The 144,179-nt window shown below is 39.8% G+C and overlaps 1 protein-coding gene across 5 annotated transcripts; it reads left to right on the top strand.

Moving 5' to 3' along the window:
* The first annotated feature begins 34,631 nt into the window (after positions 1-34,631).
* sox5 (SRY-box transcription factor 5) lies at positions 34,632-123,855 on the top strand. 5 transcript variants are annotated; one of them, XM_086146673.1, is made up of 15 exons: positions 34,632-35,020; positions 44,685-44,880; positions 52,402-52,624; positions 75,051-75,137; positions 80,181-80,353; positions 82,458-82,526; positions 92,006-92,132; positions 95,811-95,902; positions 103,815-103,979; positions 109,379-109,505; positions 113,081-113,253; positions 116,001-116,103; positions 116,962-117,135; positions 119,832-120,048; positions 120,804-123,855. In XM_086146673.1, exons 1-15 carry the CDS (start codon positions 34,983-34,985, stop codon positions 121,105-121,107), a joined length of 2,268 nt encoding a protein of 755 aa, XP_086002799.1. In that variant the 5' UTR covers positions 34,632-34,982; the 3' UTR covers positions 121,108-123,855. The 5 variants fall into 5 exon arrangements, with proteins under 5 accessions (XP_086002799.1, XP_086002795.1, XP_086002794.1 ...); XM_086146669.1 differs by having other exon boundaries at positions 109,289-109,505; XM_086146668.1 differs by having other exon boundaries at positions 34,944-35,020; positions 103,818-103,979; positions 109,289-109,505.
* The last annotated feature ends 20,324 nt before the right edge of the window (positions 123,856-144,179 follow it).

Here is a 144,179-nt window from a genome sequence, read left to right as displayed (position 1 = left end):
ATTTTGTTTCACTTATTCTATACTCATATATTTTACATGATCCATTCCTTTCCTCCAGTCTGTCTGAGTTCAATATGCAATGTGGAGAGGGCATCATTACGGAGACTGTATTTGAGTCATTTTAATTTAAGCAGCCAGACAATCGCCTGTTGATTGAAGCAACCAGAAGGCAGACAATAGGGTTCTATGGCACATAATGCACCACCATTTTTTCTGAGCTCCCCGCTTTCAGAAAAGGGCCCCGGCACTCCATTGTGCCTCTCATGGAGGGAAAAATATGGTGCTTGGGGAGGAGGAATATTTCCCTGTGGTATGTCATTATTTTGCAAATTTCTATTATCTCATCATGTTGTCTTCATTGTAATTGCAGCTAATTAGGAGGCTAGTTAGGAGCCTGGGCTTTGAGGCTGGCTCGGCTGCTGAAAGGAGCCCACCGATTATGGCCCCGACAAGAGAGGAAGCAAGTGAAAAGGGGAGATTAATGCTGTTGCCCAGGAGACACTGGCTTCCATCTGCAGGGAACAATGGAGTTTTGTTTTCTCCGGGATCCTGCTCAGATCAACAGAATGGGCTAGCTCTGCTGTGCTCAGCTTGGCGACAATGCCAATTCTGTCTTGTCGTGGCTCAGGCAACCCACTTCGCCTCAACTCCGCCTACTCTGTTCCCTCTTCCACCGCTTAAGTCATTCTATACTTTTCCTCCTCATCTGTCAAGCCTTGCCATCATTCTTTCCACCTTTTCCTCTGTTCAGCAGGCCTTTTTACATACATTTTGCAAGAGATTCTGCCGTTGTCCTAGACAGAGCTGCAAGGTATTAGTCCCCTTTGCCTGCTGAAATCAAAAGCACTTAATGAAATAATATACTGTCACTTTGCTTTTTCTTCTTCCCCTCATTCTCTCACTTTCCAAATAAAATCTACCCAACCCCCTCACTGCTGCGCTGAGGCAAGCCCCTTGTCTAAGAACAGGGGGCCTGAGGCCCCTAGACACCGTCTTTGCAAAAAGGAGGAGGGAATACAATAAGAGAGGGAGGCTTGATTGGTACAGTAGTAAAACACACAGCTAAAGCAGACTTGGAGAAATGAAAAGGCTTTGTCTACCTTTGTCAGGGGAAAAAAGGACATGGGGAAAGTGGGAGACTGACTGCTTGCAAAAAGAAAGAGGCAAAGAAGAACGCAGAGGGGAAGAAGATACCACCCCAGATCATATGACAGAGCATTGTGATCCTGAACGAAAAAAGGTTTTGGTACACAATGTCATTCCATCTGGTCAAAGTTTAAAAAAGAAATGGAAGACAAAGGCACATTATTGGAGCCATAGAAAAAAATTAAAAGTATTGAGTGAGTGGGAACAGCAATAAAACTCTCTGATATGAACTCTTATAACACTATTTTTAAAATTGGTGTGCAAGGCCAAAAACACGTGTATATGTATGTGTACAGTGTGTTTTTAAACTCCCATAGGCAAACAACCAGTATATTCTACATTCATGTGATGAAATGCAAATGGAATTAGTTTTTTGCTACTTGTAATGTTTGTCATTTAGGTCTTTGTGGATGTTGTAAGTTCCATAATAAGTCTTAGCTAAGCTCAGTCTAGCTAAGTCTTAGGTGATAGGAGTGTGCTTTTATGTGATTTAAGCTGAGTCGCTGAACCGACAGAAATGTTGGTTTGTTTCATGAGCTTTAGTGAAAGTGAGAAATTATTCATCAGCAGCATATATTTGACATTTTTCATTTATTAATTTTTGCATCTTCTACAGGCAACATGGTGGTGCAGGGATTAGTGCTACAGCACGAAGCACCCTGGTTTGATTCTGACGAGGGGACCTTTCTGTTTGAGGCTCTCTGTCTGCGTCGGTTTCTTCCAATGTTCCAAAAACATGCAGCGGGTTAGTTTGAAAAAAATTGTGAAAATAGCGATGAGTGACTGACTGCATGTTCTCCTTCTTGTAAATGTGGCCCTGTGATTGACTGGCGACCTGTTTAGGGTGTACCCTGCCTTTCGCCTCATGACAGCTGGGATAGACTCCAGCATCCCCCGCGACCCTGAATGCTGGATAAGCGGTCCAAGATGGATGGATGGATGGATGCATCTTCTACATAGTTATGTATTCAGTTTTGTCTTTCTTCTTCCTAAGAGCAGGAAGAATTATGCTTCATTGTAAGATTTCTCTTTGAATGTGATTTTGATGTAACCATTAATAACATACAACAAAAATAATGAATGAATGAGTAAATTAATTCTTTTTTGTATTTTGGATATACTTTTGTGGTTAACAAATTGGGTTTGTTTATTATTCAGTGGATCTTAGGATAATGATAATGGTGATGATGATGATGATGATGATGGTGATGATTATGTTTTAGATTGTGTGTTTTAAACCTACTCTTCATGAAAAGTGTTAAGAGACAACTTTGCTATAATGGTATTTGTATTTTATTTAGTTCCTAATTATTATTCCAATTTCATTCCAATTGGCTTTGTAAAGCTGGAATAGAATAGGCAGAAAGTTTTAGTTACCTGTCTGAAAAAGCTACAAAACTTTCATCAGACATCTTGAAATCCTAACATTCTGAAAAAGCTTAGACAAGGTAATCTGTGTTGTTGAGGGACCATGGTATGCCCATGGTTCCATTTATCTTTATGAAAAAAACTCTCCCTGTTGTGTTTAATGTTTAGTCAAAGTGTAGAGGGTGAGCGCTACACTCTAATTTTGCATGTCATCTCTTTCCAAATCACTTCAAAGATTAGGCCCTTGCCAAAGATTTCCTTCCTCTTTCTTATTGCCTTTTTTCCCCTTTTCTCCCACTTCTTTCTTTTCGGCTTTCCTTCTTCCCAAGTTACTGTTGTCACCATTACTTGGAGCCAAGAAATTGTGGGCATCTAAACAGCAGCACACAATGTAGTAAAAAGGCTTGAGAGTTTTACTTTCAGATGTCACTCCAATAGCACACATCTGCTACGTGTCTTGCATCTGCTGGGCTCCTCAATCTCAGAGTATGCTGATTGAACTGAAGACAGAAAACATCCTCATTATCGCAGGCAATGAGCGAAGTGCGCTCCCCAAAAGCCCTTTTAATGCAGTCACACACCTAAAACAAGGCAAATGTAGGCCATATACATGCACATTATCTGTATTTACATACAGATATTCACATTTCTGCAAGCAGAGTTGATTTCATATCACCTAGAATCGTTGTCAATAATACATTTGCAAAACAATCCTGTGTTAGACAAGTATAGATCATAGTTGTGGACATTTTTGGCATTCACTTTTACAGGCGTGATTTATCTAATTGTACAGTATAATGTTTTGTTTTTTTAAAGATCCACATGCTATCCATAGTAATTTTCATGGATCTTAAAAGATCGGGTCTTGCTCCTTTCAACAGATTTAATTTTAGTCTTGAAATAGGTTTAGAAACGTATATGATTACAATTACTATCCAAATCATTGTCATCAACATTATTGCACCATATAGTGCATAAAATGCAAACGCACTAACTATGTTCCCTCCATATTCTCAAAAACCCTCAAAGACAATTGGTCTTCCCCTGGACAGATGAGATGGATCTTTAAATCATCGTCAATGTGTTGTGCAAAAAATTTGCCAAAACGTTAGGAAAGGAAAGATTTATTTACCAAGTTGAGATGTTTGCAAATACATGTTAAATTAGAATTAAATTAAAATTACGTTTCCTAAATTGAACAACAATGAAGTAAAACCATACATTTGGACAGCAAAAAGTATGTCTCTGATAACATCCAAGTGATGTTAAGGACTGAACTTATAATACATATTGCTCACAGATTACTGAGATAAGGGGAAGTTTCAGTTACAGTTGTTTGAATTCAGGGATGCAGCAAGGACTTACCAAAGTTTGGTTATTGAGAGTCTTTTAAAATAAGATGAACTTCATCGATCCCCATAGGGAAATTTCTTTGTCACAGCAGCAAAACAGTTATAATGTCAAAAAAAAGTTAAATAAATATGAATAGCAATATAAATTGAAAGACAGACTACAGAAGATAGCAAGACATCCATGAATAAATAGACAGCAGTTACATAGACAGCAGACAACAATAACAACAATAATGTCAGGGATAGCAATGAACAACATCAAGGAAAAGTGAGGGTGAAAAAAAAGACAACCAGAACTAAACAACAATATAAATAAAGTGACAAAAATAAATAGCAATGAATATAATAAATAAACAAAAATAGGCAGGATTTGTGCGGGCTGGGACAAACAAGGATAAGGAAAACAGCAGAGTTAGGGCATGATATGTGAGCCCCCAGTAAACTCTAAGTACTTCTATTTATTTTTTGATGCATGCTTAAGCTGTTGACAGTTGCTGTCATTTAAAACCTTCATAAACTAAGTAAATCTGGCATACGATAAACTAAATTTTCTTTCCTACAAATAAATAGGGCATGGCTCAGGACATGCAATGGTAGTCTTGAAACTGAAAACAGTTCTTCCAGAATCCAGAGCCCTTGTCTCCCAAGTGTTGTTGAGCAAGACGCTGTACTGCTCCCCAGACATTGTTGAGTAGATGCTGACTGCTCGAGGTTCATGCTTAATGGGTAAAATACAGAGGATTAATTTCACTGACATTCTGCTGTGTATAACTGAATGTGACTAATAAAGGGATTTAAATGTCAACTTATGAATTCTTGATCTTCAGGTTAATTTTACTCTTTCCCAGATCTATGGCGGCTCTCAATCACCCAGGCCATGGTCAATTATAGTTAAAATCTTCTTACAGTAGCACCTGAAGAAAATTAAGTCTAGTTGCTACAATGCAAAGATTTTGGTAAGAACTTTGGCCGATCGTGACCTTTTAATTTTCTGTATTTAGAGGCATGATTGAGCGACATAAAAGAGTAGGGAAGGCAGAAGTGAGCTTGGAAGTGTGTTTGTAGTATCAGCACAATGGGCACAGCAGTAGCGAAATTGTTTCATTCAGCTGCCATACCTAATAAGAGCAGAATGAACTGTTGACAAATGGTATTGCCCATTAATACAGCTTGGGAGTGGAGTTGGTGGGCATGCAGAATAGCAAAGAGAAACAGCATAAACAGGGATTAAAAAATCAATGGGGCCATTTTTGGGGTTGACTATAAAAAGATGCTTCATATTTTGATTTGGTGAGTTCTATAGCACTGGGTTGCAGAGCTTAAGTCCCTTATATTTAAAATTTGTCAGATCCATAGAAGTAGGTGAATGAACCTTTTGTGGTAACACAAACAGTAAAATGAGTAAATTACTTTTCACCTTATTGCCTTAAAAAGCAAAAATGCATTCAGCATCAAGCTAGATTATCAGTATTAAGTCTGTTTTTTTCAATGTAAATATTGTTTGATTTATGTGACAAGTGAGAATGAGTCCCCTGGTAGACAAATATGCCACATAAGGTAAACGGTAGATGTGAATCAGAACATCTGGAAGGGTTAAATTATTCGATCAAGGTTAGACACAACTGCTTTGTATGTGTGTGTCCCTGTCTGCAATGTTGTGACTGTACTGTCAGGTACACAGGAGGGAATTTGTTGTCCTTATATATAAAAGGCTATGCCAGCAGAGAGATGGTTTTGGATGTTTCTAACGGGAGGGTCTATCAGTGCAAGATGGTATCTGTGGCATTTGGTTTGGTCACAATTTAAGTCATATATACATTCTTTATCCCCCCATATACCTATTACACACACACTCACACATATATACGAACACACACAAACACACATACTGTATAAGCTCTGATATGAAATATAGACAAAGTCAGAGGCAAGCATGCTATGTTGCCAGGCCCCTCTGGCAGGCCTTCCTGCTCCTCTCAGTGCGGCATGGCGTGGGCAGAGGTGCCACCAAGATGCCAGGGTTTTCAATGCCACACTGCATCAATGCCAGCCATCTTATGGACAGTATATTACACACAAAGTGAGCAGGACTCACTCACCTGCCTACAACTTAATTCTATATGGATATCCTACTCCTGGGTAGTATAAAACTCTTTTTCACGATCACGATGAATCTAACATGATTGTGTATATGTGCTACATGTGGACTGATTGGCAGTACCCTCTGCCATCTGTAGATCCCCTCCTCAACCCCCACCCTATCGTGCTCATCACAAGGGTGGGTTCAACCATCTGTGTTATTGTCTTCATTGAGTGTACAAAGATTTTTTTTGTGTGCGTGCGGTCCTTTGTTTGTTTGTTTTGTAGGGTATAATGTTAACGGTGACAGCACTATGGCATGCAAACACACAAAGACATTTTAGCATGATGATAACTGTTTTCAAGATGACCTCATTACAATTACACAATTTTGAATGCACTTTCTATACCATATACAAGTATGGCATTTCTCATTTGTTTGTTTTTTGGTCTTTTGTTGTTTTTTATTTTAAATTTTGCTGTGATCCTGACAGATTTTGTGAGCAACAGTAAAAAAACTGTAAACAATTTTCAATGCACCACAAGAAACATAACTTATACGTAACTTATTGTAAGGGGTCAACACACTCAGCCCTGACAGTATTTCTGAGAACGGAATACAGCCTGAATTGAACTGATGTGATACTTACTTCCAAGAGTTTAGTGGGAAATTCAGGACCTCTGCTATTTGCTATTCTGCTTTTAAAGATTGTATTATTCATCTTTTGAAAAGAAAGTCAACCATTTCCTTAGTTCTTTACTGGTAAAGTGTTGAAGTGCCGACAAAACCAACGTTTTTTTAGTTCGTTTTTTATTTTTCTTGATATTAACTATAAAAAATTTAATCTTTTATTATATGTCATGTCTAAATTTCATTTTCTTTTTTCATGTGGTAAAGTCATAATCACTTTTATTGCCAATTTCTCCACATGTACCAGACTTACAGAGGAATTGAGAAGACTTTTCTCATTATCCCACAGTAACATGAAATTGAAATTGAAGGTGAAATGTATAAATATATGTATTGCATATGTAGAGTAAATAGAAGCAGACCAGTCACTATATAATGCAAAAATGCAGTCTGAGGGGGCACGGGCCAGTGTCTCCCTGGGCGGGTCCCAAGCCCGGATAAATGCAGAGGGTTGCGTTGGGAAGGGCATCCAGCGCAAAACTTTTGCCAAAACTAAACACGTGAGTCAATCATAATAAACAGATCAAACTGGATGACCGAAGTGATGAGAAGAGAAAGAGAGTTAGAGTTATCTTGAAGGAGGAGTTTGATGGGAATGTTCTGGAGGTGGAAGGAATGTCAGATAGACTTATGAATCTGAAATTGGAAATTGAAGGTTTGTTGCTCATTGTTGTGCTATGCCCTGCAAGTGGGATGTGTGTTTGAGAAGAAGGAGAAGTTCTGGAATAAGCCAGATGAAGTAATGCAGAATATCCCCAGAGATGAGAGAGTGGTAATTTGCCCCCGATCTGAACCCAAAGGGTGTTTTGTTATTAGACTTCTGTGCTTGTTATGGATTGTCTATAACAAACACCATGTTCAGGCATAAAGCTGTCCATATGGGCACTTAGCACCAACATACTTCTCACAGTTCTTTGATCGACCTTGTGGTCATATAGTCGGACTTGCGGCTGCATGTCCAGGACATTCAGGTGAAGAGGTGGGTGGACCTGTCAACTGATCACCACCTGGTTGTGGGCTGGCTCCAATGGTGGGGGAGAATGCCAGTCAGATCTGGCAGACTCAAACGTAATGTAACAGTCTGCTGGGAACGTCTAGCAGAGTCCCCTGTCAGATGAAGTTTCAACTTCCACCTCCAGCAGAACTACAAACACATCCTGAGGGAGGCGGGGCACATTGAGTCCAAATGGACCATGTTCTGTGCTTCCATTGTCAACGCAGGAGACTGAGGCAGTGGCCATAAGGCAGTCGGTGCCTGTTGGGGCGGTAACCCTTGAACCTGCTGGTAAACTCCAGTGGTGAGAGATGCCATCAAACTGAAGGAGTCCTATCAAGCCTTTCTGGCCAATGGGGCCCCGGAGGCATCTGACAGGTACCGGCAGGCCAAGCAGCATGTGCCTTTGGTGGTTGCCAAGGCAAAAATGTGGGTGTGGGAGGAGTTCGGGGAGACAATGTAGAAAAACTTCTCATGAGCCAGGGGACTTTGGAGCGGACACTATTTCTGGGGCAGAAGTTGCTGAAGTAGTCAAAAGCTCTTCAGTAGTGGGGCTCCGTGGTTCCTCCATTCTCTGGATGCTGTCCTGGCTGACGCGCCTCTGCCGTATTGCATGGATGTCGGGGACAGTGCCACTGGACTAAGTGCCACTAAGATGGGTTGATGGATGGACATGACATTCATCTAATTCATATATGAATAATCATATGAATTAATGAATTTACTTCCTAGTTGAAAAAAGTGAGTGCCAATAAACTCTTTAAAAGTTCAATAGAAGTAGCACATACTCGTGAAGTTTGTCTGTAGTTTCTGATCGGGTCAAAAAACAACAAAGCATTAAGGTCCAGCATAATCATGGATCTAATGTAGAGAGGTAATTTAATAAAACACAACAAAAAACTTTTATTGTTCTTGTGTGTTTCTATTTCATTTAGTCTCCTTTTGCTATTAATTTATTGTATCTTACTTGATCAAATATTTCACAGGAACTTTTCAGCACTGGCAAACATACACAAACACACACACACACACACACACACACACACACACACACACACACACACACACACACACACACACACACACACACACACACAAACACACACACATACATACACACATATACACCTACACAAACACACACACACATACACACATACACCTACACAAACACAAACACACACACACACACACACACACACATAGATACACACACACACGACATGTGAACATGGAAAACGATGACAAGATAAGATAAGATAAATTTCTCCTACAATGACATAAAAAAATCCAAGAGGTATATTTTGTGTGCGAAAAATTCTGAATTATATTTAAACTTGTAGGCGTTATTGTTCAGAAAGGAACAGTAGGGGCTTAAATGAATAGGCTCTTTATAGCCCCTCAGGCAATGGATAGCACAATCTTTTCTACTCTTGTACATGCAATTGGGCTTAAACACATGTAAACAGCCTTCTGGGACTACAAAGCCTGTGTAGAAAATCTGAAAATTATTTCCTCTTCATTTTAGATTCTCTCATGCTCTCTTTTCTTCTGTTCTATCTCTCATTCCCCCTCTCCCTCTGAGCAACTACACAGGAGCTGCCAGTGCACATCCATCCAGAGTTGAGCTTGTGCCTTGACGTGGAGCAACATAAAGTGCAGAGATTTGGTGCATAAACACGTATGCCCTTAAAAAGGCTGCAATGAGTAAGGAGGGGGGAATGATGCCAAATCCCCCCATTCAGCCTCAGATTGAAGGAGCCAACATCTTGACAGCTTTGAGGTGAGGGTATGTGTGGCAATGGATGAAAAAAGGGGGGGGAGAAAGAAAAATACAGACACTGTTCGTGACTGATTTTAGTGGAGGTGGAGGTATAGAAATATGAATTAGAAAGTAGACAGATGATCATCTGTGGAGGATGAAAACTATGTCTCCAATTCATAATTGGAAAACTGTATTTGACTTATCACTTATTTATTCCAATCTGGCTGTTCTATTTGAACAAGTCTAATTAAACTGCCAATGAATGTCCCAGATCAAAAGAAGATCAGTCTTCCTAGTGCCCCAAAACAGCTTTTTCAGCACCAATCATGAACTGTTGTGAATTTCATCCTTATGTTTGCATGCCATTCTAGACTTTCAAAAGCAGACCAGTCAACTCGAGTGCCAATAAAAAATATATATAAAAAGAGGAGTAATTCTTGTAATAGATTCTGTAGGGTAAGCAAATAAATAGTTGCTGTCTTCCAGCACAAAACAAATTCAACACCCACTTAAGTTTGAAGTGCATGATTTTCCAACGTTTTCTCTCTTTATACATTTTTTTGTAAAACCTTTTAAATTATTCTAGTGAGGATACCAAAGTTTTACAGAAACACACATTTGTTCTGTCAGCTTAATGCTAAAATCAAATCTCCTTTCACAATTTTTCTTTGAGGTAAATAAAAAACAGCCTTTGCATGTTCTCTGGCAATTTTCCATTTTTAGATTTGAATATAACGAATAATATCGCCAGTTCTATTATCCTTAACTTTCAATAACCCCTTTGTTAAATCAACAACCTCTTGGTAAGTTCTCTAAATTTAACTGTTAGTATTCATATAGCATTTTGGTATTATATTGCTTTTATATGTAATTATAAAAAACTTCTATTACAAATGTCAACTGCTCAACATTCTAACTCACTGTCAATATCATTTTAATATTAGCAAGATTCATATTTTGAAAAATCTTGAAACTCAATTGAATGAGTCATTTAACATTGAATGAGTCATTTCATAAAAAAAAAAAATATCTTGTCATATCTTATCACAGTCTCACAGATTTTTTACCACCACCCCCTTAGCATGCTCTTGTGGTCAGTTTTACCACATGTAAACTTTTCCATTCTTAACAATAATGAGCAACAACAATTAATAGCATTTCGACGATTTCATTTGTCAAGTGTTTATTTATATGCTTATCTTGAAGGAGGAGTTAGTTTGGAACATTCTGGGAGTGAAAAGAATGTCAGATAGACCTTTGAGTCTGAAACTGGAGATTGAAGGTGTGATGCTCTGTCTTATTAGTGGCTATGCCCCACAGGTGGGATTTGAGTTTGAGGAGGAGAAGTAGAAGTTCTTGAATAACCTGGATGAAGTGATGCAGAATATCCCAAGAGATGAGAGGGTGATAATTGGAGCAGACTTCAATGGGCATGTTGGTGGAGACAATAGAGCGGGTGAAGAAGTGATGGGCAGATTTGGTGTACAGGATAGGAACGCAAAGGGACAGATGGTGGTAGATTTTGCAAAAAGGAAATGGCTGTTGGGAACACCTTTTTCCAGAAAAAACAGGAACATAGGGTAAGTTATAAGAGCCGAGGTAGGAGCATGCAAGTAGACTTCATCCTGTATAGGCGAGGTAACCTGAAAGAGATCAGTACTCCAAAGTAGTCGTAGGTGAGAGTTGACCAGACAGCATAGGATGCTGTTTGTAGGATGACTCTGGTGACAAGGAGGATCAAGAGGACAAAGGCAGGGGAGAGGACAAAGTGGTGGAAGCTGAAAAGGGAGGAGCGTTGCAGGGCTTTCAGGGAGGAGTTGAGAAAGGGTCTGGGTGGTCAGGGTGAGCTTCCAGATGATTGGACAACAACAGCTAGTGCTATCAGGGAGACAGGTAGGAGAGTACTCGGTGTGTCATCTGGAAGGAAAGCAGGTAGGGAGACTTGGCGGTGGAATGAGGACGTGCAGGAGTATATACAGAGAAAGTGGTTAGCGATGAAGAAGTGGGATACTGAGAGGACTGAAGACAACAGACACCCATACTATCAGCCAGAATGACAGGAAAGATTTAGAAGACAGTGGTGAGATCAGATGAAACTTGCTTTTTCCATAGGGTGTCTGGATTGTCTTTTAGAGTTTAAGGTAAGGAGCTCAGCCATCCGGGAGGGGCTCAGAGTAGAGTCGCTGCTCCTCCATGTGGAAGGGAGGACATGAGATGCCTCATTTGGTGTGAGTGCCTCCTGGACATTTCCCCAGTGAGGTGTTCCAAACATGTCCAATTGTGGAAAGACCCAGGATACACTAGAGAGACTAGGCGAGCCTGGAGACAGTCTCAAGGCTCGCCTGGGAACGCCCTGGGATCCCCCGGGAAGAGGTGGACCTAGTGGCCAGGGAGAGGGAAGTCTGGGCCTCTCAGCTTCGGCTGCTACCCCCAGGACCCAATCCCGGATGAGCAGTAGACAGTGAATGGATAGATAATGATAAGTGGAAATACAGAGTGCAAATTACAAGGTAAGCAGACAGGTACATGCATTCCATGAACACCCAGAGGTAATTCATGGCTGTTTGGCGATTTTTGTGCAATAGCAGCACAGTGTGCAAATTAAACGTGCAAGTGGAAATGTAAACCATCAAGGGCACCTGATTGTTCACAGGTAACCCATGATTTTAAAATCATGTCAGCTGTTCAGGAGTCTGATGGCAGTTGGAAAGAACAAACTGTTCAGTGTCAAAGCCCAATTGATATTGTTTGGACACCTGATGAGCAAAGTGGGTGTATTGGTAGACGAATGGCAGATATACAGTGGGGTAAAAAAGTATTTAGTCAGCCACCAATTGTGCAAGTTCTCCCACTTCAAAAGAGATGATAGAGGCCTGTAATTTTCATTATAGGTACACTTCAACTATGAGAGACAGAATGTAAAAAATCCAGAAAATCACATTGTCTGATTTTTAAAGTATTTATTTGCAAATTATGGTGGAAAATAAGTATTTGGTCAAGAACAAAAGCTCACCTCAATACTTTCTTATATACTCTTTGTTGGGAAAGACAGAGGTGAAATGTTTTCTGTAGTCTTCACAAGGTTTTCACACACTGTTGCTGGTTTTTTGGCCCATTCCCAATGTCAGTCTTTCGACAGTTCTTTGGTCTTGCCCATAGTGGAGTTTGGAGTGTTACGGTTTGAGGTTGTGGACAGGTGTCTTTTATTCTGATAACCAGTTCAAACAGGTGACATTAATACAGGTAATGTGTGGAGGACAGAGGAGCCTCTTACAAAAGAAGTGGAGGACAGAGGAGCCTCTTACAAAAGAAGTTACAGCTCCGTGAGAGCCAAAAATCTTGCTTGCGTGTAGGTGACCAAATACTTATTTTCTACCATAATTTGCAAAGAATTCTTTGAAAATCAGATAATGTGATTTTCTGTTTTTTTTCACATTGTGTCTTTCATATTTGAAGTGTACCTATGATCAAAATTACAGGCCTCTATCATCTTTTTAAGTGGGAAAATTTGCACAATTGGTGGCTGACGAAATACTTTTCTGCCCCACTGTGGAGCTGCCAGGCAGGAGAAAAAGGTGGGGGCTTAAGAGACTTGTGGATGTGGTGAAGGAGGGCTTACAGTACAGTTAGTGGTTACAACAGAGGAAGTTGCAAAAGACAGAGCCAGATGGAAACACTATCTGTTGGGTTACCTGTAATTAGGAAGAAGCCAAAAGATTTGGAAGAAGCAATAAGTTTGAATTTAACATCTCATGGTTCTGAAGCAACCATAATTTGTTTGCTTACTGGCATGCTGTGATGATTAATCTTTCATTATTTCTGCAACTACATCTGTCTTTTTCCTTTTTTCTTCTTTTGTAAACCATTTGAACTGTGAATGGTAGCACAAACTAATTTTAAGGACAATTAGAAGTTTCTCTTACTTTTAATATGCTTTCCCATTGCTATCTGTGCCAGTTATTCTGTTCTGTTGAGAACTGAAGTGGCCCCTCGGAAAAATGGCAAAACCTGTTCAAGGAGCTCAACAAGTCAATTTTCTTTGACAAGGTTAAACTGAAAGTCTTTCACAAGAGATTTTCTATTGTTCTTGTAGCAGAATCAACGAATGACCACCAAAGTTATTTTTTTGTTGAAGCTTGATAATTATACAGGCAATAATGGAACATTTTTTAATCTACTTCCTTTAGGGAAATAAATAGGTGTTCATACCAGGTGCATAACCAGTTAGTTTAGACAAAGGTCACAATATCTAATTTGATTTAAGGAAAGCAAAGTGTAGTTCAAGCATGTCCCCATTTAGGTTTATATTTAGATTTAGTTTTCTGTTTAGGCACATGGGGGAAAGCCCTAAAGCCTTTTCCTGTGATTCACTGAAACAGCTTTCAAATGGCAAGTGATGTTACTGGAAGCTATGTACGTACTGTTTAATGGTTGCTGTTGAAAAATCCCCTCCGTGAGCTGCCACCCCTTCGTGAGCTGCCACCTTACCGTGGTGGAGGGGTTTGCATGTCCCAGTGATCCTGGGAGCTATGTTGTCAGGGGCATTATGCCCCCGGAAAGGTCACCCAGGTCACCCAACAGGTCTCAGGTGAGAGACCAGACAAAGTATGGCTCAGAAGATCCCTATGAAGAGGAAGATCATTGGACCAAGTTTTCCCTTTCCCGGACGTGGGTCACTGGGCAACCCCCCAGAGCCAGGCCCGGGGACGGGGCTCACAGCGAGCGCCTGGTGGCTGGATGTATACCGACATGGGACCCTCTTCCCCTGGGCTCACCACCCACAGGAAGGGCCAAGGGGGTGGATGCAGTGGGAGCCAGGCGGTAGCTGGAGCAGGGGACCTTGGGAGTCCAATCCTCAGTGACGGAAGCTGGCTCTTTGGACATGGACTGTCACCGCTCTGGCAGGGAAGGAGCCCAAGCTGGTGCATGAGGCTGAGATTCCAGTTAGATATAGTCGGACTTACCTCGCCACACAGCGTGGGGTCTGGATCCAGGCCTTTCAAGAGGGGCTGAACTCTTTTTTTAGTCTGGAGTTGCCCCCAGTGCGAGGCACCAGGCTGGTGTTGGCATTTTGATTGCCCCCAGTCTTGGCGCCTGCACGTCTCGTCAACGAGACGAGAGGGTAGCCTCCCTCAGCCTTCAGGTGGGGGGAAGGGTTCTGACTGTTGTTTGTGGTTATGCACACAACAGCAGTTCAGTTTACCCACCCTTCTTGGGGTCCCTAGAGGGGCTGCTAGAGGGCGGTGCAACGGGGGACTCCCTCGTTATACTGGGAGACTTCAATGCTCACGTGGGCAACGACAGTGCAATTTGGAAGGGTGTGATTGGGAGGAATGGCCCCCCTGATCTGAACGCAAGTGATGTTATGTTATTGGACTTCTGTGCTTGTCACAGATTTTCCATAACGAACACTATGTTCAGACATAAAGGTGTCCATATTTGCACTTGGCAACAACACACCTGAGGCAACAGTTCTTTGATTGACGTTGTGGTCGTATAGTCGGACTTGTGGCCCCATCTCCACACTTAGCTGAAGAGAGAGGTGGAGCTGTCAACTGATCATCCCCTGGTGGTGAGCTGGCTCTGATGGTGGGGGAGGATGCCGATCAGACATGGCACGCCCAAACGTGATGTGAGGATCTGCTGGGACCGTCTGGCAGAGTCCCCTGTCAGAGGGAGTTTCAACTCCCACCTCCAGCAGAACTACAACCACGTCTCAAGGGAGGCGGTAGACATTGAGTCCGAATGGGCCTTGTTCCATGCTTCCATTGTAGAGGTGGCAGATGTAAGGCGGTCGGTGCCTGTCGGGGTGGAAATCCTCGAACTTCCTGGCAGACTCTGGCGGTGAGGGATGCTGTCTAACTGAAGAAGGAGTCCTATTGGGCCTGTATGGCCTTTGGGGCTCTGGAGGCAGCTGACAGGTCCCGGCAGACCAATCGGCATGCAGCTTCGGTGGTAACCAAGGCAAAAACTCAGGCATGGGAGGAGTTTGGGGAGACCATGGACACGAACTTCTGGTGGGCGTCAAGGAGATTCAGGTCCACCATCCGGCGGCTCAGGAGGGTGAAGCAGTGCTCTGTCAGCACTATGTACAATGGAAGTGGGAAGCTGCTGACTTCAACTTGAGACATTGTGGATCGGTAGCAGGAATATTTCAGAGACCTTCCATTGAGGAAGCAGAGCCGAGGGACTCTCAAACGGACACACCTATTGGCTGAAGTTCCTGAAGCAATATCAAAGCTCCTCAGTGCCGGGGCTCTGGGGGTGGATGAGGTCTGCCCTGTGTTCCTCAAGAATCTGGATGCTGTAGGGCTGTCCTGGCTGACAAGCCTCTACCGTATTGTGTGGATATCAGGGACAGTGTCACTGAACAAGCAGACCCGGATGGTGATACCCCTTTTTCCAAAAGTGAGATCAGAGGGTGTGCTCCAACTACAGGGGGCCCACACTCGTCAGCCTCCCAGGTAAGGTCTATAGAGTGGTGCTGGAGAAGAGGGTCCGCCGGGTCATTGAACCTTGGATCCAGGAGGAGCAGCATGGTTTTTGTCCTGGTCATGTAACAGTGGACCAGCTCTATACCCTTGGCAGGGTCCTCGAGGGTGCATGGGAGTTTACCCAACCAGTCTACATGTTTTTTGTGGACCTGGAGAAGGCTTTCAACCATGTCCCGCGGAAATCCTGTAGGGTGTGCTCCGGGAGTATGGGGTACCAGACTCTGTTGTATGCACTGTTCAGTCCCTATATGATCATGTCGGAGCTTGGTCCGTATTGCCAGTCGTAAGTCAGACCCGTTTCAGGTGAGAGTTGGACTCTGCCAGGGGTGCCCTTTGTCAGTGATTCTGTTCATAACTTTTATGGACAGAATTTCTAGACGCGGCTGAGGCGTCGAGGGGATCCGGTTTGGTGGTCACAAGATCTAGTCTCTGCTTTTTACTGATGATGTGGTTCTAACTTCATCAGGCCATGATCTCCAGCTCCACTGGAAGGGTTCGCAGCTGAGTGTGAAGTGGCCAGGATGAGGATCAGCACCTCCAAATCCAAGACCATCGTGCTCTACCAGAAACGGGTGGAATGCCCACTCCAGGTCAGGGAAGAAATTCTGCCCCAAGATGAGGAGTTCAAGTATCTCGGGGTCTTGTTCACGAGTGAGGAGAGGATGGAGCGGGAGATCGACAAGCAGATCAGTGCAGCGTTCGAAGTGATGCGGACTCTATACCGGTTTGTCATGGCGGAGAAGGAGCTGAGCAAAAATGCGAAGCTCTTAATTTACCGGTCGATCTACATTCTCACCCTCAACTTTGGTCACAAGCTGTCGGTAGAGACTGGAAGAACAAGATAGCGAATACAAGCAGCCAAAGTGAGTATCCTCCACAGGTTGGCCGTTTGAGAGATAGGGTAAGAAGTTCTGTCATCCAGGAGGAGCTCGGAATACAGCTGCTGCTCCTCGACATAGAGTGGAGTCAGATGAGGTAGCTCTGGCATCTGGTCAGGATGCCTCCTGGGCACCTCCCGGGGGAGGTATTCTGGGCATGTCCATCAGGGAAAAGAACACGGGGAAGCCCCAGGACACGCTGGAGAGACTATGTCTCCAGGCTGGCCTGGGAACGCCTTGGGGTCCCCGTGGAGGAGCTGGACCATGTGGTGGGTTAAAGGGAGGTATGGGCCTCACTGCACCGGCTGCTGCCCCAGTGACCTGACTTCAGATAACGTGGAGAAAATGGATGGATGGATGTCTGCATTAATCAGACAGGCTTTTACAGATGACACAGGCGCCTCACAGCTTGAACAGTGGGAAAGCAGAAAATGCAGTTTAAGGAGTATGAAGCAAAAAAGAAAAAAAGAGGGAAAAGGGGAAAAAATGTTGCAGGTGAAAAAAAGTCTATTGGCACACCGGATGAAGGAAAGAATTAACTTCCATTTATGACAGAAGACTGACAAAGGATTTTTAAACAGACCAAGGTCATAATAAATACATGATTTTGTAAATTTGATGAACACATGGTACTCTGGGAGCTTGGGAATATAGAGGTGAGAAGATAAACTGGGGGAAAAATTCTAAATCAAATTTCCAGTCTTCAAAGGTGGTTTTCTAAGATTCTCTATCTTCGTCTTGAGGCATTTCTAACGGACCAACCTCAACACTTTGGATATAATATCAAGAAATTACTTTGAATGCAAAGTACATCACAAAGATTGTTGATATTTTCCAATAATTCACAACTATCTCCAAAAGCCACCCTCCTGAAATTCAAGATTTAGAAAACTACTGTTTTCCCTTTGCTTACTCTCATAGATCCTTTTAAGACGTAGTAAAGTATTTCATTTCATTTGTGTTGTTGATTTTGTTTGTTTTATATTGAAATACTTCAAATGTTTGCTATTTTATCATTTTCAAACAGTTTCAGGATTTTCCTTTTTTCGGTCAATACATTAATTTTAGATAATGCATCTAAAATTTTAAAATAATGTTGATTAACTTTAAATTACATGCCATGTAGAAGGTTGCATTTTCATGATCTTATGACCACTGTATTGTGATACAGTATTAAAGATTTTTGTTCCGTCCAGCTGCAGAGCAAAATGATATATATACATATATATTATAAATTTTTGTGATCAAAACTGCTGAGAGCATGTTGAGGAATCAAATACATAAGTAAAATCAGTATGAATGAAGCTGTCATCAAAGGGCTTAGATGATTTAAAAAGAGGAGAGCAGGAAAGCAGATGGTAGAGCAATCGTCTCTGGAACCTAAAATTCCAGGTTCGATTCCCGGCTCCTCCTAGTATGTCGAAGTGTTGTTGAGCAAGACGCTGAATGAAAAGAAACAACACCTTATTAAGGGCCTGGTTTTAAGATAAATACTTTGTTGTTTAAATATCACTATTATAGTATCATGAAACACCAAATCTAAAATCCTGCTCCTTTCTTTTTAATATTAAAATCAAAATGTCCCAAAAATGTGTTCATGTATCAGGAAATTGAGTGTGCACCTAACCTTCAACACTGACACCGCCTCACTTTGGTGAAAAAAAATGACAGATAGCAATTTGTCTGTCTCTCTTTTGGTCTCCACTGGTCTGCCCCCCATTTATCTGTTCAGGCTCCTGCCAAGGCAGAGATTGATGGGTTTGGAAGCTAAAATACACTGAAGAGACACACACAGTCAAAAGGAGGTGTAAGAGTAAATGAACACACACACACACATCTATGTAAATGCATGTTAGTTCACTCATCGTTGTGGAAAAGGTGTGTGTGAGTGAATGTAGATGAGAGTCCCTGCTTGTATTAAGAGGGCCCTGGCAACAAGAGATAACTCTATCTAAATGGCTTCAGTTGCCTGCCACTCAGCCTTCAGACAGGGTTCTCAACTTGCACGTGTCTTACTACGATAAACCACTTCACAGAGGCTTGTGTCTCTCTGTGCTGTCCTCTCTCTTCGTCTGCTATATTAGGGAAGAGGAAAGAGAGGAACGAAAATTGCTAGAGGCAGTGATACAAAGGTTTATGTTGACACCGAAATGAGTTACGTGACAACTGGACAGAAAGGAAAGGGAGGACTCATGCCCAGACTTCCCTGTTCTCTTCTGAAGGGTAGTGCACACAATACGCTGTTTCAGAGTGTCTGTCAAAATACCCAGGAAAATGTCACAATTTCAACATTCACAAAATTAATTGTGCGACAGTATAAAAAAAACAGAAAGAGTAAACCATTTAAAGCCGTTCCCACCAGGAAAACATAATGTTTAGTTGTCATTTTATAGAATAAACAGATGTAAAATGATTTAGATCCTGTGTTTTCCAGGTGTCAGAGCCAACTGTACTGAAGCTGCTTCACCTCGAGTGTGGAGTATGATGGACAGCAGATAGATACGATAAGCTTTGGAATCAAACCACTGAACATAAAAGGAGATGGCTGGCAAAATATGGGAGTGCCCAGCCATAAGGAAATCTAAATGAGAAAGGGGACATTAACATTGTGTTAGAGTAGTATTTGTAAGCCAGATCAATTGTGCTTTGAGTGAACCAGCAAACCAGGAGAAATGACCAACAAGATCTCCATTTATACAGAAACCATGGGCAGTGTAAAGATAAAAGATTTCTGACATATTCCTGAATTGCCCAATTGAAATGCTTGAATTAGAATTGTACATCTTGTACGTATTTGGAAATTGAAATTTCATGATGTGTTTATACGACCTAGAAGTAAACTTTTTAAGTAAGACGAGGGTGGTTGGAGGCAAGTTGGAACAGATGACAGATCTGTATAAGCAAACTGTATTTTGCTGGTTAAAAAACAATAAACCATGGAAATACCCAACAATAAACCATGATCATTGTTTGCCCTATTTTCTATTCTTATTTAGTTCAACATTGAAGTATCTCCTCAGACAGATTCTTTATTTTTTCATTAACAATGTGTGAATAAAAAAAAAAATCAAAATTTGAATTGATGTGCCCTTACAATTTCAATCTTCAATTTAAAGGGATTTTTCTTATCCTTACACTTCCTGGTATTCCCTTAAGGGGTCACTGCAGCAAATCAGCTGCCTCTGTCTAACCCGATCTGCTGAGTTCTCATCTTTCATAACTTTCACAACACAACTTCATGTCCTCTGTTGCTATAACCATAGATCTACTGCCTGGTAATTCAAACAAAAAGATCCATATTTTCACTATACCTCTTCAGCACATCCAAACCATCTTAGTCTGGCCTCTCTGACTTTATCTTCAAAATATCCAACTTGTGTTATCCCTTCATGATTGACTCATTCATGATCTTACACCTTCACCTCAATATTTTTTGAAACACATTACTCCTGACATTTCCTCCACACATTTCAACCTGTTTACACAAGTTTCTTCACCTCATTTCCATATGTTCTGTTGCTCTGGACTGTTGATCTTACAGTAGCTGAAATCCTCCACTTTCTTTATCAGTCTCCCTATAGTATCACCATTCCAATTGGGTTCCTATCATTTACACACATTTTCTATTTTGCTGCAGTTAACTTTAATTTCTTTCCACCTTGCCCACATCTCCAGATTTTCCTCCACCCTCTGCCTTCTCTCACTATGGAGCACAATGTCATCTGCAAACATCATTGCCCATGAACATTCCTGTCTAACTTCATCTGTCAGCTGTCCATCATCACAGGAAACAGAAGCGGCTCAGAGTTGATCCTTGATGCAGTCCAACCTCCACCTCTATCTCACCAATGACCCCTCATCCCTGACTTATAGCTTTCATAGCTGTGCTGCACCACTTTAAGATACTTGTCTGTCATTCCAGTATTCCTCATGCAGTACCACAGTTCCTCTCTCAGCACCCTGCCATATGCTTTTCCCTGTTTTTTAACGGCACAATGCTGCTTGCTTGGACCCTCTCTGTACTTTTCCATTGCAATCCTTGTAACAAATGTTTCATCCATAGTATTCTTTCCTGAAATGAAACCAGACTGGTGCTTACATATGTTCAATATTGCCCTCAGTCTATCTTCCACAGCTAGTCCTCATAACTGTGTTGTGTGGCTCACCAACTTTATTCCTCTTTCGTTACTATAACTCAGCACATCCCGCTTATTCTTAATAATCAGGACCAGAAACCTTTTCTGCTCATTCGGCACAAACTGGTCATTTAACAACCTGGTCAAAAACTCTACTCGCACCTCTCAGACACTTTCATGCCTCCATGGGTTCTCATCAATACCAACATTAGGGCTTGCAGCAGTCATGACAGCAAACCTGCCGCGGATTACTCGTGCTGTTACCGGAAATGAGGGTGAGGTTAAAAGATGGAGCTTTGGTCTCCCTGGTTGCCGGGTCATTCATGCCACATTTGTGTCTGCTCTGTTTCTGTACTCGCTCACCCTCGGTCATCAAGGATGCCCATGCCCTCAATGTTCCCTTCCGCTTCATGGATTCCCATTCCCCTGTTGTCCCCTTGGTCCTCGCGGACTCCCGTGCTCTTGACTCCAACCTTCGTCCTTTCCTCCTGGTGGTGTATAGCACACCTCGCCTGGCAGCGCAACCCTCCGAGCCACTACTCTCCCCGATTTTGCCTCGGTCCCAGTTCCCTACCCTTCGCTGCGTATGCCAGGATCTTTCACTCATCTTCCATCCCCCAACTGGGTTCCCCCTGGATGAGCTTGAATGCCAGAACCCCCGTTACCACCCAGCCATGCAGCGCTACTTGTTCCAGCCCCCTGTTTTCCAGCCCACCGTCCGCCTACCTGTTTCTGCCCCCACCAGCTCATGTAACTGTTCTTCCCCTGCTCCCTCCTTCTGAGTAAACCTGGTTGACTCAGATCTGCTTTGTTGCAGAGTATTGTCTTTCCTTGTAGATCCGAACCATAATACAACAGCCTTTATACAACGGCCCTCCTCAAATCAGCTTTCAATCTTTGCCACTCAACAGTCCACAATGGTTACCTTGTTTTTCGCATTTTCCTTCCTCATTTTCCTCACTCATCTTTTCAAAATATTCTCCCATCCCACACATGTCACTATATTTCCCTCTTTATCCTTAATGACACTAACCTACTGCACATTCTTTCCAACTCTGTTTTGCCTTTATAAATTAAACTCTCCTTTCTTACCGTCCAATCTATCATAAAAGCTATCATAACCCCTTTGTTTGGCTTTTTTGCCACATCCACTTTCACCTTGTGTTGCATATCCAGGTTTGGCTTGCATATTTAGTCAGGCACAGGTTTTACCTTGGATGCCTTTCCCAACAAAACTCATTGATCTAGGGCTGCATTCTCCCAAGGAGTTTATTTTAATTTAACATATATGAATCCACAAATAGCCCTACACCTATGTTGACTCCATATTTTACATCTAAAATACAAAAAAAAGATCATAAAATATGTCAAAGGTTTCCCTGAGATGGGAAATGTATACCTTTTTGGTGTATTGTATATTAGCGTCACTGGAGATCAAACAATGACACTGTGTGCAAAATGGGGATGAGCAGACTTTAATTCTTGTAGAATCCTTTAATAGGCTCAACAAGATGCTGGACATCTTACCCCAGTTTGTTGTGGCCAGTGCCCTATTCAATGCAGCTGATTGCTAAGTAAGCTGCATCGGAGCCACCAACGCCAAGACGTAGTAAAACCGGTAAGACGGCTGGCTCCATGATCAGTCTCAGATTGGGACCTTTGAGAAAGTAGTGGAGAGGACACTGGATTGTCATCCATCATGGATAATACTGAGAAACCCCTCCCCCATACACTTGACAGGCAGTTTGCGGGAACGGCCGTCTTTGATGGACTGCTGTAGTTCCACTGTCGAACAGACGGATACAGGAAATCCTTCCTGCCACATGCAATCAGACTTTAATGCACCAGATGACCAAACAGCAACAACAAGAATAGTTTGGACCTAGCCCTGGTGAGAGCATGTCTGGCAAGGTCGTGCATCCCTCTCAAAAGTGGTAGAAGTAGTCTGAGCCTAGCTAACCTCACATCCTTGGTTCGGTTGAGGGTCCAAACACCAAGTCCATCAGCACTTGATGAGGTTACTGTTGCCTGCAGGCGTCTCCCAGCGGCGATGGATGAGACCACCTCAGGTTACAAGGTCGGCCCACTGCAAGTAGGGGACCTTAGTCTCTGTGTCATATCGACACTACTGATTATGCTTATCGTTGACCATCTTTGAGCATGGGAGAGCATTGGGTTCAGGTCATGACGGAGCGGTGCTGGCTCAATGTTCCTGAGGTTGTGGGCTATGGAAGCCACTTGGGGGTCACATGCACTGCTGTTTGAGGGGCTACTGTGTCATGCAGGACTGCTACTACTAGGGTCCCATCGTCCCGATCCTCTACACTCTGGCACTGACATTGCTCTTCCTCACAGAGCCTTCGGGACAGTGCATTTGTCCTGCTTTCTTGGCTGGGTCGGTGGTTACGGTACTCACTCCATGACCTTGGTACTCACTCCATGACCCAGGACGGATGGTAGGATTAGGGTTGGGTGTGACCCTGGTGCTAGCTCCATTTGCCAGTATTCACTCCTAACGTTGAGGGAGCTGAGCCAGCGGGACCTGGCAATGTAGTCAAGAGTGTCATGGACCTGGGGCAGGGGCTATGAATCCTTATGAGTGACTCCGTTTATAAGGTAATAATCAACTCAGAACCACCAGGTTTTGTCCATCTTCGTGACCAGCACCACCAGAGCTGCCCACAGGCTGGTTTCGGGCTTGATGATTCCAGCCACCAACATTTCTTTAATCTTCTTTTCGGCTAAGCGTTTGACAACTGGTAAACAATAGGGCTGGATGTGGATCAGATGGGCCAGTGTCAATCTCTTGCTGAATTAGACCTTGCAAGCAGTCCTTGTCTTTGGTGGAAAAAGTGTCACCGACCAGGTACAGTAGCTGGTGTTTTTGGCCTATCTCCAGACCCTTGCTTCCATGTTACAGGTCATTGATCACTTGCTTGGTCTTCCTAAAGGGCATGAGGTTGTTTCGCTGGTACTGCAGGCCTCCTGGACAGGAGTTGATAAAATTGAGGGGTCTAGAGCAGGCAATGAGATAGGACTCATTCCTTCCTCACCAGTAGGACAGAGTGCAATGGCATCCACACCAAGGTAGAGTGTAGCCCCGAGTACGTCAACCACTGATCTCCATGTCTCCAATATGCCCAGCCTGATGATCCTGTATCCTGGCTAGTCAGAATATGTTATCACCACTGTGAGAGGCAACAGTCACCGCTCAGGTCCTTTCTCCCAGCATCTCGATGCACTTGGTCGTGACAAGGGCAATGCCGAACTTGGTGCATTTCCAACCCCCTTGTCCTGGGTCAGATGTGCCAGACAGGACCCTCGGATGGATTGGCAAGATGGTGGGCTCAGTGTCTACGAGCACTGTGCACTGGATGCCATCAACACTGTAATCCAGGTACAGTCCATGAGCTATCCCTTGACAGTCAAGTTGTATGTACAACCTGGACGGGGAAAGGTGGCCGTTGCTATAGGATATATCTCAAAATTTGCAGTTTTAGTCTGCGAATTTAGTCTAATGCTGACCTTCTTGGTGCTGGCACTGGGCAGTTTTTCTCATACTGTTTATAATAGTGGGATGTCCCTATTCTGCTTAACAGAGGGCTCCAGCTCAGGTCTTGAGAGCACATAGCCTGATATGCTCTAGGAGGTCGGAGGCCCCAGATTAAGCCCATCCTGTCCAGTGGTACTGAATATGGGATATCCTTGCCATACATGACCCTGCTGCATATGCACCCAGCTTCTCTCTCCTCCTCTTCTGATGGTTGAATAGCTGGTCCCAGGAATCTTTTGGCAAAGGTGCAGTGGCCAAAGCGCCAATGTAATGCTGTCACACTGAAATGAAAGTTGAGCCATTCCTGTGGTTGGAGGTCAAGGAGAATCCGTGGGGCTTTGCAATCCAAGGCTAAAGAAATTTGGGTTGCTGTTTCTTTCGCGTACCAATCGTTGACCTGTACTGTCATCTGCACCTGGTAGATCTGTGAAGGGTCTTCTCTGCTGTAGTTTGGCAAATTCATTGAGCCCTGCCAAAAGATCTGTGGCATGTGTGAACCCAGGGACATGATGCCTGGTGGTACAGTGTTGTTAGCCATGGCTGTGGGCTAGTGACGTGCGGTGAGTTTCATAGCTGGTGACGCACGTACTTCATCGGTCAGATTTACAAATGTATGAACCTACGAAGTAGCTTATTCACCATTTTATTGGCAGCAGTTGACGTATTTTGTTTGAAATATCATATCAGCATTATTTACATATACAAACTGTAGCATAGAAAAAACACATTTAAAAAATAAAACGTTATTATCTCTTACGTTTACTTATAAATGAAGTCCATGCGGTGCTGAGTGGTTTTCCTTTACCTTAGCATTGTGGATGCTGATGTTGAGTCTTTGCTGTTCATTTAAAAGCCAAATCTATCCTGGACATCCCGAATGTTTTTAGCGCGATTTGACTCTGACCGCTCATGTTTGATTGTAAGAAGTTGAGAAAAGAATGCAGGAAAAGCAGAAAAGGCGCTTTCTTACTGGACATCCACACAGCCAGCCTTTTCGAGTGTACCACTCCGTTTGAAAAGACCAAGTCTTCCGCCTCCTAATCTGAAGCAAATCTGTTTGCACCGGCGTCGATCATACCTTACTTATTATCTCCTGCTTCGACTGAAAGTCCAGTTTAGAAAATTCTTTCAGTTTAGCTATGTAATCCTCCATTTTGGAAATGAAGCCAAGCAAGAGGAAAAAGACTGGATGGCTACACTTGACTTGCTAACTGTTTACAGTTGGTTGCTATTGCAAATTCTATTACTCTTTAACCGAGTTGTAAAAAGGATCCCTAGGATCACCAGTGCCCCCTACCACTAGGCCCCATCACTGCGTGCCTCACTTAGTGCGTCTTCGCTGTTGCTTTACGATCGCTCGGCACGAGAAACACGCTACAGTTGTTGACGAAAAAAATTATACATGTAAACCAAAGTATGGAAATTTAGTTCATATATTAGTGCTTGAAGTGTTTGAAAATTTTAATAGTGACTTCCACAGAGACAGCAACACGGTCTCAGCTGCATAGCATGGCAGCGCAGTTATCGCACAATCCATAGTGGGCTCCACTGGCTGCCGTGTCACCGCATGGCTCTTCTTCATATTTAAACGCTAAATGTGATTTTTTTTCGGCGATTTTGAAAAAAAAAAAAGACTAAAAATGGTGAGGTTAGGTGGAAAATAACTTGATAGTACAAATCACTGAATAAATAGAACCATTCAAATTATTTTTTCATTTTACTCTTTTTTCTTTCCATGATGCCAGGTGCTGCCCAGCCTCACCTGCCTCTACCGACTACACGTCACTGCTGTGGGCAGCATAACTGTTTTTTAGCTCTTTGGGTGTTCACTACTGATGGAGAAGCGGTAATATCTTGGCCTGGTGTTGTACGCAAGCTGGCTCTGGCTGTTTCCTCTTGGAATCCCTGATGGTGATCATTTGTTTTGTGTCAGGATCACTAGCATCATTTGGAGGACTAATCAAACCCTATGCAAAGGGTTCTGTGATTTTCAGACCAACGCTGCCCCTTTTTGGTATGACATCTTCCAGCTCGTGCAGCTCCATAATGAGGTCCTCAATTTCTCCCAGCACAGCTGTCATCTTGCAATCCAACTTCTGATACAAATGTGGCGAACACATCCCTATAGATCCTTTCTGAGACATGTATCTAAACTAATAATCAAACACGATTTTTTGTTTTGCAAAAAAGCAGCACATACCAGAGAAATCCAAAGAAATATGCTGTTAACATAATTTAGCACATAAGGAATACAAATCATGTTCACTGCCTCAGGTAGGTGGCAAAATGAGTTCAAGCAGGTAGGAATGGGTGGAGAAAAGTGTCAGGGGTACTATGCAATAGAAATATATCAGTCAGAATAAAAGGAAAGTCATCTAAAACAGTGGTGAGACCAGCGATGCTATATGGCTTGGAGACAGCGGCATTGAAGAAAGACAGGGAGCAGAGCTGGAGGTCGCAGAGATGAAGATGGTGAGGTTCTCTTTGGGAATGACCAGGATGGATAGGATCAGGAAGGAGTCTATCAGAGGGACAGCACATGTTAAAGGTTTTGGAGAGAAGGTTACAGAAGCCAGAATGAGATGGTTCAGTCATGTACAGAGGGGTTATAGTGATTTTATTGGTAGATAAATGCTAGTATTGGAGTTCCCAGGCAGGAGGTCCAGAGGAAGACCAAAGAGAAGATTTATGGATGTAGTGAGAGAGGATATGAAGTTAGTTGTTGTGAGAGAGGAGGATACAGAGAATAGGGTTAGATGGAAAAGGTTGATTTGCTGTGGCGTCCCCTGAAGGGAAAAGTCAAAAGGAAAACAAAAAGAAGTCACTATCATCACTTGAAGTCATGGCCTCAAGTGATGATACTTTACTTTTTTCCATGTCAAAATTAGTTTTCTTGTTACTCCACTATTTTAATGCTAAAAATATCAAATTACATTTGATCTTGTTCTTCCACAGAATTCTTTATTAGTTCCAATAACTATAGATTTGCTACCAGGTGCCCAGGGTCATGATTCTGCATCTGCATGTAATAAAATAGAAATGTTTATGAATACATGCTGAGAACAAGTTTTACTATCAAAGGTGTTTGATAATCGATAACCCTTTGTTCAAACACAAATGCTCTTCATATTCATCTTCCTTCATCTTGTCTATTGCCTTTGCTTTGTTTAAGCCCTCAGTGCACTGGAGCTGTGCGGGTCCTCACACAGAAGCCTCCCATTAGTAGTTTGATAGTACTAGATTGCGGGTGTATGAATGTACTTACATTTCTGTGCATCCAGGTAGGGTAGATTTGAATTTAGCTTTGTTTCATACTCCGTCTGTTCTTAACAGGGGCTTTTATTTGTTTCTGTTCCCTGTGAATGACTTTAGAAATGATCCTTCAAACCTATCATTCAACCTCCTTCCATTTGTCCCTGAAAAAAATGTCTGGATTACTATTATTAAAATCCGTTGATAAAAATTCAGATAAACCACCCTTTTTGTCATCGTTTCCTGTCCATAAACCATACATTCAGTAACCTTGCACATTCACACATTGCAGCAACAGGTTTATATGTATATGCAGATGATGGGAATATGCTTTGTGCTCTGTAAAAGAACATTTGGCCAAGCATCCTAGGAGACCATGAACTCAGACTGGCAGTGGCAGATGATAAAAATGTACTCATATGCAAATGGCAGTGCATATTTATTGCATTATCCTCTGCGCCACACAATTTAATTATTTATTTATTTTAGTATTAATTTATTATTCATGTAAATTCGGAGACAGTTTGTCTTGCCCATTCTATGAATGATAGTGTAATAAACAACTGTTCAAATTGTACAATGATGACGCTACATCACCTTTCTGCTTCCCATTTGCTGTGAGAAAAATGTAGGCAAAGTGCGAATTAAGTTTGGAACCACCACCAGAGGCTTTTTCTGTTTGTCTATTTGATAGTGCATTTTTTTCAGTTTCTTTTTTGTAATGCAAATATAAGGATATCAATGATTTTGTAACTATTCAGTGGCTCATGTAGAGTCCCTCTCCACTTTCGTCAAAATACATGATTAAATTATTCAGTACAGTGTATTATAACAAATTATATATAAATGACATTAGTGAAATGGAAAATGTATGCCAACAGTTGTTTACAATGGCGGACTCATAATTGGCAAACTACTCATAAAGGGACCAGTAAGTGTCAGTCTATGTCCTATCAATATTTGCATGTTTGCTGTAAAAATTTATCCGTGTGAATTCTCTCATACTATTTGTTTGTTTGTCAATCTGTTCTTTGGTTGATTGATTGTTCTCTGATACTATCAGATTAATTATAATCATTTATCCTTTATTAATCCCCATGGGGACATCCATTCTCGGCAATTAACCTATCATGGATGAACCATGAGCATTAGGCTGCTGTCCAACAGCACCAGGGGAGCAGTTAGGGGTTCAGAGTCTTGCTCTACAACACTTAGACACTCTGGGAGGAGCCAGGAATCGAATTAGGAATCTTCGGCTCCCAAGATTGCCAAAGATTGCTTAACCTCCTGTGCCACGCCACCCATAATTAAAAAAAAAAATTAGAGCACACACCTCAAAACCAGACCTCTTCTTCTTCTTCTTTCGGCTTTTCCCGTCAGGTGTCGCCACAGCGAGTCAACTCTCTCCATCTAACCCTATTCTCTGTATCCTCCTCTCTCACACCAACTACCTTCATATCCTCTCTCACTACGTCCATAAATCTTCTCTTTGGTCTTCCTTGAGACCTCTTGCCTGGCAGCTCCAACTCCAGCATCCGTCTACCAATATATTCTCTATCCCTCCTCTGTACGTGACCGAACCATCTCAGTCTGGCTTCTCTGACCTTCTCTCCAAAACATCGAACATGTGCTGTTCCTCTGATAGACTAATTCCTGATCCTATCCATCCTGGTCACTCCCAAAGAGAACCTCAACATCTTCATCTCTGCAACCTCTAGTTCTACCTGCTGTGTTTTGGTCATTGTAACAGTTTCTAGTCCATACATCATCACTGGTCTCACCACTGTCTTGTACACCTTTCCTTTTATTCTGGCAGAAAGTCTTCTATCACATAGTACCCCTGATACTTTTCTCCACCCATTCCAACCTGCTTGGACCCGTTTCTTCACTTCTTTTCCACACTCTCCGTTGCTCTGGACTGTTGACCCCAAGTACCTGAAATCCTCCAGCTTCTTGATCTCCACTCCCTGTAGCCTTCCTCACTTCACTTTTACTAATTTGTGCCACTTTGTGGTCTACAATAGTCACCTCTTCTACCCTTGCCTCTCTTTCATTTTCCACATTCATCAGCCCTTCAAAGTACTCTTCCCATCTTCCCATCACTCTTCTAGCATCTGTCAATACATTTCCCACTCTGTCCTTAATCACCTGGACCAGTTGTACATCCTTTCCATCTTTATCTCTCTGTTTCGCTCTCTGTTTTATTTCTCTGTTTCTCTGTATCTTTCCATTTTGTTTTTTTTCACCTCAAAACCAGACCAATTACCTGAAATATGAGTTTAACATCACATAAATTTGTTTTTGACAAATGTGTGTCATAAATCCAATTTTCTTTTATCGTAGTCCAATATATTCACCATTAGGAATACAATCGTCCAGTTTCGCAGTAAAGTACAGTAAATTTTCAGGAGGTTAGTATTTGCCATTTGAATTGTCATTATTGTCATTACAACCCTGTCATTACAACCCTGTTTACAGGCTCTCATACTGGTTTGAAATATTGTTCCATCAAGAGATAATCAAGTGTGACAAAGAAATCCTCTTAGATATATGAAAATCATTTTACTCTGTCAACTATCTGCCATATAGTACTCTCATTGGCTCAGAAATACAGTGAGAGTAAAGTGCTTTGCTTTCTTGTGAACATTGACATCGTGACCCCTGAGTATATCAGAATGTTTATATAAGTTCAATGTTCTTGAAATTGAAACTACATTGAATATCACTTTAACATTTGAGGTGTGCAATGTATGATGTTTTTAAATCATGTGTCATCTGTATTTCTGCTGTGTTTAGCAATAACATACTTAATAGGGTCTTGGAGAAACATGCCTTCATATAAAGTCCCTGCAGAAATTCCTGACCAGCTAATGTTTGCCATCTGTCCACGTTTTTATAAATTTCACATTGTGTGTAAGGTCGTATGTGATATAATGTGATCAAAGTTCTTTTTCCATAGAATTTCTAAATGCACTTGAATTTTTTGACTAAATTACCAAGGTTCCCACTGTCAAAAACAACTTTAAAAACAATAAATGGAAGAGAAAATTATTGTGAAGGGTAGTTTCAAGTACAGACAAGCTGTGTGCTCATCTACACTATGTACGGTGACAAGACTCCCTTTCTCTCTGCCTCTTTATGTCTGTATGGGTGTTTAAGTATTAAGGAAGTGGCATTCTGTCAGGTCTGCTTTCCTTTTCGCTCTCCAGAGCAATAGCTGGACAGGCCGTGTGTGTGACACTTAGACCCCACACTCCTAATAGTGACTGACAGCAAAAGGAGCTTGAAAGCACACCCACACCCACACGCACATGCACCCCCCCAACACACACACACACACACACACACACACACCTGAGAACGCGCTGGGTGTGTGATTGGTGAGTGTTTCAGTCAGCTTGTTATGTGTATTTAGAGTGTGCCCATATGTGTGCACTCATGCATGTGAGCCCAAGCATATGTTTGGATGAGAGTGTTTAGCTGTCTGCTGTCTGCCTGTAATAAAATCATGTCAGAAACAAAAGTATGCTCTTTCGGGAATCAAAATCAAAGACAGTTGAGGCAAACTTAAAGTCATTATTCACGCCATTGGATAATAATTGACTGAAGTATAATTGCACCATGTTTTCTTAACTTATAACTAAACATAGGGGATGGATACAGAGAAACTTTCATTTTGGTGGAGGGTGTGATTGTTTTCAGATGTTTGCCTTTCATCCTTGTTATTAATTGATAATGAATTGAAATGGCAGTGGTATGCTTGACAACTGTAATAGCGTAGGCAAGTGAGCTCCTATCTTGCGCTCTCCTATTTTTATGTCAGTTGCAGGAATGCAGTGTTATTGTAAAAAAAAACAAAACACTATATATTCTTTGGTTTTAAGTGTGTTAAATCCTTCGAAAGATCCTTCATATGTTGAAATACTGACTATATTGACAATTAATACATTTTTCACAATTTTTCATCAGATTTTAAAAGTTGTATGTCCAAAGTTCAACTTTTAAACTGACCTAGTCTGCATATATGAGTAAAATGTACAATTTCTCTGATAACAGAATTCTATTTTAATACTTAGTTATGTAATTTACCTCACCTGACCCAATTTAAATGCAATGAGATCATTGTCATTTACATTCTTATCAGAAGATTTTACCCCCCAATCAGTGACGTGCGGTGGCTGGCGAGGCCATGATGTCATCACAGTCAGATTTACAAACATATGAACCCTACAGAGTAGCTTATTCGCCGTTTCATGTGCAGCAGTTGACGTGTTTTGTTTAAAATATCATATCAGCATTCTTTACATATACAAACTGTAGCATAGAAAAAGCACATGTTAAAAAACGTTATTATCTCTTACCTTTACCTATAAATGAAGTCCACGCACCGCTCCTTCTGAAGGGAAGCATCGATAACTTGCTTGTAGAAATCTTCCTTATCTTTCTTCAGGGTTAAAAGCCTCTCTGTCTCAATGGAAATTACTGCCAGTGAAGACAGTCGTCCTTGATAGGTCTTTGTTCCGACTGTATGTTTTGAGTCTTTTCGGTGCAGAGAATGACCGCTCCACCGATGCTGTCGGAGCAACTTTGTCGCCTCAGGAACAGTTTGAATGTCATCCTTCTGGGCCAAAAAGTTGAGAAGCTGCAAAAGAGATTTACATTCATCCCTCACCGTTTGCTAGCTATACAGCCCGATGAGATCGGCAAAAAAAAAATAGCTGGATGGCTGCACTTGACTTGATAACTGTTTACTGTCGCTTGCTATTGCTAATTCTATTATTCTGTAGCCAAGTAGTAAGAAGTATCCCTGGGATCAGCTTGCCCACTACCATGAGGCATCGTCACTGCGTGCATCACTTAATGTCTTTGCGCAGTGGTTTTATGAGTATGAGAAACATGTTACAGTTGCTGACAAAAAACATTATACACATCAGCTGAACTATGAAAATTTTGTTAATATATTAAAGGTGTTTTTTTTAAAGGTGACATCCACAGAGACAGCAATACGTTCTCAATGCATAGCATGGCAGCACAGTTAGCAGAATCATTGCGCAATCCATAGTGAGCTCAGCTGGTTGCAATGTCACCGCACGTCTCTTCTTCATATTTGAATGGCAAATGTGAAATTTTTTTCAGCAATTTTGAAAAGAAGGCCTGGCCTCCCCTGCCTCTTCTGACTGCACGTCACTGCTCCCAATCATATCCAAATATCTACAGTATCATAATTATAGTTGATGGATACACCAAATTTAGCGTCAAACAGCAACTTCTTGGGTATGACTTGGGTATATTGAATAGGAAACAACAATCGTGTGTGTGTTCCTGCCTTTACTCTGTGATACATTATTTAGGCATTATTTAGTTTCTTCTGAATGGCGAGTAAAAATCATGATTCAAATGACACAAGCTCTAGTCTTCCAAATCAAGTTAAGGCCTAATGCCTTGACAATTACGTTGTGACAATTTCCTTACTGAATTCAACGAGAAACCTGTCATGTAAACAAAATATCCATGACCATTTGTTTTTCCAACATGACTTCAAGCTTTATGCAGATAGCCAGTTGAGAAAAAGGCTGTAGCTTTAAAATGTTGCTGCTATTTCTTTTAATAAATGATTGCACAGGGTTTGAGTTGTATTGCAATTACTGAATATGAAGACATTTTTGATACAATTACATTGTTTTTTAACTTTGAAACAAATGTATCTACATTTACATCTGCTAGATGGGTCTAGAGCCTGTCCCAACTGTTATTGGATGAGAGCAGGGCACATCATGGACTGGTCACCAGTCAACCACAAGGCTACATATAGAGACAGAGAACCATTCAGTCTACAATATAAGTCTCTAACTTGCATGTATTTGTAATATTGTTTACATTTCTGTGTACCGGACATTTCCTTGCAATGTCTACATGAGGTTACAACAGCGTGTTCACTGTTTATTTATTTATTACCACTTGTCTGACTGCACTGTGGTTGGCAAAGTAAGATTTTCATTGTACAGGGAAAGACATTTCCAGCCTGTAGTCTTGACAATAAACACTTTGAATCTTGAATCTAGAATCTAAGTCTAGGCCATTTAAGCAACAACCGCATTTTTTGGACTGGCCCAGAGTTACCCGAAAAAACCCATGAAGACACGGAGAAAACTTGTTCACTACACATAGAATGGCCACAGTTGTAATTGAAAAAAACTGGGGAATTCTTGCTCTGAGGGGTAAAGTGCTAACACACACACACACACACACACACGCACACACACACACACACACACACACACACACAGCATGTTTGCTTGTGTTTTGTGCTTTTGTGTGTGTGTGTGTGTGTGTGTGTGTGTGAATTTATAGGGTATTCTGAATCTTGAATTAACATCATAATGAGCACAATTGATTTGATAATGAGCACAGGGATTTTTTACTTCAGTTTTACTTTATTTTATTTTGGCACAAGCACACAGTTGGTCAATTGGGTGTTTTTTTTTCTATACAAGGCCAAATATCATTGACAAAGGCACGCAATAACAGTATGTTAATTTGTCTTGTTTTACTAGCACGAGGCTTTGACCATGAACAGGAGTGCATCATTGTGAGTACTGTCACCCGTGAATGTGTCTACATGAGGTATGGTTGTTTGAACATCTGAAAACCGAATCTCTGTTTCTGCGTGCGTGTTTGTGCGTGTGTGTGAGTGAGAGAGTTGGACTTGGGGAAAGCGGCAGCACGATGCATTTTCACTCAGGGAGTGATGAACCTTGTGGTCAAACAGCCCCTCCTCCCATAGAGCAGACACGCGCGGCTGCTGACACACAAACACACACTATACGAAAAGGGCTTTGCTGCTGGCCCTTTAAGAGCAGAGCCTAGATCTCACAGTTTACAGCTCGGGAGGGAGAAGAGGAGGGACAGTGGCAGAAAGAGAGACAGAGCGAGAAAGAAAGAGAGAAAAAAGAGAGAAAGAGGGTGTGTGTTCGGCTCAAAGTGAGTGTGTGTAGAAAAAGGATACCACACATACATTCACACAAACACACACATACACACACGGGGCGAATGAGAGAGAAAGAAAGAGAGAAAGAAGGCGAGAGAGTGAGCGAGAGAGAAAAAGAAGGAGAGAGTGAGAGAGGGAGATAGAGAGAAAGAGTAACCAGTGTGTGTGAAAGGTTGAAGGATCACTTCTACCCCGTCTTGTTTTGAGGAAAGTAACCTTGTTCATCCGAGCATTGTGGAACTGTTTTATGTAGTTGCTTTCAAAGGAGACGGACCCTTGCCCCAGTATGCTCACTGAGCCTGAGCTACCTCAAGAGTGTAACAGGTAAGCGACGCTCTCTCTCTGTCTCTCTCTCGCCCTCCATCCCCCCGCAGCCCCCTCCTTCCTCTCTCTCTCTCTGGTACAGACATACACGGTCACACACAGTGATTTACAGATGTCAGAAATAGAGGACATAACAGGACACAGAAGAGAAAGGGAGAGCGAGAAACGAGTAAAAAAGTCTGAAGTAGAAAGGTGTGCGAATGTTGGAAAGAATCTGAGCGTGAGAAAAGCAGCTGAACTGTGTTCATGTGAGAGGTAGAGGCGTTAAAGTCAAGTTGATGATTGACATTTGATTTTGGGGGACAGAGTGCGTGAAGTGTGTGTGCTTGTACGCTCGCCTGTGTAAAAGTGATGCTTGAAATTGTCCAGTCCTTCTCAACTTGGGAAACCTGTTCTTTCAATTCGATCCCACCACAAGCAAAGTGTTGAAGACAGCATTGCGTGTGAGATTAAAAAACTGAAACGTGCATTTCTGAATGTCACTTGCTGCTCATCTCTCCAAAACAGAACTTTTTGGACTTTCCCAGCCGAGATCTATGCTTTCCTTTTTCCTTAAAGCCAAACACATCAGCATGGGAGAAAGCTATATAAAACTTTATCATTCTTTATTTTAACTTTGAAGAGAAAAAAACCTTCCCTCTTCCAATCTCAGTTCAAATGGTTGAAAATCCTGTTACATGTGTATATTTCTCCTTTGAATGTCCTTTGGTTAAATTTCTTTTTTCAACTTTATCCAAATAGTACTTGCAAAGGCAGAGTAATCCCATTGTCACTCTGTATGGTGTTGTTTTTTCCAACCTTATGCTAATACTAATCTCACTACTCTGATGTTTGTGCAGGCCTGCTTCATTTTGAGGCGTGAACCCTCCCATCCTTACCCTTTTCCAACACTGTCAACACAAGTGGCTTTTGCTGCTGGAATAATCATTGTTTGATGGTAATACTGTGTGAGACAGATTATATTGTAATACCCAGTATTTTAATACACACACATACCCCCATCCCTCGTGTGTATGACTTTTATTGCATTAAAGTACTACTCTTTCTTGCCCAATGAAACTTATCTTTTGTTCTGAGATAAACTGTGGCTGTTGGGGATTTCATGGCCCCTTGAATTAAAAAAACATTTAGTTGAGGCAAAACTGTACTTAATAATCCATTGACGTGGTGGGAGTTAACAACAACTACAAGGAATTAAAATTTAAAGGATTACATGGAAGAGCAGAATGTATAGAGACAAATGTAGGGATTACAATGATTTAGGAGAACACTTAAAACTGTTGCTTTTCAGTAATGCATTCCATCACTCTATCTCTGGCCTTATGTGTGTGTGAGTTTGTGTTGGTGCATGTGTGCGTGTGTGTGTGCATGTGTGTGTTTATATCTCTATGTGGATCACTATGTGAGAGCAAGAGAGGAGAATCTTTCACTCTGTGTGTGTTTCAAGTGTGAGTGTTAAGCGCCAGTCTCTTTGGCGGAGCGGAGTGTGTATTAGTTGTCAGTGTGTGTGCGCTCCATCTCGTTGGTCGCGATGTTCTCAGTTCCTGCATCTATGTAAGTATTTACTTTCTCTTCATGCGTTGGCTATATTTCTCAATTCTTTTAACTTCATCTGACTTTTTAATCTTTTTTTTAATGTCACTCAGAATTCCTTTGCGTTACTGTTGATTGACTATTTCTGATGATTTCTTAAGAGTTTTGGCACAGTTTAATTAATAGTTATGTAATTTTAGTTTTGTTTTGAGTTTTACCATATATCAATATTTTATGTATTTTTCATCTAAACAAAGGTCTTTCTTTAATATTGTTACATCTTTTTATGATATTTAGGGTTTTTTTGGAACTTCTCCCCCAAAACTGATTTATTTCACCCCTTATTCACCTAATTGCATTATTTTATTTATTATTTATTTACACATATTTTGAGGGCTTTTCTAAGCTTCCACTTCAAGCTTAAAATGTTTTAAACTGACTGCATTTGCAAATCCTGTCCAATCTGTTTGCATAAACAAAATAGAAATACAGAAACACACAGAGAGGAAGGTAAAGTAGCTGAAATATGGAGGAAAAAAAGAGATTTATGTATGAAGCTGCTGTGTCTGTGGATGGACAGTCCATGAGTGGGGAGAAAAGATGTGGTCAAACTGAAACATTCCTCAGCGATGGCCAGAAAATAGTGTAAGCGATAAAAGGAGAAAGTAGGTGCCAAAGATGGGCAGTTGGTTGACTGAGGGGAAGGAGGTTGTGGAGGTGAAGAAAATTGGAGAAGTGGTCTCTCTCAGATCTAGTGATGTGGTGTTTAGTAGATGATTTTCACACCGTTCCATTTGTTCCATAGCGGTCTGTATGTGTTTGTGTGTGTGTGTGTGTGTGTGTGTGCGTGTGTGTGTGCGTGTGTGTGTGTGTGTGTGTGCGTGTGTGTGTGTGCGTGTGTGTGTGTGTCATTAGTTTTGAGGGGTCGGACAGAATCAGTTGATGTGTCAACACTTTGAGCCATTCAAGCAAAACACACTTAGGTACAATTTGATAATATTTTTGCTGTAATCACAAGAGCAGAATCAGCAGCTAGAATAATTTCGCTAAAATTCAGAGGCCACTTTTTTCCATCAGTATTATTGTATCATCAGTATTATAATATTTTGTTTCTAAGGGTTGAAAAAAAGCACATTTAGTTGAATATGTTATATACCTTTGCAACGTTGAATATGTTATACACCTTTACAGCGTGTGAGCTGCCTAACATTGATTGTTGTTTCAAAGGTTGCTTTTCAATTTGAGTGTTACTCCATTATCAACTCGGCTGCATATACCGACAAAATTATCTTTAGCTGTAATTATCTGCACACACATATATATATATATATATATATATGCACGCGCGTGTGTATATATATATGCGTGCATGTGTGTATACGGTGTGTATATATGTACATACACACTATATATATATATACAATAAAAACACATGCAATATATCAATATACATATTCTCTAAAGCCTCAAGTATTGTTGCTTCCTCTTTGGCCCCGTGCTTTACCTACAAATAAAACAAGAGAAAAGAGGCTCAATAAGTTTTGGGGGATCCCTTTTCCAGCTTAAAGGGTTTCTGTAAATCATTGTAAAGATTGTGGTCCAGACCTCCTTTTTATGCAATATGCCATGAGACAGTTCTGTTGTGATTTGGCACTGTATAAATAGAATTGGTATTTGCTTAACTTAACATTCAAGTTTTTGATCAAATCAATAAAAAAAATTCTTGGAATTTAAAATTGTAATCATTACATTTCTGTCACAGCATTTTGATGCAACCTTAGCTTTTACTCCATTTCCTCACCAAGTTCAGTGAAAATATGTGTGGCGTTTTTGGGGTATATTTACGGGCAGGTGGACAAACAAATAGACAACACCTACAACTCCACTGCAACAGGTCTAATAAATGATTATATTATTTTAAGTGAGGGGGGATAATGTCAAATATTTTTCAACAGAAAATTCTTGCTGATATTTCCAAATATTTCTAGTGTGTTGCTGTTCTTCATTTTAAACAGCAACTTTAAAATTGTGTGAGTATTTGATATTTTTGCATCTGTGTATGCAGAAAAAATAGAAAGGGATTGAGAGAGAGAAAGAATGAGAGGATTAATTGAGTAAAGTGTCTGTGCTCTGCAAACTAATGCACCATTCTGGCCCTTTCTTCGTCTGTGGTCCTGTCCCTGCTTCTATCTTCCTCCGTCCTTCTGTGACTCTCACCCTCCCTCGCCCCCAGTACCTCCTTGGAACTCTGGGCCATTGTCTGGACCATATTGCTTGTCCCCGGGGATCCTTGATATCAGTGTCTCCATCCATGGAACAAGACGGGGGCAAAATTGAGGAAAATGAAAGAAAGAATGGCAGACAGAAAAATACCAGAGGATAACACTAACCCCCCCCAGTTTCCCCTCCTACCTCCTCGACAACTTCATCCTCTCTCTAGGGACAGTATCTCCCTCCAACATCTTTACCTTCACAATTCTGTTTACCCTTCTTTGAAAGCCAATAGAAGACCAGGATCGGGGATATTAGGCCTGATTGTTGGTTGATTTACAGAAGAATAGCTGTGTGTGTGTGTGTGTGTGTATGTGTGTGTGTGTGTGCGTGTGTGCGTGTGTGTGTGTGTCCCCGTCTGTTAGAGTAACACTGAAAATCCAAACTGAAACCAAAACATTTGCTGTAGGTTTGGGGTAGTGGTGTTTGGTTGTCTAGTCATGTGACATGAAGTCAGGGGGTTGAATTGAAAAATATATTTAATGAGAGCAGGAAGGCTGGACTTTGTATATGCATATTTCCATCAGCTTTGACACTTCATTTTGTCACTCTCACCTCTATCAGTCTTTAGCAATCACTTAACACGTTCATCTTGTTTTACCATTATCCCACTATGTTGCTCTTTCCTTTTTGGTCTCACACACACTCACCCTCTAAATCTACTGTTGTGTTGATCTACAATAGTAGGTAGTGTTAGAGACTTGGAAGTCCTTCTCAGGGTGACACAATGAAACCTCTGTCTTTCCAGGTAGTGAGAGAGCAGAAACATTGAGCAGGGGGAGATGAGGGAGAAAAGGAAAAGAACATATGGCTTAGGTGGAAGATGTTAAAGAGAAGTGAATTAAAGTGGCCAGCTGGCTGTTGACTTGTGTTTAAGCATGCATTTGTGCTGTGTCATTTATATAAGAAAATTGGCATGTGTCCTTTGTTTGTGTGTGTGTGTGTGTGTGTGTGTGTGTGTGTGTGTGTGCTTGTGTGTGTGCTAGCGTGCTAACATAAAAGCATGTGTGTGTGTGTGTGTGTGTGCACGTGTATCTGTCTGCAAGTCTGCTTGAGAGGAACGGGCCAAGTAACTGTGAATGAGACAAAAGTTGTGACTCCTGGACAGATCACTTCATAAGCTAAGCATTATTTGGGGTATTTGAACAACAATGGAAAAACAGTCATTCACTCAATAAATACATAAACATGCAGGATCTCCCTCACACAAACCACTCACACATAGACCAGGGGAACAGTACTGCTGTCCGCCGGATGCACTTTTAGCATATTTGCCTGTCTCTTTAGAAAGATTCCCCTCCACGTACACACACACACTCACAAATGCATGCAAACATTTTCTGCCTTTTCTCTTCCTTTTATTGAAGCGCCACTTCAGATTTTCCCACAAGCTGTATTTGCTTGTTCTGACTTAAACTGATAGAGCAGTCATTTTATTCATAGTCTTCATACTTCAGTACTGTAACTCCCTCTTTTCTGTGCTGCAATTTTTGATCTTTGATCTTTTCTCCTTTTCTTGCGTGCAGAAATGTAGAGTATGATAGTTGTGGTGACATGGCAAGCAAATTTTCAAAGCAAAGCTGTGCTGATGACTAAAGCTTTAGGGACACAAGAGGCAGACAGAGGGACTAAACAACTGTGGCAGTCCCTTGGGCCCCTTGAGTTATTCCACATCTTTTAGGACCACCCCTTTTACTTAAACTGCTCATGCACATACACACACATAACACATGACTTCCTCCCCAATGTGTGGGTGTGATCAAGAGTGGTGATGTTAGGTTTTGTGTTACTTTTTTGTGGTTGAGCTGGACAGGAAACATGGTTTGGGCTGTGGGCTACCAATTTACAGCATCTCACAGAAGATGCTTTGTGTTTGTAAGACTGAGTGTGTGTCTGGCTTTTTGTATACATGAGTATTTGTCGAAGTATGTTTGTGTGAGGATATACAGGCAGGATATCTGGTCACAATTTCTTCATATTACACAGTTAACTTCTCAAGGAAAAGCCATCAGGGAAAATCCACCTGGCATTTACTAACAAGCACACACAATGTTACAATGTTATACTCACATATTTATTGTACTTTCTGTATAAGTTAAGGATCTTTTAAAACAAAACAAAAAATAAGCAAAAAATGTACCACATTAAAATCTGGGATCAGCAAGAAAGTGCATGTCAAACTATTTAAATTAATCCGCTTCTCAAAATCCCTGAAGCTCTCTATGTGACAGAAACAAAAGGGGATATCATATTGTCCTCCCTCCCCCAGGCCCACCCCCTTTTTTCTTAATTCCTCAGTCTCAGTCTTTTTTACTTTATTGCCACCCCATTCTTCCCACTGTCCAAAATGACAGCATGTAAATAATTATCGGGCAAAATCCTTCAAGAGAAAAAAGAGAAAAGAAGACTCACAAACAGATTGTGTAAAGAGGGAGCAGTAGGTTGGACTTGCTAAGAAGTGAAGAATTACACAAGACAGAATGAACAGGAAAATAAGTTTGACAGTGTGGCATAGAGTGTAGGGGAAATGCAATGTGAAAAAGCGGAGTACAGTCAAGGAAATTGTTGTAATATACAAATGTTAACAAAATATGAGAGAACACTTTTTTAAATGACTTCCTTAGGTTTCATTTGGATGGACATACTATATCAAGCTTCTCTCTGGTAAAATGCCACAGGATAACTTGTCAAAACATGCAGATTCTGCTGGATGTGCTCCTCCATTTTGTGATTTGTCCTCAAACTTGTAAAAGAAGGAACAAGTTTAGGATAATTTGAAAATCTGACACAAAATAGACCCACACCTGTTCGGCAGTAAAGTAAATCTGAGCAATCACAAAATGATGGAAAAATAAATGTCACAGTGACTCTTTACAGTACTTGGAATTACCTGTCATGCTTAATTTTATTGGACTCACTGAGATGATAGATTTAACTTTCTGTGTAGTGTATGATTAAGTAGTGGCTCAAATAATGACATGTAATTGTAAAAAGCAAGTAAACTCATGCTTGCACTCTCAGACAACCATGGAATTGTGCACAGAGGCAACATTAACTTAACTGTGGAATTCTGTAGTTTTCTCCCATGCTCCCTGAAAGTAAGTAAGTCTGAGTAAAAGACTTAACAAGAGCAGTTAGCACCATGATTAAATATGAAAATATGAGAAATATGTAACCTTATTTTGCCAAACTCATTTGATTTCTGTGTATTACATGTTTGTCTCAAACTTGTGTTTAAACATGGTTGAATGTGTAAACGCTTGTCATTGCTGATGTGTCATCATGAAATGTATGCATTTATTACAGTTTGTGATGACCACAAGATGACTTGTCATAGTCAATAATGTTGATTTGGCCATTTATTGAATGTCCGCCCTTGTCCGATTAGTGACTTAGCAGCAGAGCACATATGTGCTATTAGAGGGGCTTGACTTTTTGATGATTAGCAGCTCCTCAGTTAAGGGGAAATTGTGCTTTAATCTCAGTTTAGTGTTGCCACTTTGTGCACAGGTGTGTGCGCGTGAGTGTGTGTGTGTGTGTTTAGAAAAAGAGAAAGAGATGATAGCAGAAGAGAAATCGCGGAGTAGTCTGTTTTACGAATCAAAGTGTAAATGCATTTATAATAATGGTATATTTCTATGCTTTGTGGAAAAGGCCACTTGTTAGAATAGATCTATAAATGTTAGGGACTGTCTGGCAGATGTGTTCAAAATCTGGCTTTACAGTGCAGAGCAAAAATATGCCAAGGGTTCCTAATTATGAAAAAATGCCAGTTTCACACCTTAATAAAGCCTTATCCATTATCCTTATCCTTGCCCCCCTCCATACTTTCAACCATGTTCCTCCAAGCCTTGCCTGACATCCCTGTCAAACTTTGGATGAGGCAGCCGGCAAAACATGCACACCCACCATGCTCAATTGTATAAGAATTCAACTTCAAAGTTAAAAGCAATGGAAGAGGATTTTTATAGCTGTAAAGTAATGGCCATCCCACAGTTAGAAAAAACATTTCTTAGGAACAGCAATTAGAAGGGGGTTCTGTGATATCTATATCTATATGTTTATCTATATCTATATCAATATCTATCAGTATCTATATCTGTGTATCTATAGATAGATAGAACAATAGATAACTAGAGTGTTTTTGTTGTTCTATTATGGGTGGTAAAACTTTGCACCACAGTGAAACCGATTTGAAGTGAGATTTACAGCAGACTCCAGGTGAGCAAGGTTATGACAAGGTGCATGGGACTGTGCTGGGCTCAATATGATGTGTGTGTGTGTCTGTTACAGTGTCTCAGAAGACAGGCTTTAGACAAAGTAAAATGCAGGGAAGTAAATGGATAAATCAAGACAGACCTGCAGTATTGGGCCCTCTGTTTTATGTGAGTGTATATGCTTAGACACACACACACACAAACACACACACACACACACACACACACACACACACACACACACACACACACACACACACGTTAGTGCACACATATGCTTTTGCACTCAGTAGTTTGTACAGCTGGGACCGGCACAGACTAACCTTGTGTAGACAGAAGGCCCTGAACACACACACACTTGAATATTTGTCCTCTATCATCACTCACTATCAGATATATCACTTTTTTTGCAGCTGCAAAATTTTTTTGATCAAAGAAAAAATTGCTACATTTTTATTCATCACTTACGGCCCATTATTTTGTTGAGCAAGGTCACAAAAAAGTGTTAGGTACACGCTGCAAATTTTCTGCTTTTGACATCTCATGCATCCTACTGCTCCCCCTTCACACTTCCATAACATCTCCATCCATGCCTCCATCCTTTCTATTTGCATCCTCTGGATGACAGAGCTCAACAGCCTATTACCCAGGGTTATATTTGCACTGTATTGATGGCTAACACATGCATCTGAAATCACTCTGAGAACCACATTATATTCTTTTATGTCCACATAGTCACTGCATCCCTATTTACTTGGGGTATAGGCAGGTAAATTTACCTTGTGAGAATTCACCTAATAGATGTGGCTTTATACCCTTTCGTTCTTTTCAAGGGAACAAAGACAGTAACAAATTGACACAGTGTGGCTCTTGTGTTAGACATTTTCCTCCAGTTCTTGTATTGTTGAGAGATTTTCATAAACACACATAAGTGAAAGTGTGCCCACTGATCCCCATTTTTTTTTTTTCTTTCTCACTTTGTCCATGTCTCAAATGTCATTGTCAACACATGGTCATTTCCTTTACAATACCAGTGGAACCAGGCTCCATTTGCAGTAACAGCCTATCTTTTGGAAGTGTGAGCATTGACTGGCCCCATGGTCATTTCCTTTACAAGACCATTGGAAGCAGGCACCATTTGCAGTAACAGCCTATCTTTTGGAAGTGTGAGCGTTGACTGGGCCCATGGTAAATATACCGGAAGAGCTAAGAGTGTATTTGAAGGACTGCCAAGGACCTGGGTGCTCACACACCAAAGGGGATGGCATGTTTGTGTGTGTGTGTGTGTGTGTGTGTGGGGGGGGGGGGGGGGGGTTGTAATTGGGAGGATGTCATTGCACTGCCAAATCCTTGTCACCTTAATGTGTGATGGACAATTACATTTGAGGAACAGGGAGAAAGATTCTTTTATTCTAGTTCAGTTTGCAGTAAACATGGCAAATTAGCTCCAAGTTTAGATTTATAGGGTGATCCGAGGTCTTCGGGCAAATTTTTACATTCAGAACCTCCACTCTAACTGTTGCCTTCATCATGACTGTAATGTAGCACCATCCGTCAACCTGTTGTTTCATCCTTTAAATATTGTCCACTCTCATTCCTGTTTTTTTTCTTCTCTTTTTGTCTCGCTCACTTCTTTTTTCCAGGATGTCTTCCAAGCGACCAGCCTCTCCATATGGGGGGACAGATGGAGAGGTAACCATGGCAACCGGTAGACAGCGAGTGGAGGGTGAGGAGAGTGAGGGACTGACCGGTGTCATCCACCTCCCCTTTGCCTCCTACTGCAGCAAGGTGTCCTCTCATTCGTCCCCTATCCACAATATGGCCAGCCCATCCAACACGGTAAGGACGAACTGCCAGTTTTTGCATCCCATTCTGAATATGGTTGCAGAGATATAGTCCTCACCTCCAGTTGCAGCCTTGATTGCTCATTCACAGTTGCACTTTTATGTCTGAAAGAGATTCCTCTTTGGTGTGATCCAAAAGTTGTGCTTCTGCTTAAGTTTGTACATCATAATTGTGGAATTTACTATTTGACAGAAATTATGTCGTATCATAAGATCATTAGAAAAACATTGTTTTAGACAGTTTCTGCATAATAAAGGCATTTTAAAACACATCTGAAATATGCAAAGTCTGTTATAATTTAGCGGTCAATAAGTACCTTATGTTTTGAGGTCCTTGCCTTTGGTTGTTATTTCCTCATCATCGTATCCGACGGTGTGCTATCCGTGGCACTTATTGCCCAAGGTCATGTGTTTGAGTCTGTCTGAAGGACCAGAGTTTAAATTGCCCTAGGGCATACTGCACACACTGCATCAGATCATGTTCATAGTAATCCTGTCCTCCCGAGGAATCCTATGCTTTAAATAAAGTCCTCAAAAGGAAGGGATTGGTGGCCTGAAATTATTGATTAAATTGTTTCTATAACTAAGCAATCTAAAATCCCAATGTTTTTTTTTAATATAATTCTATCATCTACCTGGAAAATAGCAGATTAAAATTATCTACATGTAGTGATTGTTTTTGTGTGTGTGTGTGAGTGAGTGTGTGTGAGTGTGTGTGAGTGTGTGTGAGTGTGTGTGAGTGTGAGTGTGAGTGTGAGTGTGAGTGTGAGTGTGAGTGTGTGTGTGTGTGTGTGTGTGTGTGTGTGTGTGTGTGTGTGTGTGTGTGTGTGTGTGTGTGTGTGTGTGTGTGTGTGTATTTTCTTTTTTTTTTTCTTTTTGTGATTCACAAAGACTGTAGAGAGAAATTTAGAGGTGGAAATTGACTTACTTATGTAATCACTGTCAGGCTTTTTTATTCTTGCTACACATATATACAGTAGCTCAGAATCATGATCACACAACCTAGTATTGACTGTACAGCAGGTGATTATCATTTAATGGGGTTGTTTTAGGGTGTTCTTAATCGCAAAATAAAAAAAAAATAAAAAACGGTCTGTTTTTCTGTATTTTGTGTAGAAAAAAGTAATTCAAATTTAAAAAAAAACACCTCTCTCTCTCTCTCTCTCTCTCTCTCTATATATATATATATATATATATATATATATATATATATATATACATGTGTGTGTATATATGTGCATTTTTGTGTGTGTGTGTGTGTTTGTGCATATATCTATGTATATACAAACACACACTCACACACTGTCTTCTTCTGAGCGCTCACCTAAAAAAAACACTTTTTTGCAGCTTCTCTCTTGTAAAGAGCATCAACCTTTCCCTCAAACTGATCATGCTTGCATGCTTTAAAACAATGAAATGGTGCTTTGGAGCTATAATTGAAAGCTTATTCTGTAATTAACCCACTGATTTGCCCACTAACTCCTCCCATGGTGGACTCTTCATGTGTGTCATGTGCGGCAATTCATCAAAGTCTGAGGACAATTGGGGAAATAGGTACAGGAAAAAAACACACACACATTACGCTATGAAAGTCAGCTTCTAAAGACTAGGGTCTTTTTATGAAGCCAAAAAGACCATATAGTTAATTTTGTATTCATCGTTATTGTTTTGATGAACTTATATTGTGGAGAAGAGGTCTTATGCTCAGCAATACAATGAATGTGGTTGTTTAATTTTCATAAAGTGCAATTACTGAATGTTTATATTTTTCCAAGACATTATTGAGATTTTAGTTTTTGCTTTTTGTTTTTACGTGTTAGGGGACACGAACAGTATCCCGTTGATGCAGAACATTAGTAAAATGTTGATACCGAGTAACAGAGAGAAATTGTTGGGAGAGAGAAAAATTACGGTGTACAGTAGTACTGGAACCAGAAGACTATTCAAATGGTGGACTTCTCACTCTCTCCGGACAATTGCTGTGAAGTGACAGGGCAAAGTAAACGGCTCATCAGTGACCAGTTCACTTAGAAGTAAATCAGCGGGAGGAGAGGACGGAGAAGTGGAGTAGAGGAGGCAGGAGGATTACAGTTTTATCTTGTCATAGTAAATTAACATGCTGGCAAAGGAATGCTCAGCTACATGCTGACCTCTTCATTCCACCTGCCTGCTCAGCTTCAGTCCCGCCATTCTACCTGCCTGTTGAATCTGCAGCAACTAACAAACATTACCAAAATTGCTTAATCAAACAGTATATATTTCATATAAGTGCAGCTTGTGATGCCCAAATGAAAACAAAACCTGTCTGCCATTTGATCTCTGGTATCATTAACCAGACTCTGCTGTTGGAAGTCTACCAGTGTGTGTGTGTTAAATAAAATTCAATCAACTTTGTAAACCTTTGTTTTTGATAAAGTGGATGTGATGAAGATGTTACATTTCCTAGACCCAGGTGTAAAAAACAAAAAACAAAACAAAACTACAACATTTTGTCAATCACAATGTTGTAGACCGTGATCAGCCAAGTAGTTCTAAGTAGTTCACTTTTTATGCTTCAAACTAGGGCCTAAAATGAGGATTGAACAAATATGTATGTAATTTATTTTAATTGTGTGTGTATGTGCGTGCGTCCGTGTCTGCGTGTTTGTGTTGTGTGTGTGTGTGTGTGTGTGTGTGTGTGTGTGTGTGTGTGTGTGTGTGTGTGTGTGTGTGTGTGTGTATTTATAAATGCGTATATATGCATAAAGCTATTTCGTCATGTACCTTTTGTATGCCATTTCCTATGCAAGCTCTCCTTTTTCACTTTAGGGTTATGTGTGTGTGTATGTATCTGTGTGTCTGTATGTGCTTGTGTCTGTGTGTCCATGTGAATTTGACAGATTTAACACAGTCTTTCAACAGTCCTGAGACGCAGCGGTCACACTTCATTTCTCTTGCCAGTGATACACTAATGAATCAACACATGTATGCATATCAACAGTGAAGGGTTGTGGTGAAATCTACAGTAATTTATTTTAGGCAAACCGATATCTAAAATACAGAAATACAGCTGTGTTTTTAGATAAAGACAAACCAGTGTGGTATTATTGGAAAATAACACAATGACCTGCATTGTGCCATCAAGACAATCTGATCAATAATTGATGGATAAATAGTGCTTGCTTATTTTTCCCCCAAATGTGATGATTTTCATTTAAAAAAAAAAGTCAAGCACCTTTTTTTTTAAAAAAAAAGAGGTTGATAACTGTGCCTTCTTTCTTGTCCCAGCCTAAGGGGCCTCGTAGTCAAAACTGACAGAGTCTGTGTTTAGCCATGGCATGTAAAGGGATTTGCTATGAGTTTGTGTAAGTGTTTAGCAGCATACTTGAGTGTATAGCAAGAAGATTGGCAGTTCTTGCGTAGAGCTAAGTCTTACCCCCCTGCAGGAGTGATCAGTGACATTCTCACATGTGCGTATGTGTGTGTGTGTGTGTGTTTGGTTGTATTTTAGTTCAGCAGCTGTTTCCAGTTCTTCTTACTGTCACATTGTCCATGCCTTGATCCACAATGATGTGCCAAGCATCAAATATTGTTTTTCACACATGCACCTTGCAAAGCCTGAGACATGTCAGGCCATGGCAAAGTGAGAGAAGGCGGTGGGGGATAAAGGGGGAGAGATAGTTTCCTCTGTCGGGCAACAGAGAAGGAGGAAGGAAAGAAGATGAAGGAATAGAAAAAAAGAAAATGAGCAGAGGCATCTGTGGTAGCTGTGGGAAAAAATAGCATTTGATTTTTTTTTTTCCTCCTGGCAAGAGTTAAGTGTTTTTAAACCAACCTCCCCTCACAGATGAGCTTAAAACAAAAGTTGTTTAATTCGGTTCCATTGCAGAGGCAGTAAAAGGATAAAGACAGTGAGGCACAATTTTTACTTTGTTCCAGTCATTTGGAAGAGAATTGACATCTGCAAACTAAAGGCAGAACCGCCCACACTGCCAGCCTGCCACATCCAGTGCATATAAATACATATATGCAGGCACTCACAAATTTAAACAAACACACACCTACAGGCTATGTGCATTTGCAGTGTCAAACATACACGCTGGAATGGTAAAACCTGCTCATATACTTTCTCAGAAAACGACATAGCAATTACGCAATCCAAAGTTTTGCTTGTACTTTCGAATTAATTCTTGCTGATGAGAAAAGTTCTAAAAGTATAGAAACATTGTTTAAGAATCAACAGTTTGTATTGATCCTTCTTTTAGCCATCCGTCTTGTGTTATTGTGTGTGCGTGTGTGTGTCTGTGTGTAAAATTTCTAAAATTTCCAGTGTGTATTATACCATGGGGGATTGATAGGTTTGAAAAACTGTTTTCGTCATCTTTGGGAAAGAGAGACATAGAGAGAGAGTCAATAGCTGTAATGTACAAGCTATTACTTAGCTAAATCCCTTTTTATTGGGCTATGACCTTCATTATTGTACATAGTTAGTTGCCAGCTCCGTGGTATTTTTTCAACATAGCAAGTAGATTTGACAACCTAACTTCTTTTTTCTCTATGCCACTCTTTCAAAACTCTTCCTTTTACTATGATTGCATTCTATTTGTTTTATTTGTTCATCCTTAGGTGAGAAAGTGAGGGTCTTTTTAAGGAGGCATTGGATTAGATAAATGGGATGTGATAAGTGTGACTGCTGCCTTCATAATGCCTCCTTTCCTATCATTTTTTCTGACTCTCTTTCTGTCAACTTGCTCTCTTACTCATTTCCTCTAATAACATCAACTCTCTTTCCCCATCCTTCGACTGTTTCTTCCTTTGACTTCTAACTAATTTTGCTCTTTATCTCCTTCTGTTTGACTTCATTTGCATCTTGTGCTGGTGATGATGCAACGTGTACTCATAAAGCTGCTCATTTCAAGTGTGATTTTCCCTAATCTGCTGAATAGAAGAGGGCAACATAGGAAAGAAACAAAGAATAATGACGGAAGAAATGTGTGAGCGTTTCGAGTTATCAAGAGGAGAAGAGACAGTTTTTTATGTATTTTCACATTAAAACACAGGTCTTATCCACTAGGTTCAAAAGTAACAAATTGAATCCCGTTGCTAATAATTCTTTTGATTATATACAGACAACTATCACATCTAATTCCTTGTTACCCATCTCCTGTCCATTCATATACTGTAGCTGCAATAATTAGTGAACTATTGATTTGTGTGGCATATCCGGTGTGAAATAGAGTTTCTGATGACTGATAAGGGTTTGTTGAAAAGGGAGATTGTTTGTCCTCTGACAAAGTGATTGAAAATGTCGAAACCCACAGACAGGCTTCATTCTTTTTTTAGTCAGTTTGTTAAGGAGGTGGGTTTTTCATTATTGAGTGAATTTGAATACATAAATAGTAGCGATAATAATAAAAATAATTGTTAGCCTGTCCTCCAGAAATCTTCTAAATCAGGAGTAATTTGGAGTCCACATGACCTCATTATATACTTTAAGTTTGGCATTTAGTTCCACTTCAACCAACAGCCTGCAAGTTAAAGGTTGGAAAAACACTCTCTACCTATATACATGAAAATGATGTCGGCTCAATGTACTTCAGGTCATACATAAGCACACACCTGCATACTGACAAAACAGGCAATGAAAATGTGTGCTGGTATCTCATGTGGCACACGCCACTCTTTATGAGATAAACCATAGAGAAACTGTGTGAAACATTGACCCTCTTGTATACGAAGAGCTGATCTAACTGCCCAATGAACAGAATTAGTTGTTTCTATAATAAAGCCACACCCAAACACGTGTGCCATCTCCTGGGGTGTGTTAAGTCATGTAAAACATTTGGGCATGCTAAAATACCAATGTAAAGAAATGTGTAAATAGAATATGTTCTCTGTCTAAGCTAACAATATGACCCTCAGCATCACTGTTGCTGAGGTGGCATTAGGTCTGTCAAGAAACTTGGTCAAATAAACTGCAGTCTTATTGGGTCAAGGAATAAGATTCTTGAGCTGATGTATTTCTGTTTTGGAACATACATTCACCAACTTTCAGTAGGGTTCTAGCGACACAATTAAAATCAGTCTTGACATCACCTTAGTGTTGAAATGTTCTTATGGCAAATACAAATTTGCTTTTATCTTCGCTTTTATGCAGCTCTTTTCCATGCAGTTTTTATACTATTTACATTTAAATTATGCTACTTTTATCTTCTTGCTGCTGTTGTTGTCACGATTGTTCTTATTATTACTAATAACACATATATATTCACTTGCACATGTTAGCATGGAATAGGTTGAGTAAAATCTTGACAGGTGGATGTACGCTCTGGAAAGGAGAGGAATGAAGGTTAGTTGCAGCAAGACAGAATATTTGTGTGTGAATGAGAGGAACCCAGGTGGAACAGTGAGGCTACAGGGAGTGGAGATCAAGAAGATGGGCGATTTCTGGTTATTGTGGTCAGCAGTCCAGAGCAATGGAGAGTGTGGAAAAAAAAGTGAAGAGACAGGTTCAAGCAGGTTTGAATGGGTGGAGAAAAGTGTCAGGGGTACTATGCGACAGAGGGCTATCAGCCAGAATGAAACGAAAGGTGTACAAGACAGTGGTGAGACCAGAATGTGGTATGGTGTAGAAAGAGTGCGAATGATGAGCTGAGCTGGAGAGCTGGAGGTCACTGGAGATCACAGAGATGAAGATGTTGAGGTTCTCTCCAGGGTATGCCCCCCCTTTTGCCTGATGTCAACTCAGATTAGCCATAGTGCCACCTCTTAGTGCAGGATGAGCAGTATTGACAATGTATGAATGTGTGATTATACTCTATTATAAATCAGGCTATAATCTAGTCTGTTATATACGGAGATAAATGTATATCCCATTAAAAATCCAGACTTTATAACAGACTTTATTTGAAAACATCTCTCGATTGCAGTGCAAGATTCACGAGAGCATTAATGATACACTGCAGCTTAGGATCAAACACAGTTGACTGATTTTATATATTTTGTTATTGTGTTAATTGTTGTTCTGTCTTTTGTGACCTCTTCATAAGCTTTCATCTCTGGGATCATTTGACAGAGCTCAAAAGCTTATTTTCCTGAAATTAAATGACTGGAAATTCAAAACCAACAGTTTGGAAAACAAAATCAGCATAACTGAAACTTTTGCTGTGGTTTTGTGCAGTATCATTGGACTTCTCTCAAAGCTGAGCAGGCAAAGACTTTGTGTGGAGTTTTTTGTTTTTTTCATTTGTTTGTTCTGTTAAGTTTCTCCAAGTCAGTCAAACACAGATTCCCAAAGATGTTAGAGAGAATAATAAGAAATATCTGCCCTAACTTCAGAAAACTGGCTAGGGATGAAAGTTGGCCACACTGGGCGTTTAGTAAGGGAGTTGGAAAGAATAAAGAGAACAAGAGAAGACGAAAAGAAGTGTGATAACAAGTGGGTATGCCAACGCCTCCCTGTGGCCTCTCCTTTATTTTTCTTTAGGTTTATTTATTAATATCTATAAGATTAGCTTTTTATCCATTTCCTCTCCAGGAACAGGAGAACTCTAAGGGGGGCTCCTTAAGTCCTTACACCCAACACAATGCTACCTCACCTAACAAGGAAGAAGCTGGAGGAGGTGGACGGCCTAACAGTGATGGAGGCTCGGCCATAGGCACCTTAGGGACCCCTGATAGACGCAAAGGGAGCCTGGCAGATGTAGTGGACACACTGAAACAACGCAAGATGGAGGAGATGATCAAGAATGAGCCAGAAGGTTAGTGGTGAAAGCAGTTACTACTCATGACTGTGCTTCACTGCTTTTGTCACAGTTTTTTTTTCTCACTATTTTGCTTTCTCTATTATGTTATGATCCCAACCTATTTCACACAAAAAGGTAAGTGTTTCATTTTCAAGGTTACTAACAGACAGATCAACTGTTTGACTCCACTATGCTCCAGAATTTATATATTTGTCACAACCTACCAAATCTTGTTCTTGTTCCAGTGTGCATGTCTTAGTGTGTGAAAAAATTGACATCATTGTTTTGGTTGACTCATTTACATTTTAAATGTTAAAAAATGTTGTAATTTATCTTGGTAACTACAAAAGATTGTATACTTTTTGCTAAAGGCCTACATTAGAATTTCTCAGGGATACATGGCTTTGACTAGACTTGCATTTTATTCTCAAATCAACTCCTGGGCTATCAGTTGGACCCAAGAAAAAAAGAGATGCAGTTATCCTACATTCCATTTAGCATAGGCTGGGTCTTAAGTGACAATCAGGTGCAAGGGGTAATGATCATGTGATAATGATACACCAACAGATTGTGTAAATAAAATTATTCGATAAATCTTTTGTGCTGGAGAGAAACACGATGCTATGCGTGATGGTACTCAATCATGCCAAAATACATTCAATCATTAAGCCCTCAAAACTTTTTTTTTTGAGCATTGTTGTTTGTAGCAGTGTAACTGACAAGGCAAAAATGTTATAGAAACATTATAGAAAATAATGAATTTATCTTGAAAAATATGCATGTATATTATGTGTATTTGTAATCTGTCCCTCCTTGGCCATCTCCAGGCTTTTGCTCCAGACAGGGATGCACTAAACGATTTTTCTAGGCTTTTCTGTGTGGTTTTCAAAATTGTCAAGACTACTGCTCAGTGCTTGATGTTTTTTGCATTTATTTTTGTTTTCAATTCCAGACAATAGAGTGGCCTTTTGTTGCACATTTTACAGGAAAGGGGAAAAAATCAAAAAAAAAAAAAATGGTAGTTGAGCTGAGCCGTAATTGAAGTGTGTTTTGGGTTGCTCATTGCTTCACTGGACCTTATGAACTGTCTCTAACATAATGGATCTTTATGAGTCATCCATGGCAGAGTTTTAGAGAGGGATGAGTATGTAGTAAAAGAGAAGAGGAACAAAATTATGGGTGTAGAAAGGAGAAAAAAGGGAAAGTGAAGAAGTGTGATATAGTGGTGCCTTCTTAATATACACCCCACTGTGTTTCAGTGTACCACCTCAAAGCATCATCTAAGTTATGTTCAAATGAAATGTGCCACCAAAAGACCTGAGTGTCTGAAGACCAAGAATACACTCTTGTATGCTTAGGCACAAAACCCCATACCAAGCAATATATAAAGGACTAAAGAAAAGTGAGCCAGTGAAGAAAGGGTAGATGAGAAGAGATGAAGAGTGGCAGAAGGAAACAGGGGTTGGGGGTGGGGGGCTTATGGGACATGACATACAAATCCCTCTCTGTGCCTTTCTTGCTATTGTGGCTATATGGCTCACAAAGGCCATTAGTAGCAGACAGCAGGTTTGAATAAAATTTGAATAAAGGCTTGAAATCTTTGAAAATGACTTAGTGTTTTCTTGGCAGATCAATAGAAAACAATCATACAGAAACATACAAAGGGTAGAATAGTAAGGGGAAATGAGAAAAAGTGATCCAAAAGACAAATTGGTCACTACAATAAACATGTTGAACACATGGGACACATGGAGAAAATTTTGAGGATGCAGGCCAATAGCACAAGAATCCTTGCACACAAACACATGAAGCGCACACACACACACACACACACACACACACACACACACACACACACACACACACACACACACACACACATAAACACTGAGCACTTGTTGCCCCCTATAGCCTGAACTTGAATGATCTTTCACAAGTAGACCGTTCTCCTCAGTAATCTCCTGTCTTGCTCCATAGGCCACACGCTGCCTTTAAGGTATACTTAAACAGAGATTCATGAAGCTGTACATGTATGCGTATGCCATATAGACTTGCACATGCACACACATATAGTATAGCTATGCAATTACTTTTATAAATCTATGGAAGAATGCAATGATGGGCCCTTGATATATGTTTTATTTATTTTCTTTCTTTTTACCAGGAGTCCAGTGGGGAGTCAGCTAAGCAATTAGCTTATCTGTTACCCCTGCTGTTCATACATACATTTATACTCTGGTGACACCTGTTGAAGCCAGTTTTAGAATCAGCTGTAAAAAGAGAAAAGGAACCCGGTGGTGCTCACAGGTAGAAAGACAGAGAGAAAAAATAGAAAGAATAGCAGCTTAAACAAGACAGAGTGATTCATTCATTCTGCGCCATTTGCATTTAACAAAAGCTAAATAGGAGAAGAGTTATTGGGGAACATTAGAAGGTATACATACAATACACTCACACACGCCCCCCCAAAAAAATCACACAAAAACACACATGCATGAAAAGCTATAAGCTATGAATATATGAATACAGGAGTTGTTCATCATGGTCTAGTAGCCTAAAATTAGAGGAATCAACATGCTGCGTGGCAAGTGGAAGTTAATTTGCTTGTGGGAAATTGTGCATCTGTTGACAACACTGGGTACTCCTTAAATAATGATCAGCAGATGAAGCTTTAAAAGGTATTTACCCCCCATGATGTTTATCTTGAACTGTGGAACCATACTTTCTTGCTGTGTTAAAAGGGTGGGAGAGGCACCTTTACTTTATGACTAGGAGAGAACAGCAGAGAAGATACAGACTCAGTTTACAGTTTACAGCCGTGCCCAAAACCATAAGGTCAATCAGAATGGTGTTTTTATGGCTGAATTTCCTTCTTGCTTCACACTGCTCCAAGGCACCAGTTTCCCTACTAACAATGCCAACTTAGTGACACACACACACACACACACACACACAAGCACACACACACACACAGACACACACAAACAGAAAGCCATTGCACTTCACCCATTTTCAAGGCAGGGACAGATCTTAGGGCTTGCTTTTAGAAAGCACTGAGGCATTTTATAGGACAGCACTTAGGCGAGTCCATTGTGCCCAACAAGCACACATTGGCTGGAACTCCCTCACGCCTCCATACACTCCAATGAGGTGACAATTGAAAGGGTGGATACATTTAGCTGAGAATAAGGAATGAGCAAAAGACTGAGGAAAAAAAGCCAGAAAAAGTGGTTGGATTGAGCCAGTCTTTTATTCATCCATCCATCAGTTCACCCCCATCTCAGTGTACTTCATCCTTCCACTGCTCCAACATCAGCAGGTGATGTCAAACACACCCGTGCAACGCATAACATTGATGTTTGAAATACCCATGGAGGAACTAAAAGAACAAATATACACAGAAGCTGCTTCACAGCTGTAGCATTGAGTTGGGTAGAAATCTGGATATTAGTTGGATGCATACAGTACATGAAAACAAAGAATCTCACAATCTCATAATCATTTCTCTCAACCAGAGGAATCTGAAATTCCTTACAGTAAATAAAGAATGATATCATGGAGTATGAAACTACTCCTGTCCAGTCAACTTAAACTATGTCAATTACAAAGAGCACTTTTAAGAGGTTCTAGTGGACTACAAGTACAAGTACAAGTACAATTTGCTGCTGGCCATCAGATCATCTTATTTTTTTTATCGTCTTGCACACCATGCACATTTTTAATTTAATAAATTAGCATCTGCATTTTGCATTGCATTACTTAAGTACTAAGGCCAAGAGGTCATAAATCAGCCAAGAGTTCTATCTACTTTGACCTAAACATAGTTTAATTGTCATTTATGTATGTACAATTTGTGTGTGTTGTCTGATGACAAGGAAGGCAGAAGTTATATTTTATTGGTTTATGAATTGATTATTTGGATGTTTAGGTCTATATTTGTGTAAATTTGATTGCAGTACACAAAGGGTTCCTGCCACAAATAATTTGCAGTTACCTGTGTTCGGTTATCAATAATTCACTGTAACTGAACACTGCATCTTACAACCAAATCAGTGGAGACCAGGATTGAACATCTCTTATTAACTGTCTGCATTTGTTTTTCTTTCCTCTTCTATCATCTACATTCTCCCTTTTATATAGAAAGATAGATATCATTTTTGCTGTTTCAAAATGGATAATACTTATATTGTCCTTGATTCCTTTTTTGGTGAAGAAGTGCTAACTTGTTTCATTTACGAACTTACCTTTGTAAGAAGAATTGGTGAGTTAATCCACAATTTCAATATCTTCTAATTTTTTCAGTGCTGAGGGTGATTTTCAATCAAATTCTGTTTCCACTATTACATTGTGGGGGTGGTGTCATGGATTGTCTTATAGATGTAGTTTACTGAACTAGATGTTATTGATTGCAGTGGAAGAAGAGTTGTGTGAAAATCATTATAGTGGAAACTCCACCAGCAAACCAGACCAGTAATTCTCAGCAGTATCTTTTCCCCATATTCATGAGATACTCAGGGAAAAAAAAAAAACTTTTGCTTATAACAAAATATCAGTTTTAGACATTGAAAACCATATTTGGCACAACTTGCATCATGAACTATGCAGGTTTCAGCAGTTCCAGAGACGCACTGTGTAATCTACATATGGTTCTGTACAATGTAGCACAATCATCTTAGCACAGTTTGACATCGTAGTTGCAAGTCTGTAGTCTTGCTTTCCTATATCATTAAACTCTTGGATTTCTGTAAAGCAGTTTATGTACAGTCATTACCATCTTATTGCATATCAGGTAGTGCATTTCCACCTAATTTTAGGAATTAAAGTTCAAGGAATGTCTTCTTCATTCTCTAGTTACCTAGCCCCTCTTCACCGGAAAGATCCTCCAATCTCAATGTGGGGGGCGGACAGCAGCTCTGTTTAAAAATGGGCTTAAAACCATTCTTTTTGACAAAGCCCAAGGTTAGAGCTAGGCTAGACCCTTACTTGCTGAGGGATATCCCATGATTCACTTCTCTCATTCCTCCCACACTTTTTATCCTGCATGCACGAACAGTATGTCCCTTCATCAGTGCTTTGCACTTCTCCAGAGTCTCTTGGCTCACTCATTTCACAGGTTCCCAGGGGGCGTGGCTTGATCCACTGCAGCAATCCTGCCAGACGACGATCATTGTTTCATGAATATTTAAGCCATTATTGTATCATGTCACAAGGACTGTGTAGCTGTTAGCGCTGCTGTTGTTTATTAGGACAAGATCATTTGTGTCTGGGTCTCCCTACACTCATACCACCCCTGACTCTTATCACAGTCTTGCTTTGTAACTGCCGTCCTTGCACGCTTTCTCCTTATCTACCCCAACCAGTTGAGACAGAAGGCTGTCCTACAAAGCTTGGATCTGTCCAAGGTTCCTGCCCAGTTAAGGGCAGTTTTTCTTTGCTACTGTCACCAAATGCTTACTCATGGGGGATGTTGGGTTTCCTGTAAATAATTGAAAGGGTGTGGTTCAGATCTTTCGACATTTAAAGTGCCGCAAGACAACTCCGTAAAAATAAAATCTGACTTGACGAGTTCTGCGTAAAGTTGAATATAATTTGTGAGTGCAATACTTTGGTATAAAGTTTGTCAACTGTCAAAGAAATCAGTCATACAGTCAGCTCGTCACACAGTTGTGTAGCTCGTCAAAAACCCATTCAGTCGACCAGGGAGAAATCACCCACAAGTGTTGTCAGCAAGTCACTGTGTCAATCTTTGAATCCACAGGGTCATCATGAATTAACCCGTGGCCTACTGGTCAGAGGGTGTGTCCTGCAAATGGAGTGTTGGTGTCTATGTTGTCAGCTTCAGGAGTCATGACCCTGAGCTCTATATAATCCTCAGCCTTATTTGAGCCAGATGTTAAGAGACAAGCATCTCTAGGTCTGCCCTTACCACCCCCACCCTCTGCTGCACTGCCAGCACTGTACACTTTCCTTGGCTCTGCTTGGCAAACAAAGTGGCCATTAGTAGCCAGTCATTTTTGTCTCAGTCCTCACATGAATTGCCCCCCCATCTCTCCTCTCGTGAACTATCCCCTTTTTCTCCCAGTGGGACCCTTCCATTCATCCATTCATTTGGCCCTGACCCTTGTTTCTTCCCTCCCTCCTTGTTTGGCCCGCTGTTCCTTTCCACTTTGTTGGGGGGAAAGAGCTATTTGTATGCTGTGAAATATTGCCTCCCTTATATTATTTCTTTTACACCCTATCTTCTTTTCATACCTCACCCCTTGCATCTCATTCTTTCCTTCCCATCCCTCTTCTGCTTTTCTGTTGCAATCACCCTTTTTACCTGCATCTAATCACTCAACCTTGCATCTTTTCACTGCTTTCCCCTCCAACTCTCTTCTTCCCTCCCTTTACCCCTGCCTCTTCCTCGGCTGGGCCCAGGAGCAGTGAACAGGTGTTGTCTCCTTTTGATTTGGGTGCGTTCAGATTAATGTTGTCAGCTCAGCTGTTAAAACAACTGCCACAGCCAGATGTCAGTCAGTTTTGGGTTGAATTTGTCACCCACACACACAACCACACATATTCAAAACATCTAAACAAACTAAGAAGCAATCGTGTGAAAACATGGTGATGTGAACAATGCCCACAAAATGCCCACAAAAACCAAAGGGGCTCATTATGGTACTGATAAAGCAAATCAGCTGCTCTATGCCAGTCTTGTTTGTTGCCTCATTATTAGTTTCTGTTGCATTCTCAAAAACATGGCAATCTTTAGGTATGACATGATACAAAGTGATCTTTAATACAGTCATTTTTACTATCCACTGACCGAGGCAGCTGAAGTAATTTTCTAAAGTAACTGATTGCCCCCAAATTTTTATTTATTTTTTCATTATTTTTCCAGATATTTTTTGGAAAATGTTTACATCCGGGTGGTTTACAAATATTTGTTGAAATAGCTTCAAGTGTACTGTTATCTTAATTCTTATTCCTACACAAGTTGATTGCGGAAGTCCTTCTAGACATGAGTGTTTTGAGGACTAAATTATTTTACCACCAAGTTGTGACACTCATTTGTAGTCACATGTAAAGCAATTTGGAAATTATTCATCTCTGAATTCAGTCACTACATTTCATATTTATATGTTGACCTGCACCAAATTAATAATGTGTAAGTGCATTTACTCTCAACCCCTTGGAGGTAATTTCCATTTGGAAAAATAAGACGTTTTCCACGAGGGAGACAAAGTATATTCAATTTATTTTATACACTCTAATGTATTTTTTGAACATACAAGTATTAAAAAAAAAAAAAAAAAAAAAACATCCACAAAAGTTGAAATTCAAAGAATGTTGTCATTATACTATGACATTTCTGAAAATAGTTCTATTTTTCTGGAATTAAACCTTTTCTTACAGTCTCATGGACCTAATGACCTTAATATTGGACTGTATTCATGAAAATTTTGCACTATTTTGTCTTTTGAATGAAGACAAGACAAATTACTGACTTGATTTCATCATCTGATGTTTAATACAGTCTTATCACAGTATTGTTTCTTCAAATATGTATTCTATATTGAGTCAATTTTTAATATTGCTGTTACATTTGGCTTGCAATTCTAAAGCAACACAATTTTTGCTCTTGCCCCCCAGTCACCAACCTTTTTCAGCTCAACATATCTCTGTCTGTACCCTCTTTTTTGGTTTCTTCAGAATATTCGTTTTACCCAGCCAACACATAAATAACTCATCAATAAATACTTACTCTTCCCCTTCCTTAAGGCTTAATTGCACCTTATATTAAAGAGGTCATTATGCATACATGTGAGCTGTGAGAGTTTGTGTTGATGTTATGGCCAAGGTTATAATACCCTACTGAAGTCCCCAGTCTCCATTGAGCCAAATATTGTTAAGAGAATTACCCACTCAGAGTCATGGGTGTCTTGTCAAGGAGTAGCTAAGGAGGAGTAAGGATGGTTTAAACCAGGCAGAATGTTCTGAAAGATACGGAATATGGTTTCATCATTATTTGTCTTTGTCTATGATTTGTTTAATAAAACAGAGTCATTATATTTTACATAACATGGTTTGTGTATAATTATAAGTAAAGACTGAAACCTGTGAGGGCTTTTTGTAATGTATTAATTTAGAAACAGTCACATTCAATCATAAAATTTAGAAATCAGTCAAATTGAGGGGTCATCCATGTGGTTTCAGTTGTGATTTTGAAATGCTTGGTCAATAAACCAGCAATGGGTATAATATTTAACTGAAGCACATGGCCTTATATTGTATTGTTTTGCTTGTTCACTTAGAATTTATAAAATTACTGTTGTCAAAATGATGATTTGGTTTCTTATTTGGTCTTAAACCTAAGGCACTAAAATCTATCGTTGATACAATATACAAAACATTTACAAAGAGAAAAAAAAAACTAAAATTGAAAATTTGTAATCTTCTAATATTTGTAGTATCCTTTTCTTTCTTCCTATAATCTACATTTTCTGTCTACAGATGTACACCTGTTTCAATGTGCTGCATCAGCCACTGCTGATGAAAACATATAAATGTTTTTATATAAATTTATTTATTTTAACCATCCGAACAAAAGGTCTTGCAGGGGAAACATTGTGAGTTGAAAAAAGGTTTACAGATGAGGCACAGACAACCATGAGAACACACATACTTGTCAGCAGAGCATTCCAGTACTGTTTGCCCTGTTGTTGCCATTGGTCTAATGGCTCTCACATGTCTGTCGCCCTATCTTTGAGCAGCACACAGGACAATGTAGGCTTTTCTTAAGAGTTTACAATGCAGTGTCTCGGACCAAACAACACACAGATGGAACAAACATTCACACATTTAGATGAAAGACAGAAAGAAAAAAGACTGATATCCAGATTCAAAGAGACATAAACAGACTGAGCATGGACACTTCACTGTATATTTTTGAGTCACCGTAGGTATGTTTATGACTGTGTGCGCTTGTGTGTGTGTGTGCACTTGTGTGTGAGTGTGTCTGTGTGCGTGCGTGCGCATGTCTGTTTATATCTCTTTGTGCCTGTCAACAGTGTTTGGATAACTGGCATTGGTTGGTCTGGCCCTCACTCTCCAGTAAAGCAAAGGGACTCTAAAGCCAAACCAGCAGTCAGTCAAACTACTGATATGTAGACATAAAGCATCAGAAAAAAAGCCTTAACAGAAACAAACATGCTAAGGCTCCTTTTTAAAAACTGGAAATTGTTTAATATGTTAAGTAGTATATGTGTGTTTGGAGTGTCTTACTGCTCTGTCTCTACAATTGCTTTGACAGGCGGACAAAAAATGTCAAAACTCGTAATAGAAAAAGCAATGCTATGAGGGAGTGTGTGTGGGCAACATGAATGCACACACGTACGCATAGACATTTGTGTATTCCCCGTCTCTCTCGTAGTGAGGTCTATTCCTTTCCAAACACATCAGGTCCAATGCACAATCTCCGCTTTTGTTGTCAAGTCAAAATTATGCAATAAAACAGTGCAGTGACAATGATAGCCTGGGGCCCATTGCAGTAACAGAGACACACCATGCTTGTGTGCATGTTTGCATGCATTTGTGGTTGGGTATGTGTATGTCTTTGAGTAAACTAGTGACAAGAACACTAAACAGGGTTATTGCCATGAGACATATTGTAAGTGTCATTTTCCATTACAGCGAACTTTGCCACTGTATAAGACACTGAGACACATATGGATGCACACACTCATGAATGCACGAATGCACGTATACACACAGGCTTAAAAGTCAAAGACACACTGATGTACATGCCTTGCCTTAGTTTGACTGTGAGAGATGTACATGCATTAAAGATGTCTTTCCAGACAATTCAACTACCATTAATTACCATCTATTAAGTGAGCAGAATTTCAACATGTTTTCAATTTTATATCTTAAGAAGGGAACTGATTGATTGAGTTGAGTGAAGTACTATTGGTTAATATCTACTTGATTTTGATTAGTATTGGTTTACATTGTATCTTACACCACATACTTAATTTTCTAACATGCCAAGTTTGCATGTAGACCTCAGACCACTCTACATTTCACAGTCATTCTTGCTCATTTACCTGGTTTGCTTGTTCACATTATACGTTTTGCCTGTTTCAAAACTTACCTTTACCTTTAAATCATATTGAGTGACGACACTATATGCATGCATGCATGTGGATATATGTATCTATGTGTGTATCTATATATACGTCTGAATGCCCACTAAGCAGGCCGTCATAAGGTAATTTATAGGTAGCAGGTCTTTTACATTTGGTTTCTCCAGAATGGGATCACCACTTAATCTTATGTACAGTCGTTAATACATTTATGTAATACTTAAAATTATAATTATCGTTGCAGTTACAGCAGCAAGTGGAAATTACTGATTTTCTATGTGTTACAATTCTCACTTGCTTTCAAGAAAATAGCATTTAAATTCTGTGGCTTCTTTCTCCAGATCATTACAAAAATGGCATGCAACAGAGGGGAGGGAAGAACATACACACAGTCAAACACACAAGAAAAAATTAGACAGCAAGCAAAGTTTTTCTGTGACTTTCTCAAATGTCGCTCCAGATTTTGCCCTTCATCGTTCTTTCACAATGTCGTGCCCTCTCCGCTGCTATTTCTGACTGCCAGTGTGTGGATCTGGCTTGCTGAAATTTCATGCCAGTATAAAAATTGGCTCAGGTTTTGGTTCAAATCAAATTGGACATAAGCACCCACAACACCATCTGTTAGGGAAAGGGAGTGAAGTGAAGGGCAGAACTCTGCATTCAGATAAAGGGATTTTCAATTGATTAAATGTTGACTGACACCCTTGTAAATTTTTGCTTTATATGCTGTGGCCTGTTCATATAGCAGCACATTTAATGGATGGTAATGATTTCTATACAATGCCAAAGAAACAAAACATTCCTTTTTTGTTTTTTATTTAATAGTTTCTCTTGCATTTGTGATTAAAGCAAAAAATCTGTGTTACACTTCAGAGTTCCATCCCCGGTTACTTTTAAGGGGTTCCTGCTAGTTATATAATTTGGATTTCCTTTAGCAGGGGTGTTGCTTCATGCCTCAAAACTTGTTTAAAGACCCTTCTGTGACTACCATAGTTCTTCAGGGGAGGATCACATGCCCTTTATTGCTACATAAGGAAAAAAATTACTATTCTTCGTATGGTGACATCACAAGTTGATGTCATCAAACAACGTGTGGGACAATATGACAGACTTTTTAAACTTGATTTAAGAGGTTGCGATTGTGTGCTGTGTCGTTAGTTAGTTAGTTAGTTAGTTAGTTAGTTAGTTAGTTAGTTAGTTAGTTAGTTAGTTAGTTAGTTAGTAACAACTGAATTTGAGTGGCATTCAATGACAGGTGAATTTGGAAGTTGATCCTGGGACCTAAGACTGAGGCTAATAAACAACTAAGGCCAAAACACACCTACACACAGACACACACACAGATATGTATGTATTCTGTGTTTCTCACCCTCACCCTATGCTTCCTTTTGGAATGTTGAGAGCAATGGGAAGGGTCTTAAAGTACTAAAGTAGTATATGGAAAGTAGAGTTCAGTGTTTACACATAGGCCTTGCCATTGCAGCAACCGTTGACAAGCGTTGTCCCCCATAACAGCAACCCAGTAATTGGTACTTTAAGCTGCTAACCTTGCAGATTTGGTGATATGAGCTGGACCTTGACAATTTTTTTTTTTTTTTCATGTATCTCATTTCCATATCTCTATTCACTCTCCTTTTAAATAAGACACTGCCCATACTTTGGCATGCATCTCTGTTTTGGAAGAAATTGACAAGATTAAGAAAGAATCAATAAAAAATGTGTCCAATCACATGGCCCTGCTCAACAAAACATGAGTTTCCTATCGAAATATCAGTGTCTTCATTTTGTGACTGAGCAACTTGGCAGTGTCAATATAAGAGGCGAGGACCAGATTGAAAAGAACTGTTGGTGTATGAAGAGGATTTAAATAAATATAGGCTTAAATTGGTCTTATTTTTCTTTTCCATTATAACAACTTAAATATAGTGACTACACAGGATAAATCTTGCAAATTTTCCCCCTTTACTTGTTGGCTGTAAGGGAAGGCCTAGCCTAAATCTGGTTTGAGTCTAAATGTAAAGTCCTAGTTAAATCCACCCTGTTGTACACTACAGTCATGGTCATTTTGTCAAGTATTTCAGCCCTGCTTTTTTCTAATTCTTTGTGTTTCGCTAACCCTGGATGTCAGTTGTTCTTTGTTTAGGATTATAGTCTCAGAGAATATCTACCAATGCTTGTATGATTAATTTTTAATACTGAACCTTATTCAGTTCAGAAGAAGTTGGTGAGAGGAGTGGCATACAACCAACTGGAGTCTTCTCACTGGTGCCAAGGCCCAAGTCAATGTAGAGCCTGTTTTCAGAATGCAAGGGCTGACAACAGGTCCCCAGCCAGGGCCTTTTCCTGTAGCCTCCCCCCCTTGCCTTCACTCGCCTCCTTCACCCTCCCCTTGAGTCTGGTTTGGCACAGAGGCCCCTTTGTTGTGCACCCAAGGGCTTGGGCTCTCCCTCCTATTCCATCTCTTACTCCACCCCCCTCTTGCTTTCCCCTCATACCCCCTTCCTCTACCACATTGTCATTACCATTCCTCCTTTTTCCTACAAGGGTTTCCAGTCCCGACAAATACTATATAATAGGAAAAAATGAAGCTTGTTGCTTGTGGTGACTCAGGAATAAGGGTCTAAGCAAAAGACAGCAAGGAAGGAAGGAACGATGGATGGGGGAGATGGGGGGAGGGGTTAGTTGGCACTGGTTTTGAGGTTGGTTGTAGTGGACTGGACTAAAAATGACTGCTGTCTTGTGTCTCTCTCTGTCTCCATCAATCTTTAAACCAAAAACACATTGTATTCAAAAGTTGGATGAGTATCTATGAACACACACAAACACACTAACACACACACACACACTCCACACTGTTTCCCTTTCTGTCTCTCAGCAGGTGTACAGTGTTTTTTTGGCTTGGACATAGTACAGCAGCTTGACTCTGTTTGAGTCAATGAGTCAAAATAATAGATGATGAATCAAGAGTCATTGTCAGTGCTCCTCCCTCAGCTTTTCCCAGAACCAGTCTCAAATTATCATCTTTCAATTAATTAATAATTTTTTTTCATTTTTCAAGACATCAGATATAAATTTGAGAATATATTAAAAAAAAAATGCATAAGAAGTCTCTAATTTAAGGATTTGTATTTGTTCTTTATTTTTTCATTGGCACACACTCACATTTCTTACAGGCCATGAGCATGCAGACATAAACACACTTTAACCAAGTGGTGAATATTTTCTCTCCTTTCTCTTTAATTGTTTTTTTGTCCCCCAATTTTTATTAATACACACATATACATGATTTTTGAGTCAGCATGTATGTCCAGGCACATGCCTGGGTATGGCAGAACCCTGTATCTCTCAAGCATAGCATGTGGATAATGCTCCTGGATAGTATGGTGCTGGTCAAAGAAATGCTGCTTGCAGTCACCAAGAGGGTAGGACATGGAAACTTCACATATTCATCCTGGATGAACAGAGTTGTGTTAATGTATCTGAAAAATTAACCCCAAGTAAATCAACTTGCAGTGTTGTCAATTATGATGTATTGGTATAGATGTCACCTCTGTCTGTTCTTCTATCACGATTTCAAGTGTCCCTAATTTGGAAAATTTGCCAGTGGCTTCCGAACATTGAGTTTGGGTTTTTGGTCTTTGTCAGCTCAGGGCAGCTTAAGTACTTTGAATGTGGGGATGGGGGGCAGAAACATTGTGTGTTCACCCAAAAAAATGATCCTGTCATTGATAACGGGCAAGTGGTGACATGTGCTTCCTCTGTGGCAGAGGGCACTACTTCAGTTGCACCAGGATGTGTCACTGAACCCATAGCTATCAGTACTACTGTCTTAGCTATGCTCAATGCTGGGGGTTCTGCGCCTTGGACCTTGGGTTTAGTGATTGTAATTTTGGTACCTATTAATGGTGAATCTCATGATAAACAAATGCAATGAGACGCAGGACGTAAAAATGTTTTTTTTTTCCTTGAGATCAGCTGAAGCAGAAATGTTTCATAGTGTTTCAGAATTTATGAATGATTCATCCAATGTGGATAAGGTTGAATTGGGATGTCAGGTATGTGAAGGAGGGGAAATGGAGTATGGTTCTGAGTTCAAACTGCTTCTATTTATTGAAGCACAAAATTGTGCAAATGATTCCTACTCCCTGGTAGACATTAATGACTTTACAGATCGAATCTCCACAAGCCAAAATTTATTTGTATTACTGATCACTTTAGTGACTCAGATAAATTAATGAAATCAGTCAACGTCCTTAAAAAACTGGGAAATTTTGATCCTTTCGATGAGACAAAACAATACCATTTAAAGAGATACATCACACTTCTAAGTAAGTCAATGAATGGCAAACCTGTTAAATGGACTCTGAAGAAACATGAGAATTTACATGTTTTTCTTCCTCTTGCTGTTTGTTTCCTTTTTTGTCATCTGTTTTCCTGTCTGTGTGTCCTTTATGTGCAAAAAATTTCAGAGCCACCTGTTTTTTCTTAGGAGGGGGGGGCAGATTAAACTGAGTGATAATTCTGTCATTTGCTGTCAGAGAAAGCTAGAAGTATTTTTTTGCAAACACAGTTCAGCAGGTTGAAATGGACTGGGGCTCATGGTGGGCAGGATCACACTTCTGAAGCAATTTAACCAACTTGACCACAGGTATAGTGAGGACTCATGCACTTTCTATACTTGTTTTTTTAGGGGTTGTGGACTATGACTATAAGAGCAGGAAATATCTGCTGTGGGAACTTCCCCAACTCAGCCAAACTGTCCTAGACGAAAAACTGACCTTTGCAGAACTTTCCACTGCTGTTAAGCAGATGGCTTCAAGCTAATCATTGGGATACAATAGAGTCCCTTTGGACCTCCTGTGAACTTGTTTTAAACATTTTTGGAACATCAATGGTCTTGACCTCCATGCTGTGTTAATGAACTGCAGTCAAACAGACTCCCTACCAAGCTTATGCCAAAGAGCAGTTCTTTCTCCTCTGAAGACAGGTGATTTGGCTATGCTTGAAAGGTGGTGCCCTATATCCTCACTCTGCACTAACAATATAATTATCAAACAGGCTGAAGGAGGTGCTTGCAATCATCATAGAGATCAAGAGCTATTGTGTGATCCACTGGTTAATAATGGACAAAATATTTCTTACAAGGAATGTTTTTGATGTGTGTGATATTGCTTTAGATACAGAAAAGGCTTTTGATAGAATTGACCTCATGTATTTGTTTTCCAGGGTGAAAACGGGTACAGCCAATTGCTCTTCAGCAAGGAATAAGACAAGCCTGCCACTTCTCAGGACAGCTCAGTGCTTTGGGTAGCTCCATGGCTTCTCTTCTCTTCTCTCTTTCTCTTTTCCCTGTACAATGGAATTCTTACTTTTCCAACTACAGTGCATCTAGATATATGTGGCAGATAAATAAAGAATAATAAACATATTTTGATTATAGTGCAGGGAAATGCAAGCAGCACAGGGAACAGTAAACTCACACAACAATGTAAACATTTGTTGTTCGGCGTTTCACAGAAGTTTGGCATGGGTAAACTGGGCAAAGATTATGCTCTGCTATTGGGTCAGATGCTGCCTGCTTGGCTCAATTAGGGGAGGGATGGTTTTAAGGTGTTTAGGGCTAAGCCTCTCGCCTACAGAACCTGGGAGCGAGAGTACGACAAAGTATGTGGTTTGTTGTCAAGGATGAGGTGGTTTCTACACCAATTTTTTTCCTAAGAAGAGTGCTGTCATCGATAATCTGGTTGCTTAGAATATCTGGTACAAGCTTGTCACATTTTTACCGTCAAATGGGGATATTATTCGGGGATACCCAGAGGAAAATCTTGGAATTCTTCTGATTGGAAAAACATTTGACCTGAGCAGCAAAGGGAAGTCAAGGCCTGACATTTGAAGTAATGTCATCTTCTTCTCCCTCTTTTCCCTACAGGGGTTGCCACAACTATTCAACCTTCTCCATCTAACCCTATTCTCTGTATCCTCCTCTCTCACACCAACTACCTTCATATCCTCTCTCACTACGTTCATAAATCTTCTCTTTGGTCTTCCTCAAGACCTCTTGGCTGGTATCTCCAATTCCAGCATCCGTCTACCAATATATTCACTATCCCTTCTCTGCACATGACCGAAACATCTCAGTCTGGCTTGTCTGACCTTTTCCCCAAAGCATCTAACATATGCTGTCCCTCTAATGGACTCATTTATGATCCTATCCACCCTCGTCACTCCCAAAGAGAATCTCAACATCTTCATCACTGCAACCTCCTGCTCTGCTTCCTGTATTTTCATCATTGTCACTGTTTCTACACCATACATCGCTGGTCACACCACTGTCTTGTACACCTTTTCTTTCATTTTGGCTGATAGTCTTTTCTCCACTGATTCCAACCTGCTTGGACCAGTTTCTTTACCTCTTTTCCACACTCTGTTGCTTTAGACTGTTGACCTGTACATGTACAAGTACATGAAATCGTCCATCTTCTTGATCTCCTCTCCCTGAAGCCTCACTATTCCACCCGGGTTCCTCACATTCATACACATATATTCTATCCTGCTGTGAATAACCTTCATTCCTCTCCTTTCCAGCGCAAACCTCGACCTCACAAGATTTTCCTCAACCTGTTAACTGGTCTCACTACAGATCACAATTTCTTCTGCAAACATCATTGTCCATGAAGATTCCTGTCAAACCTTGTCTGTCAGCCTGTCCATTACCACTTCAAACTAGAAGGGGATCAGAGCTGATCCCTGATGCAGTCCCACCTCCACCTTGAACTTCTCTGTTACACCTACAGTGAACCTCACCACTGTCCCACAGCTAGCATACGTGTCCTGCACCAGTCTAATACACTTCTCTGCCATTCCACACTTCCTCACACAATACCGTAATATGACTCGGCACCCTGTCGGATGCTTTTTCTAGGTCTACAAAGTCACAATACAGCTCCCGCTGACCTCATCTGTATTTCGCTATAAGCATTCTAAAAAGCAAATACTGCATCTGTAGTACTCTTTCTTGACATCAAGCCATACTGCTGCTCACAAATGCTGTTTCTGCTCTCAGTCTAGTTTCCACTACTCTTTTCCATAACGTCATTGTCTGGCTCATCAACTTCATCCCTCTTTAGTTACCGCAATTCTGCACATCTCCCTTATCCTTAAAAAATTGGCACAATCACACTTCTCCATTCCTCAGGCATCTTCTCACTTTCTAAGATCCTGTTGAATAATCTAAACTCTACTGCTGCCTCTCTTAGACATTTCTATACCTCTGCAGGTATATCATCAGGACCAACTGCCTTTCTAATCTTCATCCTTTTCAATGCCTTCCTCACTTCACTTTACTAATCTCTGTTACTTTAATAGCCACCTCTTCTACCCTTTGCTCTCTTTCATTTTCCTCATTCATCTGCCCTTCAAAGCCCTCCTTCCATCTTCCCATCACTCTTCTAGCATCTGTCAATACATTTCTGTCTCCTTAAACACCTGGACCTGCTGCACATCATTTCCATCTCTATCTCTCCTCTTTCTACCCTGCATCAATATTTCACTCCATTCTTAGTGTTCAACCAAGCATACAAGTCCTCATACGTCCTTTATTTGGCCATTGCTACCTTTACTTTAACTCTGTGCTGCATCTCCCTGTACTTCTGTCTATTATCTTCAGTTCCCTCCATGTCCCACTTCTCTGCTAAGCTCTTTCGCAATATATTCTTCTATGCTTCTTCATTCCAACACCTGGTCTCCTTATCTACTTTTCTTCCAAATTAAACACCAAATACTCTCCTAAGTGTCTCCCTGATCACATTATCTATAGTTGCCCAGTCATCTGGAAGACCCCTGTAACCACCCAGAGCCCTTCTGAACTCCTCCCTGAAAATCATACAACACTCCTCCCTTTTCAGCTCCCAAAACTTCATTCACCGCTGCTCATCTTTTGCCCTCTTTATCTTTCTAGTCACCAGAGTCATCCTACAAACCACCATCCTATACTGTTTGGCTACACACTCATCTAACCACTTCTTTGCAGTCACTGATCGCCTTCAGATTACCTCATCTGTACAAAATGTAGTCTACCTGCATGCTCCTACCTCCGCTCTTATAAGTTACCCTATGTTCCTGTCTTTTCTGAAAAAGTATTCACAACAGCCATTTCCATCTTTTCTGCAAAGTCTACCACCATCTGTCCCTCTGCGTTTTATATCTTGTATACCAAATTTGCTCATCACTTCTTCATCCCCTCTATTGCCTTAACCACAATGTCCATTGAAGTCTGCACCAATTACCACTCTCTCATTTCTGGGGATATTCTGCATCACTTCATCTAACTCATTCCAGAACTTCTCCTTCTCTTCTAACTCACATCCCACCTCCAGGGCATCTCAACTAACAACATTGAGCATCACACCTTCAATTTCCAGCTTCAAACTCATAAGTCTATCCGACATTCTTTTCAACTCGGCAACGTTCCTAAAAAACTCCTCCTTCAGTGTAACTCCTACTCCATTTCTCTTGTCAGTATCATGATAGTACAATTGAAAGCCTGCTCCTAAGCTTCTAGCCTTACTAGCTTTCCACCTGGTCTTCTGGGCACACAGTATATTCACCTTCCTTCTCTGCATCATGTCAACCAACTCTCTACCTTTTCCTGTCATTGTCCCAATAAGTCCCTACTCTCAGTCCAAGGCTCTTTCTTTTTCTCTTATCTCTTTACCTCCAACACACCTTTCTCCTCTCCTTCTTCAACCCACAGTCGCCCAATTTCCACTGGTACCCTGTAGGTTATCGGCTCAATTGGCGGTCGTCGTTAACCCGGGTGGACCGATTCAGTATGAGATTCTTAGGTTCAATTTCAATGTTTGGTTTTGGTACACGTTTTATGCCGTATAACCCTCTTGATGCAACCCTCTGCATTTATCTGGGCTTGGGACCGGCTTAGGGAGAAACTGGCCTGTGCCAAGTGGCTGGCTCAGGGAGAGACCAGCCCATGCCCCCCCAAGGCTGCATTAGACATTTGAAGCCTTTAAACTACAGATTATGAGTGTGGGCCAACCTGGCATGCTACTTTGAATGTGGCTCTGGAGAAGGCTGAATGCTTTTGTCTGGACAGACAACTTCTTTTGATGCAGCCAGTGATTTTGCAGCTCAGTTCTTCCAGCTTAGCATACAGGCTAGTTGATGATGAAACCATGGGCCAGTGGCTGTTTGAAGAACCTTTGTTTTCCAATATTTTTTGAGGTCTCTGTCTTCTTTGTATGGGCCTCAGGTTCACAAAGTTGTGTCACCTGTTGCACTAAAAGAAGCTGGAACGATCACCTCTGTCAGGGTGGTTAAGGGGGTTGTCAAGAATCTGTGCTGCCCTCCTACCCTGTCTTGAAGTTTCCGATGGAACGTTACCACTATGAGTCATTAAGTGAGAGTAGAACTAGAGGTTCCCCTAAACTGACCGTCCTGCCACAGATGTGTCAAGTCCTAAACCTTCAACTTTATCAAGAGTGAATGACTTGAAGTGGTTTAACTTCTTTGGATCAGACATCTCCCTGAAGGAGCACTTGTGAGCCCTGTGTAACCCACCACAGGAAAACTGGATGGGTAACCTCCAATGGAGGATCATGCAGGGGCTATAGCCACAAACAAATTTTGAGCACATCAAGACCCTGGGGTGCCAGGGAGTGTTTTGTTGATACTCTGAAACATTAATTTTGTTTTTTGAATTGGCCAGACTGCAACTGCTGGCTAGCAGTTTCTCCATCTGAGGCTCACCCTTAATGTCCATTTATTTGTCTTTGGTCGGAAGTTTTCCAGAAAAATAAGGTATCAGGTATGTCAATTTTTTTTTTCTGCCTCTGCCAAATTAGCCATTTGACTGACTGGGAAGAGTAAGGATCCGGTGACAATTGTAAAAGCACTGATTAAGACTTGTTTAAAACTGGTATATGATTTCTTTTCATTAACTGACACCCTGGGATATTTTTACTCGGGCTGTGGAAAGCATATTGTGTTCAGGCAACAACAATAGCAAGTTGATGTTCTCTTTTTTTTAGTAGAGCACCTTGCCACTGACATTGAGTTAAAATGAGTATTTTACATTTTCCTTGAATGTTTCTTGTATAATCCCGGTGTTCGAATAAAGGAATGTTTCAAACTCAAAACTCTTCTCTTTTTTTCTTTCCTGTTTTCCGCCCCCTGCATGTTTTCTCCCAATTTTGCCATATACTGCACTATGGAGCCTTTTGGCTTTTATTAATAGTTTAAGTGGCCCTAGCATGTCACAAGGGACAATGGTTGCAGCCCTGTTAATAAATAAAAATAATAACTAGGACTAGAGACAGAGAGGGGATGCAGGGGAAAAAAGAACAGGCAACACTGCCATTTGTCGCTCCCTCTCACTTGTCAAAGCTCTTTGGCTTAAAAGCCCCAGGCATTGTTGAGGGCAAGGGGGCTGGAGGCAGAAATGAGACAGAGGGAGAAAAAGGGAGAGCGAGGTTGCGCCAAGGGCTAATAGCACCTGTTGTGTGATAGTAAGACAGCTGTCATGGGAGAAAATAATGCAGGACAACACTCTTACATCTTCTATCTTTTCATATTTCTTGCCTCACTTTTATTTCCATGAATTATCTATTTCTTGTGTCTATTCAATCTAGTTTTGGTATGCTTTCCTAGCCACAGAAAGCCACAGTGGCTTCTCACAGAACTCACAATGACACAGTGCCTCTGTTAAACATAGACTGGCCACTCATTGTAGTCAAGAAATAAGCTGAATTTCAAATGACAACAGAGAAACAATCCAAGAAAAAAATCAGAAAGAGAAGAAATACCACGAGGTTCCGCGTTGATCTTTTATCATGCATGTTATTAACTGTCCCTATAATATTCAATAGGGCATGCATTTTCTTCTCTTGGGTTTACATTTCCCAGGTGAAGGTTTTCTCTAACTTTCTAAAACGATGTGCATGTGTGTACATTTGTGTGCTCAGGTCTTACTTGGAAAGACTTGTGACATGGTTTACCAAAACACACCAAACTGCCCTCTTGCTTACTTGCATTTTAATTTTTGCGATTGGTTGTATTTGAATGTGGCTATTTTACTAGCAAGATGTTTCATACCAGTAGTATTAAGATTTTTTTCCCCCTAAAAATCCCTTGTCATTCCAGATTATGCCGAAAAAAAAAATCTCAGGATAAACGACCTTTTTCTTGCTGTCAGCAGTTGCTAGTGTATTTTCATCTGTGCAAGCACTGATATACTGGCACATATGTCTTGAGCATGCAGGTATCTGTTTTGTGGCTGTTTGAATTCAAGTGTGTCTGTTTACATTGGCTGACAAGGTTAATCTTCTTGTTCAAAGTGTAAAACCTCTTTCCAAACTAAGAACTTGCATCAAAGTGCAGAAGGCTTACAGTAAATAAAATCCTCCATTTCTCTTTCTGTTTATTGTTGTCACTCTCACCATACTTGGTGTTCTTCTCCAGCTCTAACTGTTTTTTTTTTTCCTTCGTGCTTTGTGATATCAGTTATTTATAATAATAATTATAGTTAGCCATGACTTGCGGGATGCCAATATGTGTGTGCCTCCTGCATAAGTTGTACCAATGTACACTTATTTAGTCATGTGTATGTCTTTGTATGTTTGCTTTTTCTTGTTTGACATTTCCATTTCTCTTACATTGTGTGAATGCGAATGCATGTATGGATGAGACCATACGATTTTATTTCTGCATGTGTGTGGCTGTGCAGAGCTGTGTGCGTGTGCGTGCATGCGTGTGTGTGTTTGTGCGTGAGGGTCTGTGGAGTGTGTGTTGAAAACAAAGCAGTAGCTGATAATATGCCCATTGTGGTGGGTGCATTAAGGCCCTCTTTGTCTCCGGGCCCACAGGGCTAATGATTCTCTAGCAGCAGGTGAGAGGGAAAAAACCTCGCTCTTTTTCTCTCTCTACGCTCCACTTGTGTCTCGCTTTATCTTGTGTTGGCTCTCTCACTCTTTCCCTTTTGCTCACTTGTATTTGTTCTTTAGATTTCCTCTCTTTTGAGTCTCAGCTTCTCTTTTTCCTCCTTTCTCTCCCTCTCTCTCCTGCTGATGCAGCCATTAGTCTAAGCTGCTGCTGCCTTTATTACTGCAAATGGACTTTAAATGAGCTTCATTGTCATGTAGGCCTGCCAACTGAATCTCTCTCTCTCTCTCTCTCTCTCTCTCTCTCTCTCTCTCTCTCTCTCTCTCTCTCTCTCTCTCTCTCTCTCTCTCTCTCTCTCTCTCTCTCTCTCTCTCTCTCTCTCTCTCTCTCTCTCTCTCTCTCTCTGTTCTTCATCTAAGCAGAAGTCCCCAGTATTGAGAGGCTCTTGTCAAAGGACTGGAAGGATAAACTTTTGGCCATGGGCTCAGGACACATCGGAGAAATTAAAGGTAAAATTAAAGTTCAATTTACCCCTTAAATTCAAAGCAAACAGGTTATTTGGGATAAACCATCACAGATAGGTAAAAAATAAATCCAACTTAAAATCTAGCTCCTGTCATCAATGGCTGAACTGAAATGTTACCGTCCTGTTGCTTGTTTTTCATGACAAACAACAAGTTAGGAAATGTAAAGGACATATTTTAGCCCCAAACTGGCTAGATGCCTCCTTGGAAACACCATACTTCCTTCCCTGTTCATATCAATCAAAGCACGATAAGTATCCTGTTGCCAAACCCTCGCACCAAAACATCCAATAGCAAAATAATAGCTGGGGTGGGGTGGGAGAGGCTGTTCCAAAACACTAATATTACTATTCCCATGCCTGATGAGTAGTTGGCCTTCTGTAAATAGAATAGAATCAATCTTGGATGAAATTGTGGAGCCGGAAGGCTCCAGTATTGCATCCATTCACTCGAAACATGATATTGATTTCATCACTGTCAGGTTTCCTTCTTGCAGAAAGGGGAGGAGTTATAAAGTTTGATGGCTACAGGTAAGAAAGACCTTCTGTGGCGTTCTGTGGTGATCCTCAGTGGTCTCAGTCTACGGCGAGCTTTCCTGATTAACTTATTTAGTCTGTTAGCGCGACTGCCTTCAGCCTACTGCCCCATCACCTGACAGTGTAGAAGATGATGGTGGACACCATAGTGTGATTAAAACATCTGCAGCATGGCTCTGTAGATGTTGAAAGACCTGAGTCTCCTGAGAAAGAACACGCGACCCTGAGCTTTCTTGTATTTGGCATCTGTGTTCGTAGTCCAGTCTAATTTATTGTCTATATGTGAACGCCGAGGTACTTGTACTTGCCCACAATGTCCACATCAGTCCCATTGATAGAGATGGGGTTTGGACTGGTCCTCCATTTCCTAAAGTCCACCACCGACTCCTTCATCTTTTTTGCATTGAGTTGCCGGTGGTTTAGTCCACACCACTCCGCAAACCTGTCCACCACACACCTGACTCTGTGAGCAGCAGCTGAGGTCAGAGTTGTAGAGTGTGAACATGAAGGAAGCCAGGACCGTACCCTGTGTTGCACCCGTGCTGCTCATGATTGTGTCAAACACAAGCTTCTGCATCCTCACATACTGTGGGTGGCCTGTGAGATAGTCAGTAACCCAGGCCACTAGGGGAGCATCCCTCCACATGTCCTGAGTAAGTCAGGTCGAATGGTGTTGAAAGCACTAGAAAAGTAAAAGAGCATGACTTTCATAGTGCTGCCTGCCTCCCTCCTTGAGGTAAGTGTAAGCCCTGTGCAGCAGGAAGATGATGGCATTTTCCACTCCAATATGGGGCTGGTATGCGAACTGCAGGGACTACAATTGAGTGAAGGTGTCTCAGGACGAGCCGCTTCAGTCACTTCATGACGTGTGATGTCAAGGCCACTGATCTGTAGTCACTGAGTGTGTTTGGATGTTTTTTTTTCTTCGGCACAGGGACCAAACATGAGGTTCTTCACAATGAAGGGACAACCATCACGCTTGGGTTGAATATATGCCGAAAAACACCACACAGTTGAATAGCACTTCCTTTTAGCACTCAAGGCAGTCAGGACCCGCAGTCTTTCTCAGCCAAAGATGACTGAACTCTCTTCTCATGTCCTCAACACTGATGATGAGGGAGGCCAAATAATGTTTAGTGTGATAAGTGTTTCTGGAACCAAAAAAATTAAATATAAAAAGTAATATAAATAATAATAATAATACAGCTTAGGTTTCGCAGCAGGTAAAGCATAGGTAAAATAGTTTCATTGAACAAAACTAAAAACGGTATAATGAATATTGCTGTCCAGATTCATTATGAGCCGGCTGCTTCACATACGTTTGATCTACTGGTGAAAAATTAGACTGTAGGAAAGTGGGCAGGAGCATCCTGCTTGTGGCAACGCATACCAACAGTTTGGGGAACAATATATGAAGTTAAAATATTAGTAAAGTCAGTAAATCAGTGTATGTTCTTACACATATGTAATGTGTGTGTGTATATGAGAGTATGTGTGAGTGTGTGTGGGCTGTCACATTATGTCAGCAGCAAAAAAAAAAAAAAAAACGTAAAATCTTGGTTGGTTAATTTTTGGCTTATTCACCTTAACAATTCACTATCTTCAGTTATGATTGTCACAATAACAGGGAGAAACATTCGGGACCCTGTCACCAAATTATTTTCAGTGGTGTAATTGCAGCTTTGCACACTTTGGGAATGCACAGGTTTAAATGCCAGCATGTCCCTACGACCTATAGCAAAGGGTCTACATTAAGCAGAAGCAGAAATATTAACAAAGCTGAAAACCACTTGTCTAGGATCAATCCACTGTGGTGAAATTCCCCATAAAAGTGGATGTTGATGACTTGGTTACAGGGGTGAAGCTGTGACCAAAATGCTAAGATCTATGAACCTTGGTATTTGGATCACTTTCCAGCTTCCCCTTTTCCCTGTCTTCTGTCTTTCATTTCTTTAGCTCTACTTTATCCTCCATTTACTTGTCCCTAATATTCTTCCCATTAAGCTGTTTTTGCCCCCACCTCTTTCATGGTGCTAGGGCCTTATCATCCCAGCGCAAAAAGCATAAGCAGCACAAAGTGACAAGTATTTAATAGTGTTGAAATTGGTTAATTTTACCATGCATGTGTGAATGAAAGCGAGAATGTAATGTTTATTAGACAGATTTGTTGATAAGCGCAGGCCATTACAATTGGCCCAAGGACGGAATGTGGGAACCAGGAGTTGAGAGGATATCTTTTTGATCTGCTTACCATCCGCCCAGCAGCTGAGAAAACTACCTAATATGAGCAGATTAATGAAGCCATAAAGTGCGAACAGAAGGAAGATAAATTGTAGCTTGTGGTTATGTATAGGAGTTTAGAAATCGCAATCTAGACCTAGAAAGACAACATAATTTTTATGACTGGCTTACATGTACCTGATCATCAGTGCTGGTTGGCAAAGAACTGCAGCACATCAATGCATACATCCTGTACATCCATAGTTCAGCATAAATATAAACTTGTTAACTGTATTTCTATTCCCTCCATATTTCCTGTCTGTCCATAAGACTTAGAATCCCTTCTCCCCTTAAGTTCTACTCTGCTTTCTCCCTGTCTTAGACTGAACTTGATCAGACCAAAATTTTTAGCACAAAGCTCTTTCTTGTCTTGGTCAACTTAGACACACACACACACACACACACACACACACACACACACACACACACACACACACACACGTGCTCCTTACTTTTAGGCCTTATAAAGGTGGGTCTGTGAGTTAGGACAGCGGTGTGTTTATTTTTCCACTGGCTAGTGTGCTCGACAGTTGCCTTTATTGTTCATTGTTGGCAGATGGATGGCAGAGGGAAGTGAATAGTGGAGGCGGAGGTGGAGAGTGTTGGTGGGCAATAGGAGAGTGTGAGTTTAGTAAGGGGTGTGCACTAGGCGTCAGCTACCAACAGTGAGGACAAATGGCTGTCTCTCACCTTCTTGACTGGTCAAAGGGCAGGTCAGCTACCATATCACATTGTCTTTACAGCCTTCATTCCTTAGTCACTTGCCTCTCATCTCACTCATCCTCTTCTTTCTCTGTGCTTTTTTCTCTCCCTTTCTCATTTTCTTTCATACTCTTTCTAATGTGGTTTGACTGCTGTAGGAATGTGGCCCAGTTAAAGGTAGCAGTTGAAAAACATTGGTGTATTGTAAATTATTACACATACAACTGTGTATGCACGGACACTCACACATATACACCAAAGCCCTGTAGGTAAACATTGGTACGTTTGACCACACATGAGCACACATTCATGCTTATTGTGCTTCAGTGTGCCTCTTTGTAACTACTTCCTACTGAATGATTTAGGCCTTATGTGGAAGTGTGTATTAGATTGTGTATTTTGTATGTGTGTGTTCATGTAAAGGAGCTGGCATGTAAGGATCAGAGGGGTCAAGGGGCAGGCCATGTTAAATATGAGCAGAAGGTTGGCCTTTTGCATGGTAAACACAGACAGACACACTTTTGTTCCCTCTCTTTTTCTGTCATATTAATCCACACAAAAGTCACCAATTAAATATCTCAAATACATCAGCAATCAAATTTTCAAAGGGAAAAGAAAACCTGTGCAAGGATATCTTGTATTTTAATTAGAATAATATACTACTACTACTACTAATAATAATACTAGATTGTTGCACTATTATTATTCACACACTCTCTCACACACCTACATTCCATCTCTCTTTCTCTCTCGCTCTCTCACACAGACACACACACAAGCACACAAAATTTGCATCTTGGTTGAAAATAGTATAGCACACATATTTGAATCCCCAATACTGTTAGTGTTGAAATGAGACCCACTTCTCATCAAAAGACCCAACTTATCTATACAGTATATTAGGTAGAACACAAAAGCTGGAAGCTGACCCCTGCCTCGCTTGTTACTTGTGCTTTGTCTCTCTTGGCCTCTGACCCCTCAACCTTTTTCGACTCTTGAATGCCATGCAAGGCAGTAGACCAAATTGATTTTTAACTTTGAAATGCCCAAAAAAAGATAAAAATCTTAAAGAGTCCACCAAACAGATTACTTAATTTTCTTAGTATGACCTCAAGTTAGGGTGGTGCAGTGGTTAGCACTTAGGCCACACTACTGAAGGACCCTGGTTTGATTTTGACATGGGGAGTGTGTGGAGTTTACATGCACTTCTCATGTCTGTATGGTTTTCCTCTGGGTTCTCCGGTTTCCTCCCATAGTCCAAAAACATGAAGCCGACGAATTGGAAAATTGTCCACTTGTGAAAGAGAGTGAATGGTTGTTCTGGCGACCAGTCCGCGGTGTATCCCTGCCTCTTCCCCGATGGCAGGTGAGATATTCTGCAGTACCCTCCATGATCCTGAGCAGGATAAGCGGTAGACAATGGATGGATTGATAACCTCAAATGAAACTTGGAATTTGGCAAACACTACAATGTTACCTTGAACCTGTCTTTCCCCCTTTTTCACTATAGGTACCCCAGACAGTCTGGCTGAAAAAGAGCGCCAGCTTATGGGCATGATTGGCCAGTTGAGTAGCCTGAGGGAACAGCTCCTGGCAGCCCATGAGGAGCAGAAGAAGCTGGCTGCCTCACAGATGGAGAAGCAGAGGCAGCAGATGGAACTGGCCAAGCAACAGCAGGATCAGGTATAGGGGCGCTCTAGATTCAAAGAAGACATCACTTGGAAACTGTATCGCTAACAGGCCAACTCTGCAAAAATGTTAATATCTAACCTTAAATAGGGATTTTGCTTTGCTTCTGTTATTTATATTCTAATTAGGTATACAGGCATTTCCATGTTTTTTCCATGAGTTTTTTTTATTTTATTTTTATCAAGGATTCTGTTAAATGTGCACAGGCAGACTTACAGACACAGACAAACTTGCAAACCTACACACATGCAAGAACACACACTCAAGATTTGACAGGATTTGCACAGGTCATTACAAAGCATTAAAAGTCATGAAATAGATTTTGCAAAATTTAAGGCCTTAAATAGCATTAAAAAGCATTACATTCAGTGTCTAGATGCATTAATCAATTAAATACACTTGATGGGAAAACATATTGTTCTTTGCAATTTATTTTATTTGGGCTATATAAACATTTAATAATCAGAATGTTGATTGGAATTGTGTGATGATTGGTGATGACTGACAGGTAGAACCCTTTAAATGGCTATTGCTTATGGCAGGTATTCTGATGGTACACAGAGTTGCAACACCAGAGTTGGAGCAAAAAGGAAACAAACCAAGAAATATGCACTAATAATCATACACAATGCTGAATCTATGTGACTCTTTAGTTTCATTGTCACTCACAAGGTGATATATACATATCTGCTACTTGTACGAAATTAATTCCACATGTATATGATTGATATTCTTATAAAAAAAACATACCTGCAGGTATGTCATTAAATTTTGCTTAAAGTGGCATTAAAAAGCATTATAAAATCATCAAATAAGATTAGCTGATACCTGCAGAAACCCTGTGCTAACAGGTATTTGCTTTAGAGGTGTTTCCCACACTCTTGTGGCTTATGACCTCCTGGAAATCGTATTGCAGAATTATGCCACAAGTAGACTGAGAGACACAGCTACAGTACTATATTGGAGCAAATCGTCACTGACAAAAAGAATGCCTGACATTGCTACATCCCTTTGTACATTACTATTTATTCTCACTTTTTTAACAATGTGATTTATCTCCTCAAATAAATTCATTTAAAATATATAGCCTTTCAACATGCACAAACAAAAGAAGATGCATAAATGAGAGGCATTGACATTTGAATGCAATGACTTCGCTGTCAGCAAATAGTGCATTTGATTGATTTAAAATATTTAAACAAGATTGTATGAGAAATAGTGTATGTTTTGTGCATGCTCGTTTGAATTTCAATTAGAGATTCTAATGGAAGGACACCAAAGTTTGAAATGCCCTGCAGGAGGCCTAGAGAAAGACAGAGGAGGAGATTTATGGATGTATTGAAAGAGGAAATGAAGTTAGTAGGTATGAGACAAGAGGATACAAAGAATAGAGTAAGAGGGAGGAGGCTGATTAGCTGTGGCGAACCCTGAAGGTAACAGCCGAAAGGAGGAGATTGTTAATCCTCCCAAAAACAAGCAGTTTTCCTACCCAATCTAAAACTTGACATCTTTCCTAATTGATATTTTCAACATATTTTCATGAACACCATTTTGTTCAAAACCAGTATATAACAGTAAAATTGATGCACAAATAACAACTTGAGCCAAAAATTGGAAACATGTTGGAAACAAAAAATATACTTCTGAAGCTTGAACTTTTTTACTTTCATCACATTAATCATTAAGGACCATTATAGGTCCTTTCTTGTTCATTTACTCATTGAGCGGAACACTGACTAGAAAATATATCATATCACTGTAAGAAATCATGAAATTGAAGCACTATATAATATCTATATTCTTTAAGTACTCATGATGGAGTGTGCTCTTTACACAGTTTTTCATTTAGTAGGTGTGTTACTGTAATAGTGTCAACTGTTTAACTTTTACCAGAGACCAGATCAGATGTGGCCATTAATATTTTAAACCAGGACATCAACCTTCTGTCATCCAAGTGGAGCTGCTGAGATGTGCAAATATGTCAGATTTCCCCCAGGCCCTACGCTTGCAAACACACACACGGACACACACACCCACACACACACACACACATTACCGTAAATGCTTTCTAATAGCAAGCTTTGCATTTTGTCCTTAGATTGCAAGGCAACAGCAGCAGCTTTTACAGCAGCAACACAAAATCAACCTCCTGCAGCAACAAATCCAGGTGAGGCATGTTTGCGTGCATTCATGTATGCGTGCCTGTGTATGGTCTGTATGCGTGTGTAAAAGGGCATATATTTATAGCACTCATGGGTCATGCAAATTGTGTTTTTTTTTTTTTATAAAAATGTTAGAATTATGTCATTATGTGAGTTTGTGCAGTTAACATTGTAATTGTTATGGCTTTTATTAGCTCAAGTACCAACATTTCATGCCTTAATTGTTAATGTTGTATATGAGCCTTCTCCTTCAACCTAAGACTCAAAAACACGTGCTCTGACAGGTTGTTGAAATTGCAGAAATTAGTTACAGTTTAATAGTTTGGAAAATACAAGTGAGTTAATCCTGTGTTTGGATTTTGAATTATGAATGTATTGTTTGTGTAGGAGGGTTTGGTGAAATGTTGTCAGTTAGGTTTGAAAATTACAGAGATGTGTCAAGAGACAGCAGTAGTTTGGCTTAGTTTTGCAACAGCAATACAAATAATTTGAAAATTCTACTTTTGAGGCATTCAAGAAGCTTTAGAATAAGTTTCACAACTCTTTCCCCATAATATCCGAAACGAAGTCACTCAAGCTAAAAAAAAGGTAATGGGATGCAGTCATTGGTTCTCGTCAGTGACTGACTATGCATTGTGAAATGTTCACTTCACACAAAGTGAGCAAAGTGGAAAAATTCTTCAAGAGGACATTCTAGCAGCATTTTCTGTTTTTTGTGTTAGTTGGTCTCCACAGGTGAAACCTGCATCATCCACAGCTTTCATTCCGAAATATCATTATTTACCATTTGTATTGGCTATTATTAAACTCGGAAGTCTTGCAAACATGGAAAATATATTACATTACCTCACTAACCTAGTTAAGCCTTTGAGAATTTGTTTTAGTAGTTTTAGCCTCCAGTTATTCCCACCTGATGTTTTTTCCCGATCCAAGGCATTTCTGAGATCAATTTCATAAGACAGATGATTCAGTTTTTAATTAAAAAAATGGCAATTCAAGTTAATCCAGAGTCTGAGGTCTTTTGCTTTCCCCTTTTAAGTAATAACAAGGAATACTGCCACCCAATGGTTTAAGGAAAAATGCTGGCAAAAAAGCAGGTAAACTGTAATCCATATATTAGCTGATGGCGACCCCATGTTTGTACGATGCGTTCAACTTTTGCTGGCTCAATGAAATACTTGATAAAATGATGATGATCATGATGAAGTGTGTGTCTTCCAGTGCTAGCTGAAGCCAAAGCTTTTGAGCTTACTAAAAAAGAAGTAATAATGATAATAATAAAAATAATAATAATAAATCCATCCATTATCAACTGCTTATGCTACTGAGGGTCGCTGGATCATTGGGCAGGGTACACCTTGAACCGGTTGCTAGTCGATTGCAGGGCCACATATAGAGACGAGCAACCATTCACACGTCTGGGAAATATTTCCCTCCATCTATCCTTAATCAACCAGTTATCCAACTTTGGGTCACGGGGGATGCTGGAGCGTATCCCAGCTGCGATAGGGTGAGAGGCAGGGTTCACCCTAGACAGGTCACCAGTGAATGTTGTGGGAAGAAACGGGGGGAACATGCAAACTCCCCTAAGGGGGAATCGAACCAGGACCCTTAATGCTGTGGGACAGAGGCGCTAACCACTGTGCAACCGTGACATAGTTATTTTTTCATCATAATTAATCAAATACACTGCAAAGCAATTTTTAAATGCATTTAGAATAATTGAAAAACTTGGGAATTTTGCAATGTTAAATCTATTGAGTGGAAATGGAAACTGTTTTCATCCCTCATTTAAAAATACATATGAGTTTTGACACAATGGCTTTAGTCCATAGCAATGGATTTATTCCATAGCATTTTTTTCCACCTTACAGGATTTTATATACCAATGTGTTTTCCCATAAGGAATAATAGTAAATATAATCAGAAATTGCAACTGTGGTGGTAGAGGTTATATCTATAGTCTTTGGAATAATGTCTTCTCATTTTCCTTTAATCAGAAGAACCTAGATCAAAAGATATGCCAACAATCAATTACTTCAATGTAAGTTAGTTCATGATATTTATGATTATAAAGACAAACAATGCAAGTTGAAGCTGTGAAACTCCCTCTTTGTGTGAATTGTGTCACAAGTCACCTGTTATATGTCACAATACACTGCAGCCTCTATGTTGGTCCAGGTGGCTTGGAAGTAATAGCCCTGCGTTTATAAAGGCAGATGATACTGAATTTTGAGTTTAGAAAGCCAAGCTTTGTATTATAGATACTGTTTCCAAGTAAAGACACACATTCCATTTCACGTCAGAGTTTGGCCATACACAGTTTTGTGATAGGAGACCTCGTGATTGCAAGTGTGTGGGATGTGTGTCTATGTCTGTCCAAGATTTGTGTGAAGCAGCTGTGTTTATCTGCTTTGTGTAAGCTAAATTCTGAATTGTTAATTTTTTTGGTCAAAAAAATACAGTTGTTTCTAAGGATTTCTGTGTGCTCTTGGACATCAACTCCATCTATGTGTATGCATGTGTGTTTTCCACAGCTGTGTGTGTTAAGCTATAAACACGTCCGCTCATGATTCAGTCCCCCATGACCCCAATGAGACAAAGCTCTCTTTTCCCATGACTTTGCAACCTTTTCCCAAATAGGCATTTCTCCATTGAACAGGCCCAACAATAGGTTCTTACAAGCAGGGGCAGCTGTAGGGAGCCTTGTCCAGAGTGGGGCACAATCAACAGCGCCTCATTTGACAACTACAAAATGAGCGCACACTCACACACACACAAACATACACACAGACACACACAGAAACACACTCAAAGTATGCAAAAACATACAAAACACTGCACACACTTTTTCAAAAAGTCACAAGCACTTCTCCATGATAATCATACACACACTCCTCATCAAAGACTTGGTGGAGATATGCACTGCTAAAGTATTCATGAAGAGATTGTCCACACAATCCCACTATACAATGCCCTGCCAGAGTACCTAGTTCAGTATGTAGGTTTGTCTTTATATCAGTTTGTGTGTGTGTGTGTGTGTGTGTGCGTGCGTGTGCGTGTGCGTGTGTGAGTGGTTGTGTGCGTGCGTGCATGCGTGTTCTGTGTGATAACCCACTGTGTTCAGTGTGTACCTGTATGGTGTATCTTTCGTATCTTTAACTATGTTAGGCACTACTCCCAAAGATCTATTAAGAATGCTGTTAACTCTCCTCTTGCAAGAGATGACGTGATTCAAATATCGAAGCTCATGAAAAAGAAAGAAGAGTGATACACATCTTTTGTGAAAGAGAATGTCATTTGTTTTTTGTCCTCAGATCTCCTCTGCTTTCTCTATCTCTGAAACCTAAATCAGTATATTAATTTCAGGATGACATCCATTGTGAAGGCCAGAAGCATTCGCTGATTGTGATGTATATTAGAAACACAGCCATTACTTTACATAACTGAGACTGGCAGAACAGCTAAGATTTGTAAGTCAGTTAGCTAAATTAATTTAACCTGGAATTATTCCGTGAGATAACATCAATTATTTTCTATTCATTCAAGCAGTATTTACATTTTGTGAACGCTGTTCATCTCTAGTATAAAATCCTGGATAAACTTTTGGAACGTAGGACCTTAACTTAAACTAACTTTTTGTCCAACTTATGTCAAATTTCCAAAACTGAACAAACACTATGCATTACATTTTCACTTTTTACTTACTTTTACTAAACCAAACTACTCACTGCTTTGGTTATTATAATTAAGAGGCCATCTCTCCATAGTGACCCCCTGCATTGCGGAGGACAGTTGTCCCCTCAATGCAGGGAAGTTCAGTGGGGATGGAAAAAGCTTACCTGCCAAGTGTCTCAGGATTATTCTTGGGAGCAAGTACATTTTCTCACATTGTACAAATAGGGCACATATAGAAACAAAGAGTGGGAGACAAAATTGTTGCCTCACTAATGAATTAAAATGCACTCAATGAAAATACATGCTCATTTTCAGATATGTTTCTGTCTTTCCCCCTCTACTGTCCTCCATATCAGCTATGACCCTGTTCTATTCCTGAACAAAACAGTGGTAACTCAGTCACCATTGTGCATTCACAGGCTCACTCCTTCTGGATCACATGCCCAAAATAAATAGATATGAATGTTTTCGATTTTTCCCTTAAATTTAGTGTAAACCACAACCTCACACTCATACTAGCCCACTACCACCCTTTTATTGAACAGGTAGCCCGATAGGCTTTATGATTGTTTAGTTGTCTCCATATTACTGCAACCGGTATAATCAAAATTTTCCTTACAGGCCATAGGTGCTCATGTGGACACAGCCACATACTTATAAACCTATCGAAAACTTTTCATCATTTTTTGCTAAGTGCTATTACTTACACACATGTGTATACAATGTAAAAATATACCTGATTATGCTCCATTGACTCACAGCAGGCTGGCCACAATGGCACTTTTCCAAGGAAAGTTAATAGCGTATTATTTAAGTCTGCTATTTCTTGCTATCTTTCATTCTCACTCTCGCTCAATTACTTATTAGTTCTATTAGTAAATGCCCTTCTCTACAGCAATAGGTGATCTAGGGCTTGATTAAATTGCTGGAGCATATGGTCACCAGCAGATTTTAGCTGTGGTACTCAGGGATATTTTTTTGCATGGTCAGATGTGAGCCATACATGTGAGGCACCGGCAGTTATTTTTCATTGCATTAACTCCATTGAGCTAATTACTTCTCAAAAATAACTTTACCTGAGAGTTTTTAGTGCTGTGTGCCAACCAAGCTGTTTCACACACATATGTTAATTAGTGGCCAAATCTTCATTACATTTGGAATGTGCTGAACACATCTTCAATCCACCGCCACTTATTGTGTACTTCCCCCTCCCATTGTCTTTCTTATCTCAGTTCTTGATTTATTGCACATTTCATTTGCCAGTCTGAATTGTCAACATCGCTGTCTTCTTTATCCCTAAGAAAGTTCTTAGTAAAAAAGTTTTGCCCATCTGGTTAATTATTTTTTCTTTTTATTTAATTTCATTTCATTTCATTTAGCTTCATTTAATTTCAGAGTGATTCCCTTTGTTTTCCATTCAGTTATCACTGATCAGACCTTTTTCTCTTCAGATGTATCTTTTTTTGATGCAAAGGAGGAATTTGGAGATAAAAAAGAGAAGTGTCTTATTCTCCATTTTGGTAGACGACTGGAGCAGTGTGTTGTGTTGTGTTGTCTGTGTGTATTGTAGGTTTTCATGTTCACTTTGGGACTTTTGTAAAAGAGGAGCTGAGGAGTATGCTATTCTCCAAAGTGTCTGCTGTTTCAGATGTGCCATCCCCTTATGTGAGATCTGGGGATTGATTGGCCTTGCTTTCACGTCCTTCCTACCCGTCTTTTTTCCTCACAGAAGCTTTTCTTTTCCCATGAGTCTTCATGTCTTTGCCTCAAATTCTCAGTCTTTGATTTTGGATAGTTCTGTTCCCCTCATTATTCTATGGTTTACAAGAAGTTTACATTATAATCATAAGGCTAATCTACAGAGGTTATGATCTACTTTAGGGCATTGCAAAACCAATTTGAGTAAATATCAAATGCAGCAAAATTGTTGTGAAGTAGGGAAATTTCAGGGAAGCACCTTTGAGGCTCAGCATCACATGAGCCACTGGTCAACAAATGCAAATTTCAGGAAGCTTTTGGAGTGTCAGTCCCTAATTTATCCCAGCAATCACTGACCCATGTTTTATTTTTAATTTGTGTGCTACTGAAGAGCTCACACACATATCTGCTCAAATATTACTAGAGCATCAAAGTGGAGATAACCATCATAACTACATAAATGACAGCAAAATCACTAAAACAATGCCTTTTCCATGCCTTTCTCTCTATAGGCATATCTGTCCCTTTGCATTACCTATCCGTCAAGTTGTATTCCATTTTTTCTAAATTTGAGCTTCCTTTTTCATATGCGACATGCATCTATTTTGCTGCCCTTCTCAAGCCTAATTCATGTCTACCTATTTTGTATAGGCAATTTGTTGCAAAATCAGAAAGAAACAGTTGGATGAACAAAGCTAGGAGTGCTCTTTAGGAAAGAAAGACAATCCATCTGCTAATGCATCCAATGTTTCGATTTATGGCAATAGGCACACTCTTCTCTTCTCTTCTCTTCTCTTCTCTTCTCCTCTCCTCTCCTCTCCTCTCTTCTCTTCTCTTCTCTTCTCTTCTCTTCTCTTCTCTTCTCTTCTCTTCTCTTCTCTTCTCTTCTCTTCTCTTCTCTTCTCTTCTCTTCTCTTCTCTTCTCTTCTCTTCTCTTCTCTTCTCCCTCTCTCCCCCTCCCTACAGCACATTACAGTGTTTCCAGCCAGCTCTACTCTAGCATATGTCCAATTAGGCCTGAAAGGCAAAGCAGAACTGTTCTGTCTGTGATTTGTCCCTGTGGGGGTCCTGTCCAAGCGTCGCACTGGAAAGCTTCTTCCTTCTGATCGCCCTGCGCAGGCAGCACGTGGTTTATGGTTAACCAAAATGGAGAAGTAATTATTGTTTTTGGTGTAAGAGGAAAACAGGAGCCACTTGAAGAGAGCACCATTCCCCTGAGCTGTGATAGTTTGATTACAGTGCTGCTGGCTGTCGCATGCCGGCACACAGGAGCAGGAGGAGGAGAGACACACAAACACACACACGCACACACACACACACACACACACACACACACACACGAATACACACACAACCACACATGGACAAAGGGACAGATATTTACTCTACAGGTATTTACTCAACATAGAAATATGATTATGTTGAGGCAGGGCTAGCCAGAGGAAGTTTACCACAAATAGAGCCATTCTCCATTTTTGACTTTTCTTCATCTAAAAGCTAAAAAGTTCAGGTACTCAAATAACTCAGAGATTAGTTAATGATACATCACAGTACACCACATCTGTACGAACATGCAGCTACTTCTGTTATATGAGATACATTTTCCACATCAAACTTTGCTTTAATTGGCAATTATCCTATTAAGAGACAGTGAAGGAAGATAAAGGAAGGTGTAGAAGAGAAAGAGTTTTGAAATCAGAATCTACCTATATATATATATATATATATATATATATACAAAGTTGAAAAAGCTACTCCATGCGCCAGCCGGTCACCACATGAGCAGTGACCTGGAACTGGAAAAAAATCGATGGTCAATGGCATGGACCACCTGCCTAGAGTTGAGCGTAAAGGTTTAAAAAGGCATGGCATTCATATCAGACAAAATTGTATTTTACCTCTATCATGTACCAACTGGGCTTTGTGTGAGGAGATATGGCGCTTTGGATGGCCATATCTCAGGTTTAAGAATGTTACCTTGAAAGTAACAATTTTTTTTTTTTTTAAATACAGTTCAGGTTTATTAATTTGTGGATGTAGTGAAACATGAAGTTAGTTTCTATGAGAGAAAAAGATGCAGAAATAGGGTTAGATGAAATAAAATAATTCATTGTCATGGCCCCTGAGGGAGAAGCCAAAGGGAATGGAAGGAAGAAAATTCTGTTATTGATGATGAAAACATAAAGGACAATTGTCATTTGTAACAACTTTTATACACAATTTTTGGTGACAGTGGGTTAAAACAGAAATATTAGCTGATCTGTGATGATAACAACCAATGTTTTTTCTGTACAAAATACAAGGAATTGTGCTTTATCATTCATTGTTGCCTCCATCACATAACTACATAATCTTTAAACCTTTCTAGACAACTGGCTGGTGATGTGAACACCTATGGTTTGATTGTCAAATCAAAAGAGTGACATTTTCCTGAAGAAATTTTTAATCTATTCTGTCAAATGGGTCTGAATCCAAATTTATACCGCATCAATATAATTGTTGTTGTTTTCTATTGTATACCGAGGAGGGGGGATTTTGAAAGACAGAAATTGACACATTCTGCAGCAAATGACATTGTGGACTTCTGATCTCTGAGAGATAAAATCACCTCTGCACAAATGGATAGCCCAACCCAAGATAGCCACCACTTCAGGACAAGGACTCCGAAGTCCACCTATTTCTCAAGGACAAAGGCCACTCCTTTGAAGACAACAGTGTGTGCATTCTAGCCAGCAAACAGATGGTTCGAGAGAAGAACCAAAGAAACCATCTTTGTCAGAATGGATAAACCATCTCTAAGCAGGGGGGCCTTAGGTACAACCTTTCACCTACATACAATGCCATATTGGGATCCATCCCAAGACAGATTAGCTTACAAATGACAGACCTAGCTGCACCCTTCAAACCACCTGGAGAGATCCAATACCGGATCCAATACCTGACCTCAGCAACTACCAACAAACCTCTGTCTATGTAACCCAACGTTTTTCTCTGCATTCTTCATCTTCTGAGAATTTTGGCTATACCGTTTCAAATTTTAATACAGATATGTCCCCACAAGGTGTACATTTGTTCCCACCTAACAACATCCCATTAGCACAACAACCCCCTTCAACCTAGTTTCTACACCAAAACTCTCCTATTTGCATAACAAGCCATCATTACTTTGACCGGCCCCCAACCCTGGTGTTTATATTCAGAAACTCCCCGCATTCCATTAGAACTGATGAAGCCTCTCAGATGAGAGGTTAAATGTCTTCAAGGGAATGAAATCAAGCCAAGTTGCTATGATAAGAAGATTTTAACAACAGCTCCCATACTACATAATTTTTGTACCAGCAGCATACATTAACTTTTTTCTCCTACTGTCACCTTTTTCAACTACTTCTCCCCATCTTTTGCTCTTGTTCCACTCGAACTTCCCATCAGTCCATCACACTCAAGTCTTTGTGTTGTTTTTGGCAGAATGCTGTTTAATGCAACCATCTGTCTCCTTCTGTCCTTCCTTTCTGTTTCTTCCTTCTCTCTCTCCTCTCTTGTCTCTCGTGCCAAATCAACCCATTGGTGGAGCTTTTCTTCCACTTTTTCTTTTAAAATCCTGGAAACCTTGTGAAGTCATATGGCCCCCTGTCTGAACGCACAGAAATGCTGAAAGTCTGTATGTCTCACTGTATATTTGTATTCTTTTATATTTTTATTTGTTTTTTTGGTAGAGGATCATCTTCCAAATGCTAGAGTAGCTTTTATAAGCAGTCACTATGACTTGGTTTTTGTATTTGAAGGGAATATTTTTGTTCAGTTTGAGTCTCCATAAATATGTATGTCTTGAATAAAGAAGCCTGAAAAAAAAAACAAAAAACAAAAAACTGATTCTAAGTAATTATGATACTTTTCATATAGTTAAAATTAGTCAAATCTGTTTTTTGAATAGGAGATCCATATTTCAGTCTTGAACATAACTCTTCAAAATGCTTTGGGCTGCTTGAAGGTGGGGCTACTGCACACGTGCTAATTTGTTTCTAACCATGTCCTAATCTCTTGCACTTTTTCTCACTCTTTCCTCTCTACTTCTTTGCCTTCACCTGTCCTCCACCTCCACCCCCATCAGCAGGTCCAGGGTCAGCTTCCTCCTTTAATGATTCCTGTTTTTCCTCCGGACCAGAGGACTTTGGCAGCAGCTGCAGCTCAGCAGGGTTTCCTCATGCCCCCAGGCTTTAACTACAAGCCCAGTTGCAGTGAGTGAAACCCATATCCATGTTAATCATTCTTTTATTAATGTAATATTAAAGTAAATAAATGCTTTGGGGGATATTTCACCATGAAAGGTAGTATGGGCTTTCCCACATGAGGAATCAGAAGTTGTCCCAAAAGAAAAGGTCTGTGCTCTTGATAAAAAACTAAACAAAAACAAACAAAAAATCTCAGTCCAATGCACCCTTTCTCTTTACATGTGCTTTGTGTCCATCACTTTCTTTGTCCATTATGTCTCCCATTTCTCTTTTTTATTTTGATGCATTAAAATGACTTTTTTCATTTATTAAATTATATATTTTTTGTACTTATTTATTTATTTTGGTTATCAAACTCTGGCTGTGTGGCAATGTGTTGTTTACCATGATAGCATGGTGAGACAGGGAGAGAAGGAGGAAGAGAAAGAGAAAGTGGACTGATAGATGGAGAGGGAATGAAGTAGAAAGAGAGAGAGAAAGAGGGCTGGTTGCCAGGGGAATATAGGTATAAATGCTCCGTAAGGGGTTAGAATATGTGTTGGGAGTCTGGGGTTGGTAATGTGACTTGTTCCAGGTTCACCCAACATTAAAGTGAGATGCAGGCAGAACATGTTTCAAACTCATCACAACAACTCACACAAACACACACACACACACACACACACACACACACACACACACACACACAAAAACATTCAAATGCCAAGGCAGCAATGATGGCCTTGTAATAATGCAAAAACGAAAAAAAAGATAACTACTGAAACAAAGATGTGTACATGTGTACAAGTTCAAGCACCACCTTATCAGTCTTTCACAGCTTCCTTAAGGTCAAACTGAATTATACCCACCGCATCAGTGAATTTTGACCACTGCATTAAATTCAACATGGATGAACCATGACAGTGGAGGAGTTAGAGGCTCAGTATCTTGCTCAACAATACTTCGACAGGCTAGGAGGATAGAAAGAATTGAACCAATAATGTTCGGTTCCAGGGATGACCGCTACAACCCCCTAAGCCACGTGCTCCTATATTCCTGATCAAGAGGTTGCATCGTCTGCAAAATACCCTGAATGCATTGGACTTGACACCAGACTAAGATGCCTCAGATATACTCTGTGCCAACTTTAATTGTAGTTATTAGCCACTGTTTTATATTGTCATATAGGTATATTGTCATACCTATAAGACTTGTGATCATTGTGCATCAACATTTTCTTACTGAGTTTTATACTTTTTTGTATAGTATAAATAAAAAATTCTCTAGGTTTTGTACAACATATGAGTAGACTCCATCAGGAAACATTAATTATTTGCCATCATTGGGTAACATGTCTGAATACTTGTTGAACAGAAGGATAAATGGCATAACCTAAACAAATCAAATAAAAATTGCTTAACAACAGTTTGCATGCAATTTTTAGCAACCTTAAGTACATCAGTATGAAACAGGACATTACATTTATGTTGAAAGGTAAGTTTTGGGGCCCTAAGACAGCTTGGTGATGAGCACTCTTGTCACAAAACAAGAGGGTTCAATTCAATTCTTGTGGCTGACTGAGGCCTTTCTGTGTGGACCTCACATGTTTCCACCCTGTGGTTTTGCTGTATTCTTTTGCTTCCTCCCACAGGCCAAACCCATGCAATTAAGTTAATTATGATTATATTTTTAAGAATTAATTTTGCAGTTAGGTTCCAAATTTTCCATTGCTGAGAATGTTTCAAAATGTGATTACCAATGGATCTGAGGTGCACCCTAGTACTCATTCAATACTTGTTGGGACTTTCCACCCTATCCCAGTTGTCATCAGCCAAGAGACAGGGTACACCCTGGACTGGTCACCAGTCAATCGCAGGGCCACATATATAGACAGACAACCATTCACTCACTCTCTCATCCTGGGCAGTTTTTTTCATTTAACCTCCTGCATGTTCTTGGACTGTGGGAGGAAACCGCAGAAGATGCAGACACAGGGAGAACATGCAAACTCCATACTGCCGCCCAAGAGGAATACATACTGAGAGTTTATTATATAAGATGTAAATTGGTAGTAGCTCAAATATTAAGATCATTTTTTAAATTATTAGCAGTAAAGCGACTGATCTCAAAGCATTCTTCTCAAATGCAGCATTTGTAGTATCCATGTATTCCAGGAAATTTAAGTATTTGATAATATTAAAATTGTAATTTTAATTGCATGGTTTAGAGTTTTTCAACCTTTTTTCATTTGCTGAGTGTGAGGTGTTACTCTCTCCCTCTATCTGCTTACAGAAAAGGAACATGTTTGCTTTTTTCCATACATCTCCCTTTTGTGAGTGCAATTCACATGAGGAGCATACATATCCACTGAGCCTATGTTTTTTGAGGGAGCAAGGAGAAAAGACCTATCTTCTTTGAATACAAAATCCTGAAATAATTATTTTACACCCCTCACATACTAAAGCAAATCATTTTTCAGCATTTGCAGTCTTCTCTAATAACTATTTCATTTTTAGAACCATGTTATATGGAAAAATATGTCAGTGGAAGGACACATCAATCTCAAGTTCTGTGTCGCTGGCTGAAATCCTGATAACTGAACATAGAGTTCAGTTCTAAAGCTCTTTGAATGTTAAGTAATTGTAGATACTTTAATATGGTTAAGAGACAGATCACAGTAATACCTAGTTGCTGTGAAAGAGCCTAATAAAATAACAAACCCTGGGGCCCACCACAACCCCATCTCTTATATAGTGGAAACTCCACACCGTCTATTGGAACCAAAGAAGTCTCAGATTAGAGGTGGAACATCTTCAGGAAAATAACACTCCAGTTGCCACACAACATGATTATCAAAGCAAAATACAATGCTGTAAATAAGTCAGTAGTAATTAATTTCATTAGCAACATAAATTCAAGCTTACTAATATGTCAGTAAAGTACATCATAGCACATTTTCACCCCCTCCTCAACTATGAACTTGTTTTCCTGTTCCTGTCTACCTAGTAATTATAGCAAGTCCTATCTGCACCTGGTCTCTAATAATCCTCACTCATCCTCTTCTCTCTTGTACACAGTGTCTCCATTTCTCTGCCCTTCTGTTATCACTGACATCCCCCATTTTTTGTAAATTTATGCATGATTTTTAAACGGGGGGGATTGAATTTTAAGACATGGAAATGGACTGGAAAACAGAAAGTAAGAGATGGGCACGAGAGCAATTAAAAAAGCTGGAGAACAGAAAGTTGAGGAAAAAAAAAAAATTGATAGTAAAATTAGAGAGCAGCAATCGGCAGTGGTGACACTTAATTGTAGCACTGGGGCCAGCTTTATCAGAATCCCCTCACCTCGCTGCCCTTTGTCAGGGGTATTAACAAGGAAGGCACACAATCAAGCTTTTCATTAAGGTCCTACTCACAGCACACACAAAGGACAGCTTAAACAGCTGCAGAGAGGGACTTAGGTAGTAGCAGAAGGGGAATGATGGTGTGAGATGTAAGCATGTTACAAAAGTGCACTGAGTAAAAAAAAAAAAAAAAGACAGAACATAGAAACATTTACACAAGGCCTATTTATTTGATTCAATTGTCATTTTGATATATTTTTTCCTGATTTAATTTCAAAATGTTTTGAGTTAAATATGCCCAAAAAGGAGTTGCTAAAATTGTCAAGACTGAAAATGCAATTTCTTGCGGTTTGTATCAGGTGACCCCTACCCTCTCCAGCTCATTCCAACAACAATGGCTGCTGCTGCTGCTGCTGCTGCCACACCTGGCCTAGGACCCCTACAACTCCAGGTGAGACAGTAGCATGCTCCTATCTGGAAATAATTTAGTGTGTGATTTTTTTATTTTTTTTTTGAATGTTGTCTACTAAACAGTTTTTGAAAGTAGGTCATATGTCACTCATAGAAACCTGAAGTTAAAACTCAATAGAGTTATATAAAATGAACATATTGTATACTAGTTCAGTAAGTATCAACAAAATGCATACAAATTGATTTTTTTTTTTTTTGAAAATTAACAAAAGATCTTCAGAAGTAATTCAGAAATTACTGATAAATATCATTAAATTTACCCAAAAGGAATATGTGGCTAATTATACAAAAAAAAAGTCAGCAATAAATTTTTTGTCTTGACAATATTACAGATTCATTAGGAAATGCTGGAATGTGAGTCACCAAGCAGTACAATAGTTTGAATTCAGTATTGTTGTTTTTTTATCTGAGGAGAGGGACAAACACAAATAAATTAGTAATAAATAAGAGAAAAAGAAATATAAAATTTGATGGTAAACATGTTCTTGTAACTATCTGTGGTATGTTTGAAATACGTAAGTATTTCAATACATAAGTGTTTCTTGTAAGTCGAGACAAGTTTTGTTGCAGGGAAAGTCACCATAGCTATTCTGTATATTCCGATAAATGGCTTAGTTTTTATTTTAACATCATTGGCCTTACTAGTAAAACACAAATATGACAAATATAAGCCATCCAAGCTATTCTTCAATAAGAAGAGGCTTCAAATTTTTGTGTTACATTGTTGAAGATGTGGTCATCAAGCACGACAAGTGATTCTGATTACCAGGGTTTACTATAACCCTAGTTATAGTTGTGATTTTTATTTATTTATATATTTATTTGTTTGTTTATTTATTTATCGTAATACTGTAATCTTTCCTGGACATTAACTAAACCCCAATTTAAGACAAGATAAGATAAGATAAACTTTATTGATCCCCATTAGGGACATTCCTTTGTCACACCAGCGTAAAAGTCATAATGTCAAAAAAAAAAGGAATCATAAAAAGAAAAAGATAAAAGAAAGAAATAGAAATAGAAAGGCAGAAGCCACGGACTGGGATAAAAAAGGATAAGAGAGACAGCAGAGTTAGGTCATGAAGTGCGTGGGTGAGGTAATGAATGGGGTAGGGTAGTGAGATTGAGGAACTGTGGAAGCAGCATAGGTGCACTCAGGCCGGTCAGAGCTGTGTGACTTCCGCTGCTGGTACTTGGGATCTTCGGTGACTGAATTGCACTTTTTGTAAGTCGCTTTGGATGAAAACGTCTGCCAAATGACTGTAATGTAATGTAATGCTGTTGTACAGTCTGATGGCCCTAGGCACAAAGGAGCGTCTGAAGCATTTCGTTCTTCACCGGGGGGGGGGGGGGGGGGGGTGAACTGTTGGCTGAAGGAGTTGCACATCAGCCACAGCTCATCGTGCAGGGGATGGGAAGGACTGTACAGGATAGCACACAGTTTGTTCTTTACCCTCTCCACTGCCACCAATTGAAGATGGTCCAGGTTCAGTCCCACCACCGAGCGGGCTTTCCTCACTATCTTATTGAGCCTATTGACCCAATAAGATAGTGAATTTTTAAAACATAATGCCTAAGAAAGTTATTAGACTTGCACTGTCTCAATTTTGCTAAGCATCCAGGGTTTTCACACTTCTCTCTATGAGCTCTTATGTCCAAAACTGAAAGGGAAATTCTGGCCATTAATAAACTAAGCTTTATGATTAATTAAGCAGAATATAGTTGGACTATACAATTTAGGCTGCTAGTTTGTTGTGAGAGATGACATTTGAATTGACATCTGGTTCAGGCTGCCATTTTTAGAAAAGGCCTGATCCAAAGTTGACCCATTTCTTGGTCTATCATTGGTTATTCCTAAACACCAGGATCCCGCCCCTCACTCAGTATTCCGCAGCTGACTCTCCATCACACATCCATGTGGACAAAAAACAACCAAACTGACCACACTTGGACTTTGAACCATGTTAGATCTTGGCCCTTCTCTTCCTGGTGTTAAGGTGTCTAATTCACCTCACTTCGTGTACCTACTTGGCAGGGGAACCCAGCACTGTTCCCTCAAAGCTGCGCGTTAGTGCAATTGCGTCCTGCCCCAGCGTTCTCTGCGCACAGTAAATCTATCCTGCGCACAAAATGAAATCCAAGCTCAACTGTAAATAAAATAAATGTGTTTAATTTATTTACAGTTCAGCTTTGTTGTGCACGGAGAACGCTGGAGCAGTGCATGATTGGGCAAACATGCGGCTTAGAGGGAACAGTGGTACTCACGCCCCTGAGCCTTCTTGTTGCACATTTTCATAATATATGACTCATATGGATAGCTTTACTCACATACATCTTTTAATGCTACACCAAATAGCATTTTTTACAATTGGATGTGACAATATCTGGGCTAAAGTTTTGCAGTGTTGGTATCTGATTTGCACAGGTCAATCAAACAAACTGTCGTCAGTGGAAAATGGGCCTGCTGTAGCATTTGTTTATAATGACTTGTTTGATAGCGTTAGTTTGATAGCGATATTCAACTTAAATTCACTTCTTTTGCGGAGCTCAGGTGGTAAGAGTGGCTGCTTTGGAAAAAAAACATTTCTAGTTTGACTCCCAAGCTCCTTCTTGCTTATCAAAGTGTTGCAAAACATTGAACTACTCCCCCAGTACTGCTAAGTGGGAGCCTAATGGTTCATTCATGAATGGTTAATTGCTGATATTGGATGTATAAATGAATTTGACAAAATAAATGTTCTTCTAATGCCATGGGAACATTCACTAACTTTTAAGTTAAGCTATGTTAAGTGTGTTTAAAAGGGAAACAAGATGGTTACTGGATAAGAAAGTGGTTCGTTTCAGAGACCTGCATAGTTTTACTCCTTGTGAGGGTATCCTCTGCTCTAACAAACCACACCAGCTACAATTAAACCCAAGAAAACTGCCTCATTAAGGTTGTAAACAGCTTTATTTTCTTTGTAACAGTTTCTCACCTGTTTATAGGTTCCATCCTTTGTTTTAAACCAAACGTATCTCAGTAAGACAGAAAGAAAATCTAAAAATTGCAACGCAAGAAGAAAACAGTTAGTATGACGTTAAGCCATGTTTATTACAGTGCAGAACATCTCATCAGTTACAAAATCATTGGCCCTCTTCATCTTAATGTCATAAATTTTCCTCAGTAAAAGAATACATTTGAAGATTGAAATTGCATGGAATTTCTGGCAGTTATTGTGAACTTGAAAAGATGTTTACATAGAAAGACAGAACTCTTGAGAGAAAGAAAGCAGCTCAGTTCTTAGAAAAATGTATCTTCTGATGATTTGAAACTGTTATTAAATAATCTCATAGAGAAAATTTACAGTACTTCACAGTTTTTACAGGCTTGTCACAAAATCATGAGCAGAAATAATTTCTTGGCAACAGAGACATTGGAGAGTATAAGGCTGGCATTTAGCATTTTAATCCAGGGCATGAGTGTGACATTGTGCGTTAGAGCATGGTAATCTGTCTCTTTTTTTGACCCTTGATAATATTCATATTATCTACATCACTCAAATAACTGACAAACAGTCAGCAGGACTGAAAAGAAAAATCCAGTTGGCCAAATGAGAGCAAGAGAGAGCTTGATATTAAAGGCAAGAAAAGGCAGGTATCGTAGTATTATCAAGGATAGTATTTAAAAATATTTGACACATAAATTGTTGGAATGAATGTGTGAGTGAGTGAGTGAGTGAGTGAGTGAGTGAGTGAGTGAGTGAGTGAGTGAGTGAGTGAGTGAGAGCTCGTGTGTGTGTGTGTGTGCGTGTGCGTGTGTGTGTGTCAAGAACGGTCTAAAGAGGGTCAATGGCATGGGTCAGGCATCATATGGAGAGGCAGATGTTGGAACATATTGTCCTGGATTACCAGGCCGTACACCGGAAAGATTGACTGACGAAAAATGAACAGTCGGATGACAGGATGATATTTTGGAAAAAAAAGACAGAGTGAGAGCAAGAAAGACAAAGAGAAAAAAAAATTGGAGAGCACATAGATAGATGAGGCAATCAAGAAATCTGTTGATCCACTTGCTTCTCCTGAAAGTCTCATGTTGAACAGAAAAAGGGCACCACAGCATTTTCTCAATGCCGATGGAATATATACTATGGTTTGGAGATCAAGAAAATGCTTTTTTGCTTTTTTGATAGGGAGTTATAGACCCAATGTCTAATCAATATGCAGTGACTATATGTGATGTTTGTGGATAAAGCTAAAACTTTCCTCCTGTGAGAGAAACACTGTTTTCTTTTACTTTGAGTCTTTGGGCCAATATGTAATGAATTAATGAAAGGAATGAATGACAGTCATAGCAAAAGGAAAAGTTAATGAAGAGGGAAAATACATCAGTATCCAGACCACACTGGGAGTTTTGCTGGGCAGTTGGGACAATTAGTCCAGGATTTTGCAATATGCAGAGTATGTACAACCCACAAGAGCGTGTGTTAGGCAATGAAATACAGCTTTAACATGTATAATTTTTAAAACTAAAAATGGCAAATTTGATTAAGTAATTCAAGCACATTATGCAAATGATACCTTTGATTACAAATATGGGCATTAGCTCCACACTCCAGCAATGTTTACCTTTATTTGTAGACAGAAAAGATGTCTGAGCAGTACAATAGTATGAGTTGCAGATTTAAACAATGTGTGCTGTTAACTTTGACACAAAAGATCAGGTGAACTGGTAATGAAACGAAAGCTGATGATTCACACCATCCAAACATACACAAACAAGTGTGAGTGCATGCAAAAAGACAGACTCAATGAGTAAATAGTTAAATTTCCTCGGGCTTGCCTCTCATTAGTTGAGCTGAGGATGAACAGACATAGCAAGAAGACACAAACTGGGGACGTTATGTAAAGAGCATATGCTGTCCACCTAACTGTTGTATGCATACATACAACAATTAAGTGGACAGCATATGAAGATACTCACTGTCTAACGTTTGTGAAATTGGAAAAAAAAATGAAGAACAGTTCATAAAAAAGAGGCAGCTGCACCCGCATATGCACAACTTAGGCTTGTGTTTGGCTCTTGTGTGACATTTCAAATTCCTTCGACTCATCCTACAACTACAATTCATTTTCCCCTTTCAATCATTGAGTTCTGTGTGTGTGTCCCTCTTTTCCTGTGTGTTCACTCCACCAGTCACCCCAGGGGGCTTTGCGCTGTCACTTCCTGTTTGCTGACATGCATGTCGCTGTGGCAATGCTTTGGGCACACTCTGTAGTGCCTCTGCTCCCACTGTGTGTGTGTGTGTGTGTGTGTGTGTGTGTGTGTGTGTGTGTGTGTGTGTGTGTGTGTGTGTGTGTGTGTGTGTGTGTGTGTGTGTGTGTGTGTGTGTCCGAGAAAGAGAGAGAGAGAGAAAGAGAGAGAGAGTGCTAGGCTTGTGAGCATAAGTGTTTGTCATTGCTCGCTGCCCCATTGAGCAGGCTTTGAGTGACACTAGCTGGCCTTGTAATGGAACTCAATTCACTCCACATAGAAAGGGCCTTTGAACCACTGGTCCGAATATGGCAGGACACACAACGGCACATGCACAAACACATTCACACACTGCCTGTGGTCTACTCACTAGGGGGCTTTGCTTCTAGGAGCATTGGAAGGCTAGAGGGAAGGGTTGCCCCTCCATTTCCTCTCTGAGTATAGATATTAGAAAAAAGTGATTGAGCAAAGGCTGATCTGATATCAAGGAGCTGCTCATTCAAGTTCCATGTCAGAAGTTTATATTAATTTAACCAGCAGTACTTTGTCTATTTTCAAACATGCATTCAAAAACAGCTATTTTGATTAAATATAAATTTATTACTAAAAACAAAATCAAATATAAAGATAAAAGGGCAAGGGCTGTACAGTCAGATCTTGGACTGAGTGCAAATGGGGAAAACTTTATGTCAAAAACAGCTCGATATCCATGAATTGTTCCCCTATACTCTGTCAAAATGGAGCAGACAAGTTGGCCTCGACCTGTATGGTTTTTGCATTAAGTGATTGATGTACCCACTATTTGGATACGTTTGAACATCATAGCACACAATAAATAGAAAAAAGCTGTCAAAGGTAAACACTACTGATAACCCATCTTTCAAAAGTAATGATTAAAATGGGTTTAGAAAGGGGAAGTTCAGTGTAAATTATGATGATGCTTTGTACTCGTATATGATTTCTCAGGGTACTGCAAAAAATGCAATGGTTTAAATAAATACCCTAACTTTCCCTTGAGTGTGATTGAGAGTGTTAATGGTTTTTCCTCTGTATATTTGATCTTTTGACTGAATGACAATCGTTCAAATGTGAAGTCTGCCTTTTCCTTGTGTAAACTTAAGGAATTATAACAATATTTAGTGAAGCTGTAAACAATCTTTGTCTATTTGAAATTTGGGAATTTGGGGAATTTTGGGAAGTTTGGTAATTCAGGAAAAAAACAAAGAAGAAAGGTTGCTGTAACAGTATAAATACATTACATCAGATTTGCAGTGTTGCAGTGATTAGTGTTAATCCCACATGTGAGTGACAGTCAGGCTGAGATTTTTGTGATATCAAATATTACTTTCTTTCTAATTATCCATGTCTGCACTGTAATTTTGTTCAGAGATTTTTCTTGTTAATATAAAAATAGATGAATGTTCTTTATAGTAGATAGTAGAGTGGACCAGGAGTTTATGTGACACTGTCAAGGCTGATAGAAAAAGGTTCAGTGAAAGAGAGAGGAGGCGGAATGGCAACGACAGAATCTCTTCCTTGTCCATTTGCATAAACCAGCCTTTGTTTGACGGTTGTGGCCAGCAGCCAAGCCCTAACAGAAGGACAGAAGTTAAACTAGAAAAAGAAAAACAAGAATGGTTCTGCTCAAGAAATAAGAAACAGCAATTATAACTATCCCTAAATAACACATCTGTTACTTCTTGGGAAAAAAAGCCAAAACAAACATTGTATTTCTCTTCAGAGGAACAAAAAACAATTCTGAGGAAGGAAAATAGCATCTCGAAGATTTGAATTAGTCAACATGAAAGCCATTAAGCATTACAGGATTATTTTGAGGAGGACAGCAGAAAGACGTGTTTACGACTATTGAAGCTCCTTCCAAGTGGTGAATATTATTTTGTGTCTGTTGTTGTGAAAATACTGGCCAGAGTGTGTTGTGTATTATTCAGTGGTATTGCATAAATACTCACGAACCATAATGCTTTTATTTATCTGGAAACTAATTAAATACATAAACAATAGAGATTAAGAAAATCTTCTTTTGGTTGCCAAATTCTATTTTATTTATAAAAGTTATAATTTTAAACATGTTCATATCTATTTAACACTACTTTTTTATTGTAAATCTACATCTAACATCAGTTTGCCCTGAACATTTCCATTTAGCATGTTCTTTCCCTTTTTTTTATTTTTTGCACTTTCCTGCCTCTCTATTTCCCTTTCTATCATCACATTTTTCACCTTGAGCAAGAGCTCAAGTTCTCCAATGTGACCTCGATATTCCTTTCTCCAACAATGCACCTGGAGGGGACATAGCCATCTTAGGCCTGTCAAAGAGGCTGTTAGCCCTTCTCCCATGGGATCAGGATGGGGGGAGGGAGGGTGGAATGGCGAGAGATGACAGTTGAAATGTCCCTCTCTATCGCTCTTCGTCACAAAAACAGAACCAAAGTCACTAATGGCCTATTCTTAAAGAGCTTTTTAGTCAGCTCCTCTTTTTGTTTGTGTGCTCTTGAGTATTCATTTATTCATGCTGCCTTTTCCACTCTTTTCTTTCCCTCCTCCCCTACCTTTTACCCCTTTTTCTCCTCTTCTTATATCTCTTTATGGCCCTTGTCTTCCCTCCACATGGTCTATCTTACCTTTCTGTTTGACGTTGCAGCAGTTGTATGCAGCTCAGCTTGCAGCCATGCAAGTTTCCCCTGGGGCCAAACAGCACGCAGGCAGCCTCCCACCCCAAGCCAACTTGGGAGGACACTCCCCACCAACCAATACACATTTGCAGAGTGACAAAGGTCAAAACTCTCCAATACCAAACAAGAGCAAGGTAAAGAGGAAAATTAATATGTTTGAAAATGGTTGCGCATGATTGTATTGTATTACATGATTGTATTTGTAATACTGGAAAAGCCAATGAAATGGAAGTTTAGTAGATCATCAGTTTTAACCAAGCAAAACATTTTTATTCCAATCACCTACATGTTTAATTTTTTTGTGTTGTAAAAAAAACTATTTCAGGTAACCAAGTAACTGTACTACCCTGTCTCTCAACAAGGGTTCACGAATTCTTAATCTTTATATATACCATTCCTTTTTAAATACTGTAAAAGGAAACCATAGAACAAACAATCTTTTATGTTTTCATTTTACATTTGATTTTTTAATTACTTTTACAGGTTTTTGCTTGAAACGTAAAAATTTTATTATTACATTAATTTATTATTATTGCTTATATTAATTCCAATTGAAAGGAAATCATTAAAAGTTAGTTTCTTAAACTAATTTCCCATTTGGAAGGGTGAGACTGTTACTCTGGCTGTCTTAAACAATCATAAAATATGTGAGGAATTTTTTTGTATGTTTGGTTGTTATGTCATGTATGCTGAAGTAGGACTTTTTAAAAGAAAAGTACTTTGTTAGTTTGTGAAATCATTAGGCTTCAACATCTGTTGACCTGAAGGATAAATGTATCATGTTATTTTACTCATATCTTTTCTCTCTAATGAGACTAGTTTATTTTCATCTATTTGAAACCCACTTTTCTTTTTTAAGTTATAACTTTGCATTCTCTGACTGATTCAAAGAAAAGCATGGCCTCATACATTTTTTATTCGAGAATGGCACGTTTGTAAAGAAAAAACAAATACTAATTATTCTACAAACACATACAAACACACACAATTATATACAACCAGAGATAGAAGAAAACAAATGTATGTATTTTTTCATCTTGAGGGTAATATATGTCTTCATTTTATCTGTTCATCAGGACAAATCCCCACAAAATATTCTTAAAACGTCTGGATTTCCATCTTAAACAGGTTAATATTGTTGTTCTTCATAGGACTGAATTGTAGACAGGAGTGTACTTGCTAAGGCAGTCTTTTTCTAAATGTTTACCTTTCCTTTTAACTGGCCTTTCTAATATTACAACACAAATGTCTTGCTGAGAATGTTAGCTGCTGCATGACCAGAGTTTTCTGCTTGTCTGGCAATTTTTTTTAGCTTTCTTTTTTAATCTCTCAACCCTCTGTGCAATCTTCCAGTACAAAACATAGTCACCTTCTGCAAATCAAACACTGCTGTATTATCACAAATCTCTAGGTGGTATATGGTCATATTAGATTTAAGAATGTATGGGTGTTGGTGCAATTTTTGTGTTAATCCAAGTGGAATTCAATGAATATGTGGTCAATCTTTGAGATTCTGAGCCCATAAAAATTCTAAGATGTTGCTCAGTCCCCTTCCAGCCATTGGTCCTCAAAGGCTTCCCCCAATTTTGTAGTTATCAATCATCAGGCAACGAACACATTACTGAAAGAAATTCGTTTTTTGTGGAGGAACATGTTTGGAGCAACACAGTTGGAATATCTGAATTTATACCTGTATCTGAAAAAAGACAGGAAAAAACTTTTTTTTAAATGGTATCTTTCAGTATTTGACTTATTTTTGCCTATCTTTTCCAATTATGCACACACACACACACACACGCGCACGCACGCACGCACGCACACACACACACACACACACACACACACACACACACACACACACACACACACACACACACACACACACACACACACACACACACATTCATAGGCACACAGTACATATTACCATATATATGGAGTTGGGCTGACAGGCAAGTGCTGTGGCCTGTGGAAGGGAGAAAGTGTTGAGCCGCAACAACCTCCTTAGTCCAACAGGAGTGAATGACTGGGCAGCTGTCCTACATGGACCCAGACAGGCTCCATGGAGCCATAATGGCCTATTGACCACAGTGCTATTTGATGTTACTGCCCCATACCGTGACCATGTTCAAGAGCATAACACAAATATGAGATAAGCCGTCTCTAGTGATTTATTTTTATTTCACTCATTTTGTGTCCTTCCTAATATCATCTTGACTATTTCTTTCTATCAACCTCTCCTCTCTCCTCATCTTTTCTCTCAGTCTCTCTTTGGGTGAGTGACATGTATATTTAAGAAGTATGCTCCCCCTGAGGGCTCCATCTCCGGTCTCAAGTCATTTAGAGACCTGCTGCCTCTGCTCACAGCTGTTTGGACTCAGGCACACACAGCTTAAGTGCTTTACCCTAGGGTGAGACAGATTCACACACACAGGAGTAAATGTAAGCACACACACTCACAGGTGTTGAACAAGACTCCATGCCAACTAGAAACCATGCAGCCTCAGCAGACAGGCACATAAACATATCTTTGTAGCATATATAAAGCTTTCTTTTAAGCAAGACTGGAGCTATAGATGAAGGCAGGCATGAAAACAGAACCATACATAAGTGCAATTCATACTGTGCACCATATGTGGCCTTACTGCATGAGTCACACGTACATTGAGCACTGAAATACTGTACTTTAGTGAAAGAGGTATTTCCTACTTTACATACCTGTGTGTTTATTAGGCAAAGTAGTAGCAAAAATGTTAGAATAGCAATATTTTACTTCATTCTAATTTGACTTCAAGGAAGGGAAGACTTATGAATTTTACAGATTACAGAATCCTGAAATGAATGTCACAACCTCATTTAGCCGATATATAATGTATGGGTGAAAACTGTTTCTCGACAGGACTAATGCTACCTCATAACTGTTTGTCCTTGTATTGGATACAAGTTTTGCAACATGAGTTTAATGTATGTAATTCTGAACATTTTGTAAACATAATAATTGGACTTTGTACACTAAAAACATACAGCTTAATTATTTTATTTTTCTTGTACAATTTAAAGTGTTTTTCACATTAGAAATTTCTCCCACCTGTCCTTTTCTAAATAAGATTCATGAGCGAGTATGGATTCTCTGGTATTTCCTGGATTTCTACTTTGACTATTCACCAATTTATTCACCAAGAAAATATTTTTTTACATAATTATAAAGAATTTAGTGCAATATCAGTTTAAGATACATTTTCCTGATTTTTACCAGATGATTTAGAAAAAAAAAAACTAAAGTTGGGGTACCACAAATTAAATGATTAACTTGAAATAGAGGAGGTGACAAATAAAGGGACCTTATTTGCCAAAAACTGATGCTTCATCCAATTTGTTCTAATTAGGAAAAAGTGTATGCAAATAGAAAAAAATATACAGTCACTCATAATTAGAGGGAAGGAACAAGTCTGAACCATCAAAGGGAGAAAAGAAATGTAGTACTGAAAGGTCTGAACCAGAATATTCTCTCACACACCACCACACAAAGATACATGAACTTTTCCTCCTACATTCACTTAGTGTCTCTTGGTACCCCGAATTCTCATCATTCGTCTTCATGCATTCAGCCACAAATATTTAGATCGTTACATCAGCCAAGACAAACACAAAGAGAAATTATATTAATTCAAGACAGCAAGCCTTCAATAGCTTGGAGGGAGCTTAAACTCACGCGCACACACGCACACACACACACACACACACACACACACACACACACACACACACACACACACACACACACACACACACACACACACACACAACACACACATTGTCATGAGATTTGGAGCTTGTTAAACAATGTCTTGTTATTACACACAAGAGCAGACACACAAACAAGTCATTCCAGCGCTCTCTGTTACAGTGTCTAAACTAATTCCTGTTCACTCACATAATGCAGGTTGGCCCCCTTCCCACCATAGGATTTGGTTTGGCATAAAAGAGGAAATTCCCCCATCCACTACACAAGAACCTGATGCGTTACATATTTGTAATAAATATTGTAATACATTCCTAGCCTAAGCCCACTGTAATATGGGTCAGGATTGTGAGGATCCTACACAGTTTTGTGTCCCTTTCCTCTCTGGCTCATTGTCTCAATGACGGCATCCTTGGGGGTCTCTTGATTTAGAAAGACCGCAGACAGTACAGTGCCATAATTGTAAGGGTTTAATTGAGTTGTGAGGGGGCTCATGAGGCTAAAGAACAATTCAGGGAATGGCATTCAGAAAATGTGGGTATTAATAAATTACTTATTTGTAGATTCTCACTACAATGAGCCAGAAATTTGTGTTGTATTGATAGTCATGTGTGTTATAAATTTTTATACAATAAAACTTTTTTTAGGAAGTCTAATTGCTGATAGCATGGTAATGCAGCCTCCTTAGCTGTATTTTGCACCATGTTGGGTCTGTCTTTCAATTGTTGTTTTATTAACCTGAGTTATCTAATTTCTTCCTGTCTGGAATGTGACCTGCCAGGGCCCCCTCTTGATTGGATTTGGTCATCAGCAGGGGTGATGTTATCATGACTAGCAATTTGATAACATTCATAGGCATTGTGTGATGATCCATATGCTCCTGCATTTAGAGATCACTGTATGCCACCTGTTAAGTGGCACAAAAATACATCCTTTCTTAAAATTAATTTTTGCATTTAAGAAATAAACATATAAGAAAGTGGTCTATGTATACATCCTCCTTGCATTTCTGAAATATCCGCTTGAATTTATTAGATGCAGGTGTTATGTGTTGTGCTCCACAGGCACACACCCGGACACACTTAGCCATGAAAGTCTTCTTTAGCCTTTTTTCCACAAAGATCAAGTTTGGTGTTAGATTTAGATTTAGTTTATTTTCCAGTGATGTTAGATTATCGTAGTTTGTGTTTGAGCCCTTTCAGAAACAAAATTTTACTGCATGTTTAATGGAGATGTTTAATGCATGAGGAGAGTATACTTGCATGAATTGACCCATCTTAACCCCTTCATTGCATGACGGTCACTACAGTGGGTAGCTATTAACATTTTTTTAACTCAGTATATCATGGGTCATGCATCAAAGGGTTAATACTTTTTTGAAGTGTCATTTTCCAGAGTCTGTTGTTGCATGTAAATCTTAATAGTTTGTCCTTAGATTACATGTTCATGTATGGCCTGTTTAGTCATTTATCCTGCTTTTTGATGAGATGATTGGGCAGTGGCATGCACCATATACAGTAACCTGTCCTAATAGGCTGGCCTTAGTTTGCTGTGCACGGATCTTTAGGAACATGTTAGGTACAAAGCCACAATTGTCATTGATCTTGAAAAGGTAGGGTGAGTGGTCAGCCCCCTGCCTCCAACTTCCAAATTCCTACATTGGTCACAGGCGGCGAAACTGTGCTGTTTTGGTTTTTGCAGGACAGTGAGGGTGCTCAACCACTGAACCTGTCGGCCAAGCCTAAGGCATCCGAGAGCAAGTCACCCAACTCCCCCCCAACTTCCCCACAGGTCCCTGCTGCTGCTGCTGCTGCTGCTGCTGCTGCCGCCACAACCAAACAAGGTCCTACAGGCTCACTGAAGCACAGTGCTGTACCCTCTAGTATCGGAGGACCTCCCACCAGAGCCAGCTCAATAGGTAAGTGGATTTGAGTATCACATTGAAAATACAGCATAACAATAGTTCATTCTTGGAGTATTTAAACTTTGATCAAATGTTCTTGTATGATATAAAATTACCAGTAGACCATGTGCTAATCCAAATTGGAGAATGTAATTAGAATAATTCAATTTAAAAATGCTTGATGCTGCGAACGGGTATTTTCATCGGTATCAGAGAGCCTTTTATGACCAAAAAGTATTCCTAATTTTTGAAACTGATCAGTTAATTCAAACAGATCCCCTTAGTTGTATAGCTATCTTTCAAGAATATACATGTTTTTAAAAGGCATTCTGTTCTAGTCCTTATGTGGCTTTTGGAGGGAAAAATTGTGCGAGCCAGATGTTTTTTGTTATATATCAAACCAAACATATTTAATATTCAAAATGATAGACAAGAAAAACTAGACTCTCAGCATTTACACGTAAACTTAGGTATTATTATGTTGAATGATTTACAGAAGTTAACTGCTATTCTGCAATGCAGAGGCATTCTCTTAATGAATTGGGGAAACGGCAGTGCTTTTACCAAAAAGAAGACGTGAGAAATTCCAAACAGCTGATCAACTGTGGTCCTCTTTATATATTTGAAGATGTATAAATCTTAAATATGACTATAAAATATTGTATAGGCATATATAAAGATATATACATATACAAACTAATGAATATTAATTCATGCATCTACTTATGACTAGCCCTTAAAAACAAGAGATCTAGACTAAAATGAACCAGAAACAGACAGAAGTAAGAGTAAAGGGTATACATTTGGTGAAAACAACTTGTCTTTTATTCGGTTGACTTGCAAGAGTCAAAAATGTTGGTAAAGTTTAAGGAATAACGATTCACAGAGACAATATTTGATAGATATATTGCCTCTGTTTTAACTGCTTCTCTTTGCTTGTGGCTGCTTCATTGTTACATGCTTATCAGTGACTTAAAGAGACAGAGAAATATAGAAGTGAAAGAAAGGAGCGAGAGAGAGATGGAGAGAGAAAAAGTAGTAGGTGAGCAGGGGAGTGAATTCCTATACAATAAATTGGAATGATAGAGAGGACAAAATGGCAGACAGGAGGCATTGCCAGTGAGAATAGACCAGCCTCTTACATGAGCCAGTACGGTGAAAACATGCAGCATTAATGACGCAATGACAGTGAATATAAAATCATACACAGAAGGGCTCATATCACTGTATTAGTGCTGTTGTTGCCAGTTCATTGGGAATATAGAAGCCAGACAAACTGGGAAAGTTGAATGTGCATCAGCAGGAGTTGCAATGAATTGGTGTTTTTTAGATATTGGGAAAAGACAAACCTATAGAAAACACAACGGGATTTCAAGAGAATTACAATGGTGATAAAATAAAAGTAATCATTTTTAGGTCTAGTATAGGCACATAAATAAGTTCCAATGAACGAACATTTCATTTTTGTCATTTGAAAATAGAGTATATTCTCTTATTTGGCACACGGCGTGATTTCAAGAGAATTATAATGGTCATAAAATGCAAATGATCATTTTTAAATACAGCATTAGACGCATAAATATATTCCAATGATAGAACATTTTATACTTGTGAATTGACAACGGCTAGTGTATACTCCTATTTGTTTTTGGCTTTGTGGAACGTTAAGAAAAAAAGTTGGAATCTTGTTAAAGTATTTATATACGATGAAAAGATAAGGTCATAGAGACCTTAAAGGTTGACTTTGAAAAAGTGTTGATATTAATTATAGAAAGAAATAATTAATCACAATCCCATGAAATATCAGTAAAGTGCTGTTGGAAAGATTAATCAAGAAAGCCTACACATATTGAACACTTTGTTCTGTTTATCTATGTTTCCTCAGAATCAGAAGTAACAAAAAATGCAGGTTTTCCAGTAATTTAAACTACATTATCCAAACCTTTTTTTTTTTTTTAACAATTCCTATTCATCCAGAAAATGCTATGTTTACTTATTTATAATTCCACACCACTGAAGGGAGGGAAAGATCACACTATCTATTCCACCACATTTTTTTGATAGCTATACTATCACGTTAAGTTATAAAATAAGATCATATATGTTCCTACTTGTGTGTCTAAATTTATCCTTTTGCCACTGGCAAATTTGAAAATAAAAAAACAAAATATCGATTGTGCTTTGAATACCACAAATTCATACCCGTTAATTACTCTGTGTATAAGAGTTCTGCCTGTCAATCTTTTTGGAGCATTTTTCAGTGCTTTTTGTTAACTTAAAGAAAATCTCTGTACTGTCATTGGGGGACACAGTGATAGAAACTGAGTTTGCCCCCTAATATCTCAGACAAGACAATTTGTGTCCTTTCTCTTTCTCAAGCTTCATCTCTCAATGTGTTGATCTGCCTGTCTGTCAATAACTCAAATATCCATCAGGATTGCAACTCTCTGTTGGAGTTGTTTTGTAGCCAGAAATATTTACCAACTCTGTATGGAACTGATTGGAGAGAAAAGCATTTGCATAGATATAGACAGACTCCCATACCCCTTCCCCTCGCTTCTCCTTACATTCACTCTGCATACTTGGCGTTGCTTTCAATTTAAGTGGGAAGCACAGAGATGTGCACAATATCTATCAAACCCTCCTCCCTCCCTTTTAAGTCCGGATTAGAATTGACCGTCTGCATATTCCATGGCCTTTTTCTTCTTCCCCCCTCCTGCCACCCACCCTTTGAACCTCCTCATGTCCAGATTTCCCGGTTATGACTTCTGAAAGAGTTCATGGCTCTGACGCTACCAATCTAAAGCTGGTAAGCTGTCCTAAGATGGCATTAACTGCCGGGATTAGCACAGATAAGCCAGCAGTAGCTCTTTGTTAAGAGCTTACGCAACTGATAAAGTGAGGCGATAGCGGCACACGAATCCCACATGAATACTCACACACGCATACACACAAATAACCAACAAGAAGCAGACGGGAGATTTTCACTGATCTTTGCTCTGAAGCACAACAGATTTTCAGTGTCTCGAAAATTAGCAAGATTTGAGTCCATTGTGTCCTTTGGTAATGTCTCTTCAAAACAGAAAGAAGATTAATAGACAAATATATGGGAGTTCAGCAGCTGAGGTTGTGTAGGTTTATTTTAATGCATACATATGTTGATTTATGTGTATCTATAGGGCTAAAGGCAGGTGAGAGGGAGTGTGTGTGTGTGTGTGTGTGTGTTTGCGTGTGCGTGTGTGTGTGTGTATGTGTGTGTGTGTGTGCATGCATGTGTGTGTGGCATGTCCACGAGCATTTAATGTATATTAATCTTTTTACCTCTTTGTTCAGGGGAAGGGATTATGCTAGATAAAAAAGCCTTGGCAGTTTCACAAAGGTAAACACAGATACTAGCTTAACTAAAAATATAATGCTTTCTTCTCGGCTTTCAAACACACATAGAATGTAGAATACATGCAATAGATAAGATATACACCATAAATTTAAATTATTTGTATGTCCCTGGTAATGATTAATCAAAAGTAAAAACAATCAATGTCAATCAATTGACAGCCTTTCTGTGTGTGTGTGTGTCCTTTATTCTTCAGACTTGCTGTCATCGCTGTCAACAGGCACCTATCTAAATGACCACGAGGCAGTGACCAAGGCCTTTGCTGAGGCCCGGCAAATGAAAGAACAGCTGAAGAGAGAACAGCAGGTACTGGATGCTAAGGTCGCTGCAGTCAGCAATCTTAACCTCAACAATGGGCGTTCTGACAAGGTGAATCATCAGTACCCAAGTAACATGTACATCATCGCAGCATGTGGTGTCAGTCACTATCATCAGATGAACTGTTTAACATAGTTGACAGTCCATGTAATTAACAACCATCCATGTTTAATCATGTTTAAATTTAAGAATATGGTTGTATGCAGCTTTAAATACAAAGTGTTGCTTAAAAAATGATCAATTTAGTTGCAGTCTCTCAAACAGAAGAGATGCAAATGGGTTTTCAGGTATGTATATTAAGGTGTGCAATAGAAGCAAAATGTGGAGAGATTTAATAATAAGCCTGAAAATTGGAAAAAAAAAAAGGAGTTATACATAAGGAATTACCCGAATATTGGGAGGGAAAAAACAAAATATGTATTAGCCAAAGATGAGCTTGAAAATAAAAAGTAGAATATTATCTTTAAAGTTTACTGTAAGGGTCTTTGGTATACAATGACATTGAGAAACTGAATGATTAAATTTTGCATATTCCATTGGAAATTATAAGGGAAAAGGAATTATATTCTTTATACTTCAGTTCACTGTGTTGCTTTCCTCCCGACTACTTGAATACCTAAAATCCAGAATCAATTTTAAAGATCAATTATTTTACCAGTTATTTCTGAACAGGATTAAAACAAGTGGACCTTATGTTTGTGCACTTTATATCATTGCAGGTAAAGATTTATTTTATATTTTAGAAATTTATAGGAATCTCTAGAATGCAGAAAAAAATTATAATTGCTCCTCTCTGTAGATTTATCTTTATTTAGCAAAAATTCCTGTAGCAAAATGTATTGTTGGCTGAAATATGATGTACAGTATACACACACAGTCTCGAACCATTTAGCCCCTGTGTTTGAAGCGCCTTTACTAGTCTTTTTTCACAATTTTTCTCACAATTAACAAATGCTATGATCCATCTTTAATTCACTGTAAATATTGATAAACTGTCACACTTAATGGGCCTCAGTCTAATATCAAATAACATCCACATGACGGGCAAGCTTTGGATTTTGTCTCAAGTATTTTTAAGAAAGAAATGTGCAAAAATACTTAATTGAACTGACTTTATTTTACAAAAAATGGGACATTTTAAAGCTTGCTGCACCTCCACACTCTGATTATATTACAGGCAGCTGCTATAATTCATACTTTATACTTGCTGACAGTCATTCCTCAGCGTTCATATCAACATCTCTCTCATCAGACCATTCCCTTTTTGCTGCATGAGTTTGAAGCCGCTCAGCTCTAAGCTCATATACAAATGAGTAAACCCTGACACTGTCAAAAGATTAGTCTCCCTGGCTCATGTATCAGCAATTCAATCCACTTTCCTCGTTTACTGCACTGGAGCTTAATGTCAAACTAGAATTTCATCCACTCTTTGTTCATGTTTATGTCTATCACAACCTGACATGCACACACCACAAGAATTCCTGGGAGATCATAGTCATAAAGCCTAAGAAAAAAAATATTTTTGTTTCTTTTAAATGAGGTTGAACAAAGCCTGATCACTTACAATAACCATTATAATGAAATCTCTAGCAAAAGTACATTGATAGTTTATCACACCAAAATCAATTCCACAGGACCAAAAAGGGGCCAAAATTCCTCATTATGTCAAATGCTTTTTTTCTCACTTCATCTTTATACCCACAATTATTTGAATCTCGCAAAAATGATCTCTATCGATTAAACTTTGCTGGGCTAAAAGAGAGATAATGCATTCCATTACCATTCTTTCTTCTCTCCATCCAGCCTGGCAGCTTGCTGAGGTCACACATAAATGCAGGGATACACTTTTGGGAAGGGTGTTTTGGAAAACGACAGTGTTTCTGGTTGCAGCTCTTAATCATATAATTAAACTATAAAATGCTGTCATGATTGGGCAGCAATTTGTGATTGTGTATGTGTCTCTGTGATAGTGTAGCACTTCTGCTTACATTAAACATGTAAATGTGTTGTAAATCAGTCTTTTATTGGTCGCAATAAATACCCAGGGGGCTTTTCAGCATAGCCTTGCTCTTGTGCTTGCCGTGCTGCTCGTCCTCTTTCTCTAATGCATCGACCTACCGAGGCCTCCGTACCCAACTCTTGCAGGTGGCTGCCAGGAGGCCTTCTACTCACACACATATATGCACAAACCCATTTGCGCAACCACAAAAACATAGTCACACAGAAAGAGCACTATATATATTGTATATACAAAACATTTGATTTGTATTAATCTTTAACAGAATTCTTAAACGTATTAACATAAATGGATATAAGTATTAAAGTTTACAGTTATCATATCAAGTGCAGGTTTGAACCCAAGCATACACTCAAACAAACAATCTGTTTTTGAGCACTGCTGCTATTTGTCAGTTTCTAGATGGTTTTCAACCCTGCTAAAATTATTCTTGAAAAAGTTAATGACACTTCATTATGAATTGATGTAACATTGATTTATTATATATATGGCATCCCATTGTCATTGGGTGATTTTTGCCTTAAAATAACATTTTGGCATCATCTGAAAATGTTGATTACTCCGATATGAATTTTAGAAAACACATGGCTCATTGTTTGTGTTTGACTAACTCATTTCTTACTGTTATTGTTATAAAATCAAATATCAATTAAATAAAAAAAATATATCAACTAAAATATTGATTGTGCTTCCTTAAACTAAACAGTTCACTTTTCATTCATTCACATAATTTCAGACAGTCACTCACTCATTAAATGCAACTGTCCACTGTTTTTTCCAGGACAAGGCTGCCTTGGAGAGTCTGAGTCAACAGCTAAAGCAGCATGCAGAAGACAAGTTCAGCCATGCCATGCTAGACTTTACCATAAGTGGTGACTCTGACGGTAAATACAAGGGAAAGCACACAAGCACACAAGCACACACACACACACACACACACACACACACACACACACACACACACACACGCACACACACACACACACACACACACACACACACATACATACATATTGAGAAAGGTTATGGATATAACTTATTTACAAAAGATTAATTAAAGTTAATATATAATTCCATGCCAGTTTTTTCTTATTTTACATTTGCCAATTTTTAAGTAGGGAAATTACTGATAAGTCTCTCCTTCTATTTTGAAAAAAGTAAAATTCATATACTATTAATGAAGGGAAAATGTGATCTTGACAATAACTGTAAGTTCCAATTCAAATTCGACAATAATTTTAAAAACACACAATTTGCTGTGTATTTATATTTAAATGTATTTTAAAGAAACTGTGCAACATTTCATCTCATAACAGCTACACTGTGCAATATTTCATCTCATCTCATAACAGCTACACTACAATTTTCCCGTCTATCATACTATTGTGCACTCCTTACCTCACTTGTTACTAAGACACTTATAGTTTTATCACTGTTTACTAAGACACTTTATAGTTTCACTGAGACACTGTATAGTTTATTTTTATTTCTAATTCTGCCTTTTCTTTTATTATTTATTACTGTTATATTTTCTGTAACTCTGGCACGGCAGTTTCCTTCGGGATTAATAAAGTTGTTCTTATTCTTATTCTAATTCTTATTCTTATTCTTATTCTTATTCTTATTCTTATTTAATTTCCTGTAAAGTAACATTAGTATATGCTCATTTGTTTCTTATTTAACAATATCTCCTGCTCTGCAGGCACACTTATTTCTGCTTTCCTTTTAATGCTCAACTACAGGCTCCCCAAGTGTGTCAGACTCGAGAATATTCCGGGAGTCCCGGGGTCGTGGAAGCAACGAGCCACATATCAAACGGCCAATGAATGCTTTCATGGTTTGGGCCAAGGATGAGAGAAGAAAAATTCTTCAGGCCTTCCCTGATATGCACAACTCCAACATCAGCAAAATCCTTGGTAAAAACAACACATGGCCACTGACACACCATCCATCTGCTTTGATTGACAGAAACCATTGTTATACCTTTATTAAAAAATCAACTTTAACAACTCGAGAAGATTATGTAGAGCTTATGCTTATGTAGGGCAGTGCATTTTTCACCATCTGAAACACACTCAAAATACACACTGGAAGCAATTTTCCCTACAAGGGGTGGCATCATGTGGGCGGCTGTTAATGAACAGCTAGGGAGATCATGTCGCCGACAAATGGTTATATAATTTTTAATGCATTAAACAAGCAGCAAGAGGCTGACTGACATTTCCCCTGGACCATTGGGATCGACCCTGACATTTTAAGGAGCTCTTAAACGTTTTATAAAACAGGGAAATCTGGATTTAATAACCCCCTGGTTGCAAACAGATCACAGAACAGAGAAAAGCATAGAGACATCAGCCAATTGCTGACAGCTTTTACCCATACAGTCGTCAAGTGCAAATTCAGACCAGAAATGAAACACACAGGGGAAAACATACTCATGATACACCCACCACAGCTCCACACACACACATTGGGCTAATCTATGACAAGGAGCTCAGCAGACAAAAGTGACAGCAGAAAGTGTCCTCATTAGCCCTCATTAACTCACTTTTTTTCCTCTTGTTTCATATTGGGTGAACCCAATCACCATACTCATGTGTAAATATGGATTTGTTCAAGTGATACTTAAATACTTTCACAAATGTAACTGAATATCCTTGTAATTGAGGAGTCACTAATGTTTCTCATATTTTGGAGGGACTTGAAGGGGTAAGAAGCAACCAATTAACTTACTACATGTTTCTAGACTTGAGGGGAAACCCATACGGACATGGGGAGAAAGTGCAGACTACATGTTTTTTTCTGGATCATTTGTCGATCAACCATTTACTGTGAGGTGGAAGTGCTAATGACTACGACACAGGCCACCCAGAAAAAAAAATAGCAAAAAATGAGTCTTCAAAAGAACAATTTTGTAGTCATCACAAAATGATGTATATCAACCAAAATCTACAAGCAACCTGTTTTTCCAAAGACCTGCTATTTCTTCATGAAAACTGTTGGCTAAAATGGAAATTTTGGAATGTAACAAAAATTATCTATATTTTCAGAACAAAACAGCATGGTAAAAAAGCATCATTCACCAGAAACCTACAAATAAAAGTATTCCTCAAAAATTGTGTATTTTGCTTTGCCTTTTTTGCACAGTTTTGTCACAAAAAAGGAGAAGCTTGCTACCTCGAGACTTTTCTAAATTGGAAGTATTAGATTGGCCCAGCATCAACAGCCCATCAAATCACCATCATAGTGAAAACCGCAGCAACCAAAATATTTGCAAGTAATAAAATAATAGACAACTTACTCAGCAACCCGGCGAAGGGAGTCTGTGTGTATGTTTGTGTGTGAGACAGAAATTCCACATGCAATGCATAATAGAATGAAAGAGGGAAATAACATTATTTTACGACATCTTTGCAATTGTCCTGCATTTTTCAAGAGACAGATAGTAAAACCAAGCATTTTTGCTTTGGACTAATCATAAGTACAGCAGAAATATAACAAAAATTTAAGAGAAGTCTATAGCCAGATATCGCCTCAATGACAGACACTAGTTTGTCCCTATATGTGAAATTGGATAAGTCTAGTTTGTTTATTAGCTGTGACTGTGAATTCTTATATTATTTTAAACGACTGTAACTATGTAACTATTCTAATTAACTAAATTAAGCATACTTCTGCTTCCTCATAGAAGAATAGTGAAAACAGAAAAACTCAACTTATGATGAGCTCTTATCCTTGTCCTAAATTTAAATTAATAATATGTATAATATTATGATTATATATATTATATTATACTGATATTTAATACATTGTTAAGAAATATTTTCATATGATAGAGAACAACTATTGTTTTTTTCAGTTCAGAGAAGTACATGGAGCAATCTTTAAATCAAGGCTTTTCAAGTTTGAGCTTTCTCATAGGACATGGTAAACACTTTGATTTGTTTCGATTATCATCTCTGAATGTATTTTAAAATTGTAATCTTATCGAAAGATATGCATATACCTTTATATACCTTCTCAATTTCCTGTGGCAATTTTGGCTTTGAGGCAGTCACACTCTATATCCCCCTCCTGAAAACACAATCTGCTCTCTCATTGAAGGTAACATTATGAAAATCCATACTTTATTCCAAGCAAGCAGGAATTAAAATATTCCGGTTCCTTTTTTTTTATCATGTAGAGACGATATTCCCTCCAGATGAGGCGCTTTTTAAAGCTTATGTAAGAAAGTCTAGGGTTTTCTAACACATTTCTTTCTCCGATTTCTAACTGGTCTACTTGAAAATCAGCCAATTACTGACAACTTTTTTTGCAGGACATGTGTGGACCCTTCAGTAATCTCAATCAATGAGTTTGAGTCTTTCATACAGTTTTCTGTATTCATTTTTTTCCATTAAGGAATCCCATTAAGGGTACAATGGAAAGTGTATTATTTAGGACCTACCTGTGATTCTCAAATATGGCAATTTGTCAGTCATAATAACACCAAAAGTATAAATCATCCAACTTCATATTTATGTTCACCTCTAACTTGAAAAATTACACCATCAAGGTACAGAATTTTTTATTTTTTAAAACACTGTGATGAAGGTGTCTCTTCTTTGTCCAGGCTCACGCTGGAAAGCCATGACCAACTTGGAAAAGCAGCCATACTACGAGGAGCAAGCCCGTCTCAGCAAGCAACACCTGGAAAAATACCCTGATTACAAGTATAAGCCACGGCCCAAACGCACTTGCCTGGTAGATGGCAAGAAGCTGCGCATTGGCGAATACAAGGCCATCATGAGGTCCCGTCGACAGGAAATGAGACAATACTTTAGTGTTGGGTCAGTGAAATACAAGGAGCTGATTTCCTCTTATGCCTGAGAAAAGGGGGTAATATTTTTTCAAAGGGACAGTTCACAAAACCTATGGTTTGCCCTTAGTTAATGCGCCATAATTCCTTGCGCATTACATCTCTCTTTTTGAAAGGCATATTGTTTTTCCCTTTAGGTGTCACAAGAGAATCTCAAAATGTGTTACGTTCATTAATTCATATTCTTATAGATACATTAAAAAGCATAAATGTGGCTTGATGTGCTTTCATACTTTTTTATTCTAATCACAAAAATAGGTTATATGTGACACTATGTAGAGAGTTTTACGGTCAATCACTGCCTTAAATAAAGTTATCAACATGTTTCCCACATATTTCTCAAGTGATTTAAATATAACCATTTACAACAATTCTCTCAGCTGTCGTAAGAATTTTTACTCTTATCTTTAGAAATAAATATCTTTCCTCCTCATACAATGATCAACCTTTTCACACTTTCATTTTCTTGGTGGCATTTTCTTGGTAGATCATCTAATAAGTGAATTGAGAATTGATTATTACAAAAACTTATGTAATTTCTGTCTTTGCTTCCAGGCATCTACAAATATTAAACATTTTGGTAATAAATAACAACCTATGAAATATGAGGGAAAAGTAAGCAGTTTGTCATTTGATAGATGACTAAATTGATAATAAGCAGGGTCTTGAGTGCTATCGTCCACTGAGCTAAAAAATCTTTTTCTCTCTCTCTCTCTCTGTTTACAGGCAACAGAGTCAGCTACCATTGTCTTCTGCAGGGGTGGTCTACTCCAATGCTTTGTCCATTACTGGGCTGCCTTCACCCCAGATGCCCTCAGAGCATTCAAGCATGTCTAGCAGCCCCGAGCCTAATGCCAATCATCACCAGACCTCTCACATGCCAAGCCTCAAGGGAGACGAGACACGCATAAAAGAGGAGGATCTACGGTTAGATGACAGCAACGGCAATGTTGACGTGTATGATGACTTCGACTATGAAGATGAAGACGCTGATTATGGCAGTGACAATGAGAACCAGAATACCCAATAGGACGGTGTGAGAGACACCGCCTTTGAGCCAGTTACAACCGGTTAATCCCACAAAATCCCACACCAATCAATCAGGAGCACCATCATTTGGCAAATTCCAAATCTCAGAAATCCTGCCTCCCCTTTTTCCTTTTGATTAACAGAGACTCTGTATTCAGAGCCAAATTCCAATGGAGTCCTGAAACCAGCATCATATAAATAAACTGAACATGTCACTCACACTGACTGTTACTTAAGACGTGTCTGGGAGGAAGATACAGCCTAGCTCGCCCTCAAACTTGCTGAGGGATATTCAAGTACTACTGCAAGAATTTGATTCTGAGTCAAGTATAATGTCACAAGAGAGAGAAATAAAAGTCATGCTTAGAAGGCGACCATCTTGACCATTTCTGGTCAAGAAGACATTTTAAAATGTGAGAGAAAACAGTGGACCTGTCAAAAGATAATAGATGACACTTTAAGATAGCAGACATTTTTATGAAGAGACACTTTTAAAGAAGATTTTTTTGTTTGTTTTTTGTTGTTTTTTTTTGTTCTTGATTCTTAAATATTCTCACTCAGGTACACGGTGCCAATAAGTGGCTTGTGAATGTGATTTGATGTTTTTGTGCTACAAGTTTGAATAATAATAGAAAAAAAGAGACAGTTACCCCCTTTTGTTGTGAAGCACCTGAAAGACATCAGTTTTGTTTCAACAAAAGAAATCTTTTCTTCAGCTTCACAGTGTTATGTTCAACATTTTTCTTCTTAACTTTTCTTTTCAGTGACTGCATTGTCCCCACTCTGCAAGTCTTAAGGGACAATCCAGCTTGGATTGACCACAGCATAAACTGTCCCATGTTTTGGAAGGAAGTTTTGGAAAAGTCACTGTGGAATCACAGTGATACAAATGTGAGACAATCCACAAGTTTTCTTCTCACTCCACCTCTCTATCTCAAGGTGGTGCAGTGGTTCAGAAGGAAACGGTGAATATTTTTATGAACCATCCAATGGTTTGTAAGAGCCTGTGTGCTGTCTGTGGATTTATAGGCTGTTTGCACGTGTAGGATTCTATTCTAGACCCTTTTAGTTGTGTAAGGAACGTAGAAATATAACGACACACAACCCACTCTGCTATTATACTTACTCATCTACTTTATACATTTCCACACATAACTGTTATCCACCTGTGTTTTCCTGCTCCTTCCAATTAACCTCAGTGTTGACCTCAGTGAGTGGAGCCAAGGTGAAGTCAGCCAGTCTTAAAGTTTGTATTTGAATACTGTATTTTCAGAATACTGTATTTTCTCTTCAAACTGCCTCTAGTCTAATATTATTAACAACGATTATAAGAATGGTCAGCGTTTCTTAAGTTAGTAAGTTATGTACAGTATAATTTATTTTTCTCCTTTCCATAATGTTTTTATGACCATACATGACTATGACAGTAAATGAAACAAATTCTTAAATGGTAGGTACTAGAGCTAAACAAAGTTTGTCATTTTACATTGCTGTGTTCTACATTATTTTATTCTCTCTCTTCCTTTCAAAATGCTTTTATGTTATGTATTAATCCTAAAGAGGACATACAGGCAAAGCTTGGACAGACTTGATGCTGCTGTCTGGAAACCTTTCATGTCCAAAACCCATTTTGAAGAAGCACTCAGACTGAAATCAGAGAAAAAGAACATGATTTATTATTATTATTAAATGTTTATTTGAAATGGTTATTATAATGTAAAATGTGAAGGTTCTGCTTTTTTTTCATTCAGCCCTATAAACTATGGAAACCTTTTTTTTTCTCCTTACTAGTTGGGTCGCCTCACCAACACAGTGGAATATCATTGGCTGAGATACACATATATGCACACACATACAAAATACATAGATTTACAATAAAAGAGATTATTATTAAAACCAAACAAATCCTATGCTGTCTTTTTTCTGTCCCAAGAAAATTCTGTACATATAATTTTTTGATAGCAGTATTTTTTTTAATCATAGGGAAGCATTGTTTACTACAACTCACCAAGGGTGTTCCACTGTGTCAGAGTCAGCCAGCAGTCTCTTTACTGTCACTTCTTACCAGGGGTCATTGCTTTGTTTCAGCTCTACTAAAGCCTACAGGTGCGATGACTAGTTTTCAGGTGTGCTGTCCCATTGTAATTACTTATTTTCAATCATTCTCACATTTGATTGTCACTACACAATTTTTCTGTTAAGCTGCCCCCGTCATTACATGATGCTGGAGGGAGGGGACTATGTTGATGTTAATCAATTTTTCATGGGAAATAAGGGGCATTAAAATGCAAATCAACACTGCTAGGAATGTATGACCCCTTATCAAGACAAAAAAACTGATGGGAATATTGTTTGACAATCAAGGTCATGAGTAGAGCTCAAAACAAATTATTACCGTAATTTCAAGTTTTAAAATATCTTACCGTCTCAACTTGAAAACTCAAGAAAGATAATTATGTAAATATAACATAGAAAATAGATTTATATTTTGTTCATAACACAATGTAATATAAGTTGTATATTTGTTTCTCTCTCTTTCTGTCCCTTTTATTGATGTTATCCATACCACAGAAAAGCAAGAGTTGCAGCACTCAAAACAAAACAAAAACCAATTTAAGAAAAATGTCAAAAGAACATTGAAAAGCAAGGAAAAAAATAGCAGCCATGAGCTGCCACCACCATCTGTTCCAAGTTCACTTTTTCAGTATTACTGCCAGACAAGGCTCTAATAAAGACGGCAATGTGTTCCGTAAAACCTCTGCTGGTCCTTGTCAATTCTTTCCTCCACACAGTACTTTCCACATAAACTGAAATATACACTACCATGCCTGATTAAATAAATAAATAAATAAATAGACAGAATTCAACTGCGTCAAATTGCTTTAAATTATAACATTACTTCTAAACTAATTACATTTACATTTTCAAGGGTAAATGTATTACACCCTACATTTTATATTATATTTTTCCATTTTTTTTGTGTCCTGAACACACTGACCAAATATTGTTGAGAATTAAGTCATTTCACTCTTAAGTGTCTCAGGATGATGGTCTGTTAGCAACCTGATAATATAACTGAGCATAATAAGGGACTGGAGGAATGACAAGTGCCTGTTTTCCCAAGCTCACCTCTCACAAAACAAAGAAGGAAGGCTGTGTACTCTTACCATTTTGATGAGGTTCAGGGTGGTGACATATACCAGATGCCTAAGCTGCCGTACACCTGTCCAAAAGTAAATATTGAATTCATGTACGATTTAAGATGCTGAGGCTGCTCATTATCCCACATCCAGAGGTTAAAATACAAAACCTTACTCAGTATGTTCATGAAAACTTTTTCCCCCTTCATCCATGTGGTCAGTTAAATGAACTGTGAAAAAAGATTTTTTATGTGGACTGCTAATTATAGCGTCATCGACAAAAATTATGTTTTGGTGCAGCAAGAAAGATGTGAAGGATGCAAATACATAACTCTGATGATAAGTGAATAACTCTAAGCATTGTGAATTTTTCAGCAGCAGCCTGGAGGTAAAAACCTGAGAAAAGGTTGTCGTGTGAGTACTTGAAAAGAAAAAGGGAGGTTCAGATTTTTTTCTTGCTTTTTGTCAGAAGAATGCTTATGGAAACAATGACGAGACTCAAAGATAGAATGCCATATAAAGTACATGCACCCTAAGGTGTACTTTAGGAGTAAACTAAAAAAAAAAATGGTGTTGTTTTGTTCAATCAAAGAGTTGACACAAAAGATGAAAAAGTAATACATTACACATTAGTATATAAGAATGATTATACATTTCCCTCTGCCTCTGAAGATATGAAGATATGTCAAGAAAAAAGCATCTGAAGAGATAATGAATCACATCATGCGTTTGCTTTAAAACGAAGCGCATGCATAGTTGTGTTCAAATGTGTGAGTTTGAAGGCACAATGAAATATGCACTCTTCAAACCGTGGGTGTTTGGAAACTGACTGAAAAAGATGTCACATTAATGATTTAAAGTCGGTAATAGGATGTGTTGTGAAGCTGAGCCGCTAGCTAAGCTGAGTTTAAGGCTCCAGCATTAATGTATTCATGAGGAGGAGGGATTACATTGAGCAGCTAGAGAGCTGAGTGCAGCTCAGCAGCCAAGGCCAAAAGGCCTGCTAGATATTACATGTAATACACTACACACTGTTCTGTGTGACTACACACTTCAAAATGCAGGGCAGGGTAAGGACAATATGTCCACACACAGTTTTGTACAGCTTTGTAGAGGAAAGAAAATCTGTGAAAGTTTCCCTAAGATTTGAAGCACAAACAATAAAAAAAGTCCAGACATTTTGTTTTTTGTTTCTGAAACAAATTATTTGACATAGATTAAAGAGCTTTCCATCATTGTCCTGTGTGATTCTTTTCTTTTCTTTTCTTTTCTTTTCTTTTCTTTTCTTTTCTTTTCTTTTCTTTTCTTTTCTTTTCTTTTCTTTTCTTTTCTCTTCTTCTCTTTTTTTTCAATGAATCCAACTTTTTTGACATATTATCCTTAATAAAATCATTTAATTGAAATTGTTGATTGTGTAATTATCCATCAATGAACATGGCAAAAATCAGGAATTTAGTGAATAATTACAAGGAAATTAACACAAGTACCACAAAAGCTGGAGGAATATATGTTTTATTTATTTATTTATTTATTTTTATTACAAATGTTATGCTTTTTATAACTACCCAATCTCAATATTTGGTTCATTTTATATCTATCAGACAGTCTTCTTGAGTTCCGAGAATCTTGGTGGTTTGTCCATATGACCTAGCCCCATTGTTGATATACAGTAAATTGATGGATTTTCTTACTTTTTTACCTTTTTCTGGAATGCATTCACAAAACAACTCAAATTTTGAAACAGCCCTAGATGAAAAATGTTTCAAAAAGATTAATATTTTCAGTCAGTTTATTTATTTATTCACAAATATGTGGCATTGTTATATTTTAACATTATGTTCACTATTCATCCTGGCAGTACTGCTATCTTTTTCTAACAAAATAATCTGCATCAGACTGCTACATAATTGATGATATATGTATGTAGAGAGTTGTAGTGATCTTAAATGTCTCATAGAATTATTTTTAATCAGCTTCCATTTTTTTCCAGATGTGTCATCAATAATCCTTGTTCTCAAATATCTTAAAAAGTAAGGCAAGGATGGAAGTTAATATTAGCTGGATGAGACATTTTTTACATTCCAACTGAAACGCTCAAACTGTAAAACAAAGCAAATGGTGTATGAGATGTATCAATTATTTTATCCATACTGTTACATAATTTTCTAATATTTAACTCATAAAATTTTATACCTTAATAATGTCATACAGTTGCAGTGTGTGTCACATGATTGGAGGGCAGTCCTTTGATTGCTAAACGTGACAAATTATGATTGCGTGAATGTAAGTTTCTGAGGAAGGTCACATCATCAGTGACAAGCTCTCTCAGTCTTTACCTGTCTTTAAGTGGACAAAATAACATTTTCAGATACAACTTCATCTCTTCTCACCAACTCCTTTAACTTGACTGAAGAAAGTGAAGGCACTTCTTTTAGTTGAGTTGCAAGTTAATAGGGATCAGCATGAAACACTGAACATACAGCCCCAAATCAGGAAAGTGTCTGAGCAACAGCCCAATAATGTGACATGTCTGAGTGACGAAGTGTGTGAGGGACTCTCATGGTATGCAGAAATACGCCTAGGCTGATCCCTGACCATGAATGAGAGATGGCCTTGACATCACTCACAGATTACACACCCAATCGCAGGACTCGCTAACTGTGGTTGGTGTCAGTTGGCCTACTTTTGCCCATCTTTAAGTCCTTTGTCTGAAACTGTTTACATGCAAACATTTATAAAAAAAAAAAAACATGTAACAGTGACTTTCACTTTATATAGCAGTGCAGTGACATTTTTTAAGTACAGTGCTATGTTAATATTGATATGCAACTTTAAAGTTGCATATCAATATGCTTCTCACAATGTTGTATAAACAAGTTTACTAATGGCTTTGTCTGACACTGCAGTCAGTCAAACGAGTTCCCATTTATTGTTGTGCTCTTATTGTCTTAGCTTGTTACACTTTGAAATTCCCTTTTATGGAGTTTCAAATCAAGTGTAAATTGTAATAAAAAAATTGTTGAAATGCATGTAACATAACTTCGATGTTTGTGATTTGTAAAAAAAAAAAAACATCTAAAGATTCAGTGCATGGTTGATGTATGGATTTTTAACATCTCACTGGCTCAAGTAAAAGATTTATTATGATATGACAAATGCAAAGGATTGAAATGTTGGATCAGATGAAATGTTGATGAGCAAGTCATGTACAATCCACAAAACTTTTTAAGAAACAAATGGAAAACACTTTAAATTAAAACTGAGATGGGGACCCTGTGTGATGTTTAACATTTTTTCCAGAAAATAAACATATATACATATATATGAAACAAGAAAAAGAATCCAGTAAACCCCCTATTTTCCTTCCCAACAACACCCTAATCCACAAATGCAAATATTATGCTAATAGTATGTTAATTGGCAGAGGAGCTGCAAAGCAGCCCTGCTGTTCAAATGAGAGGTGAGAAAATAGGTGGGGTCAGTCACAAGCTGTAAAAGCAGCTCAAACACAAATAAACAAAACCTTTGGGGATTAACAGAACAAGGGCCAGTGATAAAAGGATAAGTCTAGAAACAGAACACAAGAAGCTGGAAGCAAGGGCCAAAGGATCTGGTGATGGAAAGGAACAGAAAGACAAGAGAAGAAGAAATAGAAAAAGGCAAGAAGGGTTCATAACAAAGATTAGCTGACTGGTAGTTTGGGTTAAGAGTATACCCAACATACTTCTACAGTGATTGAAACTTAATTTTGCATCTAACTAATTTGTCCCAATATTGCACTTTTCACATATGGTTTGATATTATTTTTCAGTCTTGATAATATTTGAAATGAAGTTTAAAAAAAATAAATTAAAAAAAGCAACCACTCCTGAGAAGAGCTTGTTTCTCATAAATTGAGCTTTGTTTTCAGTCAAACAAAGGTTTTAAGGGTTTCATCATTTAACCCACAGAGTTTAACAGTAGATTTTTCCTACCACTGATTACAAATGTTATTTCATCCAATTACCTGACTCTTAAAACTGGCAGGAAATCATGAGATGCTATGAATTTTATCTTTTTTTGTCATATTAGTAATCCAGTTGCTTTTCAAAATGAAAAAAACCTTATACTCTTAACCCAAACTACCAGTCAGCTAATTTTAACCATATCGAACAAAAGCGGGATTGTTGATGCAGATTCATTCATTAGTTGTTTATATTGCAAAACCCCAAACAGGATAAGATAGTCACGTAAACCAATGCCAGTTGACACTGGGTGAGGTGGGGTACACTCTGGTCCGGTTGCGAGTCAATCACAGGGCCACATACAGAAACCCACAACCAGTCACTGACCCATTCACACTTTAATTAACACTTCAATTAACCTACTACATACTTGTGGACAGTGGAAAGAAACTGCCGAACCAAGACAAAACCAACAAAGGCATGGGGAAAATATACAAATTCCACATAGGAATAGACCAGTTTGAATCATACCAGAAAACAGATTATCCCAATTTAGTCAGGCACATTACCAGAACAGTTTGACACTCTCACAGCTTTAAGTATAGTTGTTAGCTTATATGGAGCAGGAACTACAGTTCAATTTAAAGTGGTCCTAACAGCACCAAAACGTTGACCTCATGTTTCAACATGGCCAGTTTTGATGAGCTACTACCATTAAAATTGAAATTCTGCTTTGCTATTGAATAAGTGGTCTAAAGGCTGTTTAATTTGAAAATGTGGTAGTTGATTCTGAAATTGTTTCAATATTGTTATATTTCTTAAACGACACTGAGTGAGACCACAACACATACTGATACACTCAAAAATGTTCTTCAACCATCACATTTGAAGGTAATATACATTTACATTTAGCTAGTAGTCATTCATAAAAATATTTATTTGTAATACAGAAAAAGACAGAAATTACTGCACAATAAAACCAAAAAAGAAAAGAAAAAAAGAGCTTCCCCTAACTCCCGAAACAGCAGACAAATGTCTGATAACAGTTCTGGTTCTGCTGATGGTCTATATACTGCAGATATCCAAACTAGATTCAGTCATTTTTACCAGTTTATCTGACATGCATTGTCAACTTCAGTAATATCAATAATGCCAAGTTTTCTTACCTGCATCATTAGCTTCAGGAATAATAAATATCCCATTAAACATGAAAAGATGAAACATGAAACATGAAAAGGCAGCAAAGACAAGACATGGTTCATCAGATTGAGATGCATGTGAATCAAGAATATCACTAAGAGAAAGGATGGGTATATATTGATAATTTCCTTTGCTGTCATCAAAATAGCTCGGTTGACCCCATTTTATAGAAACCCACTTTTGTATAAATTTTAAATTCAGAAAAACTCTTCTCAACATTTTTTTCTCCGTGTACAATGTAAACAGTATGTATTTTAATGGAGAGAAAAGAACCTTTAGAGGAAAATAACAGATAATCAACACATGGCTTGAAGGAATTATAGGTAGCTCACTCGCAAAATGTTTTTTCAGGAGCAGATTTTGTATTTTCCACAGTCAACATATCACACAAGGTCAACACAAGTTTACTCATTTCTGTGAATACTATTGTTTCTGTCTCATTAGGCAGCACAAAGTCATACATTCTTGCAGAGACTAGTCCAAGAGATATGTTACAATTAAGAATACCAATAACAAGGTATTTCCAAACATCAAATTGTAGAGTGATATAGGGCAATAGCTAATTTTCCTGCCAATCATCAAAACAACCGAATTCATCAAACATGACGTTTAAAGTAAATCACATTCCATTCTATATTTATATGATAAAAATTCAAAATACCTTGATCTTTATGGCGCAGGATGGAGGAATCTCTGTCGAAATGCTGTAGATGTAAGTGAAATGCAAAAGAAATCCAAATCAATCTACAGTTTCCAACGACATGTTCAGTTGTGTGATACAGCAATTGTAAGGTAATTTAGTTTTCTGAAGTTTTCTGGTAGATTTTTTTGAAGTACAAATATAAAATGGAAACTAAATACATTCTTGTCCAAATTAATATTAACAATTTTCTGGAGTTGTATGAGAAATTATAATCTCAGTATCCCATGTTGCAATATATAATTGTTTGGAGAATTGGGAGTTCAGAAACATTACTGTATAAAAATGCAAAAAAATATAATCCACTCTATCATTTTCTGATGAGTGTGTCAAGGGCTTTGTAGCTTCAGGCGCACAGTGGATTTTGTTTTGTGTAACATAATGTGTAAGACCTCTGCAGGCCCTGGCAGGAAAATCAACATTTGGAAGCAGTCAGAGTCCAATGCATGCCAACCAGCTGGAAGATACCCTCCCAAAAATATCCCCTCTGGAACCCCAGGGGTTGCCACATTCTCAGACAGCCCACCAATGACCCCTTCAGGCCAAAAAGCTGTCATCTGGCCAAGTAGCTATGAATGTCTTTTTTTCCAACAATCTCTAAGATGGCTGCTTTGGCCACAGGCCTGAAATGGAAAGGCAGACGGATGTAGAAATACAACTAAGAAGTGGGAGAGGGAATTGTGCAGTTTTAATGTCATTATCTTCTTCTTCTTCTCCTTCTTTCGGCTTTCCCCTTCAGGGGGTCGCCACAGCCAATCAACCTCCTCCAACCAACTATATTATCTTTATCCTCCTCCCTCACATTGGAAATAAAGGAAACAACAAGATAATGTTACTTCTTTTATTTCCACTCTGAAATATCTATTATTCCTGTCTTTGTCTTGGAATTTTTAGTTTGTTTTTGAAATGTTGATTTTTATGGCCTGGCTATTTTTTATTATTTTTCCATCCATCCAGCCAGCCATCTTATACCATTTATCCTGTCGAACCAGGATTCCTGTGAGGCCAAAGCGCTAACCACTGCGCCACCGTGCCACCCAAATTTTTTTTCATTAATTTATTTGTTTGTTTATTCGTGTGCTTGAGTGTGTGTGCATGTGCATGTGTGCCTGTGTGTGTGTTAGTGTGTGTCCATGCGAGCGGGTATGTGTGTGCTTGTTTGTTTTTTTCAGGTGTTATGTAAATTATAATGTTCACCCTCGGGTTTGCTGACATATATATTTTCCGCCACTTGTAAGAGTGTTTGATTACCTATCTACAGCCATGGCTTTAGGTCCTGTGTGAAAATGTTTAACGTATTTGATTTGGACCAATCCAAGCCAAACAAGTTGTAGTGTCATAGAGGGTACACCAAGAAGATACACCAGTAAGACAAGAGAGAGACAGGAAGAGACAGGAAGGTGACATGACAGTGGAGGGATTGTTTTGTTTTGAATTCTAAACTTTGAACAGCTGCTGCATTCAAAGGGTCAGGAGGATTTCCTGCATGAAGGTGTCCTAATGGCTTGGTGTTACTATAAATTCATAGATGACACATTAGTGTCTTTCACTAAGACCCTCATGCCTTTTCCTCAGCTCTGCCATAATGGCTGGGGTTATGGACAGTGGTTGGCCAGCAGAGGATATAGAGGGGATTTATTCTGATTTTCACAGGGATTACACCCTCAGTGAGCTTTGTATTATGAGTAGATTTGGACTATAACTCCTGAAGATGAAGAGGGATTGGTTGAAATGGCATGTGTTAGCCATTATACCCCCAACATTAGGCCAGCAGTGTGTCTGTTTGGGTAAACACTCAGAACAATAATATTTATTGTATTCATGTATATTGAAATTGCAAATCATTTTCTTTATGATACCCAACTTCTGTGTTGAATTAACTTCAATGTAAGCTTCATGTCACTGAATTTTGATAGTGAAATCTTCGGTTGCATTCGTCAAAACTCCAAAAATGATGCGGAGTCGATACATCACGTCATCAGTCTGGTAGAGTTCTATTTGGACCGCTTAACAAGAGAAAAACAAATATATTACATAAAATTTCTCTACATATGTACATATATATAAACTAAATAAAAGTTAAAATAGCTTACCTGATTTTTAGTATATTGCACAGGTTCAAGACACGTAACTAGCTTTTCCTGTTATAGCATAAATTATTTGTAGCTCTGTACGACTCCTAATATTGTCGTCAGAGTACAGTACATGTGCGCAGCTCTTTGGCTTCTTTACCAGGCAAACTATAAGAACACTGCACACACATATCATTGCACTATAAACATAAGTAGAGAACATGACTTCAATGTAGGATAGAGACAAAGACTCAAGGTCAGAGAGATAACCTCTATCAAAATAATCAAAATTTAATCACAAGCTTTTGACACTACATCTGCATTTAATAGTAAAATCATTCAAAAAGCTTAATTCAAGATTTAATGGAGCTACAGCTGATCATGGTTAGACAGCAAACCTATAGGGAAAACTTACCTGATTATATATAAAAAGATGTTCCCTAGAGATTAACAAATACATAAACAATCTGTCAGTTCACTTCATGCTATTCTTAAAATATCAGACAACCTTCCTGGATAGCGTCAAATACATATTTGAACTTATTTTAGCTTGTATTTTGGGGGTTTTGCTTGTTTGTTTGTTGTGTATTTATTTGTTTGTTTGTTTGCTTTGTTCACAAATGTTGCCTTCCCAAAAATGCTTTTTAAAAGTAAATAAATCTAAAATAAAGAGATGTTTCAGTACCTTACAATGATTCATGATATTATATCAAGTGCAAAATGCTTTCAATTGTTCTAATTATTACAGTGATTTTCTACAGATTTAAATAACCCTACAAGTAATGAAATATTGTATTTTCATTTCATTTCATTCATTCATTGATTCATTCATTAGTCCATTCTACAGTCAGGGCAGTGGTGGGGATGCAGCCCATCCCAGCTGTCATTGTCACTGTTCTCCCTGAGTCTGTGTGGGTTTCCTCCAATTTGGAAAAAAATGGGAAAATTGCCCTGGGTGAATGGTTATCTGGCAGTATATGTTGCCCTGCGATTGACTAGCGACCAGTCCAGGGTGTACCCTGCCTCTAGCCCGATGACAGCTGGGATAGGCTCCAGCATCCCCTGTGTGCAGGAAAAGCGGCAGAGGATGGATGGATTGTTACCTAATTGAGCAAAGTATTTTACTTTCAGTCCCTCAGTCTCAAAGTAAAGTTTCTGTCCAGAACATGTCTTCCTTCAGCATTATCCCATGCCAGTAGTTTTAGACACAAGTGTGATGTTTTCTGAATTCTGATTCTTATTCTCACAGTTTGCAAAAAAAACCAAAAACATTTCAATGCAAAAGGGAAGATATTTCTATAATTGTGGCAGCTGGTAAAGTGTGGGCTCCTTGATCTTCAGCCTTCAGACAGTAAAAGACAGAGATTTTGCTCCTGTGTCAAACTCAGCTAAACAGACGGGGGAAAGGGAACATCAGTCAGAAACATATTTTCAAAAGCTTTTTTCAGTCAATGGATTGTGCACCACATCATCCCAACCCAACTCTCCACACACACTTTTTAAATTACCTACCACATTTAATCCAATCTCTGCCAAAAATGAAGTCAGAATAAACAGTAGCAGATATTGAGCTGGATGGGTAACAATTATGACAAAGTTTTCTTTCCAAGCCAAGGTTGGAGGTTAACAATCTATCTGCAGTGGAAATTAGATAAGGAGGGTGGATGAAAAAAAATTATAGTAATGTAATATTTTTTATATTTTATATATTTGATATAACCTTCCCTTTTCCTTTTTGATGGCACTATACAATAACCTTTGAGATGTATACAGCTTTTGAAGGTGCTATTGCCACAAATAACTGCAATTACAGGAAATCCCTTGTTGTGGCACCCCCTGAATGGAGCAGCCACAAGAAAAAGAAGGCCAGAAATCACTTGTAGCATGAAGTTAGTCACACATATCATCGGAACAGCACAAGTCACCAAGCGAAAGAAAGACAATATAATTGACATAGAAGCAGCAAATGGCTTAGAGGGCAATATGAGGATAGAACTACAAGTATCATGTGTGTAAGGGCAACTGTTCCTTTGTGTAAATTTGTTTGTCTGCTGTTTGTGCTCAAATGGATTGAAAAGATTCAGTTTTTGTTGTTTCTACTGCTGTGTCAGTGTAACTAGTTGGCATCTATAGGATACAAAGTGTGTGACTGTATGTGGGTGGATGATGGCATGTGCCTTCAATCTATGTATTTCATTTTTCTCTAAATTCTAAAAAAGGAATTCAAGCAAACGCATGTATTTGTGCGTGTGCGTGTGTTTGCGTGTTGTAATGATTATGCACGTTGGATCTGTCCCTATTTCTACATGCTTTTTTTCCCTGTTTCCACCCTCCAAAAATCTTAGTGGTGGTGGCAGCAACAGTGACATTTGGGAGAAATTTTGAAGTGTACCCGCAAAGGTTGTCAAGGGATTAATCTCATCTCATGCTGGGGTGCAGAAAAAATGTCTTCCTCCAAGAATTAAACACAATTTACCCATCAAGACAAGTCTTTCAGGACAGGAGACAAGCATAAATAATATCTCCTTGGTCCAGATTTGCTAATTTACAAGCTTAGCATCTTCAAATGTTATTAGTGGAAATGACGAGGTTACCAGAAGGCGCTGTAGGGAATGATTTGTTATCCAGGCAAGCAGCAGCTGCAGCAAAAAAATGTTGGAGTGCACAGACAGAAAGAGAGACATACCTGACACCCACTGTCTTATCCCTCCATCCCCTCTCCTCATCCCCCCTACTACTATAACACTCGAGACTGCACACACCTCAGGCTGGCAGATACTAAACTTGGCATCTCTCAAACTAATGTTCTTTTCCTCTCCTCTCATTCTCATTTACTTTCAAAATCCCCTTTCTGCTTCACTCCTATTTTCTCTGTTTTCCCTCAGTTTTTCTCCTTCTGTATCTCTCTTTCTTTCCCCTTGCTCTTCAGGCCTGAAACATCAAAAAGAACATTTGGGCAATCGTTGTCATTTTGGCAAGCGTTAAAGTAGTTCTTGTCTGCAATAAAAAGATATTCAGATATTCTGTTGCTCTCATCATATCAGTCAAAGTGAATACAGATGTCTCTTTGCCTGTTCCAAAAATATTTTGCCTCTTCTCGAGATTTATCTGGGCATCTTTGCTAGTTCTGTCAATCATTAGATGCCCAACTTCTCTTGCCAAGTTGATCAGACTTTTCCATGATTAACTTTGAAAACAACCAGGTGTCTACTGAATTTTGATGCCACACATTTCCCCATCTTAAATGGAGACTACACCTTCAATCTGACAATATTGCTATGTGAAAATAATTGTTTGCTTTGCACGTCACTTCATTTATATATGTATGTGCTTGTTTTAGAAATATATACAAATGTATACAAAAAGTGTATTAGGCCTATTTGGTTAGGTTATAGCTGTTTGTCTTATTGAAACGGGACTCTTTAATCACTCAATACCTTTCTCATCCTGAGATATGAGTTCAAACCCAGCCTGCAGCAACCAAGGAGTGGGGGGTGGGAGAGGAGGGGTTTGGGTGTGATGAGGATGGTGGCACTAAGGCAGGTCGAAGTGGGTTGTGGGGTATACAGAATGAAACAGATAAATATAGGACCTAGAAATATGGAAGGGAGAAAGAAAAACACAGAAATTGAGATATTGAGGGAGACAGACAGATTGGTGGAAGAATGGCAAGGAAAGGAGAAAGTGCTTAGCCCCACCTGACAGTCTGTGTTGGAGGCAATGAGACCTACTTCTCTGCTTTTGGAAGCTTAGTGTCAAAGGTGGACTGCATGACATGCATAAGCGCGTGTGTGTTTGTATAAAGTGGTCAGCATGAGTAACATGATACTCTCCGAGACATCTGGTACAGAAGATGATCTCTGTATGACCAATGATATATCAGCATTTTGTGTTTCTTCTTAAATTTGCGATAGATAAATGAAATATATTTTTGGGCCTTTTTTGTATAAAATCCATTTATATATACACTTACATGAACACATATACACACACACACACACACACACACACACACACACACACACACACACACACACACACAAATATAAATATACATATAATGCATATAATGCATATAGTGCATGGGCCGGTGTCTCCCTGAGCCAGCCCCGGGGGGGCACAGGCCAGTGTCCCCCTGAGCCGGTCCCAAACCACGATGAATGCAGAGGGTTGCGTCAGGAAGGGCATCCGAAGTAAAACTTTTGCCAAAACCAAGTCCTCTTTACGTATTCCCATCACTCGTCGAGCATCTGTCAATACATTCCCCTCTCTATCCTCAATCACCCGGACCTGTTGCACATCCTTTCAATCTTTATCTCTCTGTTTCGCCAACCTGTATAGATCATTCTCTCCCTCCTTACTGTCCAACTGAGCATACAGGTTATCATACGCCCATTGTTTTGCCTGTGCTTCCTCTATCTTTACCTTACATTGTATCTCCCTTTACTCCTGTCTGTTTTCTTCAGTCCTCACAGTATCCCACTTTTTCCTTGCAAACTGCTTTCTCTATATACAATCCTGCACTTCCTCATTTCACCACCAAGTCTCCTTATCTACTATCCTTCCAGATGACACACCAAGTATTCTGCTACCTGTCTCCCTGATAGCACTAGCTGTAGTCCTTGTAGACTTTCTTGCTTGATTCTTCAACGGGATCTTGGAGAGTGAAATAATGCCTGAGAAATGGAGACAAAGTGTGATGGTGCCCATTTAAGAATAAGGGGGATGTGCAGAACAACTATAGAGGGATAAAGTTGATGAGCCATCAAATGAAGTTATAGGAAAGAGTAGTGAAAATTCTCCTGAGAACAGAATACAGTATTTGTGAACAGCAGTATGGCTTCATGCCTAGAAAGAGAGCTACAGATGTAGTATTTGTGTTGAGAAAGTGAATACAGAAGTACAGAGAAGGCGAGAGGGAACTGCATTGTGTTTTTGTAGACCTAGAAAAAGCATATGACAGGGTGCTAAAAGAGGAACTCTGGTATTGTATGAAGAAATCTGTAGTGGCAAAGAAATATGTTAGACTGGTGCAGGACCTGTATGCCAGCTGTGAGAGTGGTGAGGTGTGCTGTTGGGTCAAGAGAAGTTCAAGGTGGAGGTGGGACTCCATCAGGGATCAGTTCTGAGCCCCTTCTTGTTTGCAGTAGTGATGGACGGGCTGGCAGATGAGGTTAGACAGGAATCTCCATGTACCATGATGTCGTAGAAGACATTGTGATCTGTAGAGCAGGGAACAGGTTGAGGAAAATCTAGAGAGGGGGAGGTAGGTGCTGGAAAGAAGAGAAATGAAAGTAAGTCACAAAACGACAGACTATATGTGTGTGAATGAGAAGAACTTGGTTGGAACGGTGAAGTTAAAGGAAGTGGAGATCAAGACGTTGGAGGATTTCAGGTACTTGGGGTTAACAGTCCAGAGCAATGGAGAGTGTGGAAGAGAGATGGGTTCAAGCAGGTTGGATCCAAGATCTTTGTTTGCAGTTACATTTCTACAAAGTAGGTTGCTCAGGGCTGCATGGTGCCTGAGAAGTGCAAGGAACATCATAGGGATGAGCACAACACAAGAATACCACCAGGATCAGCCTTCTGTCTCATAACTGTTGGACCTGAGCACTGCTTTTGATACAGTGGCAAGCTGGGGTTCAAGCAAGCAATGATGCACTCCATTGGCTAAATACACAGAAGGGAGAGTGGGGTTGTGGTGTTTCAAGCGATAAACGATGGCGGAGGCGTTGCAGGAATTTTAACATTTATTGAAACACCAACACATTACGAACTGGAACTTGAACTTGATCATCTATATACTCCTGGCTTAACCACGCCCCTTGACCCCTAGTCCCGTGGGGTGAGAGACCACACCCCTTTGTGTCCGCCACACAGCCCCCCCCCGAACACCCAGTAGGGACTCAGGAAACAGTACTAGCCCCGCACGGGAGTTCTGATGAGTCTGCTGAAACGGCTCCGACGTCCCCCGGGCACGTCAACAGAAGGGGCCGGATGCTGGGTTTGCATGGGCGGCACCGCCGGCTTGGACGTGGGGCGGCCCCGGCGGGGTACCTGGAAAGGAGACACATCTTCACCTGCCATTCTGTGCGCCGGTCTCAACCTATCCAGCGTGATGCGCTCCCTACGCCCGCTCATGTCTAAAACAAAACTCTTGGTGCCTGCCTCCAGCACCCGGAACAGTCCATCATATGGGGGTTGCAGTGGTGAGCGTGAGCGTCATGCCTAACGAACACAAAACGAGCAGACATGAGCTCCGCAGTCACAAAAGACCGCGGGAAACAGTGGTGGGCCGGGTCCAGAAAACGCGAACCCAGGGGTGCAAACAACCGGACCGGCGGAGCAGATCTCTCAGGCAAAAACTCCCCTGGCACACGCAGTGGCTGACCAAGTACCAGCTCAGCGGGGGAGGCCTAAAGGTCATCCTTAGGAGCGGAGCGTAACCCCAGCAAGACCCACGGTAGACTGTCCACCCAATTGTCGCCGGAGAGCGCAGCCCGCAACGCCGCCTTCAGGGACCGGTGAAACCACTCGCACAAGCCATTAGCCTGAGGGTGGTACGCTGTCATACGGTGCACCGTTGTCCCCAAAGATCCAGCCAACGCCGACCAGAGCGACGACACGAACTGTGGACCCCTGTCCGAAGTAATATCTGATGGGGTACCAAAACGGGCAACCCAAGACGACAGAAATGCTCGAGCCACCTCTTCCAGCACCAGACCCGTACTTGATGACCGCAGTGCAAGGACATCTGTGTCACTGGGCTGGTCCGCAGCCATAGCCGCAAAATCGATCCCGACATGCACAGGACAGACGAGAACCCTTGACAAGCAATCTGCTACAGGGTTGCACTTCCCCGCCACATGCCTAATGTCCGTAGTGAACTCTGAAACAGCTGCAAGGTGTCGATGCTGGCGGGCAGACCACGGCTCGGCAACCCTTGCCATGAGGAAAGTCAATGGCTTGTGATCCACATACGCCGTGAAGGAACGACCCTCCAGAGGAAAACGGAAGTGCCACGTAGCCAGATGCAGGGCCAATAACTCCCTGTCGAAAACACTGTATTTCCGTTCGCTGTCCCTAAGTTTGCGGCTAAAGAAGGCAAGCGGCTGCCAGGTATCCGCCACCCACTGTTCGACCACAGCCCCCACTGCCACATCAGACGAATCCGTCGTCAATGCTATCGGCGCCGTGGGTGCAGGATGGGCGAGGAGGGCCGCCTTCGCCAGGGCGTGCTTAGCCCCGTCAGAAGCCTGAACCCGTTCCGGAGTCAAGTCAACCCCGTCTTTGTGCCCCCGTGCACGTGGGGGGCGCAAAGCTTTGTACAGCGGCCGAAGGAGGTGAGCAGCATGAGGGAGGAAACGGTTGTAAAAATTGACCATTCCTAAGAACTCCTGTAGCGCTTTGACCGACTCCGGACGCGGGAAATCAGTCACTGCCTGCACCTTCGATGGCAACGGAACTGCGCCTTGCAGTGAAATGCGGTGCCCTAAGAAATCAATACTCGCAAGACCAAACTTACACTTAGCCAGGTTGATAATGAGGCCATGCTCGGCTAGGCGGCGGAAAACCTGAGTTAGGTGCTCCAGGTGCGTATCGGCCGATGGACTGGCCACCAGAATGTCGTCGAGGTAAACGAAAACGAACGGGAGGTCACGCAGCACCGAGTCCATGAGCCGCTGAAAGGTCTGGGTGGCCCCCTTCAACCCGAAGGGCATACGAAGAAATTCGAACAGACAAAAGGGGGTGATCACCGCAGTCTTGGGCACATCTTCCGCGTGTACGGGTACCTGGTCATAACCACGCCCCAGGTCGACCTTGGAAAAGATGGTGGCACCTGACAGATGCACGGAGAAGTCCTGGATGTGGGGAATGGGGTAACGGTCGCCTGTGGTCACGTTGTTCAACCTGCGATAGTCGCCACACGGGCGTTAAGATCCGTCGGCCTTGGGTACCATGTGAAGCGGGGAGGCCCACGGACTGTAAGACCGCCTCACGATCCCCAAACGCTCCATGGTAGCGAACTCCTCCCGAGCAGTCGCTTGTTTGGCAGCGTCCAGGCGCCTTGCCTGTGTAAAAACTGGCGGCCCTGCCGTGGGGATAAGATGCTCCACTCCGTGTCTCAATGAAACGGTGGAAAATGTGGGCGTCGTCAGCGACGGAAACTCCGCCAATAATCGATGATAAACATCCCCTGAAACCAAAAAATTGGCGTGTGAACGTAGCCCAAACCCCTGTGTCTCACAGGGATAGGTGGCAAAAGACACTGCATCGATAAGACGGCGGTTCGCGACGTCTACTAACAGGCCGTTGGCGCACAGAAAGTCCGTGCCGATAATTGGGGTCGTAATGGCGGCGATCACAAACTCCCACTCAAAATGGCGGCCATCGAAGCAAACCGACAACGGCCGTGAACCGAAGGTGTCTATGGCGGACCCGTTCGCCGCACTCAACAGTGGCCCGCTGCCTCTGGCCCGCATGTCCTCCCTTGTCGGTGGAAGCAGGCTCTTCTGCGATCCAGAGTCAACCAGGAACCTGAGCCCGGACCTCGAGTCCTTGACGAACAACAGCTGTGGGCGACCGCCGGCGCCCACAGCTGCTGCTGAGCGCCGGCCCCGCCATTTCCCGGCCTGGCGAACGAGCAGGGCGGAACACACCGCCGTGCCCTGTTACCAAATCACTGGTGTAAAAACAGAGGCCCGTCCTACGTCTCCTCGGCACAGAAACTTCAGCTACGACGGCTGCGTCCTCGTCATCCAGCACCGTCCTCAAGGGCTCCGGAGTCGCACTCTGGACAACAAATGTTCTAGAAGCTAGCAAGATGCGGTCAGCCTCCTCCACCAAGCCGCGGTAGTCGCCGGCGGCTAAACATCGGGAGTTCGCCAGGATCGCGCACACAGGAGCCGGCAGTTGACGCAGAAAAACATGAAGAAAAAGGAACCCGCCGTTGTCGGATCCCAGCAACATATTTGAATGCAATTACTGTCAAACAAACGAAAGGCATGTTGGAAACTCCACCCAAACATCCCAACATGCCACTGTGGGTCAACATACTATATATGGTTGGACAGACTGGTTCAACAATAACCTCCAGTATTTTAATATATACCTGTCTGAGAGAACTCACAGTAGTCTAATACCCCTGTAACATTCTCCCATAACCCTATGCTGTGATACAGGGGTTCCATGGGGTTCTGTTATGCAAATCTTAATTCATGTAGTTCTGACATTTTGATTAAATGATTGTAATATATGCAGCCAAAAAAGGGGTAACCCGGGTCTGCACATTTTTCAGGATGCAGCAGAATCGTTGCCATGGGACATCCTGGTTTCTCTGAATCCCAAGATTTCTAAACACTGGAGCACCTCCGGCCTCAGAGCTGCAGGCACAAAAATGGGACCTGTTGGGCATGTACTCAGGCCAGGCTATCACCCCCTCCACAATTCCCATTGTCAGCGATGCCAACTCTTCAGGAACATGGCAGGACAGACCATAAGGTTTGACATTGTGGGAACTGGGTCTGCAAGAAAGAGTGAAATTGGGTGAAGAGGGTCCACCGTACCTGTCAGGAGTTTGGTCTTTGAGGTTCAGATGTACTCTAGGTTCTTGTGGTTTGTGTGAAGCAGGAGCAAAGGGTCTCCTTTAAGTGATTGTTCAGTGTGGTAAGGCTGAAATGATGCACATGTGGGACTAGGTCACTCAGATTGCTGATGACATAGGCTTTGCAGAGAACTGCAAAGGCAGTCTCCACAGCAATTTCTTCCAACTGCAGCTCAGCACCATAGTGCGTTCAAGACTCTCAAATTAGTACTGTGGATAAAGAAGTGTCACTGGATCCTGGTCTGGCCAGGTTGTACTGTAACAGCTGGTAGATGAACCCAATTGCAACAACTGCCCACCACAGAGGGGATTTGAAAGCTTTTAATCCACAAGCTGGTAACTGTTGGAAAGTCTTGCATTGCGACACACAATCTAACAACAAAGTAAGTGTGGAGCTGATACTTATGGAGGAGCATTGATTGTCACTGATTGTCACAGTTGCGGCTGTGTATCCAGGTGAGGTGAATAAGCTAGTGAGGTGAGTGATCCTGGCAGAATGGCGGGGCAGAATGCACAGAGAAACACAGAACAAATCATACAAGGACACCTGTCCTTGTCCGAGTGAACATACTTGGTCAATAAAGCCTACTTCCTGGAGACCAGAAGCACGAATGACCATATTGGTTTATTTGTGTGTTTTTTGGAGTGTTTTCAATTTTTTTTTTTTGTTCTGCCAGTCAGGGTATTTTCTGGCCAGTCAGTGTCTTCAATTGCAATGGCTGACATCAGACGCGCTTCTCTAAGCTAACACGGGAGCATGGCATCAAGGTGGCTGCCAGTGGTTCTTCATACAGTGAGGATAAGATAGCTTTGGCTTCTGTGGAGATGATTGGCCACAGAAGTGTGAAATCAACTGCGCAGATGAAGAGTCCCGCTGTTCTGTTTGTGGAGAAGGTGGACCAGGATAAATGGCTTCGTCCAGGTGTTGCTGCTGACTCAGCCAGCTGCTAAGATCACCCTGTGAATTTTCATCAGCGATAAGTTCCTGTGCAGAGAGATTTCCAGACACAAAGAGGTGGTGGAAGCAGTGAGAACGATCTCTTCAGGTTGTAAGTCTCCGCTCCTAAAACAAGTTGTCTCCCTTTGAAGACAGCTCGAGAAAAACACCTATGTGGAGCAGCCACTGCCCAGTGGAAGGTAGAACGAAAAGAGGTTATGCGTGCTCCTGTCCCGAGCAATAAAGGTGAAGCTAGTGAGGTGAGTGGCGGACAGAGTGGTGAGATAGTTGAGGTAAGAATGGAGCAGGTTGTTGAGAGTGTGGAGGTGAGTGAAGCTTGTGATGGTGAATCAATGCAACAGGTGAATTTGTGGAGGGCTGTGGCAGCCAGGAAAGTAATGCAGGTCATAACCAGGTGGGTGAGGCAGGGAAGTAGCAGAGGTCAGTGAGAGACAAGTGACTGGGGCGTGTGCTATTACTCAAGTTCGTGAAAAATTAGTAAAAATACTCTGAAAGGTGAAACGGACAGTGCAGCATAGATGATGGAGCATGAAGTCTATTTCCAAGACCTTACAGTGTTATATTACCATCAAATATGATGCAGAATCTGTCTTTACTGTCCAAGAACTGTATAGACTTAAAAAGGGAATGTCAAAAGTCAAAAATAGATATATTGATGTGTTGTAGGACTGAACCCCCTCAGCAGTTTGTCATTTTCTTAGTGACTGTTTTTAATACGGTTCTTAAACCTCTCACCTCACATGGCTACTTTTAACATTGGAACTTTAAATCTGAATGATGCTGGAGAGTCAAAGAAAAGAACTTCCCTATCGGAAACAGTTGGTATTCAAATATTTTTTAAATTTAATTAATCCCTTGCGGGAAAGTCCTCTCTGCATTTAACCCATCATGGATGAACCATGAGGAGTTGGCAGCCATCTAGCGGTGCCAGGGGGGCAGTTAGGGGTTCAGTGTCTTGCTCGACAACACTATGACACACTAGGAGTAGTTGGGAATCAAACCAAGAATTTTCGGTTCCAAGGATGATCGCTCCAAGATCACTTTACCATTGTTTTCCATCAATAGTCACACCTGCCTATATCATAATTAACTTTTAGATTGCAAGCCCACCAGGGTCATCCAGTCCCCAAGCACGCTTTCAGTCTACTGGTTTCTTCCCATGGCCCAGTGCATTCTTGAAGAACAATGGCTACAAACTACAGACAATTCACATACTTGTGTACATGATAGCAAAATCTCTTCAGTCTGTCTTGATTGTTTTTATGGTCATTTAGCATCATTTTAACATCTTAATTTTTTTTACCAGTAGGTTTTACCAATGTTTCATTGCTTTTGAGTTAGAATAAACTTACCTAAAAATTGCCTACTGGCATTTCAATTAAGTTGTAATACATGATCAAAGTTTTAAGTCTTAATTCATCATTTCTGGGCTGGATTTAGATAAAGGAAAAACAA

This window comes from Fistularia commersonii, chromosome 5, assembly GCF_037954325.1.
Source record: "Fistularia commersonii isolate RoL2024-O1a breed Wild chromosome 5, RoL_Fcom_v1.0, whole genome shotgun sequence".
NCBI lineage: Eukaryota > Metazoa > Chordata > Actinopteri > Syngnathiformes > Fistulariidae > Fistularia > Fistularia commersonii.
The sequence above is the reverse complement of the archived record's forward strand: the minus strand, read 5'-3'. Positions and strand labels throughout refer to the sequence as shown.

What these genes read in the sequence shown, in the direction of transcription:
- sox5 (XM_086146669.1), top strand. Translation starts at nt 34,983, where the DNA reads ATGCTCACTGAGCCTGAGCTACCTCAAGAGTGTAACAG. An exon ending in ACACATCGGAGAAATTAAAG is followed by an intron (nt 75,138 to 80,180) that starts GTAAAATTAAAG and finishes TTTTCACTATAG; the next exon opens with GTACCCCAGACAGTCTGGCT. An exon ending in ACAATGGGCGTTCTGACAAG is followed by an intron (nt 113,254 to 116,000) that starts GTGAATCATCAG and finishes TGTTTTTTCCAG; the next exon opens with GACAAGGCTGCCTTGGAGAG.